A 143876-nucleotide genomic window follows, 5' to 3' on the forward strand; every position below is an offset into this window, starting at 1 on the left:
CGACACAGAATATAATGTTTGAGGTCATCATTTATAAACCGCTGGAGGTTGTTGCACACACGGCTGGTAAAACGTGTGGTGAATAGTCAACTATATATCAATTTGATGCAAAATATAAACATTATTTCTCAAATAATTAAATTTAAATAAATGATTAATTCACAGATTAAAACAATAAAATAATTATTTAATTTGAAGAACAGTTAGTTAAATATTAAAATTAAAAATATATATATATAAAAAATGTTTTTATTAAAGCTATAAATAACACGTTCCTTTTTCCCGCTGGTTGCAATTCAATTAGTTCATGAATTAATTATAACATTTATAATGTTAATGATTCTTAAATTGTGAATTTATCATGAATCATAATCATTTTGTTCTTAAAAGTCTGATAACTTTTATAGGCAGATAAAGCCATCTATGTGAAGAAGTGCAATAACTTGAGCATTAAAATTCTGTACTGGAAGTGAGTCAGCTGCTAATAATATACTGAGACCACAATAAATTTCAGTATCATTTATTCCTGTCAACAAACTCTCCCATTAAAGTACTTATATACAGGCAAACACAGAAGCGCTGCATGTGCTCACATTTTTTTAATTTTTATAAAAATTTATGTTAAGATGAATAAAAAATATATAATTAATTATTAAAATAGACTTAAATATAAAATTTGAAAAATAAAAATATTTACACACAAAAAATTTGAACATAATAATTAAAGACAAAAGAGATTTTAAAATAATAATTAAGAACAAAATGAAAATATTGAAATGTGAATAAAAAGAGGATATATATATATATATATATATATATATATATATATATATATTGAATATTTATATATTCATGTATGAAACCTTTTTATTTAATTAGTAATATATTGTCATCCCTTACTTTTTTTTTAAATGGTTCTTGTAGAGGTGATATTAATTTAAGGATTAACTATATTTTTAGTTCTTGAATTTCGATCTAAAATTGGAATTTGTCTATGTTTAAAATTTTAATATATTTTTGTACATAAACTTTAAAATAAATTAATATAGTTCTTTTAATCTAATTACGTCATTTTTTTTAGGTGTCAAACACATTTTAAAGTAAATATTGAATCGGGGATGTGTCAAACGATAAACAACTCCAATACTAACATGAAACGTGTTCAAATATGTTAAAAAAAAAACTAATGTAATTGGGTTAAAAGAACTATATTCATTCATTCTTAAAGTTTAAGGATCAAAATATATCAAAATTTTAGACAAATACGAATTCTAATTTTAGATCAAAATTCAGGGATTAAAAACATACTTAACCCTTTATTTAAGGTTTTGATATGAGATTTAATACAAAGTTCATATATTATACATTTCTAAAATAGAAATGAAATGTCTGAGTGAAACTCGTTCAAATAATGATCTATATAAAGAAAGTCAAATATCATGTAAGTTTTTTTTTTCCCTAATATCATACATAGATAATATCTTATATCATTTACATTGATTAATATGTGATAGGAAAACAATAACAAACAATATAATTTTCCCTAACTTGCAAGAATATATGAGGATCAATAATCAAAGAGCAGCAATAATAAATCACCAAAAGCACAAATAAAGGCACCAAGATTTTTAACGTGAAACCTCAAATCAAGGGTAAAAACCACGAGTCGTCCAGATCAAAGAAATAGCTTCACTATGATCAACAAGAGTACAAAAGAGCCTCAATCAATAGCACAAATTAGTGCCAACACCCAACCAAATAACAAAGCAACAAAGTTTTCAAAATAGAGAAGAACAAGAGAGGAAAATCTATAATATCACTGCTGCAGTGCGAAATTTCAGCCCGATCCAACGGTGAACGAATCCGCAGTGCCGATTCTACTGTGACAGCTGTGAAAAACGTGAACAGAATTTTCCCTCTACCTCTCCCTCTCCCTCTCCTTAGGACTTTCAGTGTGTTCTGACTCGATTGTTTTGCCTCTCTCTTTATTTTATAGTCTCTCTCCACTAGGTTAAGTGAGATATGAACTTCTCAAGTTTTGGGCCTTTTCTCCACCTAGGAAGGGAGCCCAATACCCAACAATATGAGCGTACATATATTTATCTTAAATTGGATATAGAATAGAAAAATAATCAAGAGAAGAACGTATTAAAAAGTAGGAAAAATTGTGTGTATTTTAGAATATCTCAGTCACGCACAATAATAATCATGTTACAAATCAACTTCTATACAAAATTACATATGGGGTTTTCTAATCAAAAGGCAACAACTTTTATTTTTTAAATATAGAAACATTAAATGAGTTTAATATCGCTAAGATTTTCATATTTATAATTTCATATTTAACAAATCAATTGTTCCTTAATTTATATCAACCAAGCAATATCATTATCATTGAAAGTAGGAATCTTAAAGTGGGTTGACCAGTTTTCTTTTCATTTATTCTACATTTAACATATAAAAAATGGATTGGGTTGACCTGTGAATTGTGGGATAATTTTATTGATCCATTTTATCTAATCATTTACCCGTGGATTTGTAGCCAATCCACATAAATAAAATTGAAAAAGAAATATGTAAATGTTGTAATAACTTGTTTTAATATTTGACGTCTTTGATGGATTGATGTTTCTATCAAAGTTATATTCGCATTAAATAAATATATCAAAGTTAAACTTCTTATGAATAAGAAAATATTAAATAGACAAGAGAATTTTCTAAAATATTTAAGACGGTTCATACTGTTCCATCATTGATGGACACGAGTTATGAGAAGCATAACTAAGTGGATAAGTAAATTAAAATACCAAGATTATCGAAAAAGGGAACTTACATAAAGTGTGTCTAGTACTAATATTTTAAGCTGAATCACGTATTTGTAGTTGACACGTGCAGTGTTAGATATTTTATGAAACTTTAAAAATACTTATTAATGAAATATCTAATTTATAAAGTCATGATATATTATAATAAAATCTTTGAATGATGATCAATTTTAGCGAAAAAAATAATAATTAGTCATTATATAGTGACTAAATTGATAACTAAAAATAGTTCTAAAAAACTATAATTGATCTCTAAATTAATAATTAAAATATTTTTAATTATGAATTGATTTTTAAATTAGTCACTAACATTAGCTATCAGGTTTTGACTACCAAAATAATTAGTCTCAAATTAAGAAATTTGGATTCGCACATTGACAATCATATATTTATTATATTTGTAAGAATTATTGTATAATTTACAATATTCATATATCACGTATTTATCACGTATCGTATCTTATTATTTTGAAAACAAACGTATGGAGTATGTGTCGTATCCGATACACGTATCATACATGTGCATCATAGAGGATAGGTGAAGGGCACTAATGATAAAGGAAGAGGTAGATGAGTAAAGTGTTGAAAATCAAAGACTTTGCAGAAGAGGTGTTGAGTGAGGAATGAAGTGAGGTTGACGAGAGAAGAAAGGTACAGAGGAAGATTAAAAGCATAGTTAAAAATGTGTGTCCAACGAGTTCTTAAGGTTGAAGGCTAAGACAGTAAGATATGAATGCGTTATGTCACCGTCTGAGTTCAAAGTTCAAACCCTACAAAATTGTAGCCTTTGCAGCACGGCAATGTTTGTGAAGTATCATTGCTGTGCCATGCCCTTCTTTCAACCCAAACCTGCTAAATCATCAATGCACAACTTTTCTTTTACACTTTCTCTTCTCCACTTTCAAAAATAACAAGAGCAAGAAAACAATAATACAAGTTATATTATTTTATTATTCCTAATATGATTAATAAGATATTGAATTGTGTAAATGTATTTTTGTAAGCATAAACGTAGAATATGATTCTATTATTGATTCTGACAATCAATCATAAGCAATATCCCATACTAATAATCATGCTATAAAAAGTAAATGGAAGCGTACCTGAATTGGCCATAACGATAATATTAGAGAGCACTAATGATACAATGATCTTCCTCCTGTAGAGCACCTTTATTTCCCTTTGGTTTTCTCCCTTGATGGGGATAAGGAGAAAGGAACAGGAAAAGTACGTTATGACTCTGTGTGTGCTCTCAGAAGGGGACCACGACCATTTGTAAACTGAATTACTTAAGTTTTAGTATTTCTAATTTGACCCCTCATCAAAATAGAAATTACTAACTGATCTCTACACAATATTTATTTTAATGATATATGCCTTTAGCCAAATCTTTAATTTAGTCAGATCACATTTATTATTTGGCTTTATAAATAATGGCCCTAACACATTTAATTATGTATCATATATATGCATGACCCAAAATTACTAACAATTTTTAGTTCCTGAGGTATTTTGCGACATGGGATCTATTGGGTGTATCAGAGTGGAGGGCAAGGGAAGTTGAATGGGAGTTGTCCGTTCCTAGGTGGGTGTGAATGTTCTGATCTCATCCAAGTTTGTCTTGTAGTTATTGATAGGAACAACGATCGCGTTCTCGAGATATTGTCTGTTTTGGGACGTGGAGTTCCATCATGATTTTATTCTTAATAGACGTCTTAGAGGGTGGAGGGAGGAAGGAATATTTAAACTGCGTTTGACATCGACTCTTAAGCGATATGAGACTTATTGGATATATCGATACAATCTTTGTCTCAAATTTTGATATGATTTAATTCTAAAACTTAAAAAATGAATGAATAACTTTCATCACCAAATGATGTTAAGATTTGGTTGCCATGTGTATCATTTTTAACATTGTTTGGTGAAGAGGATTACATCAATTCATTTTTAAGATGTGAATATCAAATAGTATTAAAGTTTGGGATAAAAACGAAATCCAATTTTACGACATAGTTTATGAAATAAAAACATACCTAACTCATTAAAAAATATAAAATACTAATAAAAATAAAAGTATAGAACTGATAATTAAATTATTCATATTTATTATATAGTTGAAAATCCTTAATTTGTGTCTAATACCTAGGGATGTCAACGGCGGGAGGGAGTAGGGTACAGGTAATAGCTCTCTCGTGCATTACTTGCTATATAAATATATGTCTCGTACCTATATCCATATCCTACGGGTATCCGATATGTGGGTACCCACATTTTTTTTCTAATATTCACGGATATCCATAGGTACTCATATGAATTTACAAAAGAAAAATTTAATATTTAACAATATATTTTAATCATAAATTCAAATAAAAATACAATAACATTTATAAATCTCAAATAAAATGCAAATAACCCATTTAAATAGTGTTGAATGACAATTTACAAAGAAATAAATATTTTTTTTAAAACCAATTGATAAAAAATAACCCATTAAATTTCAATGTCTTAATCTTTTAATCATGTTTTTTATTTTTTTAATTTAAATTAAAATATAGCGGGTATGGATATCCATGGGTACGAATTTTATGATACTCGTATCTGCCCCATTAACATGCGGGTATAAAAATATTTGTACCTATTACCCACGAATATCCATTTATAATATTTATTTCATACCCGTTGCGAGTTTTATTTACAAATACCTCTAGGTACAAATTTTTTTGACATCTCTGTTAATACCACTAGTTCACATGGTTAAGAGATGTAAAGTTAACAAATATGCGGTTTTTTTGAGTATTTTTAGGAAAAAATATCTTTTTAGTCCCTCAAGTTTAACCTAAATTTGGAAATGATCCATGGTCGACACTTAGTCACCGTTTGGTTCCTCTACTTTCAAAATAATTGTTTTTTGTCCCTATTTCTAGACGACGTTAAAAATAACAAACGTGTCTCACGTGTTATTTAATTTTGTTTACAAAAAAAAAAAAACTAGCGTCAACCTAGCCGGCGCTTTCACGAAAATTAGAAAAAAAATATTTTTTGATCTCTGAAGTTTGAACTTAATTTGGAAATTGTCTCTTGTTGAAACTTAGTCAGTGTTTGGTCCCTGTACATCCAAAATCATTGTTAATATATAATAATAATAATAACACTACTATTAATAATAATGATTTTAAAAATGCAGAGACCAATAATCAAGTTTTGACCAAAAACCATTTCCAAATTTAGACCAAATTTCAGAGACCAAAACATATTTTTCTCTATTTTTTATTCAAATTTACCGAATAAAAAAAAACTATATCAATGAATAAATTATTTCTTCAAAATACGATTTTAAAATAGAGTTATACTTGTATACAAAGGGAAAAAAATTATGTTTTTATAATATGATTTTTAATTTTCTTTAATAAAAATTCATATTTTATAAAAAGAAAATTTCACTTGTATACTTTCTTAATTATTTCATTTTTAAAAACTTCAGCTATACATAAAAAAAAATCATTCAATTGATTTTTATTTTATAAAAGTTACCATTTTTTTAAATATAATTTTTCTTTTTTTATAAGTTTATAATCAATCAGTTCATTTATTTAAATATCAGATTTCCTAACAGAGAATACTACCATTTTAACCGATAAGAATTTTCTGTAGAGTAAGTTTATATTTTATTATTTTCTTGAATCACTTTTAAAAATCTTGTATGCATGTGATGTGATGTTATGTGATCGCATGCAATTTAAAAAGACTCAAGATTATTTTCTATTTGTAATCATTATAGTGTGTTTAAATAATTAATCTGTTTTTTTGGTACAGATAAAATATCATATGTGAAATAAAGTCTATGAAGCTTAGTTGAATTAAAAACGTAGTCCAAATAAGAAAAGCTAACTTATTTTATACTGTACTAAAAGAATAAATACTTTTGAAATGAAATGTCATGAATTATCTTTGATGCATTATAAAGTTTGATGATGATGTTGAAATTTTTGGTATAAAATATATTAATTTGAATTGTTTTATGTGATTGAGAAACAAATATATATATATATATATATATATATATATATATATATATATATATATAAATTTAGACCATAATTTCTATATTAAAATGAAAAAATAATCGTGTTTGAAATCAAGAGTTATCCATTTTGTATGATTTTTTAAAATTTATCCAATTTAATAAATTTGAATAAAAATTACACTGATTTAATAACAAAACCGAATTCTTAGTGAATAAACTAAATATTGAGTGTTTATTAAAATGATAGACATAAATTACAATTTAGATTTCTAATATAATATTTTAAACTCTCACACAAAAGATATATATTTGATGGTTTCTAAAATTATAGTAGTCTGAAACATAATTATTGATAAAATATTTTTGGTATTGAAGGTTTGTAATTATTTCGTGACATATTCCTGATTATAAAAGTCCAAGTGAGACTGAAAGGCTACGATGATTTTGTTGAAGAAGATGCTACCATCATTGTTCAATCATAATTTGGATTACAATATTCTATTTTTCTTCTCAACCTCTGAAAAGACAGGTGCAAAACAATTTGAATCGGAAGAATGTTGTACTTATTTGATATCTTTAATTCAAGGTGTACAGAATGTAATGAAGATAGTGTTCATATGATTGTAATATTTTATTATTAAACTCTCATGATTTTACTTTGAATGTCATTTAATTTTTGTGTGAATATTTTTATCATTTTTTTTTATCACACAAATGTTTTTATAATTTTTTTCTACTGTGAGCTCTTAAATATTTTGTTTCATGTGTATTATTTCATGTATAAATTTTGCTTTTATGATTAAATAAATAGTTTGTACAATAGTAATAAAACGTCTTTGATGTAGATACAACTCATTTCAAATAATTTTGAATATAACATTGTACCATATATATATATATATATATATATATATATATATATATAGTTATTTTTACAAATCACTCCCTTAATTAGCTATGGTGAAGGCTAACCATAAGATACATGATGTAATGAAGGAAACTTGTTTATAATATGTTTGGAGATGTCTTGAAGAAACAAAGTCTAAACACATAATCAATAGAAAGTGGGAACACATTGGCTAGGAAAAAAAAATCAACCTTTAAAATAGAAAATTTGTTGTTTTTAATCAAAATATTTTATTAGCATAAAAATGACATTAATAAAGTGTGATTGTTATAATGTAAAGCTCTTTACAATGTCTAAAAATTTTATATATAAAAAAACTATAAAAATTTTTGTATATGAATTAAAATACCAAATTACGTCCCCCCTAGTACTACGAGCGGTGGTTAAAAGAGAAAAAAGCAGACCCCAACTAAAAAGATAAAAGGAAAGCAATTTTAGTTAATTATTGGTTTCTTAACTAATATGAAGTTTAAAAAGGAAAAGTAATATTGTAATCTTGTCTACTATATTTTCTTCCAAATTCTCTTTATTAATTTATAAAGAAAGTAATGGAGGAAAAATTAAATAATTTAATATTTTGAAAATTTTGAAAATGCAAAATAAATAAATTATTTCATATCAACCTTAAATATAAGTGAATGTGACCTAATTTTATTTCATTTAATCGGCGATCCTTAAATTTATCTCATTTAATTTAGAATTGAATGGTAATGTTTTTTTTTTTTTTTCAATTGTAGTTTGGTATAATCAAAATTTATGGGGAGGTGCTGCTGTTCTTCCATAACAAGAAATCATACCTCATCCACACAGCACACTCATTGATTATGGATGAGAAGTTAGGTTAGTGTATTTAATTTATTCCTTGGGTTTTGCACAAACTTTTAATGATGCATATAATCCTCAGGCACTACATTAATGCATACTATAAATTTGTACACGGGGCAGTTGAAACATTACTTGATATTCTTTACCAAACCCACCTTCTTCCTTCAGCATTTTTTTTTCAAATATGCTATTTATGAATTAAACATTTTTTTATTTAAAAAAATATAAAACTAAAGCAACATGATTTCGTCCATATTTTAAAAAAGAAAAAGAAAAGGAAAAAAATTGTACATGTACAGTTGACAAGAATCTATCTTTATTAACTACAAGTTGAAGATCGAGAAGAAGATTTTGGACGAAGTGAAAAAAGAGTTTTCATGAGGCAAAGGTTTTTGAACATAGTATAAAGCGTTAAAGAACATTGAAAATGTTTTGCTTGGCCTCTGATGTTTCTTAACGTTATTGTATCGATTTGAAAGTAAAAGTTGAGATGTGTTGGGTTGAAACGAGCATCGTATTCGTTCTTCTTTTTGCTTTAATGAAACACCGGAATGAGTATCTGTCATGCACCGATGATCCACTATGTGAAGCAGTAAAATTTTTAATGATGGAACCGTTGTGCTTTCGCTTTCGTCGTTCCTCATGCACATTGCATTCAATTAGTAGTGATCCCAGCTCAATCTTCAAACTGCTACACTACCAAGTCAAGATCTCTCAGTGTCACGCTCAAACACGCATGCTTACGTTTCTTTCGAACGTTCATCTACTCTTATCGTGTTGAAAGTTTTTCATCGACAAAAATAAAAAAATTAACAATTTCATAATAATATATAAGCATATATAAGTAGAGGTAAACCTCGTCTCACATATCAGTTTTGTGAGATCGAATTAAATTTAAATCTTAATTTTTAATGTAGTAAAGTGCTTAATCAATATTAACTTTGACGTTATAGCCGCAGTATGCTTTCACTTGAAGTTCAGTTTTCACACTGGGTCTTCTTTGGGGACACAGTGACCCTTGTCCTAAATTTTTGTGGACAATTGATAAAGATGTGATACACAGTAGATGTTCATGTTTGATATCAAGTACCAAACACATGGGGGAGTTGGGGAATACAAGGATTTCAATAATTCCATAATTTTCGGTATGACATGTACCACTATAATTGTTGTGAACCCTTCTTAGTGATATCATAATACTATAAAGCATTATGAGTAATAGGAAACAGTATCTTACCAACTCATCATGTAGCAGTACTAAGAATCCAATAATAATCCCAGACCCTTTTGTAAATTGAACCGTTTTCCAATCATTAAAATGATAGAACATAACTGGTTATGTATGTTATGTAATTAACATTGTTAATTTCCATGATTCAGATGAGGAGTGAAAAGAAAGTTCTGAATTTTTCAACCACAACTGCAACCCACACAGCATGCAATCATGTTCAAGTGGTCAAGTGCTCTGTTCTAGCATCATTGACATCATGTGTGTGCATATTGGATCTTGCTTCATTCCAACTTCCCTTTCCTAATGTCGTAAAGAATAATTTAGCAGACACATTCCAAATCTGTCACGCACTCTTCCTCCAGACTTATCAGAATATAATTTCGTACAAAAACTTAATTAAATGACTAGAATGAATTTTTGTGCAGAAGATCTGAGTCGATACAACTGTAGAAGCGTATGAGATTTGAGTTCACGAGTTGAAATTGCAGGGAGTGTGTGTCCTTGGAAGTGATAGAAAGAAGGAGGGTAGTGTATTTTAAAATGGAGCAAAAGGAAAGACAAAGGGGTGATTAGACGTTTAGTTGAAAGAGAACAAAAATCGCAATTTGTGTGCTCAAATTTTGAGATGAGCTTAGAAGTGAAGCCAAGGTGCATGGACACACTCTCATTATTATAGTTTAATTTGTTAGAGTCTCGTTTGGACATTGGGCAACAATAGCTGTCCCGTGAACTCCTCCCAGACCAATACAAGAGCATGTTTTGGGGGGTTTAAGGACCACCTCATCCTTCACTTCACATGCCTTTGTATATATCTGGAAAAACCCTCTAATTCTCCTCCCTCTCTACAATTTATCAGCATGCACAATCTGGATCCTGTGTCTTTTTGTCTCCTCATCGACTCTTCTCGTGTCAACAATAATTCAACCACAACCAAACATTCACAACCACCCAAACTCACAAATAACCACTACAAAACATACATACACACACAACATCAAACTCAAAACAAAAAAGTTAACAGTAATCATAACAACAACAACAGTCATGAGTCATGAGTCATGGTTGGAGTAAATAATAATCATCATCTTCATATAAATTAATATACCTTCTTCTTCTTCTTAGTAAAACCCATAACTCCCAACTTTTCTATGAATTGAAAAAAATACATAACTTAATTTTCAAACTAAAAACAAATAATTCAAGGGGCTAAGTTTTCTTAGCGCTTTTGACACTTTAGCTTTGATTGATTTCCTATAGAGGTGATTCTTATTCAGAGATATTCTCAATCGGCAATGGTCCAGGCCATGTCGTTCTGGAAGATCCAGTGGCAAACCTCGATCCGACCCGGGGCGGACCCGAGAGAGAGAAAGGCTCCGTGGGTGGGGCTCCAATCGGAGGTGTCCAAGTGACAGATGGCAATGCCGTGGTTGATCTTGGTCTTCGTTTTCGGGTCGAGAAGATCCGCTTGGTAGAGCCGAACCTTAGGAACCGCGTGGCAGTAATAGAGGAGGTACGGGAACAGGCTCTGGTGGCAGGACACGGATTGGGTGACTTTACCACCGTTGATTCCCGTAACGGGTCCCACCATCACACTCTTCTTCGACCCCTTCACGTTCTCCGTGCTCCGAACGGCGACGTTTCGCCCTAAAACGGACGTGGCGAAGTCGATCATGTCCTCCAGAGACCCAACGCACCGTTTCGTCTCGCCGCGACTCGGCGCACGCTCGCATTCCTCCAAGCTCTCGCGCATCATCCTTTCCATGGAACCGTTATCAGAGGCTCGGAACACGCGCTTCAATTCGTCCATCTTGGAAACGGAAAACGGTAATTTGGACAAAATGCTCCGGGGCAAAAACGACCTTTCCGGCATTTTATCTCTTATGTCAGGCATCGGCATCACCGTTCCTTCCTTCATCATCTTCTCCCTGAAGAATTTACCCGGCTCCACCCACTTATTTACCATCTTGCCACTCGCCGCGGTTGCCGAAACGCTCAGCGTTGTGCTCACGTTCGTGTACTTCGAGAACGAGAAAGTGGGGCCTTCTTTTGAGTACTCCTTGAAGGTGTTGTTCACGCCGTACGAAGTGAAACCCACCTTCGTGCCGCCGTTCGAGGATTTCGCGTACGAGATGAACGCGTCGGTGCCTTCGTTGAAGGATTTGCCGTAGGTGCTGAAACCGATGTCGGCGGCGTTTGCGGATTTCGCGTACGAGCTGAAGGAGTCGGCGCCCACGTTCGCCCTGTCGCGGTAATTGGAGAACTTCTCGACGGCGCCGTTTCCGCCGGCGGCGTAGTTGGAGAACGTGTTGGTGGGGTTGTTCATGTCGACGCCGTAGCCTTTGAAGGTGTCGTTGGGGGCATTTGCGTTTTCGGCGTAGTTGTTGAACCCGGAGCCCACAACGTTGGACCCTGTCCCGTAAGAGTTGAACGTGTTGGTCGGACCGTTGCCGTTTTTACCGTACGAGGAGAACGATTGCTCTCCGGCATTGCCGTTTTCGGAGTAAGAATTGAACGACTGGGTTCTCCCGTTGGCGTCGTCGGAGTAGGAGGTGAAATCGAGATTCGGGACGTTGGTCTCGTCAGAGTAGCGCTTGAAATCGCCAGTTCCGCCTGTGGCTCCGGCGGCGTAAGTGTGGAAGCTCTGCTGCACCACGTTCCCCTCGGTGCTGTAGCTCAAAAAACTGTCCTTGTGCCCGGCGGAGTCCCTGCTGTAGCGCCGGAAATCGTTCACCGGAATATTCTCCCCTTCTGAGTAGTTCTTGAACGAATCCACTCCACCGGGTCGACCCGTTCCGTAGTTGGTGAAGTTCTTGTCTCTGTACACAGCGAAGTTGGCGTCTTTGTCGTGCTTCTCAAGGCTGGACCCCACCTCCGGGAAGCAGAGGAGCTTCGCGGCGGCGCAGAATTCCGGCAGCCGCTGGTCAAGCGCGTTCTGAGCCGCGAGTTTCACAAACGCCGCGGACTCCACCGCACTCAGCGGCGACGCCTTGGACAAAATAAACGGAGGCTTGGGCAGCGTGCTGCGGATCTCTTTGTCCCAATAGCGAATCGCGTAGGCTTTGGGCGTGAACGGGTTTTTGTCTCCGTCGGCGGCCCCGGCGAACGTGACCTGCATTGAGTGAAGAATACCCTTTTGAGAAGTGGCAATGGCATGAATAAAAGAATCGGAAAAATCCAGACTTGTAACAGTGACAGTGAGGAAAAGCTGTGCTTACACTGAGAGATGAGAAGAGGATAAAGAGACAGAGCAGCGTGAGTTGTTCGTTCATGTTATTCTCACTCCTTTTTTTTCTCTTTTTGTTCGATTTTCCCCTTTTTTTCAATTTCCCGTGAGTGAGAAATGAGGGGAAGAAAAAGAAGGGTAAGAGACTTGAAAAGTTTTGTGGTCTTGTGAAGCTGTACTCAGAAATTTATATTACATGAGTGTGTCCGAGAGAGAGAGAAAGAGAAGTGTGTTATGTGAAGAGTGAAAGTGTAAGAATGTGACTTTATATTGGGCCTTCAATGTTCCATGCTCCTGTGTGTGAATGCTGAGAAGTTCCTGCAATGTACATTCACAAAAATTCAAAACACGCACTATTAATTTGCTGTGGACATTAAACTATTGATTATTTACTCTAATCACAGTGGGTGAACTGGGAAGAGTGAGTACAAATGGTGCAAAACAAAAAGAAGAGGGTAATAGGAAAAAGTGCAATGAGGCAATAATAGCGATAATGGAAAAAACTTATAGAGTAGGCATTGAATTTTTTTGGTTACGAAAGGAAGATGAAGGGTTCACCTCACCTCTTCTTGATTGCTGCAGTGTTTGCATGAACTAGAAATTTTGATGCATAGCCACACATGGGGATGTGGGCGTATTTATAGGCATAGAAAAGTGAAAACGCGCATTCTAATTCTTATGCACCATACGCGGTAAAAGATTGAACTAGGAATGTGGTTCAACTCTCTTTTACTTCGCACCACTGATTTTTTTATTTATTTCCTGGTTTTACTATTGGTAAATAAATAAAGAATTGGTGTAAAAGAGAAAGAATGTTGGATATTATTGATTCACACATCACTGCATAGCTGAACAATGTCAACCATGAGCAGCAGAAAAAACTTGATGGCTTCTCACGCACTTGAAATGCATCCTTAATTGTGAAGTAATTTCCGGTCAACAAAAGATCCACCTATATTGCACTCCCTGCTGCGCTAAAATTGCTCATCATATAAACACTTACTCTTATTCAAAACATAAATGCACACTCACTTCTTGTTATTGGAGAAACTACTCCTATTTAAAGTGTGTTTTTTATATATTTGGATTAAATTTGTTTAAAAATTACGAAAATAAACAAGTCAGGTAAAACAATTACCAATTATAGACTAAGTCACATGGACTAATCACAATTTCAAAAACAAAATCACATAGAATTTCTTTTTCATAAATTCACACAAAAAAGTTGTATGAAATATTACAATTTTACTTTGAAGTCCTAATAAGTCATAACTTAACTCACCTCCAACAATATTATTTTTTACTTATTTTTTATTTTTTAACAAATTTATGATATATATATATATATATATATATATATATATATATATATATATATATATATATATATATATATATATAAGAAACTAATTTGGTTTTAAGTACATATGAATATAGATTTCCTTTTGATCACTAACTTCTTGCTTTTAATTTTCATTTTTTTCTTATTAACTTTAATAATGGTGTGAAATAACTTATATATATTCATATAACCAGATTTATTATTTTTTTAGGTTAAAATAATTTGTTAGTTTTTTTTTTATCAAAATTTTAATTTGGTTTTCATATTTTTATTATATATCAAATTGATATTATGATAAAAAATGAAAATCAATGAAGTATTTGAATTTTTTTTATAACATAAATAATGAGTAAATGAATGACGGTGTAAAATTGATTTTGACAAGTTTAAAACGCAAATTTGTGGATGTATATATGCTCGTATTTACTACCATTATTATTGTTATTATATAGGTATTAATTGACAACATAATTAAAGTTGAGTTTAAAACATCTTATGGATACCGTAATATAGTATAGTCATTTTTCAATTTTGATTCGCCGAGCTCTATGTTTTCTGTAGTAAACTTTATTTTAAAATACATATTTTTAACTTTCATAGTTGAAAAATCAATATAAAAAAAATGCAACTTATCCATAACAAAGTAATATTTGTAAGTCAGTGATTAAATGAATTTTATGTGCACAATTGTCTAAAATGCTATTACAGAGCTAAGTTACATATCCAAATTATTGATAGATTATTAATTTTTAAATAAAAATGTACATTTCACGTTTCATACATGATCAGCTTAAAAACTTAATTATTTTTTACTATAAAAATAACATTACTTAACTATTATTTTTATTTTGCATTTGAAAAAGAGTTACTATATTAAAATTTGTATTAAGTTATACTATCACAAAAACGAGGTTTTAATGACAACTAAAAATTGTTAACGATAATTTTAGAATGTTTAATTTGTCATTAAAATTAATATTTTTAATAATGTGTGTATAGAATAGTTGACGAATTTACTATGTTCAAATTTATGTATTAGTAGAAAAGTATACCACAATGAAAATACAAACCTTTTGAATCAATTTCAAGGATTTCAACAAAATAATTAATATAAACAATTATAATGCAATCAAAATATATTTTAAAACCATAAAAATGCAATATGTTTCTCACGACAAAGATAATCTAATAAGAGTACCGATGATGACAACATAAATCAAATTGAAATACATTTGTGAAAATACAATCAATGGAGTTTTTAAAGGAAGACACAACCAATAATGAGATAATGGGTGATGGAAAACTATAATGGATACTCATAATAACGAGAACATGAATTATTGTGATGAATGTGAAGGTGGACGCCGACCAAGGAGAAGGAAGGAGAAGAGAAGAGAGAAAAACGAAAGAAACTCGAAGAAGAAATATTAGACGCAATGCAATATATAAAGTTTCATAGACAATTATTTTTTCAATCATTGTTATTAAGCATCATCATTTTAAGTTACATATAATGACGAGTCAAAATAACTATTGTTATATGGTATGTAGCTATGGTGTCAAATCCATAAAAAAAAATGTCATTATAAGATACTTAGGACAACGATTAAAAATAATAATCATTATATGTTTAACACGAAATACAAATGTCACTAGTGGATTTTTTACGATAATATTTGTATAGTTGTCGTTGTATAACGTTGTACTTGCACAATCAAATTTGATCCAACAAAATTCTTCGTGAATTAATCTTTCCTTTGATGGTCATGTAGGAATTCATAGAAGTATCACTTGAACCATGTCTTTAACTTTATTTGTCTAAGATAAAATAAGATAGCTAAGCATTTGTGCAATTATGTTAAATATGTCAATAAGATAAGCTACTACCATTATTCATGCTAGTTTGCCTCAATCACTTTGAGTAATTAATTTAAGAATCAAGTGTTAAAGGATGTTGTAATGGATTATGTCATAAGATTAATCTTATAGTTTAGGTATTCTATTATCATTATCAAAATATAATAATTGTATAGCTTTGAAAGCATAGTATAATAACAAAACAATTATTGTGAAATTAATTAAAATTGTGGTTTATAGGATATTAAAAAGTTTATAGTCTATGAAGATGAAAGAGTCTTTATTAATAAAATTTGTTAACACTTATTTAAGTTACAAAAGACAATATTAGTGATCACTTTTGTATATCATCTTTATTAGTCAGATGATCAATTTGGCTGAATAAATGTTTGAAAATATGTTTTGGATGTTTAGTATCTCAAACTTTGGTATAAGATTTTAGCATGGTTTGAATATCAATATAATACAATAACCTATATGAGTTTGAGTATGGATTGAATATCAATATAATACAATAACCTATATGAGTTTGAGTATGACTCCTTTTTATAGCAACAAATGGAAGAAATCTTTCTACTTTGATCATATACAATGTAAGTCATATATGGATCTACCAACAATGAAAGAGGCCTTGGAACAAAAAGATGCACATTGATAACTCAACTAAAATCCAATTTGATTCGAACATAATGATGAATAGGCAAGTTGATAACATAAGGAACAAGGTGCAATTACTAGTAGGTGATTTAGTTTGGTATTGGTCAAATTGTGATCTTATAGACAACACTTAGCTCTGTCACAAGGAGTCATAAGTTAGAAATGTAATATTTTAAGTCATATTTTGTTCAATTTTTTTCAAAAAAGTTGTGTTTAATTTTTCTTTGTCAAGCTTCTTTCTCAAGGTGATGGAAGAATGCTCTAAGCTCACCAAGATGATAGCAGAAACACCAATTAAAACTGGACATTCATAACCAATAAATTATTCAATATATGAGTGAAATGTTTTTGCACATCCTAGATGTTTTCTCCTTGAAACATCATGAACTTAAAATATTGTTGTACCAAAGTATTCTTTCTTCTTATATTGACCTCTTATTATAAGAAAATTACAGTCAAGGATTATTCTCTCACACATCCCTCAAAAATCGTTCATAGATATACAAAATAAGATATGTACAAGGAAATCACCCTTAGTTAAGTCCAAGTCGTTAAATTATTGAGGAACAAAATATAACTATTATTCCTTAATTGATTCCTAACATAAGACACTACTAATTCACTATAAACAATCCACTTTAATCTACAAAAAATATTTGTTGATTTTTTTTACACCCATAGATACTTGTGGATATTTTTATTTATATATTTTAATTTTAAATAAAATTATTTAAAAACAAACACTAACAATATAAAATTAATTTTAAAGTGAAAAAATAAATTACTCACTAAAATATTAATGCAATGCAAATTTGAATGAGTTGTACAAAAATATAAATTTAAAAAAATTAATCTTTTTTTAAATAACTTTAATTTTATAGGCCTATACAAAAATAAAAATATATAAAGTCAAATTTAAATTATTCTTCAATAATTAATATTTCTTTTACATAGTAACTTTATTTTGATCACTTGATTTCAAAAAATTTTAAAATAAATCTCATTAATAATTATTATAAATAATAATTATGAGCGGATAACATGTATATGCAAATCAAATACCATAATATATGTATTCACTTCATCAACAAACAAGAAATTAAATATTCCAATGTATTCATTACTTGAAAGTATCCATTAAAAAATTAAAGATATCTATTTAATATCTTTCACAAATTATATTCCTGAATACAACTTTTGTTAGTCATCTCTAATCATCATCCACAAAACCTCCTAAAGAAACCCTACTACCCATAAAATCAAATTACTTCATTAAAGTATAAGTTTCAAACTTTGATTTGTGATTTTAAAGTGTCATCAATTTCTATAATATACTATCACACAATCTCCCCTATGGCTGGGCCAAAAGTGAGAAAACAATAAAGAGGATGGTTATGTGATATTATTATCATTAATAAAAATAAAAAAAGAAGCACGCATTATTAAAATACTGATTTAAAAAAAATGGTAATTTTAAAAAGAATAGAAGGCTGATATGAGAGGTTTGTGATTAAGTGAGAAGAGTTGGGAGAATAAGACAGAACGAGAATCACAAGTGAAGGCGGTGAAGACAGGGAGGGACACGTGGCAGTTGATGATTAGTGAGCGAGCATGTTTATTATAAAATTGAACGCGTTTAGCCGCTAATAATTTTGTTTTGTAATTGCCCCCAACCTTTTCGTGATCCATCTTTGGTGTTTGCAACAAGAAATGCATAATGGTGAAGGACAGTGACAAAGGCTCGTGAAAATGGCACATTTTGCAATTCATGGAAGGAAAAAATGTTACTTTATACATTTTACTTGTTTGCATTTGTGCTTAAGGACGTGTTTCCTCAGTTATTTCGAGATATGCTTTGTTTGAACTATGTCACTTCCGATTGTGACCAAATTTTGCTTCTTCTTTTTTTAATTTCTCACCTTAATTTCACCTTCGTAAACTAACACACCAACCATTATTATTTCTTATGTTCTTTTGTTTTTCTCCTGTACAAACCGTCATCTGGGATTAAAAATATAGGTCTTGTTAAATTCTAGTGCTCTATAAAACCCTAGCCATGTTCCCTTTTGCACAAGTGGATAGATTATGTTATAATATCATAAGATGGACAAAACAAATATCTTTCATACTTCTTTCTATTTTAATTGTTTCATAATTTAATTTTATGCATTGAGACAAATATCTTTTGGAGCAAAATTGGATATTTATGATTATACAATAGTAATCAAATAATACCGTATAAAAATGAAAATTTATAAATATATTATCTTAAAAAAATTGTATTTGATGTACCGAATCTCTTATATATGGATTAAATATATATTTTATTGGTGTCATCTCTTTTCGATAACTAAGTTTAAACCTAGTTTATCATTATAAAATAAATTTGAACAACAAACTTTATTTATATGTAAAGTTAAATATGTTTTTGGTCTTTTAACTTCAAATGAAAATTAAAATTAGTTAATTTTGAGAAATTTTGGCACAATTTTGTCATTCAACTTTAGAAATACGTAAATTTAGTTTTTTTTTTTTAATTCAATTTATTTGACGCTTGAAATGCGCTTCTCAATTAACATTGAAATGGAAATGTGTCAAAATCTCTTATAAATTCAAATATTATCATGAAACACGCTTGAAACATCAAATAAAATTAACAAAATTTAGTTGAAAGTAATAAATTCACACATTTTTAAAGTTGGGAAATGCTGAAATTTAAAAAGGAACTAATTTTAATTTTCTCTAAAAATTAAGGGACCAAAAACATATGTAACATGTATACACGTTGGACGGATGAAAATAACATGTCTTGAAAAGTCACGCATCGTGTATGATAACCTAGGAGGTGGATGTTATTGACTATATAATGGAATCTAAGTTCATGATGTTCCTTGTCCTAAGTCAAAGACACTTTGAGCTAGTGTTTGACTTTTCTTATTCTCTTGTAATAGTGTTGTGAGCTATAGCTAAATTGAGGTTGTGAGTGTACTTGGGATCAAAAAGACATGAGAGAATTGTCTATGTATTTTTTTATATTATATTATTTCTTTATTAATAAAATGATTCTGAGGATTTTACTCAGCAATGCACTCAAGTTGGCGTTAGTATTGTAGATAAATGGAAGTGATGGATGGTGTGGTAACTCTACTAATGTTATGTTTTAAGAAGTATGAGAAAGGATAATTAGTGAGAAATAGTTTGGAATCTGTGAATAGTTGGTGAAAGATAATGAAAGACACATGTGGAAGGAGAAAGGAAAAGGAAAGATGATGATTGTAAGAGATTTGTTTGATATATAAGGTACGCGGTTTTTAGAACACATGTGATGATGGACCCAATTAACACGCATACTCAATACTAACAAAATGTGGAAAACAGAATACACAAGAATAAGAGGAAAATGACAGCATCAAATTTTTCATCTTTTCGGATATCACACACCATCACCAATACCCTCTTTCAATCTTTCAACACTCATCTTGCAAATTCAAATGCTCAATGTCAAACAATAAAACACCCCTTTACCACAATTAAACGTGTCAAGTTCTTTGGTGTGTTCTTCACAATTTGATGGCACATGGATTTTGTACCACACTCAGAATAAAGTACTTGTGCTGTTTCTGCATCATTCTTCCTCCATTGGCTAATTTTCTGAAACCATCACAGAAAAGAAACGACTTTGAATGTCACATTATCACATAACTTTATCACTAAATAGTAATGCTTGTAATATCAATAACAACAATAATTATTTGCAGAATTATCTGAATACATTACCTGTCATAAAACTCGACTATTTCCAAATATATACACTGAAAAACTCAGCTTCAATGTAAAAAGATTGAAACAAATTAAACTAATAGAAATTCTTGTGTAAGTTTTATAACTTCGAAAAGTATTTACAATAATATTAAATCTTTTGTCATGTTACCTACATCTGAGCTAGGATTTTTAATATATTTTATTGTACTTTAAAAGTCATATATGTATTGTAAGATATAACGATTAATAATGTTAGTAATAATGATTAATCGTTATACCAATAATGCATAACTTTTTATACTAAAAAGCATAATATTTAATGCCATCAACACCCTCTTTAGTTAAACTTTTAATATCTTTATAGAAGAAATTAAAGTTCGTTGAACTTCTTTCATAAACTAACATTAACATGTGCATCTTATTTTTTTAAAACATTATTTATTGCATCTCTCCCTAAGTTCATAGACTAACATGTAAAATTTAATTTTAATTACAGAAAAATCAAATTCATTTCATGGTTTTCAATATATTTTTTTCTATCTAGTTCTTTAATCATTGTCCTTGAGGTAAAACTGTATAAAAAATGAAACAAATTTGGTAAGTTCACCTTTTGAGATCGTTAGTTGAGTTCAATTAATTGCTTGAATAGATTGACACAGTAGTAGCAAATTAAAGAACAAAACCTTAGAAAGAAGAGAAAGAACATGAATAAACTAAGATTCTTATTTATGATACATGTTGGTTTATAAAATTTGTGTTTTCCCTTTTCTCTGCTTGATGCCTCTCTCAGCTTTAGCTTTAATTGCAGAACATAATTATTCAGTCTTTAGTTCTGTCACGTTCTTCGTCTCAAATAGCAGTAAGAAACTCTGTTGAAATCAGAATGGTTGTAGATAATGGGTGACTTTTAATGTGTTTGTTCACAAATTAAACAAAACCACGAGCATATCTCTTCTTTTCATAGAAATTTCACCCTTTGTTTAATATATATTTTGAGAACTTTGTCAGCTAAACTTTAATTTATTTTAACACTTAGTTATATCCAAGTCAGTGTTTCTTAACTTTAGTTTTTAAGCAAAGTTTTCATCATTAGTGTAACTCATCCAAATGCAAGTCTATTGAACAAGGACCATACAATTTTATAAGACCAAGTTAATGGTTAGAAAGATCTTAGTATTATTATGACTGTTGTGAAGATCTTAGTATGTGAAAATGACGACAGAAATGGCACTGTCACCAACTTCCCCATATGTGGAATCCATCAATGAGTTTCAGTATTGCAGCACATGAAAAAAAAATGAAATTTCTGAATTGGATATGGGAAATGAATGCTCTGCTCAGGGTCATGATGATGAGACTTGGAAGTACTTGCATGTCTGATAAGACTAGTCAACAAATTGGTTCAAAGTTTAAGCATTTGACTTTTGAACAAATGGTCAATTTGTCACTGTTATTTAAGCAATGTTCTAACAAGAAATATCTGACACGAATTGTATTCAATTGTTATTCTTAACTTATGAGTCTATTGAGGAAAGGTTCACCGGAAAGACAAATATCACTGATAAGATCTGAGTATAAATCACATCAGCATATTATTTTCGATTCAAAATCTTAAAATAATAGTTTTGTGGGTTTTTTATCTTATATTGTTCAACTTTTTCATCTTTATATGTACCTAATACATACAGAACCTAGATTCACATTTAAATTTTCAACATTAACTGTTTTTTATTTTATTATATTGTTCAACTTTCTTATTTTTATATAATATGAAACTTAAACTCACTTAAATTTCCAACATTAACCGAAGTTAAAATTCATCAACGATTCAGGCATGGTACAGGTACCTCTCACACCCACCATCATTTATGTTCTATACTTTTGGTTTTTAGCTTGATATGTACAAAGCAACCTCATTAATTGTGAGTAGGGGTCTGATGCATCAGATGTGATTTTGAATAGCTTCAAATACATCTCTGGATGAATTTATTCTGAGTTTATGATTTCTTGTACTACATATCGTATCAGTTGGCCCCAGAAATTTGGCATTCTCCATCTTCTTTAATCAGTTAATGGTGTATATTCAGAAAATATTACTGTACTAGCACCTATGCTGCTATGCACTTTGTCAGACAAGAAGGAACGGATTAAGTTGCCATAGTTATATTCAGTTTATCCCTTCTTCCACAAAATATCTTACCATTATTGTCGAATATTTTTTATATGGAGTTTGAATTTGAATATGAATTTGTATGTAGGTAATTGTGAGACATAATAATACATGCCATGGACCCAAATGTGATCCTTCAAACAAAAGGATTGTTTTCAAGCACACTAGTTGAAATTGTCTCTGGCCAATATCTGCAGCTCTGTATTGCTGATTCACACGTTTTCCATTATCTTAGTGTTTTCCAACTTTTCAGAGATGTTCATTTCATTATTAAAGCAAAAGAAGAGTTGTAGAGCATTTATTTATCTCATCTCAGTACCCCACATGCCTAACTTGGTTTCCTGCATGCTCTGATCTGTGTCTTTCTCTCTATGATCCAATATTTAAAATGGAATACGATTTCACAATTAATTTTATCTAATAATGAAAAAGTTGAGTACCACATAAAGATGAAGATCATAAACCTATCTTAGGGATCAGAGATAGTATATTAGTGGAGTGCAAACCTCACCTTACAATCCGGTTTTGTGGAGTTGAATTAGGCTTAAACTCCACTTCTAACATGATATCAGAGTCCTTGGTTAAAGCGTATCCTAGCGAAATTTCTGTTTCTTGGGTATATAGTTCCACCCGCTATCTCGGATCGCTATCGGACTACCCATTTCTAGTCTCATGCACGAGATGTATATACCTCAACGTGAGAAGGTGTGTTGGAAGTCCCACATTGACTAAAAATAGTATACAAAATGGAAAACGATTTTGTAGGGCACTTCTAACAAATATACAAAATGGAAAACGATTTCACAATTAATTTTATCTAACAATAGAAAAGTTGAGTATCATATAAAGATGAAGACTATAAACCCATTACCTTAAGATTTTGGGTCGGAGATAAAGTCAATACCTTATATAGATTGGACTCAGGTTTCATTGTTGTTGTGTTTCTCCTATGAATCTATCCATATATAGATCCATCAGTGGTATCACATCCACACAATTCACCTGGAAAAGAAAATGACTTATGAATACGTAAGTAGAGGCTTGTTGTCCTATTTAGCATTGGACCACATAACGTGCCCGCAAATTAATCAAGATGGCAAAACATAACTGTAACTGATATGATTAGACCTCTAACACATGACAAATTTGGTTGAAACTTGCATGTTCTGAAGTTCCACAAGATACAGACTAGCTATTACCTAATAATCCCAGAAATATTCATTTGAGCAAAAAGAAACCATTTATTTGATTCCAGAGCAAATAAGTCATCACTACATTAGTATAACCTAATCACGTGCCATGATTGAATACATAATGAAATACAAAATCACTTTCCTAATCCCCTTTATTTAGTAATGAGTGTCTAAAACTACTACTTGCTTAACTTTTGCTTACAGTTCTTGCGTGGGAACAAGTAATTATGACGTTCAGTTCAAAAGAAATACTAAGCACAATTCTTTCATAAACCAAAACAGTTGTTTCAACTTTCAATGAGGAGAACTCTTCATCTTAACTTCTAGAGTTCATGTGATGCCACGTGCATTCTCTTTTCTTGGTTAAAAGACAAAATCATTAGTAAGTTTTTACCTTTAATTTTCTATAGTATTTGTATAGAATAAAGATCCGGTAACTCTAATCTATGCCTTCCCGATAATATTCTTTTATTCTGCTGCAAAGTGTATCTCACTTCTCTTTTCTTTTTGGACAGAGGGATTTGTCAGTTCAATATTTTACGTTGAACCTTCAAGAATAAATAAAATGAAAAAGTCAACATTCCACATGCTCTCGAGTAGAAAAGCAAGAAATGTTCCGATCCAAGTAACTAGTTCTCTAATATTGAGAGTGAAGCAGCATCGTTGTCTTTAAATTTCACAAAAATATTTGGGTAATCCATTCCAATCAAACACTCACTTCTCTCATGAATTTAAAGTCAATAATCAGTAGCTTGATTATAGCAGAGACTTCTGTATGATAGTGTTTTTTAGGACCAAAACATTGTTATTAAGCATGATTTCAAGTTCTGTGATCTCTTACAAATGGATTAAAAATGGTTTAGTTTAATTAGAAGAATAACATGTGCTTCATGCTTCCCTCATTTTTTTCTCATTTTCTAAGTCCTTCACCTTCTGTTTCATCACACTGGAAGATTCTACTTCTTGCGTGCATGCATGAGTGGAAAGAGAAAACAACAACAACAACCAAAGTCTTATTCCCTTAAGTCAACTACGGGAACTCCAACATGTTCCTTAAAGACCGAATTTTGAGAGAGAGAACACAAATAATAAAGGAAAACTTAAGCATGATGTTATAGAAAATCAGTATGCTTGGTTCTGTGTATTTAACATCTGTTTTTAGTACAAAATCTCAGCATTCTGCAGATTCATAAAATAATATGAATCATGAAACTTTGATCTACAGAATGTTATCAGATGTAGAATATGTGGCTCAGGCTAATCTTTCATATTGTGGTAATGAGAATATCATCTTAACTTGTGTCTAGAAAATAGATCTGTAAATGCACCCTACAAAGAGTTAGCAAGATATCAAATCAAACTTCCTTGTGAAGCCAAACTCTGTCATATACTGAATGCTATCTGAAGTACTGACCCATTTTTCACTTGTTTTGCCACAAGATAAGCTTCATATTGAAGTCTCAAATGCACATGGTATTTAATAGCTATGGACCACAAAAAGGTTTTCGGTTTGAATTCATTAGCACTATATATCATGCATGATTAAGAACCGATTAGTACATCAGTATCAAAATCAATGAGATGAAGTTATATGCAGTGCACTAGTCTTACTATTAAACCGATTATTTACTTTGTATAAAAGTAAATCAAAGACAAGAAATGGTGAAGGAAGAAGCATGTCATTTTGCATAAAACAAAACACATGTAGTGTGATTTTCATTATCTTTGTTACAGTTGAGAAAAACTGTTTTAAAAATTCAACGAGTCAAATAACTTAGGCAGTGCAAGGTGGTATATTTGATTATTTTAATTCTGTTGGTGTGTAAAAGGTGGAAATTTTATGTAATTTGACTCGTTCAGAACACAAATAATAGTTATATGTTAAATTTCATTCAGTATAAAATTCTGTTAATAATATTTCTCTTATTAGGAACACGAGCATTAATATCTAGGGAAATACTTTTTTAACGATTTTGATAATTTCTTTTACGATATAAGATGACACTTTTTAAGTAGTTTTTCATTTATTTTTTTTATAAAAATATATTTCTTTAATCATTAATTCCTATAGTGAAAGGAAAATAATTTTTATTTTAGTCTTTGAAAATGTTACTCTTATTTTTTTAATAATAGATCCAACCACCCTCATTCCAAACTCAAGGCCATTATTGGCTAAACAATAAATCTCCAACAATCGAAGTTGTTACTGTCTTGTCACATCCATTTGCAACTCTTACCTTGTAGTACATCTACTATTACACAATATTATGCTATTATGTTGCTAATTCTTGTAATTCCAAATGCTAGTTACAAAAATTTAGTGAGATTAAATCATTAGGAATTAAAAAAAAAAGTTAGAACTACCATATTAAAAAAATAATATAAGTCGAAAGACCCCAAAATTATTGTTTTAAAGACCTACGCATTTAGACATTTAATACGTAATGCATCACTCTCGAGTGATTTGTAATTGTTTTCATTTTGTTTGTTTGTTTTCAACTTGCTTTTGTTTATAATTCTTCTATAAATTGAATAGTTGGCAGAATATTATCCACGGCCAAAAGTATCTAATATACTCAATAAGACTTAGGGTAACATATCCATAAACTTTAAGGAATCAAAAAGTAATATGGTTTTATTTGTATATATAATGATGAGTAAAAAACAAAAGTTGTATATATAGTTTAGCTAGATAAGATATAAGACTTTAGGGTAACATATCCATAAACTTTAAGGAATCAAAAAGTAATATGGCTTTACGGTTATTTTTTATAAAATTTTCTTATTTAGAAAATCTCTTCCTCCTTCTTGTAAATGAAAAAAAAAAAATCAATTCTAAATTCGATTATTTAGAAATCGAATTCTAATTTGTTTTTCAACCGGTTTCCCTTCAATCACAATTCACATCTTGACATGAAACAAAATGTACCATCTATGTAAATATTTGACATAATGTATCCAAATAACTTTATAATATATGTATGCTATTTGAATGAAAAATTCTTGCATTTACCAACTAAGTATCACAAAATTCCTATGTATACCTTTTGATACATATAGAAGCAAAAGAAAAGCATCACTTTAGTGGCAATTAACAATTTAAAAAAAAAAAAAAAAACATCACTTGTATACAACTAAGACAATGATAAAAGTCAAAGACACATTTGAAACTTGTAAGAAAGCTTGAACAAAACTAAAATGGCATGCCCCATTTGGTAAAGCTTTAGCATTAGTTAGAAACCCTAACTGAGTTCTGAACTCTACCCTAAACAATGTAGAACACATATATATGGTTAAGCCTATTTCATTTATCTCATCCTAATGTCGGTATCTATTTGTCCCGAATCAACCATACAAACTACATATTTTAAGGTGGTAGTTATGAGGCACCACTCACTACCTTCCAAAATTTTCACCAACATTACCAATTTCATATGCAACTATCATGACGTTCATCACTCGTCACATTTTGTTACATATGAAAACCTTTCTTTCTTCTTTTGTTTCCATCGATTCCTCTTCTTCGTCAACGATCTTCTTCTCTTGTTCATTCCACTATCCTTTGCATTAGCCATGTGAGTGAGTGGTCCTTTTACTTGTTCAAAGGGTATGATGATAACGTATGGAGCTTGAGTCCCTTTGGTACAAAGACAAATTAAGATGGTGTGTGGTATTATAAATTAGTAGGACCTACTATTGGAGCATGCCCACTTGTTTTTCATCTTTTGTTCTGTACAACTAAGCAACTCTATGGTAGAAGGTAGGTATATGGTATGGTAAATGAAGATGGATAAGCCAAGCTTTAATTTTTTTCCTTAAATGTCTCTGCATTAGAACATAATATACTCATCTTAATTAAAATATTACCTTAATCACAACCTTCAACCTTGATGCCTTGCCCAACTACTTATATTGTAGGCATAAGTTTAGATTCTCTAATGAATTTTTTGGTATTGTTTTTTTTAGGATCGAGCGCTTATCACCCGACCCACTTGATCTCTTCTGTCACGGGACAATTGATGTCAGCTATAACAATCACTCCCTCAACAATTGTCTTATTAGAAATTTTACTCTTGGATTGTGACTTGGCCCACCTAGCCTCCGTTACGGGACAATTGTGCAATCCGCAACAATCTTCTGTTGAACGTTAAAAATACAACAAAAGAAACAAAAACTCAACAGAAAATCCAAATTCGTTTCGCACACACTCTCTCTTAATATCTTTGTCTCACTTAATTTGTGTTTTTTAATCTTTTCAGTGTCAATTTGCTAAACATTTGTTCAGTCGAGTGTTTTCTAACACTCACAACATTGAGATTAACTAATGTGGGTGTTCTTGCAATTGATTACTTGTTTCACCTGAGTACATGGTTGGCTTGGTGTAGGGTATGGTTTGCTTGGACCACAAGCCCAAAGATAAGTCCTTTGTGGTGCGTCACATTATTATTGTCAACACAATAAGGAATGTTTCATGACTTGTGTTGAATTATTAGTTTTGAACAGCCCCAACAGTTCACACACTCCATTGTTGATGAAAGTCTGCAACTTTATTCAGACCAGAATATGCATAATCATCACATGCTAGTAGGACCTTGAGTTTCAAAAGAAATTGTCAAATCATTTTTAGTTTTGCACTATAACCAGTTGCAACAATACACATAACATAACGTAATCTTGCACATTATCCCATTAGAACATTACGGAATGTTTAATACTCGTCCACATTTCCACCAAATGATGTTACCTCTTGTATAATTAGTCTTCAAGTTTTATGTATTTTTAATTTAGTTAAAAAAAAAATTTTTCATAAATAGAAACACATTTAAAACTTAGTCAATCTAGGACTTGAATTTCTACCAGTAAGAGTACCAAATGGTAGACCTTATTCATCCTATACTGATCCACATTTGAGTCGATCCAATCCATGATGAATTGCCATTGAAATTGGTCAGGCCTGTCATCCCTATTGTTCAGAAAAATAAAAATATTTAACCACTTTCCTGTTCAATTTTTTTAATCAAATGTAAAAGAAAAAAAAAAAAAAATATATATATATATATATATATATATATATGAAGGAAAAAGTTTAAGAGATAACCATAATATAATTATTTGCATATAGTTTAAGAAAAACATGATAAAATGTAGAGAGGCCCAACTTGAGAGATTAACATATCTCATCCTTTGTCAGGGCGGCACCCTACAGGGGTTAAACAGGTTATCTAGATCACGATAAAAATTGAGGTTAAGCATGGAGTATATCAAGTATAAACACCCACCAACCATACATAATATTTAATCCATTGTAGATGAAGATAGATATAATCTAAAATGTCAATAGATAGCACAACAAAAAAATATGATCTGGAAAGAAGCTAGCAACTGTTGATACTACTGGCTTCTCAAATCCTATTCCTAGACTAAGCTGAACTGTGAAGAGCATGATTAGATGTCTCAGATACAAAAAGAAACAAAGCTAGATTTCTTTGCTGGATTTGTTTTATTCTCATAAGAAATTCCAGGATGTCCCAACAAGTCATTCTACAACAACATTCACAAGTTCATACTCGATCAGAGACAAGTTGTTATCTTCCTTAACACTGAAACTAGCAGGTTCTGTCACTTCCACTCGGCCCCACTTGTCCACAGCAAGCCTCATTGATCCTTTGAACATGTCAATTTTGGCATTTCGCAGGATCACAGTAGCACCCTCTTTCATCAAATCCACTGAACATAACAAAAATTGAAAACATGACAAAATGTTCAACATCTCAGCCAAAAATACATTACTCAAATTATTCCAAACCAACACTTTAAATATTCGTTTAGATTGCAATTTAATTAGAAAATTCTACATGAAATATTTTCAAGATTGTTCTTCAACTTCCAACCTAAAACTTCATTTCAACTTTCATGTTGAATACAAGTTCACAACTATTACACTATTATTGTCAAGGGAGAATTAAAATACAATCTAAGACTTGTAATATAAACAGTCATTAAAAAGAAGTTATAAGTAAATAACATAAGGCACTAGACCAAAATATGGACTGTAAGTAACAACAGGGTAGATAAAGGGAAGAGAAACTAACTGAGTTGCAGAATTTCCGAGGGAAACGTGTAATTCTGTTATAGAGAAGGTGATCAAAAGGAGAAAGAAACAACAGGGTAGATATGACTAGAGAAGAAAAGGGTATGCAGTTGGACTAGAGATTTTGTGCATCTACAGAACTCTGGATCTTTTATGTTTTGCATTTATTTGTCCCAGGGAACTAGTCTCGTTACTTTTAGGGGGGGAAATCGATTCATATCAAGGAATAGCCAATTAATTTTAGCATTTCAAACCACTCGTTTGGTTATTTTTTTCCTAAATGGGAATTACTTTTTCCTATTATTTATTAAATTTAAGTTCTCCATCATACATGATCCCTATAATATCCTGAGAATACTGAACTTCATCTATTAGTAAAAGTAATGGTCCAAAAACACATTCTATACACTTCCACTATCATGAAAAAATGACAGTCTTAATGTAAAAGAAAGCAATCAGCAGACATACACTTCGACTTCATGCTTGCTATTCTTTCTTCCAAAACTTCGCATCTGTAAACGTAGTTTCTCTTTTGGTTCTACACTTCTCAGACCTCAACCATAGGGAGAATTCAAAAGCAGGAACAAGTAATAAACAGGAATAAGCAATATTGCATCTGCAATTCTGCTTCATTCCTTAATGTTTGCAAGGGAGAGAGCTTCTTCGCTTTTAACTTTCTTCTCAAACTCTCTTTCACCCGCTCCAATTCCCCAAAGAACCTCAACTTAATTTGTTTCTATTCACAGCCTAAGTAGTAGGTATATCCAAAAGGACATACAAAACGTTGTTAGAAACTGGAACAGACATTATTTCCTGATTATCCCAGACTGTGTAAGCCCGATTCAACCCTAAAAAAGCAGCTCTTTAGTAGTGATACAAAACCCACATATTATTTCCTGATTATCCTAGACTAAATAAGCCCAATTCAACCCTAAAAGTCATTCTTTAGTAGCAATACAAAACCCATACAAACAGTAGTTATACAAACTCCTGAGTTGGACAAAACAATACTCACATGTCAAGCAAGTGCACAAGGAATTGATTATATATTATTTTCCCACCAATTTCACATATATGCCTTAAACTGTAAAGCCTTGCTAAATTTCACAACAACAATAACTGAGAAACAAAGAAATTGAATAAAATTGCATTTCCAGTATTCATTCAGATAAACAAAAAACCACAACCAGGATTTATCTTGCTACTTAAAATGCCAACACTAAATAAGATAAAAATTTGTTCCAATCAATAATAATCCCACCATTGTTGAGATCAACGTTCTTGTCTTCAGTTGCAATAATATAGCGAAGCATAAAACTCAAGAATTACATAATATAAACTATCAAGCATATCCCCATGGACTAAAGAAGTGAAATAGAGAGGGAATACATAATGAAACTTTTAACTAGAGCAAGAGTTTAAAAAGCACTGTCAACTATGAAACCCAACAAAGCTAAACTAAAGCCTTCAAAACTGCACATTGATCGGCTTCAATTGTGGTTAAATCAGTATAACAGTATATATATTTTTAATATTATAATATAACAAGCAATAAACCAATGAAAAATAAATTAGGTAAAAATTAAAAGAAAAATAGCAATTTATATATATGTAATGATTCATACATGGTAAAAATTCAAGAAAAAAAAATAAAAAATAGCAATCTATAGATAGATCTTACATTATATTGTTTAATCAGTTTTTTGCAGTGGTTCTTACCTGGTTTTGGATACCTTTTAACTAGTCTTTTTCTCCACCATCTTTTTATATTGTTTAGATAAGTGAACTAACTAATTCCCAATTGAATCAGCCAGTGCAGTTTTAGTAACAACACTAAAACACTGTACAAATTCTAGACAACCACTGTTGAATAAAATTTAGTGATGAGACCTTGATATATTTTAGTTGAACCAAGAAAGTAGTATAAACCAGAATGCAATAACATATAGAAAAAATAACACAAAGCAGGGCTTCTCTGCACTAGATCCTGAAATGTGTAGTTTACCGGAAAAAGAAAAGGACACAGGCAAAATTAGGGAAGCCCCTGAATGACATTGTGTCTTTTGCTACCATTCTTCCCCCAATTACTTCAGTTTTTCATTTATATATCTCCCCAGTACTTCAAGTCTTACACCTTCTCTGAGTTCAAGATTTCAACATTCAGCCCCAAATCTCAAGTCACATGAATTTCAGAGCAGCTAATGTAGGATCGTCTCGGATTTTGGACAAATTTGGGTCTAGAACGAAATTGGATATGAACCCTAAAACAGATGGGGGAAAAATTGGAGGACGTCTATTTGGAGGTTTGTGGAACAGGAGGAAAGCACGCTACTTGGAGGAGGTTCCTAGGTAAGTGAGGAAGATCCGCCACTTTGAATCGAAGATTCAAAGATAAGGATTGGTGGTTCTAAGGAGAACCTCGAGACTTGAAAGAAAACTCACCTTTTCATAAAATTCAAATCTGAATACAAAGTGTTTCACAGGGGTTTATATACTATGGGCCAAAACACCAAAAAGTCCAACACGACTAACGGTCCTATAAGGCCCAAACATAAACATTACAAAAAAAGTTCATATTTTACGATCCGAAGCTAATCCGAGATCTCTTTGAAGGTCCTAGACATGATTCCATCAGCTGCTCTGAAATTCATGTGACGGCCCTAGCCATGCCTCCACCAGAAGGACATTAACACATGTCAACAACTACTAATTTACTCAGATTTGACTAATTGTAGGACTGATCTACTCTAACAGGCATGTGAATGTACTCTTAATCAACAATTTAGATTATTTGGTATACGGAACATTAACTATACAACAACAGAATTCTTATGATAATCATGTCATTTCTAAATACAACACATAATACACAAATAATTGGATAAAATAATCAAGACACTCACAAGAACCAAAAACATAGATCACAGAGTGAATTGCGAGAGGCCCCTGAAGCATATCAGAAGATTTAGATTACTAAGAAACTGCGTTTTCCTACAACTAAAAACTACCTTTTCCTTTGATAACTATATGTGTACGTTATATACAGATATTTCTATTGTTACCAAATGCGACCAAACAGGAATTTGAGCTTTTTTAGTCGGATAACAAGTTAACAACAGACTGGTTTAAATATGCTAAACACAGATAGGAAAAGACAGATTATTCCTTATTTTTCCCTAATTTCTATAAAATTTTGAGATAAAAAAGTTTATATGGTTGATGATGTTACTGCAAGAAAAATGATAACGGACATTAATTAGGATATTTTGGGTACAAGAAACAAGAAAAACACGCAACAGCAATACACTGATTCCTCTATTGCATAAATTTTTGCAGTTATTTAGATCATCTAGTGCACAATTAACTACAAACCTGAGACTTCCAGAAGACTTCATATGGTAAATTCTCTATCAAATTCCACTAACTCAATAGGTATATATCTTTTATAGAAGTTTCTTTTAAAAAACAAATCTATAAACGTTCAAGACCAATGATGCACAGATACATTATGCATATCTGATACATATCATGTTTGATATGGAGGGTATGATACACATAAGATACATATTTGAAAATATCTAAAAATTCATTAGACATAATAAATATGCAACTACAATTCTCCAAATCCAAATTTAAAACATCTTTCTTAGATATTGCTAAAATAAATAAAAGATTATAGCCCATTGCATCAAAAATTACTTTCTACTATTTACATATATGAATACTACCATAAATCTCATTCCTTTCTTAAAATCATTTACGAAGAGAACAAATTGTACATTTGGTGTATCTAGGTACAATGTTTCTTCATCGCACATCCTTATATGTTTCATATATTTGCATTGAATTTTCATAAAATGCTTTGCAGAATTGACACTTCACCAAAAGATATCAAATCCAAACACTTACATACTCCACCAAGCATCTCCTATTGTTCAATGAAGGACTTAGGTCTACAATACTCAAATCCCTATCAGCACATTCCCAAGAGCCAACACCATCACAACTTCTACTCTACAACATTTCACTTGTTGACACTTCACTCAACTTCCTCATTAGCTCTTACGCTCTTATATACTTCAGTACACCGAACATCTCACTCTACTCAATGTAGGACTTAGGCATCTCAAAATAACAAGAAGTGTCAGATACGTAAAAAAACATATTTTGGTGATTTATATATCCAAAAATGCATAGATAAGCTAAGTGAAGTATCTGTTATAGCTCAGGACAATTCATCTTCAGTTCACAGCACATACCACAAACAGTAGCTACAGATGCACATAAAATTCACAGAATAAAGCAACTAATGCATGTCCCAGGACAGATGAATGTCCAGAACTAACCGACATCAAAAACAAATGGAAATAGCTGATGGCCAAAAAATGGACAAAACAGAACACTAGACATATGACATGCGCTTCTTCAGTGCAAAACAACCAAATAAATAACGCCCCTTCGCTCAGCCAAGGAAAAAAACAAAGACAACAATAAAAAAAACACCATGCAGTGACGGAAAACATGAATATGGACAGCTTTGTGAAAGCAATAACACATATATACCTTGATCATTTCTGGCAGTGAATATGATCATTCCAGTCTCATCACCAACCAAACATTCAGCAATTCTCATTTGGCGGGACTGAGGACCATCAGAACGACCTTTCTGCATCACCATCTTAGCATTGACCACCTTCACAGTTAAAGTGTGCCCACTTGTCCCAGGGCGAAGCTGATCCACCTTGGTGAATACGGGCTTCCTCAATCCTGATTTTGAATCTGCCATGCTTCAAGTCCTACAAAAGCACAAGAGCCTCCACTAAGACAGCATAAAACTGCGGAAAAACACATTATTCCTCCCTAGAAATACCTTAACACATAACTCAACCTCACCTAACCTAACCCCAGGTTGAAGGGGCAAGAAAGTTCAGAAATTTTCAATGTCCCAGGAAAAGATATTGATAATAACATCGGGTTAGTAAAAGGGTAGAGAGGATAAGATCCAAACTCATACCAATTTCTCAGTTTCATCAAACATGTTTAAGAAGTTTGAAATAACAGTCATATGAAAAAAAAAATGAAAAAAAAATCGAGAAACCCAACCGTCAAAAATGAAGTTCTTTCAGAAGAAAAGATGCATGAGTGGAAAGGAAAGAAGTAATGAAGTGAATGAAAAATCAAAGATATGGGAAAAGGAGAAGGAGATTGGAATGCAACCTGAAAATTGGTGTGAGGGAAGAGAAAGATGAGAAACTGAGACTCAGACTGAGATGTCAAGTTTTAACAAGTGAAAGGGATAGCTATCGTTGTCACTCGTTTCCGCGTTTTGTCTTCAATTGAGGCACCAAATAGAAACAAGTTAGGTTTAATTATTTTTTAACTATTATTTATTTATGCATTAAATATATTTTTAGTTTTTCAATTTTTAATAAAATTTGAAATTAGTTTTTCTTTTCAAAAATTTTAATCAATTTAATCATTCATTTATAAAAATACATGAATTTGATCATTTTATGTTTAATTAACGTTACAAACACGTTTTACGATAAAATTTAAATTAATATTAAAGAGAAATATGTCTAACGTCAGATAAATCTAATAAAATTAGTTTGATTAAAAAAATTAAATCTACATATTTCTAGATATAAAAGATTAGATCAATAAAAAGTTAAATTTTTAAAAAAAACTAATTTCAAAATTCATTAAAACTTTAGGAAAAAACATATTTAATTCTTTTTTATTTACGTTACTCCTTTAATTTCACTTTTAATACAAAATTCAATCAGTTTTCAATCTTTTAAATCAATGTTATTATTTTAGTAATTACTACTTATTTAAATACTTTTGTTAAACTGAAAAATATATTAATGTTTTATTTGACAGTTGAAAAATAATTTAATATTATTTTTGTCCATGATCAAATTTATTTAATGTAATTCTTTAATTTTTCTTTTGACTTAATGTTTTCCTTATATTTGTTAAAAATAATTTATATGATTCAAATTAATATCCAGTTGTTAAAGATATTTTTTTGTGTTTGCTTTAAAGGTAACTAAATAAATGGATGTCTGGTGATAAGGAGGAATCAGGTCTTGTTTATTTTGAAAGATAAAGAGGTAAAATTAGAAAAATGTGAAGGTAATATGTGTAAATCATTGGATGGATATAATAGATAAAAAATATATTTTAAAAGATAAAAAGGTAAGATTATAATTTTATTTTTATAGTTAAAATTAATATAAAATAAAATATAATTAGTTAATTTAATTTAAAGTAAAATATGAATGATTGGTTTTTAAATAAAAAAAATTAATTAGTGTAATTAATTTGAAATAAAATGTAATTTGTAGAAAATAATTTTAATTAAATATTAAAGTATAATAAAATTATTATTAATTAATTAATTATTATTGTCATTATTATTTTATTTAGATGTTATATTATTTTTTTCGCTAATATTATTTTTAAATGCTTTTTATTTCAATAAAATTATTTATTATTATTATTATTATTATTATTATTCACAACAATTTTTTTTAAATGTTATTTTGATAACTACACAACGAATTGTGTTTATTTTTAAATCTCTTCATTCTTATAAGGATCGATCATTTTTCTTATCCTCAAATCATATCTTTCAACTCAGCGTAAATATTATCAAACAAAGGTCATTTTTCCTTCCATTTACATTAAACATGCCAAATATAAGCAGTCTTAAACCTTGATCAAATATATACTATCTAACATAATGGGTTCTTTGAGATGATTCCAATTATTCTATGTCACATGTGATTTACATTAACGTATTATTTAGGTTGTTTTTTCTTTAAAAGATAAATTTGAAAAAAAGTAAATGGACCGACTCAATAGTAAAACAAGTAAAATATTCGTTTTAGGACTCTAAAAAAGTTTAAAAAAAAAAATGTACTAATATGTCTCTATTAAATTAATTGTAAAATGATGTTTAAAAAAAAGGCTAAAAAAAATATTATTAATATAACTCTAGTAAATTAATTATAAGGTTATGTTTGAGAATAAAATTTAATTAAATTATTGTTAGTGTCTTTCAAATTTTATTGGTATTATAAATGATAATTAATGAGTTCAAATATTTATTTAACAAAATATAATTTTATTTACAAAAAAGATAATGATTTTATTTTCTTCTTTTATTTTGTATTTCTATATAACTTCTTTTGGCTCTCCTTACTATCTTCTCTTATAAAAAGTTTTCTTTTAGGGTTTTGGCATATTACATCCCTTGAATCTCATATTGTCTGTATGTACCAATTTTTCCATCATCAAATTTGGTTAGTATGTTTTTTCTTTCTACTTGTGTTGTTGTTTTTATTATGTTTTGGCATTAAAATTATAAGTGTGTTTCTTTTGTCTAATTTTGTTTTTCAGTACTTCTGAATTTACAAGTTTCGAGAGTTTGTTTACATGTATCTCGATAATGAACTGAAATTTTTCTACAAAATTATTAATTAGATTACGGGTTAGTCTTTTGGTGGATAATAGATTAATTAGAGTATAATTCAAAGTTGGGTTTTGTGTAAAAAGATAATTAAAGTTTAGGAAAAAAAAGACTTCCGATCGAGTTGAGAATAACCTAAGTTTAGTGAAAAACGTATTAGACACAAAGAAATAATTTGATGAAAACATTAAGAATGAAATTGTAAAATCTTTTCAATAATCATTTAGAATTGATTATATTTTGTATATTGTAGATAAAACAATTATCTCACTTCAAAGTATATTTGAACAATTTAAATCATATAAAGATATTTATATTTTTTATTTAGTGTTAAAAAATTAAAGTCACTAGATTCTATATTTCTTTTAAAAAATGTTTGAACCATAAAAATATATTTAAAACATGATAATTTATTGGATATCGATGAATTTGATTTGTTTTTAAAATTAAATAGAAATTATAGGTTTGAAAAATGATAAATCAATTGACATTCTTATCCAAATAAAAAGATAGATTCTTTCCAAAATGTATATATAATTTATAGAATATTGTTAACACTCTTAGTGTATGTAGACGAAACAAGTTTTTTCACAATTAAAATAATAAAAACTTATTTAAGACCAATAATATTTTAAAAAATATTAAATAAATTAACTTTATTGTCTATTAAAAAACATATTAAATAATTATTAATTATGATAATTTAATAAATAATTTTAAAATATCTATTTTTTGAAGTTTGTTTTATGTTTAAAACTCTTTACCCGTCGGGTACTTTGTATAATTCCCACATATATGAATAAAATGTCGTGGTTTCGTATGAGCTTATAGAAATCCATGAGTTTTGTCCAAACTCATCTAAGTCTAGGGTTCTTCAAATCCCTATTATACATGACAATATGTGCCCCAAATATCATTTAGAACCTAATTCTTTAGCAAAAGCAATTGCAAAAATATGGCCTACATAATCGAAATTCTACATACTCAGATAATATGAGCAAAAACATTTGACAAATATGCAACAACACAATAAAGAAATGGAAAAAAATTAGCTTTATAAATATGAAAGAAAGTTAATTTCAGAGGTTGAATACAATGTATATGCTGATGAAAGAAAAATAGATGGATGGTGGTAGGGGTGTCAAAAACAGGTCAACCCGACGCGTTTTGGCCTGGCCTGCCTGTGGCTTGCCAAAAATGAGTCGGATCGGGTTGGCCCGCCATGTCAAAACGGGTCGAAAATTGTAACCCGTTCCGTTTTCGGACGGACAGGCGAGCTGGTCCGTGGGCTGACCCATCTCTCTCTTTTTTTAAATTTTTTTTTAACCTTTTATTAAAATTTTGTTTATAAATTTATTTTATATATACAAATTTATTTATATAATATAAAAAAAGTATTATTTTTTAATTATTTTTAATTTTAAACATAAAAAAATTAAAAAAAAACGGGTTGGCGGGCCGGTCTGCGAGCTAGCCCGTTTTGGCCCGCTAAACTGACGGGTCAGGTGGACCAGGTTGCAGCGGGTTCATGGGTTGAAAATTTCAACCCGGCCCGCCCTCTTTTGGGTGGGTTTGGCCCATTTTGCCATCCATAGATAGTGACAAAATTATTTTTTCCCTTCATCATTATTTGAACAAAAAAATAAATAATTTTTTAGTTCATTTTCAGAAGAACAAAAAAAACTAAAGGAAGGAAATTTAGAGGTTATTCTCAGAAAAGGTGGAAAAATATATATTGCAGGCAGTGTAGTGAGATCGAAACACATTTGATTTATCTCATTATGCAAGTGCAAGATGTAAAAGTTGACTATGGTTTTTCCGTGTAACAACACTTCCAGAATTCTCCATAGATGAACTTGCGCTACAAAAATTAAATCTTTGAAGAAGATTCCAACAAAATAAAACCTTTAGTCACCTACTCAAAAAGAAAAACTTTGGCTAATTTGTTATTCACTATTGGAAGTTACAATAATAATTGCAGCTTTGAAATTTCAATTCTAAAAATACAAAAATTCTTAAATGTAAATATTAAGAAAAATGATATTTAAGTATAGAATTAGATTGACGTTTAATATTTATATTCAATTTTTCAACATATATTTATATTAATATAACATTTAGATATATACATGTGAATTATATATTTTATATATATATATATATATATATATATATATATATATATATATATATATATATATAATATTCACTTAAATCCGCATTTTGATCTTGAGAGATGATGAAACTTAATTGGGATATGAACTTATGAAATTTTAAGAATTATATTACAGTATGAAATATTACAACTGTTAAAATTTTTTTAGAAATTGTAAAAATAGAAAAGATATAAGATATATGATAGATATAAGAGATATGTTACAATAAATATTTGTTATTTTATTTTATTCATATACTTACTTTTTCTGTATAAAACAAAATATAGCAAAATATAAAGTCAAATAATTTTAGGTGTTTTTTTTATGAAAATAAAGTAAAAAAAATATTGATTTAAAAATTTTTTCTTTTTATATATAGATTTAGATAGAATGCGAATTTAAATGAGTGTGTACTTAAACAAATATTATATATATATATATATATATATATATATATATATATATATATATATATATATATATATATATATATATATATATTATATATATATATATATATATATATATATATATATATATATATATATATATATATATATATATATATATATATATATATATATATATATATATATATATATATATATCGGTGTTATATTACTCTATTTAATATGTTGAATTAATTTAAAAAAAATAATAATAGATAACTATTTTGTAATTAGTAATAATTAATATTAAAAAAATTCAATTGATTCACTACAATAAATTTTAAAACATTCAAGAAATACATTGTATTAACATTTAAATTTAAAAAACAATATTTCATTCAAATTATTTTTTGTATTTTTTAAGTTAATTAAAATATTATTGGATCACAAAATCCAAATTTGACACCAAAAATAACAATATCAGCAAAATCAGTTTTCAAAGCCATTTAAAAAAAAAACAGTTTCCAAAAAAGTTTATCTTTGTATTAAGTTTTATGTAAAAAGAAAAGTATATCTAGCATTCATGATATTTTAAATTTAAATAAATTAATGTTTAATTGTAAAAAGTATTATAAATTATATTCAGACTCATATTATTATCATATATTTATTTAATACTTTTAAAAATAAAATATTTTATTAAAATTAATTTCTTTATTTAAGTTAAATAAAAGATTGTTAAAAAAATCTATCTTTATTTTTAACATTGCGACATTCCATTTTAAATAGAGTAATCTACTAAAATTAAGCATCACATAATTATAATATAAAAGAGCATATGATATGAAGCATACATGTAACTATTACGTTATCCATAATATACCTGGAATGAAACCTTAGGCACACCACGATGTCATAAAGAGAACACAAGAGTACTATTGTTTTGCAAAAGACTGCTCATAGAGTAAGGAATTTAAATTGAACAAAGAGTTCTTCAAAATAGGCTCAACAGTGAGCCACAACCCAGACCATGGGGACCACTCTACATAGCATCGCAACAGCAAAAACCAAATAGAAGACATATACCAAACAAACAGATAAGCTAGAGTAAAAATGTTTTAATCATGTTACAGGGCAAATAAAAGCTAAATTAGATTAAAATCATGTGAAAGCAAACAAATACATGACTCTTTAACTTGATTATTCGGATCATACTCTTGATATAGAATTCTAAAGGAAGTATGCACCTATGGTGGTTTCTAAACTCTGCAAAGTCTAGACGCAAAGGGTTATCACCCAACCACACACAAGGTTAATCCTCTAATGTTTTGGGCCCAATATATCCCAATACTAGGACCTTGTGTCACTCTCACCACATAAACATTCTTCTCTATGTGAGCGAGTGTGAACGATTATTAGAGTTCAGGATACATTCCCTTATCTTGACATCTCCTATATCAAGTATACACTAACCACCATCACCAAGAGTTTCCCTTGAAACTCTTTTACCAACAATTTCCACATGTCATCTCAATCATTCAAGTCTCATGCCAATCCACCACCAACCAAACAAGTCATCTTTTCCATTTCATACTCAACATAACAAGATTTCATTTAATCTCATACTTTATAAATGCATACCATGACATACATATATCACAAAATAATATTCATCCCAAATAAGTGAGTGCCAACATTTAAGTATCCGCAATTCCATACAATCAAGCACAACACAACCATAATTCTTACACCAAAATTCATAAGAAAATTTATGATCACAAAACCAAAACCATTGCAGTAATGTGTGACACATTTCTCAAGCTACAGTCATCTAACTGACGATCCAATCAGTCAAACAAATAAATAGCATGTTAATGAATCGGGAAAGTCATGTGCATATTAGAAAAAAGACATAGTCGCCCAACGACTAAGGCACTCACCCAGTAACCACCCAAGAATACGAAAAATAACGTCAAATATAACAGTTTCACGAATATTTGAATCACTAACTTGGAAATACACTAAAAATTAATGTTTTTCTCAATCTTGTCTCATATTCCACAAACACTAATTACATAAATTAAAAATAATGTAAATACAAGGATAGATTTCCTTACCTTAATAAAACTTAACCAAACGAGGAACAAACAAAACAAGAAAACTTAACTTTCCTTATCAAATATAAAAATCAAATACTAATATATTAATATCACAAAAGTAAAAAAAAAATTATTACATCTGATCTAGAGAATAACTTTAAATCTCCATTGTGGAGAACAAAGATTAACAAATTGAAAAAATAGTAGTAGGTAAGATAATATAATTTAAGTTTTAAATCAACAAAATAATATTAAGGACGACCATAAAGTCCGCACTCCGAGAGAATTGACCTGAATTTAATAAAAAAAGTTAAGCTAATTATGTTCGGGTTCGGGCATACTGTAATTCCCGTCTTGCTCTTATCTCTGTTTTCAATCTACTTTACCATTTATTTTTTAAGTTATTTTATTACACTAACAAAAACGATTAATCAATTTAAAAATATTGTTCTCAAGCTTTCACTTTAATCAATAAATAAGTTAAATTTTTACCAGTAAATATTCCATGAAAAAAAACTAATGACACAAATTCCAAAAAAAAGTCGGAGGTTTCAAATTTTACAATATTTTATATAAAAATTTGTAATAATGAAATTAATTATTTATAATTTTTATATTTTTTAATATTAAAATTAACACATAATTAATAACTTGTATATAAATTAAAATTTTAAGTTTATCTAAACTCAATACAATATAATATTAAAATTTTAATTCCGTACCGCCGTCTTTTATTGGAACGGGATGCGGTGATATAAACCCAACCCAATCCAAGGCGACAAACTTTGATACCTAATTCTAATATGTGACGTCAGATTAAGTAATAAATAAAATATTAAGTAATAAATAAAATATCAAGAAATAAAATAAAATAAAATATTTATTTGCATAATTTTGTTTGTTCAACGTTGATAAATGTTACCTTTGCATTTATCTCCTTAAAACCCGACCTCGACGCTTGTGTCTCAGTCTCAGTCTCACTTTAGCTTTCAGTTTCAGATCTCTCTTTCATCACACCAATTTCCAGGTCACATTCCAATCTTCAATCTCTTCGCTTTTCTCTGTAATTTTCGTTCCCCTTTTTATTCAATCTATTACTTTCTACTCCACTTTCATTTCTCGAATTTTATGTAAAACAACTTCTCCTTTTAATTTTGGGTTTGTCGAAAGTTTTATATTTTTTTCCTGTGAATTTTGTTTGAATGCATGTTGGAATTTGAAAGCTGGTATGGTTTGGATCTTATGCTCGTCGTTGTCACGAATTGATTTTATTATCAATATTTGCCCCAGAGATTTTGAAAATTTCAAAACTTTCTTACCCTTTTAAACTGGGGTTAGGTTAGGATGATTTTACAGACTTCGATATGTTTATTTCGTATCCACTTAACTGGGGTTTTCTCTTATCTTGAAATTTTGGATGAGAAAGGTTGGATAAGCGAGCATTTCTTGTTCAAAACCTATGTACTAAGAAACTGTTAATTAAACCTTTTATTTTAGGCTATGTGTTAAGATCTTACAAGATTGTGCTAGCTTGCATTACTGCTGTTTTTATGTTATCTCAGTTGATGTTTTTGTGGCTTTGTATAGGATTTGAAACATGGCAGATTCAAAACCAGGATTGAGGAAGCCCGTGTTCACCAAGGTTGAACAGCTTCGCCCAGGAACGAGTGGGCACACTTTAACCGTGAAGGTGGTCAATGTTAAGATGGTGATGCAGAAAGGTCGCTCCGATGGTCCTCAATCCCGTCAAATGCGAATTGCTGAATGTTTGGTTGGTGATGAGACTGGAATGATCATATTTACTGCCAGAAATGATCAAGGTATATATATCACTGCTCTCACAAAGCTTCCCCTAGATACATCTTTTCCTTACTGCATTGTGACATTGATATTGTCATCGCATAATTTTGTAGTGCACTCTTGTTGGCTTGATCTTTTCTTTGACTGGAGGAAGGAGTGTTCTTTTGTGATTTTTCATGGAGTGTTCACATGTCATGTGTCAAGTGTTTTTGATACATTTGTGGGCATCTTGCGTCTTTGTTTAGATGTTTGTTACTTCTTGTATTTTGTCTGTGGTCATGTATCAGGTGCTTTATTTTGTCAATTTCATGGCCATTTGTAATTTCTGTTTGGGGTAGACTTTGTGAACCCGATGTTAAAGGAAGATGCAGATGCAAGATCGCCTTCATTGTCTGCATTGAAATTTCAAAAATACCGCAATCCTGCTTTTGAACATGCATTCTGATTCTGCTCTGGGCCTTTAACAAATGCTGCCTTAAATAATCTAACAGCCCCTCATGTTGCTGAGTCAACCTGTTAACCTCTTTTTCCAACTTTGAAGGATTGGTTGTCCCCTTCAACCAGGGTAGATCTGGTCCCCTTGACAGCTGAATCCATCAACTGCATCAGCCCCAAAATATCAGCAATCCCTACTGTGTCAACTGCAAACAGTGGAACACCTCTACTCTTCTCTGTACTCTATTTTCTTTAATACACAGTGTGGACAAGGTACTGTGGAACTTGTTTCCACTGTTCTACCTGCTGGACTTGGTGTTTCAGCCTCAACACTGCAAAAGGAGACTTAGTGAAAACTCTCCAAAGTCACATATTGCAATCCTCCCACCCAAGCTGGTTTTGGGTTGCAAGATTGCCACCAATGGAACCAACCAAGCAACCATCCTTCCAAAAAACCCCAATCTTCTGCATCATTTCTTCCATCATAGTTTCCAACTTTCACCATGTCTCTCAGAATCTTGATTCTTATTTACAACATCTTTTCCATAGTTTCCAGTCTTCCCTACATTTTTTTTGCCCACCATTGAATTCCTTGACCAATCCCCATCAATTCGAGATACTCACAGCTCCAAGATCTGAACTTTGGTACTAGTTGATACACTTGGCACCCAGAATTAATAGATTCACGCAACAGTACAGGGGAAAAAGAAAGATTTTATTTTGTAATAATGAATTCTGGGAATCCCAGAGTCAGTCTTTTCTTCCTCCATAATGAGTTTTTGCTAAAAACCGCTACTGCGGTATCTACCCTGCTACTTATAGCAATTAACTCCTAACTACTACCTAATTGGCCCATGTAGTCTAACTAGTTGACTTGATGGTCAGTTAAGTTTTTCTTATTCCTTATTTTTGCTGATGTGAAGTTTAGAATGAATAGCAAGTATGAAATGGAAGTTTATACCCACTGATTACTTTCTTTTACAGTGAGACTCAGGGACATTTAGCATACAAAAATACCTGACTTTGTATAAAATGTGTTTTTGGACCATTGATGTTACTAATAAATGAAGTTCAGTCGTCTCATGATATTATGGTGATAATATATCATAGAATACTTTATTCTGCCAACTAATAGGAAAAATAATTCCCAGGTAGGATAAAAAGTTGCTCAATTTTTAGAAACAATTTAACAAAACAAATGTTTTGGAATTTTAAATAGAGCGATTAATGGGTTATTCATCGATATAAATCGGTTGTTTCCCTAAGATCAATAAAAGCTAGCTCCTTGAAGGAACAGGAAAATGCAGGAAATTTAAGATAGGTTTAGGGCTGTGAAGGTACACAGAACCTCTAGCCCTAGTACATCCCTTTTCCTCTTAATTCCTGTTTACCATGCTGTCACTTTTTCTCTATATCATCATAACAAAATTCGCATGCTCTCCCCACTTCTCCCTATCTCATGGAAATTCTGGTATATTTTGTCACTATTCCCTTGAGCCACCTTAGTGTGGTATTGTGTTCTTTAGGCAGGAATTCTTATTTAATCACTTGTGTAGTTGTACATAATGTGAAAGTTCAAATGAATTCCATGTTTGTAGTTGAAGAATAATTTCAAAATGTTTTTATGTAGAAATTTCTGATTAAGTAGGCATGTAAGGAAATATTTCAAGCATGATTTAAAATGTTTGATTTGATTTGCAAATATTATATTGTCTCGGTGCCTATGAATAAGTAAAGTTTTGTTTAAACATTTTTGTTGTGGCTCCACATTTTCAGTGGATTTGATGAAAGAGGGCTCTACTGTGATCCTTCGTAATGCGAAAATTGACATGTTCAAAGGATCAATGCGACTTGCTGTGGACAAGTGGGGCCGTGTTGAAGTAACAGATGCTGCTAGTTTCACTGTGAAGGAAGATAATAACTTGTCTCTTATTGAGTACGAACTGGTGAATGTTGTTGTGGAATAACTTGTTTTGGAAACTGTGGAACTTCTACTTGGAATAAAAACAACTCAAGTTTTTCTATGGGACGTCTCAGCATGGCCATCACATTCACCTCAGTTTAGGAATAGAGATTTGAGAAGCCAGTACAGTACCAACACTGCATCTTACTGTTGCAACTTCTTGTAGCTTCAACCACTGAACAAACGGTGACTGTTAGTGCAACAAGAATATGAGAATTGGCTTCCAGATCATGCTTTTTGTTATGCTATCTGTTGACAATTTTGGATTATGTGTATCAGAATATTATACATGGCAGTTGAATGTTTAAATTTTATGTAACCCTTCGTTTAGTCTCACTCTTTATCGTTCTAGCCTTATTCTTGCGCCAAGAAGTATATTTGGGATCGTGTTGCAATATAATCAATTAATTTTGGATTTCGTTTACTGTTATTTCAAAATGGCAGGAGATAATTCTTTGAATAGAGAATCTTAGCTGCAAACTTCCTGCTTGAAAATTAATTTTTAGGTGCATTTGAATTTTTGTCTTAATCTCTATTTATATCATTTTCATCGCTTGGAAGGCAAGAAAACCAGTGGAAGAAAAAAGATAGGGAGAGATACAAAGTTATCGAAAGACTTCTCCTTTAACATGCAAACAAAGTAGACAAGTCAAAGACTTCTCTTTTTTATTTGGAGAGAAAATATCAAGACAGTTTAATGGATAAAAGTGTTTTCATTAATTGCATCTTTTGGTTTGTTTGTGTCATTCTATATTCATAATTAAACAACCTTAAAATTCAGCCTTTTTTCTGCTCTTTTTCTTTTCTTCCATTCCTTTTTCTTTCTTTGTTGAACTTTATTTTTTACCTTTCTTAAATCAAACAAAACATCAGTGTTAAAAAATGTGTTTAAAATTTAAATAAATACTAGAGTTTTACATCATTTGGCACACATGGACAAGTATTAAGGATGCAATAATACTCTAATGGTTCAGCATTATCTGATGTATTTGTTATTGTTACACCACTCTGCTAGTTTTTCAAATTCCACAAATTAGTTTCAACACTTTTAGAGTCTCTTGTGTTTTTGGATACCCTCTGAATGTTAATGCGTAACACGCAAGAAAGAACAAAGCTAAGTTCAAAGTTCAAGAAATGTGCAGTGTAGGTATATTTCATAATGTTAAAGGGTGTATAGCTTGAGGAATATACTGTCACTAATCTGCAGTAAGTGTAAAATAGGACAAAAAGGAATTTTAGACTACCTATTGATGAAACCCTATCTAATATGATGATATACACATCATTTTGGAACTGGTGTGGCTGTTGAAAGCCCTCTCCTTTTGTTTGACTTCTTATTTTCTCTTCATTTCTTCATGGATTTTAGCTTTCAACATGTTTGAAAGTAGCTGATTTTTTCATTTAGTTCCAAATAGGTGAGAGTGGAAAACCCAAACATTTTAAGTCATTTTCTTTCTTTAGATATAACAATTCTTAAAATGACAATTGTTTTTTATTTTTTAACTTTTTTGAGTTCCACAATATAAGTTCTAAAATTTTGTTCATTGATGTTAGTATTTGAAGTGTAATATGGATGGATGCTTTTTGTAATGCATAAAATGGAGGTTTGATGAAGTTATCAGCCATTTTGAAGTCATCAAAGTAGGAAGGCATAACTGATATATAATTAGGTGCATGAAGTGATTGATACATCAGCCAAAATGAAAATAAATAAAAGTAATGTATTATTTATTCATAACAGAGATGATGAGAATGGTACTTTGTTGGAAATCAAAACTAGTTTACTAGTTGTTACTACTACTACTACCTCACAGACCATTATTCTTTCTGAATGTCTGAATCTTTTCTATGGGAACCCTCAGCAAAAGTTTAGATATAATGCAGGTTTGCAATGATGTGCTGCTGAAGAGACAAATCTTAAATAGATATAGAGGGCATAAGCTTGTAGTTCAAATCCCATAGCTCAAAAGTGCCCTTAACAAAATCATAATGTGCTCCTTTCAAAACTAGACTTTTGTTCACCACACCAGCTCTAACAAAAGGATAACTTAACAGATTCCCAAGTGACACATTCACAGCTTCCTGCATTGCAAATTACAAGTAAAGGTAATTATCATTTTTAACAGTGACCCTAAATTTATGAATAAGTTAATGATAAATACAGACAAAGAAACACTTAAATTGACTTATTTTAACAAAACGATTAGTTATATTTCTATGTAATGCAAACTAACATGTCTCCATTTTTCCTGTTTTCAATCCTCTCCAACTTGTTAAGGGGTAAAGAATAATTTACTTACCTTCTCACAGTTAGTGCACTGCTCTTCGAAGCTTAATTCACTTGTTTTAGTCTTGGACCTTGCTGGTGTACATATTTGGACCCATTGCTCTATGAATTCACTGAAACATCACAGAGGAAAGGAAATGATTTTTAAGGTGGTTATGTTCGTCATTTTTCTGATGTCACAAAGATTAAGTATGCACCAATAGTAGTTTTGTTCACCAAAATCACTGTGCAATAGGGGAATCTTGTATGAAAGAATCCAATGACTAGTTAGAGAGGATTTGCACTTAAATTCCTCAAAAATGGAATCATTCATGTAATATTTTTGTTTTCCTTTCTCATGAATATGCATTGTGATTTGACATGAAAAGTAAGGGGAGCAGTAAAATAAGAAATGCTTCTTCTGCATACTATAATGTTGGATTTTAATTTGTTCTTGGTATATACCCAGCAACATTTCAAAAAGGTTGTTTTTATCTGGATTTGTTAAGCCTTCCAATTGTCCACAATTAGGTAGAATCATGGTGTACATTACTTTATATCCACTGTTATAAATGGTGGGATATGAATGATTATTCTACTGAAGTACTAAACATTTGGAGTAATGCTTTTAACACATTAAATTCTATTTACAAGCAAAAGATATGCATATAAAAAAGATATGCATATAAATGGTGGGATATGCACGAGAGAAAAAGATATGCATATAAAAAATGTATGCATATAAAATTATTTTGAAAATATGTTGTACTATAACTTTATATTCTTTTAATTATGTGTGTGAAAAAGCAATAGTAAATCACCTACTTGGAAGCTTCACAGCTTAGATTAATTTCATGGTGTGTATTGCTATTATTCATCCTTCTGGCAAAGTTGTTCTGGAAAAAATCATATTCACTTTTCTATATGCTTTTGATACTGTTCCTTGGTTAAATTTTGGTCAAAAAAGAGCTAAAAAAACTGTTGTGAAACAGCATTTAAGGTTTATCCAATTATTATTTATTCCTTCTTTTAAGATCCATTAACAATGAGTTAAAGCCCTTTTAAGGATGTTCCAAAGAAATCTTAGTAGTAGCAAAAATGTGTGAAACTTGCCTTGCAGTGGACCCATCATCTGGGATAGACATGAGCCCCTTTATACCTCCACAGCAACTATGTCCAATAACAACAATATTCTCCACCTGTATGTTACAATACCCATATTAGAATCTAAAAAAGACAAAAAAAATTTGCAAAAAATTATATTCCTGTTTTAGTAAGACACATATATGTTCATAACACCATCGCAAACATGTGTTCCACTTTCGTCAAACTAGATATAAAAAACCGTCAATTTGATACGAGATGCTAGCATAACTCATACAAAAATTATGGAAGACAAAACATTTTATATTAATTAATAAAATAAAAAGAACATGTTGAATAAATTAAATAAATGAGTGAACATATTTATTATATTGGGAATAATACATAGTGGGAAGGTGTGGTAGATAGGGACTAGATGTTGAGTTATGATTTATGAATTTGACTATCACTATGTGAGTAGATAAATGCGTGGTAGTTAGTTGAACGTTTGCTTTTTATCATTCTTATGGCAACAATTCAAATATTCCTTGTCTTCATCAAATAGAACAAGTGATGCAAGTTGAGATCGATGCGTGTGGATCCCAACAAATAATAATGCAAACATAACAAATTGAACCAACCACTAAACTTTTTTTTTCCTTTCACTCGACATTCACCATTATCGAGTTATATGATAAAAGTTTTTAATATATTTTAAGATATCAAAATCAATATATTGTATTTATGAAAGAAAACAATATTAAAAAAAAGTCGTCTTTATGAAAATATATTCCATATAAGATAAGCATAGGAGGAACACAATAATGAGAAATAATTACCTTTAAATGCGTGACTGCATATTCAATGGCTGCCCCAGCTCCTGAATACTTCGTCTATACAATAACGCAAAGCCAGTAAAAAAAAAAATTGAATTGACTTCAAACACCAAAAAAGGTAACAAGAAAGGAAGATGAATTTGGACGATAAATTGCATGTTTAATTGCGGTACACAGTCAAACGTTAAACCTTGTCATACGGTGGAACCATGTTGGCAATGTTTCGGACCATAAAGGCTTCGCCAGGTTGGAAATCCAGAATATGGGATGGACAAACTCTCGAGTCCGAGCATGCAAATACCATAAACTGCATAACAATGTTATATAATTTTGACCAGTGGCAACAAAAATATATTAAATGGGAAACTGGCTGCATGAAACAATGATATAAAAAGTAGATTCGGTTGATTCCGTCGAAATACTAGATTAATAGATTGTTAGTTAAATTAGTTAGTCACTAGTTCGACCATATAAAATGGTGTAATAATGTATATCCAAACTAAGTATAGATGTTATATTGTGTTATAACTTACTATAATTGATTATGGTCAAATGATAAGCATATATATATATATATATATATATATATATATATATATATATATATATATATATATATATATATGATAATTTATATAATTCAAGAAAAAATGTATAGCCAGTATATAGTGTATGTAGTTGGCTAATAATAGTTAACACATGCCTATGCTGTACAAAAGTAGGAATAGAATATTTCATTAATAAATTAAATTTCAACACAAATTAACGTAATGAAACCCCTTAGGGCAAAAAGGAATAAAGAAAAAGAAATAACTGGTGAATATGCAATTAATAAGATGACTAACCTTTGGGCTTTGGCCTTTGGCAAGGTCGGCATAGAGACTAGGATTTCTCCTGAAAATATATACGAAGAATCCTCCCAAATATCAGAAATTTGTAATTCCCCTAATTACTGATTAAAAATTGAAGTAAAAACAGAACATGCCTTAATTTCCGCAATGACAGGATCAAACTCAACACGAAAAGTAAAGTGCCCTTTTAGCAAAAACAAAACATCATTCGACATTGGCCATCTCATGATTTCCATTTATGTATGGAAAGAAACAATATCTGCTTACGTTTCCACTTAATATGTAAACTTAAAGTTCCACTTTCTATCACGCTTTCCATTTTCTTTTGAGTAGTGTGACGGGAAAGGGATGAAAGAGGAACATCTTTAAAATATTTTGATAGTCATTAATTTCATTTTTTTTTATTTTGTTCTTAGCTATTATTTTTTGTTAAAAATATAACAATTATTGCTTTGAAAAATTAAGGATTAATTTAAGATTTGATTCAATAACAATTACTTATAAAAATTTAATTAGAATATATTGAGGGTGTAAAGTGATTTTTTTCCAGATGTGTAAAGTAAAAATTTACATTATTAATATTTGGATTTAATTATTGCTAAAGTAACATCTCAAAAGATCAATTATAGGTGTATATAACTACTTTTTATTCTATAATATTTAGAGATAGAATATGATGCTTAGGAAAAGTGTTCAAAATCAAATATCCTAATAAAAAGTTTATATGAGGATTAAATGAGAGTTTCTACATGAAAAATAATCATGTCAGTAAAGAAGTTGTCAACTATTTCGAAATTACTATGTTATATAAATTTTAAAATAACTATTATAAGAGCCAATAAAATTATTATGATAATGTATGATAGAATGGTATATTATTCTAACTATTTTATCAAACACTAAATCTTAACTTTCTTATGAAGATATTTATTTTGTTGTTGATAATTTTAAAGGTTCAAAATCCAAATTTCTTTCACCATTATTCCATCACAAAATAGCAAATTCTTATCGAGAAGTTTCCTAATTGAATAATGATAATAAATGAAGGAAAAGACACATACAAAAATTTCTCATTCCTAAAGGTGATGAAGCCCGTTTTGATCCTCTCCTCCGGGACACACCGCTTCGCACCGGCAGCCTCAAGCTCCGCCGTCAGCTGCGAGATCTTTAAGGTGGCGACGTCGCCGAGTTCAGCCTTTTCACTGTTAAAAAAATAACAGAAACCGTTTCACAGCGCCAAAACCAAAACGCGTACGAGGTGGCGTGGGGCCCGCGTGAGAAGAACGAAGAACCAAACCACACCACCTACCACCTCCTTCTTCTGAAACGCTCTATCTATCTCTACGTGTGGTCGTGTTTGTCATAAAAGGACAGAGAATCAAATGACGAAAAAGGACAGCAATGTTTGTCTGAATTACCTGAGAAGCTTGGTCAGTCTTGCGATTGCTTCGCCGAATGATTCTCCTGCCATCTCTTCCTTCTGTTTTGGTCTCAAACAACACAATATAAAACATTCAGTGAAATCCAAACCTCAAAAATTCAAAACAACGAAATGATCAATCTCTTCTTAAAACTATTTAATAATTAATCTGCCACACATATAGTGAGATGAGATCATAATCGATCAACACACAAGAATTCTACGCATTTTGTTTTTAAGCTCAACAATAAATCAAAATAACTCATCATCTAACTGAATGATTAGCGAAAATTAAAATTAATCAATCACCGTAAGCGAGAATTGTAGAATATTACGTGATCGGAAACTGGTGAACGAAGAAAAGAAGATAATGAACATATATGTGTATTAGTATTACCTTTTGAGCTTTCTGAGTTTCTGTTGGAGCTACAGGTAGTGGTTAGTTTTGGAGGAAAATAAGGATGTTTGGTTTGTGCCTGTGTTTGTGTCTGTGATGTTATATGCAGATACGAGTGTGACGGTTGAGTTTTCCTTGGGCGTGTAGAGTGAGCAGAGGGGAATTAGGATTCACCTTTGGTGTGCCACTAAACACGGGTCTTAACTCATCACCAACATCACACATTTTATTTCATTTATTCATCAATAAATAATTCTCTTTTTATATGGTTAATTAATTCCAATAAAACTTGGTTCACATAATTTGTCAATCAAAAACATAATTCAGCGAAAATTTCTCAATAATATAATATAATAATAATAATATCGGTTTTATTTTTAGAATTTTTTTCAGTATAAAAATGCAAAAAAGATCCTTTATCTATTGTTATCCACCGTCTTCACGTTGACATGGAGTTGCTTTGCTCTCATGATAAGTCTTTTTTGTTTTTTTTTTAAAGTGCTCCAAAAGTGATATAACTTAAAATAAGAAAAAAAATCACCTCTTACCCCATTTTCTTGCAATATAAAGTAGAACTAAAAATTCATGCTCCTACCAATTTTTCTACTTTCTTTTTTTCCTTTTTTTTTTTTTATGAAAATAGACATTCAAAATTGATAACTGAAAATTAACATGTGTTCTGAAGATGTGGTGTTTTAACCTTCAAATATTCTTCACATATCTCACTCAGTATTTATTATCAGAGTTAAAATACTTAATTTCTTTCGTTTTCCTTTTATGTTCAATAAACAAAGAAAAATATATTTAGCAATTCATGTTAGTATTATTTTCTGATTAAAATAAAATTTAACCTTTGAAATTTACATTCAAAATCATCATAAATTATAAAAATTCTGATTTCAAAACTGCATCTAAATTTTACTATTTTATGTTTGGAAAGGTTGGCATGAAACATTTAATTATTATTGGTAATTAGATAAAGAAGGGAAATGAAATGGAGTTTGGTGTGGATCGGGAATCACCCAAAGTAGAAGTGTGGTAGAAAGTGAGAAGTAGTGATGAACAACTATGAGTCATGCATTTCATCAATAAAGAGAAATATTAGGGAGAATTAAATTATTACATAATATATTTATGTAACATTTGTTCAACTTGAACTATGGAATTATTTTCTCAATTTTTTATTTATATTTTATTTTTTTATTGTGATAAAAATTTAAAATTTTTAAGTTAAATTTATTCATGGATATATTTTTTTTTTAGTGTAAACTGACTGGTCAACCAGATTAATTAATCACTATCCATCCCACTATTGACTCAATCGATTGATTAGATGAATAATAAAATTTAAATAAGAGAAACTGAAAATGTAATCCAAAAATATCTCCTCTTGAATTTAAAAGTATTATTTTTTTTCCAAAGTTGACACAATTGAGAGTAACATCATAAAAGAAAGTGATGGATACTTTAAATGCAATTAATTAGCTATTACGATAGCCTATGCTTATACTATATTCCAATGAGATTTCAATTTCAATTTAACAAAAGGCAATTACTAATATTCCAGAATTATTATTCTTTATGGAAATTTTATTAAGTAGAGGAAAATTAAAACATTCATGGACTCCACAATTCATTTTAGCTTTAAGTTCAAATTTGAAAAGACAAACTGAGAAAAATAATTTGTTTACTACTTTAAAATGATTATATATTATATTATATTATATTATTTATTCATTTATTTTATTTTAGTTCAATCACAAACTTTATCAGTTAATAATTACATTTAAGTATTAACTAGTGGCAGAAGTCTTTAATTAGTGTGTTATTTGATTTGTAATTTGAATTAAAGTTAATTTTAAAGATTATAAATTAGAATTCTTGATATTTAAGTTAATATTATAATTCATATTAAAAGTAAGGCTACAATTTTAGAGCACCGCAAATAAATAAAATTAAAGCTAATATTAGAATTAGAATTGAAATTTATTTAAACTTATTTAGTTAAACTAAATCAAAATTAATTACAATTAAGATTAGATAATTTATTAGAAAAAAAAGTGTACTGAAAAATTAATATTAGTTAAAATAATATTGGAATTAATACTATAAATTATTAATTAGTTTTAGCTAAACAGATTTTAAATGTAAAAGTACACATACGTTCTTTCTATTAAAAGGTCTACATGTTAAAAGTTTCACATCAACTTAAAAATAAATTTAATTTATAGCATATAAATAGATGCAAATCTTACCTTATAAATCAATTTTATAATATTGAGTTATGCTCAAAATCTACTTCTTAAGATTTTTATAATCTTATGTTGAAAATCTTCATATGTCTATTAGTGGTTTTTGTTTGTAACCTTTATTTGAAAGTAAAGGGATACAGATGCCAATGTGAGCTTAGCTCGACGGGCTGGTCTGCCAAAAAAATATGGGATAGGTTGAGATATTGAACTCGCTAGCCCGTATAACCTGCGGTCCGCGCAGACTGACCTGCGATCCGCATAAAAAATAATTTGCACTTGTGTATATTGGTTACTTTCTTTCTGAACTTCTGTTTGAACATTTCAAATTCTTGTATGTGTGAAAAAGGCAAGTGTTGTATTTTTTAATGTGCTAAAATTTGAAGAATACATCATGTATGTCAAGATATGAATATGATGAAAATGTTATTATCAATTTATCCTCTAACTCCTCAAAGTTTTTGCTTAATTTTGTGAATTTGTTAAAATTTCTCAATTTGTTGAACATCGAAAACTTTATCATAAAATTTTCTTTTTTTAAAATAAAAAAAAACAAACTGTCTCGCGAACCCGCATTTATACATGACAGACCAAATTTTTTAGTCCACATTTTTAACACGGAGTAGGCCAGTCCGACCCACATTTTATTGATCAAACGCAGAGTAAGTCTAAACGGACGCCGGACCTGACCTTATTGCCAATTCTATAAAGGATGTAGATAGAGGACGAGTATTTGACAATAGAAAAATTATGTGGTTTATCTTTTTAGTTCCTTTGTATTTTTAATACATGTAATGTCTAATAACGTAAATTCACTTAGGGCATAGTTTACGTTAGGTATTTTCTAAAAAAAAACTATTATAATCATATTTATTAGATTCCTTCAAGAAATCAATTAGTTAAATTCTAAATATTAGTAAAAATGAGGTTTTGAGTACTGTTACTAAATCCTTCATTGAATTTGAATCGTCAAAATTCTTGAAAATAGTTAAAACTTTCAAATTTTTATAAAAAGCACATTTGTTATTTTATATATGCTACAAAGAAATTGAATTTAATAAATGTGAATTAAATAGTCGTAAATTTACATATTTTTAATTGAATTTTATTCAACTATTTAATTTTTTTTTATATTTTTAATTAATTTGTATTACTTAAACTTTTTTTTAATTAGATAACATGATTAATATATTATCTCGTCACTTTATTATCTTATTTTATATATTAAGAAAATTATTCTTTTTAGTTAATATAAAATAACATTAAAATAAATAAAAATCACTTCCTATTTTACATCGATTATTTTATTAGTTACAAAAAAAATATACTTATTAAGACGTATAGATAAGAAAATAATACAACAGTAATTATATCACTTAATGAAAAATTCAAACAGTAATTAATAACTTTGTTAAAAAATATTAAAAATTTTAAATATCCAATTAATAAAACAAATCAATAAAAACTGTTTAATGAAATCTTTAATAAATGAAAAACATACCGAGACAGTCTTGCCCGTGCAACAGAGCATCATACACTTTTTGAATGAACCAGCCATGCTTCTCTTTCTCCTCAAGAATCCTCTTTTCCCTGTCACACACACACACACACAAACCAATCTTCTGAACATGAAAAACCACAAATCAAACATCTTCAAGAACCACACAAAACTAATTAATTTCTTGTTGGGTCAAAAACAGTAAAATTTAACAATCACACTATGTATATTATAACAGTTACACACTAAAATATAAGTTAGGACTTGACATGTTTGAAAATTCTGATACACATTCTCAAAGTTCAAAAGGTATGACAGCACTTTGTTGGAAAATGCAAACTTTGAAAGGCAAATCCAAATGCAGTACATATTAAACCAGAAAATTGGTAAAGTTTTGACAAATTTATAAGAGAAAAGTAAAGAAAATACCAAAAGGGTAGTTAATTTTTTGAAGGATTTGGACCTGTGAATGAATGAGAGAAAGATAGTGGACCAAGAAATGGTAAGAAAAAAGTGCAGAATGGGCACAGAAAAAGAAGGAAGAAGGAATGAAAAATGAGTTTGAAGAGAATCAGTTATTTACCAAAAGATGATAAAGAAAGCGAAAGGTGAGTTAATATTAGCTCAGGGGTTGTAATGGACACTGCTTTCTTATCTCAATTGAAGAACAGTGTTTTCTACATCATCATTGCATAAATTTCTTTTCTTTTTTTTTCTACCAAAAAGAATATTTTCTGAATATGATTTGTCATGTAATGGATGTTTGTGACGTCCCTTCAAAATTTCACTTTATTTTATTCCTACTGGCCAAAATTTCATTGTCTTGACCTTCCAGATTAATAACCATTTTTTTTCATGTTTTACTGCAAATGTTATTTACCAAATAGTTTCCTTCAATTTGTCTGAATGTCTCACTCTTTCAATAATATTTTCTTGCCTTCTGCTTCTTTTTTTCTTTTCTTTTTTTCAGAATTTTATTGTCTACTGAGGCACTAGAAACTTTGTCTGTTTGTGTGCATTTTATTTCTGCAACGAGTTTCTTGTCTAGTTTTATTAGAAAGTATGATGACATAAAATAGGATTAATGATGTCTTACATCCCTCGTAAATTTAGAAATTTTAAGTTGAGTTCTTGAAATTTTAAAATATTTCAATTAAATTTCTGTGTTAGATGTGTCTGTTACTTGTATAACTTAACATCCATCATGCACTGTCATTTTGTTTAAATGTTGTGACGTAATAATATGATATTGTAAACTATCATAATGACAAATAGATCTCTATCAAGAATTTATTTTTGTATTTATCTAAAATTATTTTTAAAATTAATAAAAAATATAAATTAATAAAATATAATATTACAAAAAAAAAATAAAAATTAAATAATTATCAAATATAAAATAAAAATATATAATTTTATGATTTAAAAATTTAAATTTTATAAATTTATAATTTAATGATTTTTTAATTTTATAGTTTTTAATTTTATAATTTCGCAATTTTATGATTTACAATTATATCATTTTATAATTTAATATTTATATAATTTAATAATTTATAATTTTATATAATTTTTATAAAATTATATTTTTATAAAATCATATTTTTATAATTATAAATCTAAAAATATATTTTATATTTAATGTTTTATATAAAATATATATTTTATATCTTTATGTTTTATATAAAATATATTTTATATTTTTATGTTTTATATAAAATATATAAAATCAACCAATGTATAATACTTCTGATAGGATTTTGGATATCAATGATAGTATTATTAACATTTAACTAGATTTTAACTATTGTTAAACATTAACTTAAATATCTGATATTAGATCTTATATTTGTAAGACTTTTGTGACGAAACTATGATATAATGACAAATATTAAATACTTATTTTTATTATGTCTCATGAAATGCAATATATCATTTGAACAAAATCGCACAAATAAAAAATAAGTAATTAAAATTATAAAGAAAAAAAGTGAAATATTGTATGTTTCGTCATATGTGATATATATTTTTTGAACAAAATCGCACTAAGAAAAAAAATATGTAATTAAAATTGTAAATAAAAATAAGTTAAACATTGAATGTTTTATGAAATGCCATATATCTTTCAAACAAAATCGCACAAACAAAAATAATTCAATAAGTTAAAACATTTGAGTAAAAAAAAAAGGTTAAAAATTATACGTCTCAAAAGTGTAATATATCATTTGCACAAAAAAAATTACGTAATTAAAATTGTAAAGAAAAAAATAATAATTTAAAATAAGTGTTTGTGAAAAAAATTGTAAAAAGAATTAATCAAATTAATACACCAATAACCAGTCAGGTTATTAGTAAAAATATTACTAACGTGAGAGAATATTGCACACAAAAACTATATAATTAAAACTGTAAATAAAAATAATAATTTAAAAGAAATGTTTGTGAAAAAAAATTATAGAAAGAATTGGTCAAATTAATACACTAATAACCAATCAGGTTATTGGTTATTAGTAGAAACGTTACTAACATGAAAAAATATATTTTACCACTTTAGTAACGGTTAAGTATATTAGTAAGAAACTTGGAGATAAAGATGAGCAGAAAAAAAAAAAGAAATATATACCCCCCTCACCCCACACTTGAAGGAATGTGTGATGAGGAAAAACAACCAAAACAACATAACTAATCCTATATTAGCCACAAATCAAATTTTCTTCTTTTTACTTTTATGAAAAACAATCTATTCTCTATCATCCTATTTACTATGTCACTATTAAAGTTATCAACAAGATTCTACTAATTTTATAAAGAAAACTGAACCGATTCTCATCCTTGATTCCTTTGGTTTATTAAATTTGAAAGGTATCTCCATCCACTATTATAATTTTTTATATTTTATAGAATTTTTCTTGCAAGTTTATTATAAAATTTTACAAAAAAAGACTTATTTTTACTAATTTTTCATACGAATTTTAATAGACAAGTAATTCTTTTATAGATAATTAATTCTTATAAAATTATAAAATTCATAAATATCATTTATAATTTTTTTTTGTGAAAAATATTTTGTGTAAATATTTTACAAAAAAATTGATAGCAAATTCTTATAAACCATTATCCATAACAAAATTTAAGTGTTTTCTAATAAAAAAATTTCAAAATAAATTAACAAAAAATATATGTTTTTTTAATAATAATACGAGCGCCATCCTGTTTTTCCATATCATTACAACTGCAACAATACTTTATTTAGTGTTAGGATTTGCATGTTTGAAACTAGCTTGTGAACCTTTGAATAGCTTAAAGCAACTACAACTGTCTCACATTTATTCAATAAGAGTATATCAGTGGTTTTAGGAACAAAAACAAACAACATCACTTAAATCTGCAATTGCATTACTATCAAAGTTAAATGTAGTGTTAATGTGTAAATCAGGGAAAAAATCCAAGTCAGTCGTATCAACTTTCAAATTCATCAATAAAAAGTGTATCATATGAGCAAACATTATCAAAAGTGTAAGTAGATGTATGAACATGATTAAAAGTATATATAAACCAAATCAACAACATGATTAAAAGTTCATCAAAGTTACATATTTTGTTAAAGTTAATTTTCATTTTTTATATTCTTTATTGGTATATTTATCTAATTTTATTATCACATTGTTAACAAAAATAATAATTTAAAATAAGTGTTTATGAGAAAAACTATATAATTAATTGGTTAAATTGGTACATTAATAACCGGTGAAGTTATTAGTAGAATTTGTACTAATGTGATGAGAATAAGTTTTACCACTTTATATTTATAGCAACCTCTTTCATATAAGATCTTAAACATAGAACAATAATAATTGTTCTAATTACCACTTTAGCATTGTTGATACTTAGAAGTATAGAAGCAAAGGTTAGAAAGTTGTCATGCATCAAGCATTGTATCATACTTCTAATATTCTAATAGAATGTTGGATATCAATGATAGTATCAATAACATTTAACTGAATTTTAACTATTATTAAACCTTCACCTAATTATCCATTGTTAGATTTTATGTTTGTAAGAGCTACGTGATGAAACTATGATACAATGACAAATATTAAATAGTTATTTTTATTATGTGTTTTATTTCATCTTTGTTTTCTCTGGTTTTTCCTGTTAACTTACGATTTGTGTTCTATATGAATAAACTTTAGAAATATTGAATAAGTTAACTAAGTAAAAAAAGTTAAACATTATATGTCTCGTGAAGTTTAATATATCATTTGAACAAACCTGCATAAAGCAATACTATTTAACTAAAATTGTAAAGAAAAAAACTGAAATATTGTATTTTTTGTAAAATATGATATGTCTTTTGAACAAAACCGCACAACGAAAAAATATGTAATTAAAATTGTAAAGAAATAAAAGTGAAACATCATATGTTTCTTGAAATATGATATATCTTTCAAACAAGACCGCACAGATAAAAAATATTGAATACGTTAAAACATTAGAGTAAAAAAGAAGTTAAACATTATATGTGTCGTGAGATGTAATATATCATTTGAGCAAATCCCTACAAAGAAAAAATATATAATAAAAATTTTAAAGGAAAAAAGTGAAATATTGTACATTTAGTAAGATACGATATATCTTTCGAACAAGATAATACAAAGAAAAATATGTAATTAAAATTGTAAAGAAAAAAAAAAGAAATATTGTATGTTCCATGAGATGTAATATATTTTTCAAACAAAATTGTACAAACAAAATATATTTCAAAAAATAAAAAGGAAAATATATGTTGATATACAAAAATTGATAGTTGAGCTTACAAAGTTACGGGGTAGTGATTTTTTTATTTCATTTAATTTGTAATAAAAGTCCACGTTGGCTAATGAAGGAAATGGTTTGAAACAAAAAACAATTCAACTACAGTTAGCCATTCAACCAATACCACTCTTGTGTTACGAACGACACACAAATAACAACGACAAAAAACTCAATTTAAAGCAGACCCAAAAAAATTAAAATTAGACTTAGGGATTTCAAAACTTACGGAAATCGAGCTTCCATAACATTTAACAACCTTTCAACAGTAGGGTTCCAACCAAAAATGACTCATTTCCACGTCAATGGATACAGACGACGAACCAATGGTGTTTTCATCCAATCGGTATACGCATACCGTTAAGACGAACAACAACAACAACAACAACAACAAAAACAAGAAGAGAAATAAATAATGAAAGGGTTTTTCAGAGAAATAGAGGTTCAACACTCTCTCGTGAGATTGAAGAAGACAAAAGGTTGAAAAAAGAAGGAGGAGGAAGTTAAATTGCAAAGCTTTCCACAAAATCATTTTTGTTCAAACGATCTTTGATTTCAAACCATTCCCTTCCTTAGCCAACGACGACTTCCATTAAAAATTAAATAAAAAAAAATCACTATCATCACGTAATGTTGTAAGATAAGTTAACAACGTATCATTTTCTAAATGGAAAATGATACTTTAACATGAGTTTTTTAACCCATTTTTTACCCGCTGAGGTGTCAGTGGTACGTGAAATTTTTTAAATTGTTTTTGAATTAAAACAAACAGTCGTGATTTGGCGGTTCTAAGGCGTTTCTGACAGAGTGTGGTAGTGGGTAAAGTATTGTGGGGCCCGCGTGCGCGTGAGGAAATCAAATCCAAGCAAGCGGTGTCGAACACATGTTCCAGAAGCGATGGTGGTTTGACGGAACCAACTCACAATCTTCTACAAAAAATCCGAACTTGGTAGCAGAAGAAGAACGACAACCACTTGGGTAGCGGAAGAAAAGAAGAGAAGGAGGTTGTAGTATTTTTTCAGGTGGGATTTTGTTGTGGTATTCATGCGCGTGCGCATCAGTAAGAAGAACGAAACCCTTGTACAAAAAATTCGAACTTACGTACAGAATAAGAGGAAGAAAAAGGTGTGGAGCGAAAGAAAAGAAGAGCACGACATCGACAGTTCGTTTTCAACGCAAGTATTGAAGCGGAAACCTTGTGCTTGCATCCATTGCATTCTTCAAATGAATGGTATAGTGTGAAGCGTGGGTGGTAAGAGACAAGATTCACAGTTTGTGGTGGTTAGGAAAAATTTGGGGTCGGTCGCAAACCCTTCGTGGACCCTCGAAAGCTCTTCATGGTTGGTGGGTCGAAAACTGACTAGTGGTGTTTTTTTTTATGAATGTCACGTTTGTCGTATTAAATTAGACAAGCAGCTAAAGCATTATAATGTTTCTTTTTTTATGCAGACCATTGACCTGGAAGGTGGAACAATACAAAATTTCTTCCGTTGTTGTTGGTTGGTTCGTTCTTGGTCCCGTTGCAGTTATTGGGGTACATTGTGTTAAGACTTTGGCAAGTGTACCAAGTCGCGCAAGTAGTAACCGGTAAAACTGGGATATCGTTTCCCAAGAGACTTGTGTATACTAATTAATTGCGTAATTAGTGACTAATTTAAACTAATGAATAAATCCATATGTTGGGTTTTTGTATGCAAGAAATTAAATAATTCATAAACAAGTAAAATTGAACTTGGATATTTGAAGACTCTAGAAAATGGTAAAGACTAGAAATGCAATGGATTGATATTGTTGGAGTTAGACTTCACCTACTTCACTCTCATGTATATTAAACAATAAAACTCTTCTCCATTAATTACTAATGCTAACCCACAAGTTTACTCAAACTCTAATCCCCTTAGTTGAATGAGCCTAGGTTCCCTTATTTAGAGTCAATTCCTTGAATAAACAAACCCGCTTTACAAATTAGGGTTTAAGACAACTAATGGGTCAAGTTCCATTCCTAGATACAAGTTCCATTAGGTATCTTGTTCCAATTCTAGGTTTCAAGAGATATTTTCCAATACCTAATGACCCAAATATCATGCAATGAATGGTTAAAACAAAGCAAGCTTTAAATACATGAACAAAGATACTAGCAATCAATGGAAGAAGCATATATATATTCAAACCATTCAAAAATACATGAAAGTTCAATGGCTACATCTAACCCCAACAAAAATGGGTTTAGCTCTCCATTGTCATGGAGAGCTCAAGCTTACAAAATGGAAATGGAAGAGGAAGGAGTTACAAAGAGGAAGAGAGGGTAGTTCCCACTAGCCCTAGCAGCCCTCCAAGTGCTCCAAATCGCGTTGCTCGAGCTCCAAAATGTCCAAAATAATTTTCCCCTCGCGAAAACAGAAGAAAAAGGGCCATTTGACATATCAGCGAAAACTGGCGCCTGGAAAAAGTCTCTCACTGCCAGGCGCTAGCCATGAAACAGGGGCCAAAATTTTCATCTACCGCCTGGCGGCGTCTAGCCGCGAGGCGGTGAGCGGCAGTGGCGCCTGGCTGGCGCTGGCTCTGTGTCGTCGGGCGCTTCCTGTTGACATTTTTGCTCTTCTCCTTGCTATTCCGGGTCACTCATTTGTCTGAACTTTTGGAGCAAAGCTTCCAATCTACAAAAAGGACACAAAAATGGGGATTAGTGGTATATTTAGATCAATGTAACCCAAAATGTATTTATTTACAAAAGTAACGTAAAATTGAGGATTAAGTAGGTTAAAAGCTTTAGAAGAGATGATTTTGCTAATGAAATATAGCTTGGATAATGGTAAAAATTAACATTATCACATTGTTAGTTGTGTTGTTGTTGGTTGGAAGTTTGTCGATTTTGGGTAGGAATTGATTAATTATATTTCATAATGTGTTGATGATTTAATGATGTAGGATGTTGTGTTGTAATATGTGATTTTATTTGATTCTTTTCTTATTCAAGTTTTGATTGTTGTGAATAGATTTTATTAATGTGGTTCTTATTTCAATTTACAAAACATGAGTGAAGATAGTGGGCGGAGTGAACATAGATGTTAGTGATAATAGTGAGAGGAGTGAAGGTAGTGACGTGAGAGAATTCATTGATAGTATTGAAGTAAGTTAGTTTTAGGATACAATGTTTATTCATATTGAATTGAAAGAATCACTTGTAAATATTGGTTGTGTTATTTTATTTTGCAGATTTTGTTCAGGCATTCTTGTAGAACGACATATTTATGTTTATTGAATAACACCTTAAGTGTGGAGCAAAAGTTATGTATTGAAGGAATACAATTTTGGTGGTTCACTTTGTTGAATGATTCTGTTAAGATAAGTCAAAATGTTCTTAATTTTTATGCAATTTGTGGGTAGAAAGAAGAGGTGATTTTTTACTTAAGTCTATAATTGTGCCATTTAAATTTTTAGATGTATGTTTAAGATTAGGATCGAGGATTGTTGGAGATGTACTTACATTGAAAAACGAACCGTCGAGGTCGTGTTCTTCTTTTCTTTCGCTCCACATCTCCTTCTTCATCTTATTTTGTTCCCAAGTTCGAAAGTTTTGTATAAGGGTTCCGTTCTTCTTACTAACGCGCACGTGGACAAACACCACAAAAAGATCCCACCTGAAAAAGTACCGCAACCTCATTCTCTTCTTTTCTTATGTTATCCAAGTGGTTGTCGTTCTTCTTCTGCCATTAAGTTCGGATTTTTTTGTAGAAGATTGTAAGTTGGTTGCGTCAAACCACCACCACTTCTGAAATATGTGTTCGACACCGCTTGCTCGGATTTGATTTCTAAAAATTGAAGGAATCAAATTTTTGAATTTCGTTAATGCATTTGATTTCCCCACACACACGCGGGCCCCATAATATTTTATCCACTACCACACTTCGTCAGAAACGTCTCAGAATTATCACAATTGTTTTTTTTTTAATTCAAAAACAATTTAAAAAATTTCACGTACCACTGACACCTCAACGGGTTAAAAACTCTAGTCAAGTATCATTTTCCAAAATTCCAAAATAAAAAATATGTAACAAGATCACTGTAATGTCATATAAATAACAAAAATTAACAAGATAACTGCAGTTAAATTCATCACCTGTTCAACGAAGTGATATAACGAGATAACTGTCATGTCATCTAAATAACAGAAAAATCTAACAATAAAAATTTAATTAAAAACTTTTAAAATTTTAAAGGCTGTGTGCATGATAAAAATTTAATAAAAACTTGAGTGAAATTTTTTAAATGCATCCGAATCCAACAAGATAATTAAGTCTGACAATTTAAAAGGTATCATCTTGTCTTGAAACCAAACAATCAATATGCCCAAACAAACAATATGTTGAGCAGTTTGCTACCCAACAGTTCAGATTTATCCACATAATACAATTTTCAAGATATGTAAGGTCTTCTGAAAATCTCAGATGAAATTAAGAAATATATTTGCATTGTCTAAGAAGATTGATATTTATTGTTGATTCAGTGGCAGATTCTCTCAAAGGTGCACGTGCATCTCAGCAACCGAATCTCATCTCAGTTGATCAAAGGAAAACTTCACTTAACAAGGTACCAAATATTGATCCCTTCCCTTAGTTTCATCTGCTATACCAGAGTGCCAGAAACAAATTAACAGATTTTTTAGCCGAAACAAGAAGAAGGGTAAATCTGTATGAAAGAAAACATGGATTTGATCATCTTTACAAGAAAAAAAGGTTGGGAAACTGAATAATTTTGCAAATAGAGGGTTTTCGCAATTCATTTATAGTTGAAAATCTGCAGAACACCTTTTTTTTTTTCTTTCTAGTCACTCTTTTTTATTGCGTTGCACGAGATTATTTTGTTTGTTCAAAGGTGGTTTAATCTGGATCTCGTAATTAGCAACCTTTTAGTGCCTAGGTTTGATTTCTGCTGCTCGCAAAGGGATTACCCCTGGGCTGAGAAAGGAGAAGAAAAAGTACTTGGGTTTGATGTAAAAAAGAAGATAAAGTATATGATTCTCTACTTTTTATGGGTTTTTTAATCTTCAAAATTTACAATTTGATTGTTCAACTATTGATCTCTCAGATGTACAAAGGGTCTGATGAAAAACAGTATGTAAGTAATAGGAAGAAGGTAAAGGCTGCACATCCTCCAACCCCCTTTTTCCTTTTTAACTTGCAATTGGTGAACTTTATCATTTATAGGACTTTCTATGGCAGGTTAGAAACTGTGATGTTGCAGAGAGCAGTTTTCAAAGGTAAGAATATAATATTCAACATCTTCTACTTCGTACTTCATCTTTTTAGGATTTAGGGTTTAAGAATCATTTTTCCGAGTTTCCCAGAACTTCCTCAAGCCTGCACAGATTGTAGGTGTTGTTAGAAACATAGAATATAATATCTTAACGTACAATATTAATTGGTTCTGCACGGATTAAATGCAGCATGAGTGTTGATGATGTGGATCCATCTGGGGGTTCATCATTCCAATTAAGAAATTTGAGTTGCTGCTCATTGGTTTGTAAACCAAGTGCTTCTAACATAGCCAACAGATACTTCATGCTTCACAAAGTAACTCAGTCCTGGCCTTCCCCTGCCTTGTGTTTTGTGGAGAAAGTGCCTCAAGATGCACAAAGTTCTCATGTTACAGTTTTTAATTCAGGTGATGGATCCTCAAAATCAGATAATGAGTCAACCTCATCTAAGAGCATGCGGGATGTTCATATTGTAAGAACTAAGAACCACTCATGCATTTCTGAACCTATCTCACTGAACTTCAAAACTGTCTATTTTCAAATTTTTGACACTGCTGGACTGATACTTTATGTGATGAACATCATAGAGACCGTTGACGTTTGCAGATTACTTATGTTTAATAAGTATTCGTTTTGTGTTTTCCAGTCAATGCGGTTGATGGAGGACTTTCTAGATCTTGCTAAAGAAAATACAGAAAAAGATTTGGAAACTTGTGGTATACTTGGTGCCTATCTTGTAAGAATCATTGTAAAACCATAGCTTCGTTGTATTGGGCTTGTCATCATAGAGTCTGTATGAATATTGTTGGAAGTCTGACAATGACTGTATATGCCTCGGCATGAGAGATGTGTATTGGAAGTCCTAAATTGACTAAAAATAACATGATTTAATAATATATAAGTAGATGTAAATTTCATCTTATAAGTAAATCTTGTGAGGTTGAATTAGGTTTAAAATTTACTTCTTAAGAAAATACATAGATATTGAGCATGTGTGTTATCATTTTTCTTGTAAAATAAGCACCTTTTTTTTTCATTTTTGCAGGTATTAGTCTCAACTTATCAAGATAATGGGAAGCTAATAGAATATAAAACTGAATCAGAAAATATTTTGAAAAACTTAGCTTCTCGCAAAATTAGCTGCTTCTTTTAAAAGAAAATATTGTAAGCAAACATAAATTAGCTTCCACGTTTTAAAAAATATCTAAACATAATCACTAGAATCACTTTTTTTAAAAGAATTTATTACTAATTGACTGTATACATCAGATTATCTAGCTCTAATAGATTATGTTATTATCAGAACATTTCCACTAAAGAGCAGTGAGTCATACCTCCTGCAGAATCACTCATTATTTTGTGTCTTTGTGTACATTTTGAATATGCAAGATTATTTGTTAGTACTTTATATCTTGTATGATTGTTTTCAATTATTTGTTAATGGTATTTAATAGATTTAGATCTGCAAGATGGTGTGTTATGGAAAAGAAATGAAGAGCCTTATTTGATCAAATGCATTACAGAATTTGAAACTGCTACATGATCATATCCTTCAATTTTCCAGGAGAAGGGAACCCTTTATATGACTACTCTGATTATACCAAAGCAGGAATCTGCTTCGAATTCTGTTAGTATCTGGATCTCAGCCTTACATTCCTCTCACCTATGGATTTAAAATATTTTGGTACATATTTCCAAGAGGGCATGATTTTATTCTTAATTGTTTTTGTTGCTAACTTGATAACTGAATCACAGTGTCAAGCTACAAATGAGGAGGAAGTTTTCAAAATTCTAAATGAAAGATCCCTTTATCCTGTTGGATGGATTCATGTATGTCTTCCTATCTTTTCACTAATGCTAATTAAGAGTAGAGGTTTTTTTCTGGTTTGATTTCTCTAACCCTTTTCTTCTGAACACTTTCAGACTCATCCTTCTCAAAGTTGTTTCATGTCATCTGTCGATCTTCACACTCAATATTCCTACCAGGTGACTGATCCAAGTATTTTTGTTATTAATTATGATATGTGAATCTGCATTTTTCTTGTAAAAGCATTTCTTTGTTCAACTATTGTCTCCTTGTATCAGCATTTAAACTATGATCTCCTTTAAGAATACATATTACTTTTATCATCGAAGTTTTCATTTGCACCATGGTTGCATTAAATAGTTGACATATTCAAATATAATTTGTAGTCTGTATATGATGGCAACATGTGGATACTTAATTCTTTCTGTGAAGTTGGATTGTATATGTGTGTATTAGGAAAGTACAATTACAAAAGTTTTCCTTTGACAAAAGAACTTAAAATGGTTTGTAGGTGATAATTATAACCAACCAAACTATTTAAACTTGAATGGATATTTACTCTAAGTATAGTCTCGTTCTATTTTCTTTTTCCAGACAAATTTTGAACTCACAGTTTGGTGTTATTTTATCAGATGATGATTCCTGAGGCATTTGCCATTGTCTTGGCACCAAATGATAAATTAAGGTCTACCTACTGTATTGTACTTAAATTTTCTATCTTCTTTTCTTGCCTTCTCTTTTTAAAAGTAATTCCTTACTCCAATAATTGCATCCAACTTTCATTTTTAGATAATGAGGAAGGTGAATGAATGTAAGATATTTTGAACAAAACCAGACTATATGTTCCTCTGAATCTGATTTGGATTATAAAAAAAACCTATTATAAATCCTAAACCTATTGTTCCTATGTTGTGTCTTCAAAATATCACGATGACCATTGATTTTAAAACTTTAAATCACATTAAAAAAATCTTAAAGTACTAACATATTGTATTTTTAATACTCAACAAAGAAAAATAGAACAAAATCCAGTAGAAAATCTGAATTCTAAAAGTACTTGTGCCTGCTTCTCCTTAAGCACAATAACAAGCCTAATTCCAATTACCAGAAATGGTATATGATAAGAAATCTGGAAACTAAAATTTAGTAATTTTGTCCAGGAGCTGTGGATTATTTCGTATAGCCGACCCTGAAGGAATGAGTATTCTGAAAAATTGCAAGGAGACAGGATTTCATCCACACAAAGAACCAGATAATGGCAACCCTGTGTATGAGCACTGCTCCAATGTGTACAGAAACTCTAATCTAAGGTTTGAAATCTTTGATTTGCGATAAAATTGACATTGAATACAACACTGTATAATATGACAGATTCAAGTGTACTGAAAGAAGAATCCTGATACACAATAATTACGTTTTGTCTAATGTAATAAGGTCGGCTTTGTACCCTCTTGCATGTTCATACTTATTTTGGATTCCAACAGTACACATTAAATTGAAAGATTAATGATAATTTAATGAAGATTTATTTGCTTTCTAGCTCCTTGTCACAGAATTCATTCACTAAGTTCACTTTGAATTCCAGAAGGTTGAAGTTTCTGCAATAAGTCATCACACAAGTTAGATCAAACCAAGGTCCAAATCATTTAGTTGTGTAATTAATTGTAAGAAAACGTAAAATCCTATAATATAGAGTCACATGATCATTTAGTTGTAATTCACTACTGAACACCGTTTGTCACATAAAAGTGGTCATTTGCTGCTAAAGGCATTTTTCAATCTTTAATAAAATATAAAACGAAATTGACACATACTTTAATTTAAAACTAAAATATAATTTTAACCAATAATTAAAAAAAATATTTAATAAAAAATATATTTACAAACTATTAGATCCAACCTATCATATTAAATCTGTGTTATTAGTTCCAGACATGACTTAATGGATACTTTAGATTTGCCTAACCGAAACCAAACCAAGGAGGTAATCAATAACATTTTCTTTTTCACTCTTGATTTCTTAATGAATATCCCGATACATAGGTTAGAAAACCCTTATAAAAGGTACATGTTTGTAGCTTTGAACTTACACGGATAAATTATTTTGGGACGCGTAAACAATAATGCACCAAGATAATTGTTTTTGACATAGGCATTCAAAGTACGCATCCTACCCCTCATGTTATGGACGAGTTTCTTAAAAAGTTCGGAGGTAATTAGGTTGTTATTTCCTATTGCTTGTTACTTGAGAAATAAGCATGTCCTACATGAAGATTGGAATCTTCTTCCTTTCACAACACAAGAAGAATCATAGGTGACGTCATATCCGCGTATCGTGATTCGCTTCTTCTGTTGCAACTTCCACGATTGTACTGTCATATGCAAATAATTTTATCGCATAAACAACTATTATATCATATATGCACTCGTGGAAAGATATATTAATTTAAATAAAGTACTTACACTTTCGTTGTGATAAAAAAATAAATAAAGCTTCTTCACCAGTCTCTTTATTAAATATTAACAAGATTTTCTGACTAATAATTTATTAATAAATATTACTTAAGGCATCCGTAGATACCTAGAAAAAAACTATTCTATAAAAACTTATTTAGATTCTAAAAAAAAGGGAGAGAGATCTGAAATTTCTCGTTTATTTATGGTTGAAAGCAGAGTATACAAGAGAGGAAAGGTGAGAAGAGACAAATAGAAAGAAGACAGAAGTAGAGAAAAAAGGGTTAAGAGAGAGAGGGGTTCAGAGTTTTTAAACTCAATAATTTAAGTAATCTCAATAATTTCAACTATTCATCTCAAAACTTTTCATGGGATGTCTTATTTAAAAAAAAAATGATTTTTACATTAATTTTTCTCCACCATCGACATTTACTTGAAATTTCCAAATTCAGTTTCTGCTCTATAAGAAATGAAAGGCAAAGATATTGCTCTGTGTGTGCGTTCTCTTGGTCTTGTTTTGTGTCTTCAAAAGCATTAAGTACCAATTAAATTTTATAAAAAATAAATATATAATTCTATGGTTAGACAGAACAAATTATTATCATATTTGCAGATATGTTTAGGTACACATCACTATTAATTAGTTTAGGTGCGCGGGTAATCTCTGAGAATTATAATTAAAAACGAAAATTAATGTTTTTGGAAGTCAAAGTTTGTGTATTTCCCATTGGGGTTGTCACTGATGGTTCTGTGTTTACATTTATGCTGCATGCAGAGGGTGGATCCACCGACGTTTTCGACAGATCATTCATATTTATTATGTCTCTGCTTTAAGTGGTTGAGACAAATATCCTCAAATAAATTATAATGTGTCCTTCTAAACAGTTACCTATCTTCATTGCAATTCTCTGCTTATTATAATCGTTAACGAAAAACAGTATCGTCGGCAGGCACAAAAGAAAAATAATATTGCTGGTTGTTATCTCTTTCCACGAAAAAATATAGTAAGTCCAAAAATCTGAACTCTAGAACATTAATTAAATTATAATTACACTATAGCAAAGAGATAATTAATTTCCTAGTTAGGTTGGAGAACTTCAAACAATTATTTACGTACAAATCAATAAAATTTTTGAATCAATGAGATGAGAAAAAAATGATTCTCAGTAAGGATGAACATTCCTGCTCAATCCGTGGGAATTGGCGAAGAACCCGAACAGATCTTGCCGGTACGGCAAGTAGGACTTGCGTTTATCGTTCTCTTTCCTTGCTCTGTTCATCACGTAATGTTTCTCGTGCGCAGACGACGCTGCGGTTTTCCCCTTCTTCACCTCAACCTTCTTCACCACCACGTTTCTCGCCTTCTCCGCTGGCTTCGCCGCCGGCGCGTGGTTCAAGAACACGAACGTGTCCTTCCCGTCGCTGTTGCTCCGCAGTTTCACCTCGCGGAATCTCCACAGCTTCGAGAATCCCGTGGAGTTGCTCTTCACCGCAGACTTTGGATTCCATTCGCAGTAAGATCCCTCCGGCGGCGGGGCTGTCATAAGTTTGTCCGTCTCCGAAGGCGACGGCGACGGCGACAGAGACTCTTCCGGATGTTCGACGAATAGAGTTAGCGGCGGATGGACGCCGCCGTCGTAATCATCGGAGAAGAGAAGATCCTGGTTGAAAATCGGAAACAACGGACGAATCTGGCCGTTGTCGAAGGCGTCGTCGGCGGAGATCGGCGATCCGTCGGAATTCACAAGCATGAAGCTGAATTCCTCCTCGTCCTCTTCTTCGTCTTCGATTTGTTCTTCTACCTCACCTTCGTTGTGCTCTTCTTCGTTTTTGTGTTCATCGATTTTGAGCTTTGCAATGAAATCGTGTTCGAACTTTCCAGAAGACTCGGCGAACTCGTGAGAAGAATCCCTAAACACGGAGGGCGAAGGTGAGCGCGAAACGGCTTGCATTTTAGTGAGTGTGCTGCGTTTTGCGTTTTGAGTTTTGTGTGGTGTTTGGTAAGAAAACCGAAACGACGGTTACAGAGAAGGTTTTTGGAGATGCAGATATTTGGTTGAAGGGTGGGAAGGTGAATGGTTGGGTTTATATATAAGGGGTGTGAGATGGAGGGTATTGGAATTGTATTTGGTCTTTTGAATTTCAACTTTCAATAGTTTTGGCTTTTTGCGTGTTTTTTTTTTTTTTTTTGAGTGTTATCACACGTCCCACGTGGTTGTTCGTTGGTGGAGAATGAAGAACACGTAGACTCGGCTCTTTTTCGTGGCTACTTCGAGAAGGGAATTCCGAATGAGAAGATTTGAAGTCCAAATTTGAAAGGTTGATATTGTTTTTGAAAGGATGAATATTTAAATTAAATTTGTGCATGACTAGTATTGACGATGCAGAGTTCACGGGTTATGTAATGATAATTAATGGAAGTGGCAGTTGCTGATCTCAGTGATGACTTTTGGTTCACTAACTGGTGTTGCGTAATTGCTGAGGTGATTTTCTTGCTGGTGAAGCTTGTGAACTATTTATTGCCTTAATGACAACACGCACGAAGGGTTTAAAATATCCTTACCTTGCGTTTGGATTGGATAGGGTTTTATTATTATTTTTTTAAATTTTGAAATATTTTGTCATTAATTACGTTCTTTCGGTAGAAGTTTTAAAAAGGTTGAAATTATCGAATTTTGTTGAAATAATTGGATTATTTAAAAGTAAAGAATTTCAAATTTTACCCCAAAAGAAAATAAGAATTTGAAATTTTGTTTATTCTCAAATTTATATTTTAATTTTCGTATTTTGGGTTAACTTAAGTTTCTAACTGATTTCAATTGATTTAACTCAATTTGGCACGATTTTGATGTCTCAACTCAATTCGATTTGGCCAAACTTAACACAATTTCTTTCGGTCCTACCTAGGTCTAACTCAACTTGACTTGACAAAAAGACTACCCTAACTTGGATCTCAGTTAACTCAGCTCAACTATGTCCAAGATTGACTTAGCTTGACTTACGTCCAAGTTGACTCAGATCTATTAGAGTAGGCCGAATTCACTCAATAAAGCTCAAGGCAACTCGACTTAGGCCAACTTGATTCGAACTAGGTTGGGACAGGCTCTACTCGACCTAGACTAGCGTAGACTCAAATTGACTTGGTTTGATCATAATAGACTCAACCTAGTTTTGATCAGACTTGAGCCCAGTCCAACTTGGTTGAACATTATGACTTAGGTGAACATTGGCATGCCCTACTTTACTTGACATGGGCTTGGTTTGGATCTTATCGACTTGATCCCAAGCCAACTTGGCTCGACTTGATCCCAAGCCAACTTGGCTCGAGTTGATTAGCTAACTCAGGTCAACTTGACTTGATCAAGCTCGAGTTAACTTGACCAACTTGACTCAATCGTGCACGAACTGATTGGACTCGACTAGGCTCGAACCAACTTGACTTGACTAGGCTTGGGCCAACTCAACTCAATTTGGGTTCGGTTAATTTGGCTTGATCGTGCCTCAAGCCTGCTAAGCTTAACATAGGTCTAAACACACTTGACTCAACCTGGGTTCGATCAACTTGGCTTGAATTTTACCAACAAAGAGTTGACCTGATCTACCATTTTCATAACTTGAAAATAATATTGTTTAATGTTAATTGAATACATTTTTATAAATGTTGATATATATATGTGTGTGTGCGCGCGCGTGCGTGCGTGTGTGTGTGTGTGTGTGCGTACGTGTGTGTGTGTGTGCGTGCGTGTGTGTGTGTGTTAATTTTTGACAATTATTTGATATTTAAATAGTTTTTGGAATTTGATGGTAATTGAAATATTTTATCTAAACAAGAAAATTAAAATGAACTAAATTTGATTTTGAATTGCCTTATCCAAACAATACATTTGAATATCTTGGAATTTATAAAATTCTTTATTCAAACACAAGGTTAGGACCTCATATCGGCACACATGTCTACTTATACAAATTAAATTAAAACCGAGTGAACTTATTTTAATTCATTTTAACCTATATTTTATTATTCAAATGTTTAAATTTATCCTTGTACAATTAAAATGAATTGATTTGTCTCAACTTATCTTATTTAGGATAAGTTAATAGAGTCAAAGCCAATCAGTTTGATTAATATGGGTCAACTCATTACGGGTTAAGATAAGAATGAGTTAATTTTGATTTGATTTACTTTTTGGTAAGTCAAAAATTTTGTAGCTCAGCTTGGTCTCCACAAGGTTGTGAATCAACTCACTTAAATATGTTTTCTTGTCTCTGTTTATATTTTTATTTAAAATCAATGTAGGCCTATTTATAGCATTATAATCAACATGCACCAATTTGACAAAACGTTAAATTGAAGAGTAACTTTCAGTTATTCGATTTATTAGATTTTGAATTTTGATAAAACTCCTTTTTTAAGCAATTCATAAAAGAATAAATCATGCAAAAACCTATGAATATCTCAACGAACATGATAGTTAATATAGGATCTCACCACCCATCAATGCACGATGTTCTTCTTAAATTTATTGTTACTCTAGATAACGAGGATATTATAGATTGTGAACCGGATTGTGAACCATATTGGGTTATTAAATATTATAAATATAATAATGAAAAATCAAAGTGTATGGGCAAACATGTAAAATGAACATTTACACCATTCAAATATTATAGTTTCTAAAAAGATGAAGTTATCAACCTTTATAATTAAAAATAGTAAATAATTGTAATAAAAAAGTTATGTAAACAGTGATAAGAATTATTGTTAGTGGATGATGAATCAATTCACTTGTAATCACATTTAACTCATGGGTTAAACAAATCAAGTTTAATTTAACTCACATTAAAAAATAAAAAAAAATTAAACTTTTTTCAAATTACTTAAACATGAAAGATGAAAGTAAGGTTGACTTATATGTTTAAACTCATTTTAACGTCTATAAAGTGAATTAACTCATTTAAACATATCTTAATTTTCGATTGTTTTATATATTTAATACAATACATTTAGATTGGATTGATTCGATTAAACATCTATACTATTATATTTATATAGAGAAAATGTTACTTTTTCTGTGATCATATTTTAATTTGTTAATTTTATTCTTTAATAAATAAATAAAATTATTTATTTATTTAACAAAATAAATAATTGAATAATTTCTTTTATTTTAAATAAATTAATAATTGAATAATCGAGTATATGGATAAAAGAATATATATATATATATATATATATATATATATATAATTGAATATTGGTATATTTAATAAATTAGTTATTGTTAGATTATATGTTGGATTTTTTGCTCTTTAATTTAATTGTAAATTGACCATTTATTAACCGAGATGTAGTGATTGACTGAGGTACCTAATGTTTTAGTTCTCTTCTCTTGGTAAAGAAAGTGTAGGATGGAGAAATATTGATTTTTATATTACATTGAACAAGATGAGAAATATACCATAGTTTATTCCAGTACGAGAACTAAGCACCAAATAAACATTGTGTAGGAGTTTTTATCAATGCATGGTTTGTGAGCTAAAGAGAATATAGTATGAATTAGAGACTCATTCAACTTTTTTCTAGAAGTCAATCACCGAGGTAACGCGTTGATTAATCAAGTTCTTCAGATTCAAGCAAATAGAAAATGGTATTATTATACAGAATACACTATCTAAGATGTGCATACACGTGCTTAAACTTCATATTAATCAATAAAATGTTGTGGGAGAAACTTAATACTTCTTATATAAATAATGCTGACCCAATATTTTGTTGCGAATCATGGTGTCTTCACTATTTTGGTACTTCATCAACATCTTTAGACGTTCAACTTTCATTTGTTTTTTCGTAAGTAACTTTAATGTTTTAAATATTAACTTAAATAACACGGTTAAAAATAAACCGTAAATTTAACATAAAATTAGGTCGTAAGATTAGGTCGTAAGATGTTTATTTTTATATGTAAATTCGTCTTAAAGATTTTTAATATACTTATGTAAATTTATGTAAATATATATATATATATATATATATATATATATATATATTAAATATGATACTGTATATTAATGGATGATCCAACAATATTTCGATAGCAGGTGTCACAATATGTTCAACATATAATAAATCTCACTAGAATAAATTTTATATTGCTTTGATATCATAAGAAGTGAACTTTAAGTCTAATTTAAACTTTAGAATGAGAATACAGGTTGACCTGTCCGGTTTTGGTCCGTCTCACGTTTGACCTGCAAAAAACATGTCAGGTTACTTGTTTTGCATAAGAAATACAAACTATTTTCTCTAGTCCGTCTCATATAATATTTGACCCGCAAGCTTGCAAGCCAACTCGCACAGATATTATTTATTTGTAATTTCCTGTCCAGTTATAACATGTAAAGTATTAAGGTATAAAATTTTAACATCCTTATTTTTATTTAATTAAATTAATATAAATACTCGATCAATTCCACACTTTTTCCTACAAATTACAAATTATGCAATAAATCTAACGGCTAAAATATTAAATATTCAATCTCTCTTACACTTTTTTTTTTAAAGATATGCAGATGAACTCATATGTTTCATTCTATATTGTTATCTTATTCGGTTTTATAAAATTGAGTTATAAACTATGATTACTTATGTAATGTAAATTTACCTTATATGGTAAATACATCTTCAACAAACATAAATATGAATGCAAATGGAAACTAAAAAGTATGTAGATTTTGTGAACTTCATTGAGAAAAGTGAATGAGACCTAAAATCAGGCAACAAAACATAATTAATGGATAACAGATAAATATCCTTCCACTATATATCTTTGTTGGTCTCAAGAAAACAATTCTTTTTTCTTTCTTTTCATGTGTAAACAATACTTGCATAAAAAGATTCTTGTGGTTTTGTTTATGTGAAACGGATAAAATAATTCACTTTGCTTGTTAGCCAAGCACTACGCTGAAATAATATTAAACTAATTTAATCGTGGATGGTCGTTGCCCAAGTTTGACTCGTATGTTTCCATATTTAGCACCCTTAGGCTCACATTGACTTTCAAATTTATGAGAGGTGGATAAGCTTTACTTCTAGAATTAAAGGTGTTCGATAAATTGACCCAAAGAAGTAGATAACGTTTTACTTGGTCATAAAAAAATTCATTAGTATTGCAATAATAGTTTGAAAAGTTGTTGGACTTTACTGCTATTTGATATATTGTAATAATAGTTTGAAAGTAACACAAAATAACATTTTTTTAGTTTTTGTGTGCTATAAAAAAAATTTCTTTGTTGGTATTTTTTTACTTTGTCTTTTACTCCTTACTAATTCACTCTTAATTTGAAAGAACTTTTCTGTTTTTTTTTTTTTTTCAAAAAGTAACAATAAAAAGTTAGAGGACTGGTATGAGAACAAATGAAATAGATAAAAGTAGAATACTTAAAATGATGTGTTGAAAACATTTTAATATTTATGATTAGATTGCTGTTGAAAATTGTTAATTGTTTTGATGTGATATTTTTATTCACACCTTTCACTATCATTTCAGTCTAGAAAACAACACTGATTTATTAAAAAAAAAGTCCATTTTTTATAAATAAAAAGTTATATAAACAATAATATTTAAAGATAATAATATTTTAATTCATTTTTTTATTTTTTTAATTTATTATTTTTATTATTTTTGAATTCTCTATTTTTTTTATGTAATGTAATAATTTAAAAGTGATAAGAGTGATGAATTAAAAATTAATTAATTAATTAATTAAAATATTATCATCTAATATTTAAAGATCAAACTGATTATTTAACTATTTGCTTAAAGTTAAATAATTGACTATATGGTTGAACAAAAATTTGTTAAAGTAATAGTAACAATAATAAGAACATAAAATAACGTTAGAGAAATAATATCTAAATACTAAAAACTAAATATTGTTAAAATCAAATCTGTCTAATACTCTTAACCACAAAGTTTTAGAAAATTCTGCAAGATAACTCAAGTACAGATCCAAGAAGAATTGATGGTTGATTCTACCATGATGGATCTTGCTTGATTCAAGGAGCATCAAGTCAGAGAAATAATTAAAGAACATAACTCAAGTAATAGTAACAATAATTAAAGAATATAAAATAACGTTAGAGAAATAATATCTAAATACTAAAAACTAAATATTGTTAAAATCAAATCTGTCTAATACTCTTAACCACAAAGTTTCAGAAGATTCTGCAAGATAACTCAAGTACAAATCCAAGAAGAATTGATGGTTGATTCTACCATGATGGATCTTGCTTGATTCAAGGAGCATCAAGTCAAATCTGCACAGCTTAGGTGTATTCGTTTCTTGTTTTGTTTTCTGTATTTTCTGATTACAGTTGCTTCAGTGTTTGAAGTGTGGACCTAGGTGCAATTGTGTGGATGCATTGCTCCTAGGGGGAGTTCTTGATTGTTGAATCAAGTTCTTGGGTTTTGGGGGTTAGAATTACATAGGTGTGCTTGTAATTCTTGGAACCTTTCTGTTTAGTGGAATCCTCCTAAGTGTGTTACTTAGGAGAAGACTGGATGTAGATTCTTTTTGAATCGAACCAGTATAAATTGTGTGTCTTGCTTCTTTCTTCTCTCTCATAATCTTTCTTGATTGATTTAAACAGTCCATTAACCCAGAACTGCGAAATTGATTAATTTAGTTTTAAAACCTAAAGATTTATTCAAGATTCATCTCAAACCATATAAAAGCTTGTTAATCAATTCAGATCCCTTTGTGGTTAAGAGTATTAGACAAATCTGTTTTTAACAATTGGCACCAGAGCTGGTTAATCGCACGCTAATCGATTAGAAAGATCCTATTATGTCTAATACATCTCAAACCTTTGCTGAAGGGGCATCCATTAACAAGCCCCCTCTGTTTGCTGGGGAAAACTATCCCTTCTGGAAAATTCGAATGAAAATCTTTCTTGAATCAGTAAACAAAGGGGTATGGGATGCAGTGGTAAATGGACCTTTTAAACCAATTAAAATAGTGGATGGAGAGACTTTTCCTAAAGAATTCTCACAATGGACCCCTGATGAGAATAAGAGGGCACACAATGATGTTAGAGCCAAAAATATTATATCTTCTGCACTAACTTTGGATGAATTTTACAGGGTATCTGTGTGTGAATCAGCCAAAGAAATGTGGGATGTCTTGGAAGTAACCCATGAGGGCACGAATGAAGTCAAAAGGGCAAGGAAGAATACTCTCATTCAAGAGTATGAGATGTTCAGAATGAAGGCTGGAGAAAGCATTTGTGATGTGCAGAAAAGATTTACACATATAGTAAATCACCTCCTAGCTCTTGGCAAGACCTTTGACAAAGAGGAACTCAATATCAAAATTTTGAAGAGCTTAAATAGGACATGGCAACCCAAAGTGACAACAATTTCTGAATCTAGAGATCTCACTAGCATGAGCATAGCCACTCTCTTTGGAAAATTGAGGGAACATGAATTAGAGCTTGGAAGACTCAAGGAAGAAGAGGATGGAGAAAAGAGGCACACAATAGCCTAGAGTGCTGTAAAATCTGCAGAAAAACTGAAGAAAGCAGAATCTACAAATGACTCTAATGATGATTATAACTTTGACAGTGAAGCTTTGAGACTAATGGTAAAGGGGTTCTCAAAATTTCTAAAGTACAAGAACAAATATAACAGTAATTCTGCAGAAATTAAAAGATCTTCTAGGAAACAAGAAAAACATGTTCCAACCTGCTATAGGTGTGGAAAAATGGGACACATCAAACCTGAATGCCCTGCCCTCAAGCTGAAGCAAAAACTAGAAGAGAAAGGTGAGGCAGACAAGCACAAGAAGAAAAGGGAAGCTTACAACAGTGACTCCAGCTCATCCAGTGAATCTGATGGAAGCATTGAGGAAGAGACCAACCTCTGTCTTATGGCTGGAACAAGCTCTTCTAAGAGCAGTGTGAGTAGTTTCAACTCTAATGATGATGAAAATAACTACTATGAATTACTTGATGCTTTTAATGAATTGCATAAGGAAGCCACAAAATTGCAAAAGTCAAATAATAAGCGTAGAGGAGAAATTAAATGGCTTGAAGGTAGAGTAAAGCAACTAGAAGAGGAAAATGAAAATCTGATAACAAGTCTTGAAAAACTAGAGAAATCTAAGAAACACTCTAGGTCCAAAGATGACACAAGCTCTCCCCAATGTGAAAAATGCCCAGGACAACTAGAAAAGATAGATTACCTAATGAAAACTCTCTCAAAATTCACTTTGGGAAGATCAAACCTTGATGCAGTGTTAGGATCTCAAAGGAGTGTGCTTAATAAAGAGGGAATAGGTTACAGTGGCAAATATAATCCATTAGGCACCAGAAGTTTTCTAGATATGAGTAAACCAACATCTGTCATTTGCTCCTACTGTTCTGAACTTGGTCATGCATCAAATTCCTGCTATTTTAAAAATTGTGGGGTTCCTAAAGGAGAGTACAAATGGGTACCTAAAGGAACACCTCAAACCACTAACATGAAAGGACCCAAGTTTAATTGGGTACCTGCATCTTCTCTTTAATCTTTGTTTCAGGTGTGTCTTGATGCAAGGAAAACAATGTAGCTTTTATATAATGGATGCTCAAGACACATGAAAGGAGATGTGAAGAACTTCTGCAGGATATCTTACAAAGCCAATTATTGGTCATGTTATAAGAGGTGATAATAACAAAGGTCAAATCTTAGGCATTGCCAAGGTGAAAAGTTCCTTTCTATTTGCTCTATACTTTCATAAATTTTTGCACTACTGATTTAAACTGATATTGCAATACTTAATTGCTGATTTGATTTATGGCTGTCTGCACTCTGATGTTAACCTGTGCTACTGATTTCACCTGCTGCGTTATTAGTATTGTCATACTTTGTATGCCTACTGTGTTCAAACTGTGTAGCTGCTTGCCTAACCTTGACCTTAATCCATTATCGTGTTTTGTCTGAAGCTTAGTCTGTGTTAAGTTCTGCATCACATAGTTGCTACTTAATTTCTCAAAAGGAGCCCGCTAATCCATTATGCGAAATTGTTATGCATTCTGGTTGTTATCCTGGTTGTTATGCATTATCTACTGCTGCATCTTTTACTTTGTTGTGCTATTTAGTTGTTTTTTTTCTGTCCCATCTTGAATATGTCTTTTTGCTAATGTCCAAAAAGGGGGAGAATTTGATATATTGATGGTTTATTGGTAGGGGGAGTATGTAATGAAAATGATATATGTTATATGCCTATGCTGTTGTTTGCTTTGTGTGCTTGTACTGCTGTTGTGTTTGCTTAATGTGCTGCAGGCAGGCTTATCACAGTCCATGTTTTGGACATCATCAAAAAGGGGGAGATTGTTGAAAGGGGGAGCCTTTCATCCATAAATGAAGAACAATTTTGATGATATCTACTGATCTAGGATAAAACATAGCTTGGTCCAGTTAGGATATGCATTAGACAATTAGCTTCTCTTTATCAAATGTATTTCAGGCCTGCTGTGTAATTATGCATATGATTAGTTTTTTAACTAATGGATTAGCTGTGAGTATGGTACAAAGTAAGTGAAAGTATACTCACGATAATCGATTAGGTAAATTGCTAATCGAATTAGTGACAACAAAAACCTTTGTATAAAAGCTGTTTTGGAATCTGTTTTGGGTCTGGAAAAATTAGAAAGATCACGCAGTCTTCATCTGAGATAGAGCCATCTGAGAGACACAAAGTTTCAGAAGATTCTGCAAGATAACTCAAGTACAGATCCAAGAAGAATTGATGGTTGATTCTACCATGATGGGTCTTGCTTGATTCAAGGAGCATCAAGTCAAATCTGCACAGCTTAGGTGTATTCGTTTCTTGTTTTGTTTTCTGTATTTTCTGATTACAGTTGCTTCAGTGTTTGAAGTGTGGACCTAGGTGCAATTATGTGGATGCATTGCTCCTAGGGGGAGTTCTTGATTGTTGAATCAAGTTCTTGGGTTTTGGGGGTTAGAATTACATAGGTGTGCTTGTAATTCTTGGAACCTTTCTGTTTAGTGGAATCCTCCTAAGTGTGTTACTTAGGAGAAGACTGGATGTAGATTCTTTTTGAATCGAACCAGTATAAATTATGTGTCTTGCTTCTTTCTTCTCCCTCATAATCTTTCTTGATTGATTTGAACAGTCCATTAACCCAGAACTGCGAAATTGATTAATTGAGCTTTAAAACCTAAAGATTTATTCAAGATTCATCTTAAACCATATAAAAGCTTGTTAATCAATTCAGATCCCTTTGTGGTTAAGAGTATTAGACATATCTGTTTTTAACAAATATTATTTTAACATTCAAAGCATACATAAAAGTGAAGTCAAATAAACTATAATATTTAGGTCTAAGCTTCAATAATAGAATAAAAAACACTTTTAACAATAAAAAGTTTAAATTTAGAATAGAATATAAAATAGAATCAAATATACTTTGGATATCGTTTAAATGAAAAATAAAAATAATATTGTTTCTAGATTAATATATTTTTCACTGACCCAAATCCTATCTTATGTGTTGAATAAAACAGTTTACACTAAATTTTACTATTAACTTATTTCTATAATAAAAACGCCAAAACATGAACTACTTAACTTTAAAATCAATTCCAACTAAGACCAATTTACGAATTAAATTGTATTCAAAATTAACTTTATCAATACCCAACTATACACACTAAAGTGTATTTGGTTATGCATTAACTACACTCTTGTTTAACAAATGTGCACAATAAAGGTCTAAAAATACCAAAAGTTGTTTCATGATATATTAAAATTCTTGCTATTAACACTTTTTTCTCTTTTATATATATATATATATATATATATATATATATATATATATATATATATATATATATATATATATATATATATATACCAACCCACTCTCTTGTTCATATTATTATTTAAAAAATTTGAACATAAAAACAATTAATGCAAGAGATACTATGAATTGAAATATATTAAAAAAAAATTATGTATTTGGTCCCTATTATTGTAGAAATATATCGATTTGGTCTTTCTATTTTTTTATTTCAATTTGGTTCCTATTTTAGGATATTCAATGCAATCAATTTCTTTTCGTGGTGCAGTAACAACGTTAAAGGGGTGTCCCACATACTAGTTCCTGAATTTTTTTTATTTTTTTTAATATTTTAAAAAAATTACAAATTTGCCATGTGTCAAACTGATGTCCTACCACATGGCAATGACAATGTGATGTGACAGTAACAATGTCACGTGTCACTATTATGCCATGTGTCATTTCCTCATTCTCAATTTGGTCTATGTTTTTTAATTTTTGTCTCAATATAATCTAAATTTTTGTAAAAATTGAATAATTTTGTTCCTCTTCAAATTGAAAACAAATTTAATTTCTGTATAATGTATACAAATATTTATATCAAAATTGATATTTCAAGTAAATATTTTTAACAAGATTAAATTTATTTAAATTAATATTTTACATTAAATTTTATTTAAAGTTGTTAATAGAAAAAAAATTACAATTTATATTGATATTTTTTTGCATCATACTTTAATATTGTTTTTTTATTTGAATTTATATTTCAAATAATTATATATGTTTAAAATGTGTAAAGTACAATAATTTCTATACAAATGTTTGAGTGGTGTAAAAATAAAAGTTATATAAATTTTAAAAATAATTTTAACTAGTTTATGTAACAATCGAAAACAAATAAATTTAAAATTTGAAAACAATTTTAAGTAAAATTGAGTGTGAAACACATTTAAATAAACTTAGTTTTGTTAAAAATATATAATAAAAATATCAATTTGAATAAAAATATCAAATTTAATAAAAAAATTTGTATAACATTTATATAAAAAATATTTTTTTTTCAATTTGGAGAGAGACGAAATTACAATATTTTTACAAAAATTGGGACTAATTGAGACAAAAATTAAAATACATAAATCAAATTGAAAATGAGTAAATGACACCTGACATAATAGTAACAAGTGATATTAGGGTATCACTACCACATCACTGTCATTATCATATGGCCTGATGTTAACTTGACACGTAACAAATTTTTAATTTTTTTTAAATAAAAAAAATTAGAAAAAAATAAAAAAAATTCAAAAAATCCATAAAACTGAGCGTGACACACTTTAACACTGTTATTATATTACATATCAAATTTTCAAAAACAAAAACTAAATTGAAATAAAAATAAATAAAATGACCAAATCAATATTTTATTATAAAAGTAAAGAACAAAAACATGACTTAAAAAAGAAAAAACCAGCAGTCAATTTTAGTTAAGACCGATGAATACGACCGTAAATACTCTTAGTAATGAATTGTATGGATAATTTTAATACTTGTTAACTTGTTCCTATATTTGCAAGATATGCTTATCAAAATGTGGATAGGTCATGGATCAAAGTAACTACTTTTAAATTTTTTTAAGACTTTTACTTCTTGAACCTCTACAATTTCTGTGTGCACAAGCAAACCCTCCTAAAAATGATACTTTACCTTCTCAAAAAAGTGGCTTCCAGAATATATGTTTTAAAATAATTAAATAAATTTTCTTAATCAAAATAATATCTCTAATCATATATAAAGACAATACATCTCTTTGATGTTCACTTTTATTTTTTCAACTTTACATTGTTAATTGTTATTTTTTAAATTGAAATAGATATTTATAATAAAAAAATTATTTTGAATTTTATCATTTTAGTAATTATTTTTTAATTCAAAAAATATTCATTATAAAATAATTATTTATTCTTTTATTATTTTAATAATTATTTTGTCAAATTCAAATAATTGTTCATAATAGAAATTTTATTTACACAATATTACTTATAATATTTTATTTTACGATAACTAAAATTTATTTTATCCAAACTATATCTATAAGTTATAATTATATATTTATAAATATACACATCTTTTATTTTTTTCAATTTATACATTTACTTTCAAAATTTAAATAATTTGCAAATATTAGAAAAAAACATACATGTGTGATAGGTATGTATTTACGCTAGTTTTTATAGCAGAATTTTTAGAATAGAAATTTCAGAAAATATGATATGCATTACGAAATAGGTTTTTCGAAACACGCTCTCCAAATGAGTTTTCCTCTACATAAAATATATTACGGAAAGAGTTTTTCGGAATGTGTATTTTTTCTGCATTTTCTCTTTTCCTCCTTTACTTTTCTCCTTTTCTTCTTCCTGTGTAGCGATGGTGATGGCGGAAGCAACGGTGACAAGTACGGTGGTGCAATGAAGGTGTTTGAGTTTTTTTTTTTCATTATTACACAAGCGCAGTTAATAATTATGGGGTGTAGGAAAGAATAACCTCTTGTTTAAGCCCAATCCAATAGGAGGAGCCCATAATGAAATGGGAGGTTAAGTAAGCAATGGGGTTTCTCAAGTTACAATATAGGGAAAAAAATGAGTAAGAGTGTTGAATTCTAATATCGTCGTATGAAGATGGTACTTTGAAAACACAAAGCATACTCCTCAAGTATAACATAATTTATTTTCTATGCTCATGACATGAGTTTTTCTTACTGCCTATTGCTCTAAACAATACACTTAAATATGATAATAGTTAATATTAAACAGAAATTTTTCAAATATTTTGTTGAATATTATGTAATAAAATTCTATTTTTGTTATTATGTGTATGTGATAAAATATTAATAAAAACGTTTCTTTATATTTTTGAAAATGCTATCCTACTAACATTGAAGGTGGTAATAATAAATAAATAATATATAACTGAATATCAAGTTTCCAAAATCCTTGAAGTGTCCGGTGAAACAGTAGGTAACCCGAGATTGGAGGAGGCAAGCATGACAACACAAAAACCAACATGAATCTTTGCAAACATGAAATGAAACTAACTACCTAAATTAATGCTAAGGAAGAATGCACGTTCATGACTCATGAATGTTTTGCATTTGCATGTTGCAGTCGTCACCGATTCTCCAAATTCATCTTTTTTTCTCTTCCATTTCAGAAGCGCACCACACAGAGAGCTTTCTGAACGCGTCGTGGCTATCGTGCGGCCAATTCCGTTTCCCAGTTTCTAGGATTCGCTGGCGAAGAAGACTTCATCACCCCAATTCGATTAAATGCCATTTTCTAAACAACAAGAACCCATGTTGTTGTTTTTGCTGCTCTTTCTGCTTTGAACGTCTCAAATGCAACCTCTGAAACTTTTTCGAGTTATAATCTCATTGGTCCCATCGGCATTCCCACCTTTTGTTTTTTTGAATTTTCTTGCCATTTCTGAGTATCATCAACTTCAGATTTAATAGAGAATCAGAAATGGCTAACGAATCCTCTTCAAATGGGACGCCTATGTCGGATTCTGTTACGGCTTCAGCTCCGTCACAGTCCTCGTCGCAGCAGTCATCGGACGACGCAGAGTCTCCGCCACCCTCGGAACCGCCGCCGCTACAGTCTTCACCGTCATCGCCTTTACCATCGCCGTCGATATCACCACCACCACCACCCCCAGAAATGTCTTCTCCTCCACCTACCGTATCTCCGCCGGAATATTCTCCTCCGCCGGCACCGGAGAATTCCCCTCCCCCATCAACTCCGGTTGATTCATCGCCACCACCAACTCCTTCTACTTCTCCACCACCAACCGCTTCTACTTCTCCACCACCAACCCCTTCTACTTCTCCACCCCCTTCTACTTCTCCACCCCCGTCTACTTCTCCACCACCAACCTCTTCTACTTCTCCACCACCTACCCCTTCTCCGTCGCCACCTCCGCCTGATCAATCTTCTCCCCCGCCAACACGTTCTCCGCCTCCTCCGTCACCAAGACGTTCAGCTCCACCACCATCTCTCACACCGCCGCCACGTTCCCAACCGTCACCATCACCGCCACCATCACCATCACCGCCACCTCCACAACCGTCAAAATCACCGCCACCTCCACCCCCACAAAATTCACCTTCATCACCGCAACCTTACGTTGCTCCTCCACAGTTCCTTTCGCCTCCAACTCCAACCGCAACTCCACCTTCATCGGCTTTTCGTATTACCTTGGGTAGGGCGGATCTGCAGACACCTGCAGCGTCAGCTCCCCCTTCACAACTGCGACCATCACCACCAGAATTACCACCGCGAATATTACCAACATTACCTCCGATTTTCCATTTGTCTGCTCCCCCGAAGAGCAGCCTTACGCCGCCGCCGGCGGTGACTCCAAGCCCCTCCGGCAATAATACTACAGGACAAATTGTTGGTCTTACTCTAGCCGGGGTTTTCGTCATCGCCTTTATTGTTCTGGTTATTTTCTTTTTATTAAGGAATAAGCGAGAGAACAACCATGTCGTGCCCTCCCCTGGAACATCTAATTTAAGAGGAGCAGGTACATCAGGAGGTAAAGCATATATTTTCTGCAATCATCTTCGTTGTTATTGGTGTTCTAACCAGTTCCCTTCTGCACAACCAAAATCGAAAGATGAACATCAAAACTAATAACAAGAAAAGTTCTTGTCTTTTACAATTACCACTTCAAAACTGATATGTTTTACAATTTATAGCAGTTCTTTTGGTTTCAAATTTTTATTTTTTAACTGCATATGTATATATACTAATTTTAACTTTTTCTTGGAGAAACTCATTCCATTCTTCTTTATTTCTTCTTTCTTAGGGAGAAGAACCCAAAATACCTGTTGTTATCGTGTCTGATGATTTTGGTGTGATAAAGTGCAGATGTGCTTTACTATGTAGAGGAGCCTGGTTTTGGGAGTGGAGCACAACAAGGTGGCATGCATATAAGAACTCCTTCAGATCCTGCGTTTAGCGGTGGCCAGTTAGTTTTTACCTACGAAAAGATTGCGGAGATCACTAACGGGTTTTCCCGCGAAAACATAATAGGGGAGGGGGGATTTGGGTATGTTTACAAGGCTTCCATGCCTGATGGTAGAGTGGGGGCACTTAAGACGTTGAAGGCTGGTAGTGGCCAAGGAGAAAGGGAGTTCAGGGCTGAGGTTGACACTATCAGCAGAATCCATCATCGACATTTGGTTTCACTTATTGGTTATTGCATAGCAGAACAGCAAAGAGCGCTTATCTATGAGTTCGTTCCTAATGGGAATCTCAATCAGCACTTGCAGGGTAACGTGAGTTTCTGTTTTGTTTTTTTTGTTTGTTTTAAGAAATGAATTTCTTGTTTTTCTTTGTTTATGAAGTGATTCTCATGTCATCATTGGTCGTTTGTCACAGGAACTGAATTTCCAGTTTTGGATTGGTCCAAGAGGATGAAGATAGCAATTGGTGCTGCAAGGGGCCTGACATATCTTCATGATGGATGTAAGTTTATCTTGCATTTCTGCTATGAGATTATCTTTTCTAACATGCAATACATTAAAGCAATTGATGGAAGCCATTTTCTCTAGAACATGGTGCCATTTTACTTGAACAATTGATAGGGAAATGACTTTTGCATACTGTGTACAGAAAAACCTAGAACAGTTTTAAGTGGGTCCAATGCAACTTAGATTCTAATGTGCATGGCGTTCAAAAAGTTGTGCAAAGGGCATAACTAAATTGGATATGCATGTTATCCTTGTCAATTCAGTCAAGATTTTCTTTTGGCCCAAGAAGCTCCTTTTCTACCCTTTTCTCAACGAAACTCTGGGGCTGACAATTTATTAATTTTTACATTGTTACCCTCATTGTGTATTCTGTTTGACGAAATTTACTTAAACGGTAGAAAAGAATTGGAGAAAAGTTTTCTATGGCAGAGAACTGGCTGAAAGCTCAGGAGATCTTAAAATATGATTTGATTTTAAATCTGTACCCTACATTATGAAGTTCATACGAAACTTAAAGAATTTCCTGTATTTTTTGAGTCTTGTGGGTTCATTAATCAAAAGATAAGAGGGATATTGACCGTGCTAGATTTTTGTGTACGTTTCTTCAAGCACAATTAACACTAAGTGACAACTAATCTTGTATAGTTTTGAAGAAAACTAAAGTATTTTATTTTTCCTAGGCAACCCAAAGATTATTCACAGAGATATTAAATCGGCAAACATTCTTTTGGATAATGCTTACGAGGCACAGGTTGCAGACTTTGGACTTGCAAAGCTAACAGATGATACTAATACTCATGTATCAACTAGGGTGATGGGGACCTTTGGGTAGGTTTTCTCTGTCTAAAACATAAAGAAGTACATTCTAATATATGGACATTCATGAAGGTTGTCACTTGCTGTCAAAGTTGAAGCAACCTCTTTGGTTGTATTCAGAAAATACACAGAATTATTGTTGTTTATCACTGTTATTTTGAAAGCCAAGTAGACATATCTATTTGAACTGGCCTTTTTAGGAGGTTTGAGTATACAGTGGAAGGATAATGATATTTTGATTCACTTTTTTTTACTCAGTTTTAACCCACCATTCCTATCATCTTTAGATCATCACATCACACCACTAAAAAAATCAAAATAGATAATTGAAAAGTGATTGGAGTAGTGGGTTAAAAGTGAGTCAAAAAATATGGATCAAAATATCATTATCCATAATGGAAACAATATCAGAGAAAACCTTCAATAGTGCCAAATGCTGAACTGACACTCTAACTCATGCTAGCTTCAATTTGCAGGTACATGGCTCCAGAGTATGCAACAAGTGGAAAATTAACGGATAGATCAGATGTTTTCTCTTTTGGAGTTGTCCTCCTTGAGCTTATAAGTGGAAGGAAACCTGTTGATCCAACGCAGCCCTTGGGAGAGGAGAGTTTGGTTGAGTGGGTACGTCTTAACAGTATTCTTAGTTTATGAAATGAAATACACTCAAGTTTGAATTTGGTTAAATCAATCTTTTTTCACATGATCAATCGCATTAAAAAACGTTCACCTCAAATGATGTTTTCCTCTCTCCACAGGCTCGTCCACTTCTCCTTCGTACACTTGAGACAGGAGAATTTGGTGAACTAGTAGACCCTAAGCTTCAACAACAATACATTGAAAAAGAAATGTTGAAAATGACTGAGGCAGCAGCAGCATGTGTTCGCCATTCTGCTCAAAAGCGACCTCGTATGGTTCAGGTGATAACAATACTAGACAATTTGAACTTGTTTTGTGTTCATCAAAAACCTCCATCTACTTATTTCTCAAAATAATTTTGGCACAGTTATTTGCCTTTGTATCATTTCTATCTTAACTTGTTCAAATCATTGTCCATTGGTTTTTATCAGGTGCTAAGATCCTTAGACAACGGTGATCAACTATATGATCTTTCAAATGGGGTGAAATATGGTCAGAGCACTGTTTATCATTCTGGTCAGTATAATGAAGACATTGCAAGATTCAGAAAGATGGTTAATGGAAGCTTTGATGATTCCGATTTTGATAATCTCAGCTCGGAATTCCGTTCAACTGCTTCAAAAGAAATGGTTGAACACAACTCTGCAAGGATGTCACCTAGTGCATCAAATAGTGATTCAGAATTTAAAGATCTCCACCACCAAAGGAGCCATACCCAGAACATGTCTTAAGGGACCACATACTATGAGCATAGGCATAGTGGAGTTCAGAGGCTGCTGGTTTTAATCAAACTAATTTTGCCAAACTTCTTCTCTTGAAACCAAAAATAATTTCACAAAATCCCTCTTCGTTATGCCGGCATCATCTTCCAGAGGAATCAGGCAAATTTTTCGCTTACAAAGATGGGAATCATGACCTTCCAAACTTCCCAATCCTTACCACCTTGAAAGTTGGGAAGAATATAGAGATTGTATTCGTTTGCCTTGTGCCAACCAAAAACATTCTTTCTTTTGTACATCGTCAGTTTTGTTGTTTTCTTTCTCCCATTCTTTTTTTTCCTATAGCGAGGGAGATTGAAAGCTTGTAAAGTATAAGTTTGTGGAGTTTACTTTTTAATATCTATTGTTGTAGATATCTATTAGGAAGAATGAGTTTCTCACTGCATTTATGTTTTACGGCAGTGACCAGTGAACTGTTGTGAGTTGTGAATATGGAGCAATTCTGAGAGATAGTTCAAGTCAAGGTGTACCTACCATTCATGCTTGTAGTCCATTTTTTTTTCTCTCGAAGTTGTGAATTTGTAGAAAGCAAATGATGTTTCAATGTTACAGAACGATGACTTTAGCTGCTTCATATGCATACAAGTCCTGTAATTCTTTCTTGTAACGAAAATTTTCATGTGGGGGGTAGAAACATTGTAAAGTGTGATTACTACTTGTTTCCTGCGCCATCCATGAGCTGAACTTCAAGGAATTAGATACTAAGCTAAGTAAAGAAGCAAATGAATTTTGTCTGTAATGACTTTGTTTCAAATGTTTGAAATGGTCGGGAAATGATTTACATTATGGTCGGTTTAACAAGAGGAAAGTTTTCTTTCCTTTGTGAAAATATGAATTCAAGAAAACCATTCCCTTTTAGAAAAAAGTCTAGTTTATCCTAAAACCTCAACAGAAGAAAACCATTCTTTTTAGAAGAAAATTAGTGTAAAATGTAACATGTTAAAACTTTTCTTTCGACAGTAAAGAAATCAGAAAAACGAGAGATTACTTCATTTAAGGTTCAGACCAATGATAGAGAAATCAAACCTTATTCCATATACATGTACATATAATAGGGAATAAAACGGAGGAGAAATGTAAAACTTATTTGTCTGTTTCAAAAAAAAAATCTAAATTTTGGTGATCATAACAAATTTAGTGTTTCAAATTGTAAAAATCTGTTTGTCTGACTAAGCTTTGATAATTTTATTAGGTTTGGCAGATTCAAGAGAGTCAGATGTTGTAGAGCCTTGAAAATTTCTCCACCTGAAAGGCCTATTACATCAACAAAGTTCTTGAAAGGTTTAGGATGAAAGATTGTTCAATTGTGGTGTCCATTGATAAGTCTAATTTATATCAATGTGCTAACAATGAATTTGAATGAAAACAAATAAAGAACATTTCATATGTTTTCCTTGTAGGAAACTTTATGAATAATCAGTTTTATAGAAGACCAGACATTACTTTTGTGGTTGAAATGTAACAAATCAATCTATGAATGGAACACTAGAAAACTACAAAGAAAGTGTTAAGATACCTTCAAGGAACCAAAGATGAAAAGCTTCTGTATCATAATAGTTTGAAGGTTATTAGTTACTTCAACTCAGATTTCTCTAGTTGTGTATTGACTCTCGTAAGTAGGCATTTGGATGAAAACATTAAAAACCATCATTATTTTTTATCCAATCAATCCATCATTAAATTGAGTCATTTCTATTTTTACACTCTTTTTACTTACACAAATCCATATTGCAGAGAGAACACAAGATTTTGTTTTCAATATCAAAACAAGGGCATAAAAAGAGTTGAGAAGATAATTATACATTTCATATTGCAGTTGCAGATCTAATAAGAGACTGAAGAACATAGAAGATAAATAGAAACACAATGGTATAGAGAAGAAACAGTTCCCAGCAAGAAGATGGGTTTGTCTACATAATACTTGAGATAATTCCCTTCATGGACCTGGTCTTATTTTTCCTTGGTGACCAAGCTTCATTTCAAAGCTTTTCATGTCACCATGAGGATGTGGCTTCATTCCTCTGCCTGCTCCATGTCCATTAGGCTTGGAAGCTGCAATTCTCTTGTCAAACCCGAATTCAATGTCCACTTCTTTTTGACGGAAGTTGGTGTGGTTCTGCTGCTGCTGATGCTGCTTTTGAGGTTTAGCATGTTTCTGGCTGTGGCTGTGGCTGTGGCTGCGGCGGTTGCAAAGCCTTCCAAGGCAGCAAGCAACTGCAGAAATGACTACTATTATAGCCAAAACAACAAACACTGACCCAAAAGATCCGTTTGAATGGTGGGGTGGTGACTGGTATGTGACACTGGTAGGGTAGACCTGAACAGGTTGCTGTTGCTGCTGCATCAGTGGCTGTGTCTGTGGCTGAACTTGCAAGGACATCTTCAATGAGAGAATTGAGAAGGAAGAGAATAGTTGTGTTGATGATTGAGGGGTGTGAGAATTTTGGGGGGTAGCTAGATTTGGTATTAAAGCTGCAGCTCTTGTTCTTTGAGTGAAGACCAAGGTAGAGTAGTGTTAACTAACCAAGCACACAAGAGGATTAGGTGTGAGAAGTGGTTATGTAAATAGCCTCTGCATTAAGTAGGAATTTTTAATTTGAAAAAGGTGGAGAGGGGAACTTTCTTTAATAAAGAGGGCAACTAAAGATATTCTTTGTGCTCTTTAAACTTATTGGCTCCTATGATTGCTTTGTAAGGAGAGAAAGCAAGATCTTGCAGCATAAGGACACACTACACTCTCAAGGCCCCATGAAACTGCAGCTTTTGTTTACTGGGGCGCTCCCACTCTTAATCATTGAATCACACACTCTATGACTCTATGTAGCCAATACATGCCAAATACTCATCAATCATGATATTTTGTTGTTAAGTGTGCATTACTTTGATGATGAAAGACATTATCTAAAGCGAATTTGTTTTTTTTATGATGTTTTTCTGCTGTCTTCGAAATATACTAGTTTTAGGGCACAGAAAACAGTTGTAGTAGACAGTACTATACGGTCAGTTTTACGTACGAAATACATACCTTGGGTGTAAACAAAGTAAATGTGTTTAGGAGCAGGATGATGTTGTTCCAAACATGATGCATAAAGGAACATCTGGTCAAGAATTTCTCCGAAAACTGTGAAAGGGGGACACAGGGAGAGACCAGATTTGTTTTACTAATATTGGGATCTGTGAAAAAGTATCAAGCACTAACCATTCCAATAACAATCTTATAAGCTTAATGGGGTCATCCATGCCCTTTATTCCCCTTTGATATGGAATCTGCTTCTTAGTGTTGTGAGTTGGTAAGAGATATTAATTTTAGATACACTAACTTTGTTATCATTCTATCATACACTTCAGTTAGTTAAATCAGTGCCCAGATGATTCTTTTCTTAAGTCAAATTTTACACTTGAGTGTTAAGGAAAAAAAGTAAAATCATTATCTTCCACTTAGAACTTGATAGGATTGAAAGTACTTTTTGTTTTTTTACACACGAGAGAAGTTTTTTTGTTGAATAGGAGAGTAATGTAAAAACAATTGAATGGGAATTTCATTCCTTTCTTAGCCATAGCAATATGAAGCAGCAATGAATGAATGGGTGATGAAACCCTGACAGTGACATCTTTTCAATGGAGAAAGTCACCATTCAGTAAAGGGAAAACAGTATATATGAAGCAAGAAGCACTTTGAAAAATGATTAGATAAATGCATTAAGGAAGCAAGAGAGGGTTGAAGAAAGGCGAATAATTCCACTTCCACGAAGCAGAATATAATTGTTCGTGCAAAGTTTCGGTTCTGTTTCTTCCAGCGATGCCTCTGGTTGGCACCATGTGAGTTCTTGCAAGGGGAGTACTAAAAGAATACAACTTTAAGAGCTATGTGTGAAGAAAACTCTTGATTCTGTTAAAACTCTCATTTCAATTTGTTATGCATTAAGTTTGTTTTATTTCCATTGCATGAAAAAAAAGGAAAATGCTAATTAGCCTGTGATGAGTATTTGTTGAAGTTGTAAATTTCCTAATCTGGACAAATGATAAAGCCAACATAAAATTACATGTTCAGAGATTCAGTCAAAACTAACAGCATCACCATCAACACCATTTGTCAGCAATGGCATATTTGTCTGCAAAAGGAATTCATACTTGCTTGTCTTTGAGAGTGCAAGAAGTCAGAAATTTCAGTGTAACGTCCAAACATAAAGCACTTTTTTGGGGACCCAAATGCTTCTATTTTTTCTCATCTCTAACGGTCAGAGAATTCGTGATAAACATTTTTTTTTTTAATTTTAAAATTTAAAAAAAGGAAAAATTAATCTCGGTCTTCTTTTTTATGAATGAACTTTTCCATTTATGGGCTACTTCATAATGGATCACTGAGGCCCATCCGTATGTTAATGAGAAAGTTATTGCTTCCCGCACCTCCACAATTACTAACTGTACCCCCCAATGTCACCAATGTTGCAAAGAAAGAAGAAAAGAGGGAGAACAAGGCAGAGGAAGAAGATAAAAAATGTAGAAAAAACTCATTTTGAAATTTTCTTTTTCAAAGTTCTGAAAAGCTCTTTCAAGATTATATTTCATGTACGGCCATTTCGAATAACTTATTTCAGAAAGCATTATGAGTTTAAGATTTTTTTTTTCAAAAATTCTATTCTACAAAATTTATTCTGAAATACATTTTATACATTCCTGCAATTCTGTTTTGGAAATTATATCCTGAAAATTTTGTTTCAAAAATTCTGTTTGAAATTTTTTTAAAAAAATATTATTCCAGAAGTCTCATAAAACTTGTTCCAAAAAGCTTTTGAAATATGTAGTTCTGAAGTCATATTTCCAAAGAGCAAAATGTCATTTCAAAAGTTTTAGGGGTGCATGAAGAAATTGTGGGGTTCAGAAAGTAAAAGCCTAATGGCTAACATGGGTCCACCGCCTTCAGAATAACATATGATTTTTATTTTCGAAACCGTTATTTAGTTTCGCGCGCGAATTCCAGAGAGATTTTCATTTTGAATGGAGTTTTCTACGGTTCAGGAATTGTGCTTACATGTGAGTTTCTTCTTCTGCGAAATGTTCTCATCTTTTGTATTCATTTATTTTTTTTCTATGATTTTCTCTTTGTTTCGGTTTATGTAAAGTGTGTTCACATGCCATTCGAGTTTCGTGATTTGTTCGGTTATGTATGTAACGCGAATCTGCGATTATAGTTAATATCTTCAGCGTATCAGAGGTGCCGATTATCGGAGCAGATTTGCAGACTCGCAGTCATTCTCACTCGCTCTTCATCTTCGCATCCTTCTCTTCGAATTTCAAGTAGGAAAAGTGTTTGCTGGTATTTCGACACAATTTCTCTATTGGGCAATTTATTATTAGATAGATTTTATTCAGTTTCCAGGAAGTTTTCTAGTTAATGGAAAAACAAAATTAACCAAAACGATGTCGATTAGCTCACTCCAGGGATTATAATTATCAGAAGAATTGTGCTAAAAATTAATAAATCTATTGGCTAAAGAGTGGTGAACTTTTTTTTTTTTGTAACAATATTTGAATTTCTTGTGAGAAGTCTCTGATACTGGCATTGGGAACTGCTTAGAGGAATTTCAAGACTTGAGGTTTTCTTCCACGGATTTTGCTGACAATTGGGGTAACAACAATTCAGGATTACCGTCTTAGTTAAACATATTTATTTATTTATTTATTTATTTTTCCTTTTGTGAAACAGATGGAATGCTTTCTCTCAAAACCACCAGTAAGTATAATGCTCTCCTCTAATGTTGGTTGTGCTTTGATCTTATAGAAAATATATATATTCTGCGTGCACAAAATACAGAAAATATAACAATTATTGTATCTGTGTCAATTGTATTGTTCTTGCCTTGACGTGGGAGGTAATATGCCATGCCAACTATTTTGTCCAAGGGAAATGGTTTTAAGTTGTCCTCATATTATTTGAATAGGTATAGGTACTTTTTAATTTTGATATGAAATCATTTTATATTACTATTAAGTGTGGAAATTTGTCAAATGTTTTATGTTTCTCAGGTGCTTGTGTATTTATACTACGTCACTGCTCAAAAGTGAAGTCAACTATTGGATATATTCCCATGTTTAGTTTAGTCATTATATTATCACGATTCTTATTGTAATCTATGGAAATTGTAGGCATCAGGGATACCGAGATACATAGTTATCAGATAAACCTGAAAGAAAGGGGTTCCTCTAGAATAACCAGACTACCTTCAAACACCAAAAATGGTGCAAAATTCAGGTAAAAGAGCTATCTGAGCTACATTTTGAGATGAATTTGTTGGTTTAGTTCCTTTTAGATGATTTTTTCATCGTATTACTTTGCAGTGGTAGTGAAGCTTATCTGTCTTGTTTTGTTAGCCGTGATCTCATACTGTCTGATATCCATACCTTTATACAGAAGGTATGCTAATTTGTCCCTTTTTTTTGTTGTTGTGAAAAATAAATTACTCGGGATACTTGAAATGTTTGCTAAGCTGATTTTTTTATAAGATCGAAAGTATTAGGCCATATTTTTTGGTGTGCTTGGAAGTACGCTGATAAAGTTAAATGCTATTGAATAAAGTAATTCAAATGTACTGCTTTCAACTAATATGGATCCGATGGAGAAACAACAAAACAACAATAAAAAATAATAAATAATTTTCTCAAATTTGCAAGAATATCTGAGGAGTAATAACAATAGAAAATGAAAGTAATAATCACAAAATAAGACAACAATACTTTTTTTACCCGAAAGATTTAGAACTAAAAACTATGAGCTTAAGCAAGTCAATCAAACTCCAAGATCAAATATTGAAGAGAGTCAGATTAAAAGTGCAAACAAGTGTCTACAATAAATCCATACATCAAATTAATAATGTTCTTAAATATGAGAATAAGTAAAAAGAAAACTTAAATATAACAATCTTACAAAATTGATTTCTCTGACTACAAACCTTCGATAGACGATCCAAAAGGTCAAAATAAAGAATTATATATAGCAAATTTGTTGTCAAAATTTCAGAAACGGTGAACAAATAGAATCGTAATCTTATTGAGGTCGTCCAATGAATATACCAACCAATTTTCTCCATTCTTTTTCTATTTCAAAAACTGGGAAAAATAATATTCTCTTATGACCTAGAATATCCCTCTCTACTTTGGTTAAGTCAGTAGAATATCTCTCTCTACTTAGGTTAAGTCAGATAAAATGAGTTTGACTGCTTTAGACATTTTAAACACACTTGAGAGTCTAACCCAAGGGTTTGCGGTATGTCAAAAGTTTCAATTATTAGAAAGCACCGGTAACTCTAGACAATTCCTAAGGTTATGTTTGTGTCATTTTGCACTTCTCAACTGGGACAGTGTCAAAGCATTTTTGTTTATCAGAAGTTGTTATATTGAGAAATCAAAATAGTGCTAGCGCTTCCAGTTCTACAACCCTACACCAAAAACAGGAAAAATCTTCACCTTATTTGAAATAAATAAAAACAAAAATAAAATAAAAAATTAGCAAGCAGAAATGTTGTATTTTTACCAAGCCTGAATGTGCCAAGTTTGCTGCTGCTTTGTTCTTCAATGTATATCAAAATCAATCCTATATTATTTAAATGATTTTGTTGAAGTTGTAATATTTGTTTATCAACAAAATACTCCAGTATTTATACTCATGTTTCACACATTTCATATTCTTCCTATTTCTTTGTGCATTTTGCAGATGCAAATTTTAAAGATTCCTGTAAGTTAAACTGACACAAGTGATGAATTCTCAGTTACATTAATTTCTTTCATATGACTTGAAGCGTGTCAATACTGTTGCTGGAGACCATTCTCCTTCTATCTCATATGCTATCAGCAGTCAATAATGCCACCAAATCAGATAGCCAAATGGCACTTTCTTGTCATTGACATTGTTTAAAGCGACGTTACAAATTTAATTCAGCACCCTTGACTTGACACAGTTTTAATGGTTCTCTTTTGTATTTTTGTCCAGAATATTGCAATTCAATTGGTAGCAGAAGATTGCGATGTTCCTGAATCACGATATGAAAAGATTTTTCTTGCGAATGAGTGCAAGCAGTTACCAGCGTCGGCATCAAATCTAGAACTTCTTAAGTCAGGCATAGAAGACTATGTAGTTAAGCATGGAAATAATTTAAGTAACATGTGTAACTCTTGCTTCCCAAGTTGGTACATTCGTAATCTCAAATCAGCTTCCCATTTATCATTTAGAATCCTAATGTTTTCTGTTCTAAACATGGTAGACTGATTACTTTCCTTCAGTTAAGTCTTTAAGGAGGATATATTTTCTACCTTAACATTCTCTTTCATCATGCTTAGGTGCCATCCTTACAGTTCATAAGATGTGTTGATTATCTCTTGCATATTAAAATTCCCTCTTTACCACTTTTTTGTACATAGGCAGTGAAATGCATAGTAGTTTTGAGTTCTTTGTATGTTGTCATATTCAATTAGGTAGCAGCAGCTTAAATCTATGATAGTTTCCAGACATTTTTTGGTTCCTAACATTGATGTCTGTCAGCAATTGGGCATATGAACTGTAACAGCTTATTATTAATTGGAGCCATTTAAAAAACAAAAATCTATTACATTTTATTACTGATTGCGGTAGAAAAACATATCACATCTAGAAGCCCGTGCAAGAACTTGGTTTGCATGGTTTTTTGAAGCCTTAGATCCTTAAACCATAGCAATTATAGATTTGAAGTTATCTACTTTTCTTTAACCTTTATTTAGGGAGCAACTCAAAGTTGGAATTGGGGTAGCTTGCTGCACTGATAATCGTTTAAACACGGAACTGGTGATGGAGGCAGTCATATTAATAAGTAATATATCAGTGCAGAACATTACGTGCTTCCGGGAATATGATAATAGAACAGAGGTCCGTCATTAAGTCTCTTGAATTTTATGCTTTAGCTATCTCTTTATATTTTATATTTTATCTATTCACTACTTAATCTGGATGATAAAAATGTTTAATGTCAGGTTTTGTATTTCAAGGACTTCTCACCTTGTACAATCTCCCGATCATCTATGAAGGCATTGCAAAGCATTGACTGGAAAACATATGGCTTAAATTTAAGGGGTACAGTAGAGCAAGATGGCGTTACATTACTAGAATGGGAAAACTTGCCTACAGATACACACATTGATATTGTGCTCCACGTATATCATAAACAATATCCAGCATTGGACAGATCCTTTTTATCTTTATCAGAGACAGTTAAAAGTGTTTTACATAGCTTTTTTTTATATATTTATTTTATACTTCTTTCAGACGTTTCTTTGGATTTTGTTTATATTATTTATTTGTGGGTTAAGTGACGATCCAGTAGTTCTTATTCAGAAAATTTTCAAGATCTGGAGTATCATGAGCAGTTTGCCTTTACTAGATAGCCAACATCGTACAAACAAGTTACAAGTCTACAATTGAGTGTTAAAATTACATTTAATATACTTCTAGAGCATACACATTTCCCTTATATCTTTATGAACATTTTCTTTGTGTGTAATAAATAATGTAAATCTTCTAAATTTCTTAACTTTTATGTAATTTATATGCTTCCTTGACACATTGGTAAGACCATGATACCAGCTCCAAGGAAATTGTCTCCACTTCACAGAAACCTTGTTAAGAGAGCAGTTAAACTTTCACTAGATGACTTGAAGGCGAATCATTCCCAGGCTTTTCTAAGTTCCCGTGCCCTTCAGGTGAATTCTTCTCTATCATTCTGCTCTTTATAACACATTTGTGATCTGTGTGGCTCGGTACTTTTACTGTTGAAAGTTTTCCCTCCAACTGAGATTTTGCATTAATATCCTAATTCTTAATTCAACACCTTGATTTCCCATTCAATAAGCTGAATGTTTAGTGTAAATTTCTAGATTATCTCTTCTGGCCTTATATTCAAAATTGTTTGGCCAACTTTGTGGCGTAACATTTTATAATTCGGTTCTTTCACTTTCAGATTCGAGGTTATGCCCCTGATCTCGCAAAAACAATTGCTGGGCTGATATTGTCTTCCAGTGACTTGGATTTCCAGGGAGAATGCTTTTCTCTTCTTGGATTACAGTCCCAAGAAGTTGGAACTGACACTGTGGAAAGCAGTATTGAAGAAAGGATTGTTTCAGTTATAGAGATGAACGACAAGAAACCCTACAATTCTCAACAAGTCGCACCTTACCTTTTCGAAGAATTAGAAAACCCTGTCCAGGAATCTGAATTTCAAGAAAACGATTTCAGCCCCTTGGACTTTTAACTGTTGCAAGGTATTCCTGCATCCCTAGTCCATCTTTCAAAATGGTAGTAGCTGATATAATGGCATATTCATAATATACGTATATAATTTGTAACAATGTGATGTCTGATTTCAATGAAGCTTCAAACTAGATTTTTTTGTGTATAAATTTGATCACGTAAACCATCTTTCAACCTTTATACATCTTTATAAATTTTACAATTTTAAGGAAAGCATTGTGGTGCCTATAACAAAGCGCAACGATCATAAAACAAGTGGGAAAAAAAGAAAATAAAACATTGATGGATCAATATGCCAAATTTTCAGCAGCCAATAGTTTGTTTTTTATTAGGATTATGATTATTTTCGAGCAACATAGGGAGCAGGAATGAAGAAAATTCTGGGCTCAGGAATAGAAACATTGACTGATGACTTCGAGAATGCCTCCTCTTCAACAAGGAATCTCGATCCAGCAAATCTAGGAACTAGTCGTTCTAAATGTCCGACCATATCTTTTACCATCTTGTGTGTCTTTTTACATGTTCGCTCATTGGAAGTATAACTCCACGCACACCAGAGTCATGATGCGGTGTCCCTAATTTAAAAACCATTTGACTTGGGCACAACAGAAATACAACAATTTAGATTGTAAATAATGTACTTGGATTTGTGCAGTTATGCGTGGTTAATTTCACTTTATAATGATGGCTTGGGAAGTTTCACAAAGAAAATGTAAACAGATATTTTTCTTTTATAAAATATATAGAATACTAATACATAAATGCATGTGGAGTTATCTTAGTCCCAACAACCTTGTAAAAGCACAATCTATGCTCTGCTTTTAAAAGAAAAGTAGTAATCCTTTTTTCACCTTGTAAAATTTCTATAGCCAATCTATAATGGAAGCCCAAAAGGCAAAAAAGTATACAATATTTAAATTACGAAAGTATATATTTTAACATATCTTGTAAACAATAAACAAATGTTGAAAGTATATATTTTAACAAATGTTGTAACCGGTAAGAGAAGGGGGTAGCGAATTGGACTATTAATTAAAAAACATGGGAAGTAAGAAAAACCAATAGAATTATGCCTCCCACCAACATTGCTAAATTAACGAATGCAAATCAATGACTCACTAGAAAGAAAATTATTAGACAACCCCCAAATTTTTACCCGTTTTAGAAACTCCTTTGATCATGAATGGTTGATAGTTTAGACAGAGGAATCTCATAAAAGACCGGTACCTTAGCCGAGAAAATATGATCAACAGGATAAAATGAAAACTTAAATATCTTCTGCATTGAGATTCAGCTATATCTTTCGGGTATAGCAAGTTCTAAGCTCATTGCCCATGCTATCCACGAATCGAACATTATGTATGCCTAAGCCTAATCCCCAAAGAATACTTCAACGAACAAAAATTTAAGTATGGACTTACAAAAAAATAAACAAAAATCCCCATTTCATACTCAATATATGAAAGATACATAACCAAAATAAAACTATAAATCAGAACCTGGTGGCGCATTGAATTAGTATCTCCATTACAGTTATGGACATTTCATCCAAACCCAACAGAAAGCTCAGAGTATTACACATCCCAAGAAACAAATTCCTACTACATTTAGCACGAGATGTCCTAAACCACATTACATGAACACATATTTGAGTTGTCTCGGAAGAGGACCAAGAAACAAAAGCTAGATAATGTTCACCCCTGCATCCAGAATACCAATCCGCAAGACTCCCAAAGGCATTAAGCCTGTGAAGGAAAAAAAAAAGGGAAAAATCAGCTAAGTCATTAAAGACGTACAAATTTTCATTAATTTTTAAACGAACTAGGAACTTGGAAGGGTAACAAAGAAGTACTTTTAGTAGTGCCATTTTTAGAAGGAAAAAAATACGAGAATATACCATAGAGCCAAACTTTTGCTACCACTTCCAATGAACTAAACATTATTTTCTTCACTACGCATTGTTTAAATTTTTTTTTTTTACTGTAAACGAGGAAAAAAGATCATTAGCTACCTTATTGGCGATGTTGTTGGAAAGCCAGTCCAGACCTTCATAAAGGCCCTCTCCAGAGGTTGCGCAGGTGCTCTGAATGTACCTGGAAAACCATACGTGAGTTAGATCACAGTATGATACCTATCAATACAAAACAAGGGCTTTGTTCCTAAAATCATATTTACCAGTGGCGCTGTCTGAGAGAGTGGAGACCCAACTTGTCGGTAATCTCAGCAGCATTCATTGCATTAGGAAGATCTTGTTTGTTGGCAAACACAAGCAATACTGCTTCTCTCAGTTCATCCTGAAAAGATTATTAAAACGTACATTTTAAACATTATAATTTCATCATGAGAATACATAAAACAGAAAGTAAAAGAAAAAGGAAACTAATAATTCTAGCCATGGAAGTCTGTCCAATTAGAAGCACTGAATTTCCCAGGAGACTGGCTAAAGAACTAGTCATTCAATTTCCAAAATATGTCATAATAACATCAATATACAATTGTTGTCAGAAATTACGGTCCAGCCAAAAAAATTTTAACAGCAGTGATAAATGCTATTTCACAAGATAAGAGTTTTATAGATACAGCAAAAATATTTGCATTTCCTGCTTGAAACAAACATTAATGTCTGTCCTTCCTCAAAACCCCAAATGAAGTCTCAGAACATTTTGAGACTACATTAAAAGAATATTAATTATAATATGATTCTAAAACCTTTATACCTTGACTAATTTTAGAGGCCCTTTCTTTTGATCCCTATGTGATCCCAAACCTTGTGTAGACGAATGAATTCCCACAATGGCAGGTTATCATCTAACGTTAAAACACTTGAAAATGAAGACATGGCATGAAAGGCCAAACTAAATTAACTGAAGTACCTCATTCAACATCCTATGCAACTCATCTCTGGCCTCAACAACTCTGTCCCTATCATTGCTGTCTACAACAAAAATAAGACCCTGAGTGTTCTGGAAATAGTGCCTCCACAAGGGACGAATCTGCAAAGCAAAAAACATAAGTATTTAGTCTCTGTCTACCAACATTCTTTGTGAAGTACAGTGATGCATAAAAATCAAAATTTTCACCTTGTCCTGGCCACCAACATCCCAAACAGTGAAGCTAATGTTCTTGTATTCTACAGTCTCAACATTGAACCCTGAAACAAAAAACCGTCAACACATATATACAACATAATCATAACATTCTAGCTGTCTGGACACACTAAAGAGTAGAACGACATCCACATCACAACATGGTTTGCCGTTGAAGATTATTTACAGCGGTTAGAAGTTAGGACAAGTTAAATCCAGGATCTCACGTTAAACACCACACAATCACCAAACAATTTAAGATCTGAGTATTCAATTTTGAAGGTTTCCTCACAGATTAGAACCACGTTTATCACACTCCACCATCATCCACATGAATCACCTCGAAGTTACTCATATTGTAAAAATAAAAGAGTATCTAACCAACAGTATAGAATATAGCAACAGAAACAGAACCAAGCGAGGAAAAAAGAGAAACAGAGTCCAGAAACTCACCAATGGTAGGAATTGTCGTAACGATCTCTCCGAGCTTGAGCTTGTAGAGGATAGTGGTCTTACCAGCAGCATCAAGACCAACCATCAGAATTCGCATTTCCTTCTTGGCGAAAAGCCGACTGAAAAGCTTCGTGAATGTCAGTCCCATTTCTCCTTCAGCTTGTGGATCCCTAATTTCACCGTTGAAACAAGTTTTCAATTTATAAAACAAAAACAAATCTCCAAACCGAAAAGGAGAACCACATCAAACAGTACAGTTCCTTCCGCAAATCAACAGACAGTCACATCAACAACACCAGATTCAACCAGATCTCAAACTAAACCACAAAAGACAGCAGCATGCAAATCGAAACAGATCGCACAGAATAATAATAACTTCAACAACAAAAGGATCCGGAGCGACTGATCCAGAAAATCTAGGATCAAAGCATAGAGAGAATAACCGCAAAACGAAGAGGCGAAAGCATAACGGATAACAGTGATTGAATCGGAAGTTAAAGTGCCAAGTGAAAATCGGATTCCAGTGATATGAAGAATGAAGAGATAAAAAAAACGGAAATAAGAGTACGAGATGTTTGAGATTGTTACCGTCGGAGATGAAACGTTCGTGTATGCAGAAATCGCTGAGAGAGAGAAAGAGAGAGAGAGAAACGAAGAATGCTTTGCAGCAACGCGAGATGGAGAGAGTAGCGTCAACGAGAATAGATCTTATAAGAGAGTATTTCCATCTTTTTACTTAAAATAAATATAATAACAAAAGCGATTCTCTGGATTCTTAATTCTTTCGAACCTTTGTATTATGCTGTTTTGCTTTTGAAAATAATAATAATTGATTTTGTATAAAAATATGTTAGTGTGCAATCTCAATATAAGTTTTAGAACCACAAAAAGAGATGCCCAGTACCATAATACAGTTAAATAATTAATAATTAGAACCTTTAAATATGTGATTAATTAGCTGATATCAAGTTCATGTGTGTGGTTATTTTAATGATGCGTCTAACAATAATATATATATATATATATATATATATATATATATATATATATAATGCAATAGTTATTTTATTTCAAAATATTAAGTTAATAGAAATTTAAACAGTCTTTAAAAATAAGACTTAGTTATAATTATAATGTTTATATTTTACAAAAGAAAAAAATCTATATTTTATTTTTAAATAAGGATCAAAATAACAAAAAAATAAATTAAGAATTAAAATTTAAGATAATTAAAAAGGAAGAACTTATCTTGCCAAAAAAGAATAGAGAACAAAATTATAGGAAACAAAAGTACAATTATACCTCAGTATTATTTTAGACAAGATACAAGATATCAGAATTTCATCTTCATGGTAATGATCAACAATTGATGTCTCGGGAGAGGAAATGTGTGAATACAGAAGCAAAACAGAGAATAGGGAAAAAAAGGCAATGAGAAGCTGCGAGAAGAAAAACTTTACTAATTGTGTTACTGTTGCACAAAAGTAAAAAGAAAGTATTTATACATGGATAAAATACTTATAACTGACAGTAATCAAAACTTATTAAAGCTAAGAGCCCCCTCAAGCTGGGAGTACAAGTTTAACATTCCCAGCTTGAAACATATACTATTGAAATCAACAGGAGGCAAAGGCTTAGTAAGAATGTCAGCAAGTTGTGATTTGCTTGACACAGGCAGAAGCTTCAGCAATCCATTGTTTATCTTTTCCCTCACAATATGACAATCTATCTCTATGTGCTTAGTTCTCTCGTGCATGACTTGATTAGATGCAATTTGGATAGCCGATTGATTATCGCAGTAAAGGACAGCAGGACTCCTATGATTAATTCCAATATCATCAAGTAGGTATTTTAACCATTGAATCTCACAAGTTGTGGCAGCAAGGGCCCTATATTCAGCCTCAGTTGAACTTCTAGAAACAGTAGGCTGCTTCTTTGAACGCCATGAAACAGGAGAATTCCCAAAGTATATAATGTAACCTGTCACAGACTTTCTTGTCTCTACACATCCAGCCCAGTCTGAGTCACTATACCCCTTCAATTGAGCTTCACTGTTGGCAGCAAGGAAGATACCATTTCCTGGAGTTTTCTTCAAATACCTTAGGATTCTCATGGCAGCTTGTTGATGTATACTAGTTGGTGCAGAAACAAATTGGCTTAGATGTTGGACAACATGGGTGATATCGGGTCGTGTATTTGTCAGGTATATAAGCTTCCCTATCAGTCTTCTATAAGAAGAAGGATCAGGAAGGATGTCTCCCATATCAGCAGCAAGCTTGTGATTCATAGGAGTGATGGCTGGAGTGCAGTTCATCATTCCTGCATCTTCAAGAAGATCTAAAACATATTTTCTTTGACACAAATGAATTCCTGTTTTATTTCTAGCAACCTCTAATCCAAGAAAATATGTTAAATCTCCAAGGTTTTTAATTTTGAAAGTTTCATTAAGGAGGTGTGTCAGCTTTTCTATCTCAACTGCATTATTTCCAGCCAAAATTATGTCATCCACATAAACTAATGCAATAGTTATACTATTGTCAGTACGTCTAAGAAACAATGAGTGATCAGCATTAGATCTAGCATAACCTTGCAAGATAAGGAAAGAAGACAGTTTTTCATACCATTGTCTGCTGGCTTGTCTTAGCCCATAAAGAGACTTATTTAATTTGCAAACCTGTCCAGCACTGCTGTCCATACCTGGTGGAACCTGCATATAAATTTCCTCATGCAATTCTCCATGCAAGAATGCATTATTCACATCTAACTGCTTAAGGTGCCAGTCATTCACAGCAGCAATAGAAAGTAAAAGTCTAATAGTGGTAAGTTTGGCTACAGGAGAAAAGGTGTCAAGAAAATCTAGACCCTCTAACTGGGTATAACCCTTAGCAACAAGCCTAGCCTTGTATCTATCTATGCTCCCATCAGCCTTCCTTTTGATTTTATAAACCCACCTACACCCTATAGCAATCTTACTTTATGGCAAAGTAGTGACAGTCCAGGTATTATTACTTTCTAAAGCACTAATCTCATTAAGCATGGCTTCTATCCAATAAGAATGTTTACAGGCTTCATTATAGCTTCCTGGTTCACGGTCAGCATCAATGGAATTAACAACATTTTTAAAACTCAAAGACAGTTTGTCATAACGCATGAAAGAGGAGATAGGATACTTGCTACTTAAAACGTTTTTATTGCTAGCAGAGTTGATAGTTACCTCATAATCCTTAAGATAGGAAGGCAGATTTCTAACCCGTGTGGTGTGAGTGTCTTCCTGAATAAAGTCTGAACTGGTGCTTGGATCTTTATCAGCAGCTGATTGGTCTCCATCTGACAAAGGAGCTTCACTGTCACCACAGTAATCAAAACTGTTGTACATAGGTAAGGGAAGTTGTTGTCTATCCTCATTGTCATCATCACGTTTCCTATAGGGAAAAACAGTTTCATAGAAAAGCACATTTCTGGATATAGTGACACTGTGATTTTTCAAATTAAAAACTAAATATCCCTTTGTGTTGGGCTTATATCCCAAAAACAATCCAGGACTGGCTCTAGGATCAAGTTTCTTCCTCTATGCAGTAAGAGTACCGGTATAACATAAACAACCAAACACTTTAATATCAGAAATGTCACTCAACTTACCATACAATTTTTCATAAGGTGAAACATTATTAAGATATGGAGTGGGAATTCTATTTATGAGATAAACAGCATGTTTCACAGCAAAACACCAAAACTGTTCACATAAGTTTCCTTGAAAGAGTAAAGATCTAGCCACATTAAGAATGTGTTGATGCTTTCTTTCAGCTATGGCATTTTGCTCGGGTGTCTCAACACAAGTGGTTTGATGAATGATGCCACGGGAAGCATAAAAACTATCCATTTTAAATTCCATACCGTTATCAGATCTTATGCATTTAACTACTTTCTCAAATTGAGTCATCACAAGTTCGATAAAATTAATCAAGCAATTCCTAGCTTCAGATTTATTTTTCAAGAGAATTACCCAAGTATAACGTGTGTAGTCGTCAACAATGGTCAAAAAATACCTATTTCCATTCATTGAAACACTGGGACAAGGTCCCCATATATCCACATGAATCAAGTCAAATTGGCACTCAGCCCTAGATTTGCTATTAACAAAGGGAAGTTTTCTCTGTTTTGCCAGATGGCAAGTGTTACAAACAAAATCATTTCTACTACTAATAAAACGATATTGCCTCTTCATTATTTCAAGTCTGCCAGCAGACAAATGTCCCATCCTTAAATGCCATATATCAGCATCATCATGAAGAGAAGTAACATTCAGGCAGCAAGAATCAGTATTTTCCAAACTAACAACATATAATCCAGCGTCAACATCAACTATACCAATCCTCTCTTTGGTCTTTATGTCCTGAATTATACAATATTTTGAAAAGAAAATTAGTTCAAAATTGTGGTTGGAAACCAACCGTGATACAGAAATAAGGTTGTAGTTAAAGTCTGGAATGTATAAAACATCTTGAAGAAAAAGTTTTTCACTAATTTTAACAACTCCTTTGTGAGTAGCCCTAACATTCCTTCCATTAGGCAGTTTAACCATGACAGGAATGACAGGATAGTAAGACAGAAAATTATCTATGCAACAGGATACATGATCTGTTGCACCAGAGTCAAGGATCCAACAACTTTTATCTCTATTAAAGCTGTTAACCGTAAAGACTTTACCTCCAAGCTTACCGTTCACACAAGTGTTGATGGAGCTAACTTGATTATTTGTGGGTTCAATGTTACCATCAGTCTCAGACTTCTGTATCATCTTCAAAAGGGTTCGATATTGCTGTTGTGAAAGTTTCAGATCACCAGTACTGTCAGAATTGTGTGGCACTCCAAAACCATTTCCTGTATTCTCATTGGCATTTTCTCGTACAGCTTCAATGCTATTCGCACTATTCCCAACAGCTACCCTTGAATTATTGGATTTGAACCCAGGAGGAAACCTGTGTTTCCTGTAACAATTATCCACAGTATGACCTGTTCTTCCACAATGCACACACATCTTCTTGCCCTTATTTTTGTTTTCTTGACCAGGAAACCCATGTTTTCTATAGCATACAGCCTCTGCGTGTCCTGGACGCCCACAAAAATGACAAGCATTGGAATTGACAGAATTTATGGAGCTAACATTGTTAACTTTGGACTCATTCTGGACAGCGTCTCCATTGAGTTGCCTCTCCTGCTGCAACACATAAGAGAAAATCTTGGCTATGGTAGGTATGGGCTCCATTAACAGAACATGAGACTTCACATTAGAGTATTGATCATTCAACCCGTTCAGAAACTGCATAGCCTGGTCCTCTCTCTTTCGTTGACAAATTAGGGAAAGAACTCCACATGGACACTTCTCCTTGCAGGAACACACAGGGTCGGGGCGAAAATTGTCCAACTCGTCCCACATGATACGTAGCTTGGTAAAGTACTCTGTGATAGTAAGGTCGCCCTGTTTAAGGGCAGCAGCGTTAGCCTTCAATTCAGAGATGCGAAACAAATTTCCTTGGAAGTATCTGGACCTTAAATAATTCCAGATGTCCTCCGCATTTTCCATCCACAACACACTTTGACGAATTTGTTCAGAAACCGAGTGAATAATCCAAGAAACCACCATCTTGTTGCATCTTCTCCAAGAAGCATAATCTTTATCTTCCCTTTTTGGTTCAGACAATGTCCCGTCCACAAACTCCAGCTTATTCTTTGCGCTTAACGCAGTCTCCATCGCTCTGCTCCAAGAATGGTAATTGTTACCATCAAGAACTGGAGAAACGAGACAAGTGGCTGGATTTTCGCTAGGGTGAATGTACAAGCAACTATCCACAGATGTGGCTTGAATCTTTTCTTCTGCCATCGATGAAAGAAGATAAAGGAGAAGCAAAGCTCTTCGACAAGAATCTAGGACAAGAATCGAAGAAAAAGATGAAGAATCCAGAAGAGGAAGAATCAATCAGAGATGGCGCAGCAGAGCTCTTCCTACGAAGAGCTCTGATACCATATCAGAATTTCATCTTCATGGTAATGATCAACAATTGATGTCTCGGGAGAGGAAATGTGTGAATACAGAAGCAAAACAGAGAATAGGGAAAAAAAGGCAATGAGAAGCTGCGAGAAGAAAAACTTTACTAATTGTGTTACTGTTGCACAAAAGTAAAAAGAAAGTATTTATACATGGATAAAATACTTATAACTGACAGTAATCAAAACTTATTAAAGCTAAGACAAGAAGGGAAAAACTTATACAAACTTATACTAAAATGTTTTCAATTAATATTGCTTAATATTTAAGTTATTGAGAGTATCACTGATTTCTTCTTGAATAGAGGAGGATTAAGAAGATTCAACACTAATGAATGAGTAGTAAGTATATTTATATAAAAAATATCATAGTACCGGTCCAAATGAATCATTCTATCATATTATTTTTTATATTAGTCATTTTTAATTATTACATACATTTCTATTTTTGTATGTGTGCAATTTTTTCTAATTTTATCTTTTAAATAATTATTATTTTATTAAAATATTCATTTTATCATTTTTATTCTTTGCCATTTATTCAAAGTTAATGATTTTTAAATTAAAATAATTATTTTTATCATTTTAGTTTTTTAAATAACTGTTTATTTAAATTAAATTAATTATCTATAATTAAAAAACAAATACAGATACCCTGGAATCACGTGTTTCCCTACTAATATATAAAATCTTTGTTTACTTTACCTTTTCCAACTTATTTTTCAACCTTAAATTTTTGTACAAAAAACGTCAAACTTTTAGTATTTGCACTAAAGTTATCATTTTATACAAAAACAAAAATAGATTATAATGATATGGAATAAAATTAAACACCCAAATACGATGAATTGTATTGGCACTGACAAAAGTTAGTACCAGCCAAGTGAAGTGTAGACAACTTTTAATTGGTTGCATTTGGGTAAATGTCTTGTCCATTTTTCCATTACAAGTAGTATTATTTGTTTTGGTTTATCTTCACTTCACACTTTACAAACATTCTTTTTGGGATATCACTCTTATTTTTGTGATAATGCTATATGGACCATGTGATATTGCTACACCCAAGACCCATACATAAATGTCACAAAAAAATTGACTCTAAGCATACTACACAATTATAACCACCTAACCACTTGGCACTATAGTTCCAAACATTTACATAAGAAGTGAGAACATAAAGCAACATCAAATACTCCTTTTCAAGTTCTATCAAATGTTTTATATCTTTTGGTCTTCCTAAACTACACTACATCGTCTTATTATTCACTTTATCTCCTCACCCATATTTTTCCATTCTAGGAACCTTCCACTTTCAAATTAAAAATTTTAAGGAATACCATAATGCTTACAAATAAAAATTATGAACAAGTACATATAAAAAATTAAAATATTATTTTTAACTTATATTATTTATTTTATCGAGCTATAACTTATCCTTATAAATTGTTAAGAAACAGATACTTAAACATGTTTTTTGTGTCTTCACGTGGCTTACACTAGAAAAATGGGAGAAGGCATGTGAAGATGGATAATTTTACCTATTAAAAACATCAACAGTGAATTTAAATTTCTTATAAAATTACTTTTCCTTTTATCATGCCAAAAATGATAAAGTGAATCGACCTTGCAGGCCAATGGACCGGTCCACCGAGCCTACTAAGTAATTTTTCTTTTTCACACTTTTATTTTTTTACAAAAGTATTAAAAAAACGAATAAGTTACAATTAATCAAATTTAACACTATTTTAAGTGAAGAATATAGCTGGATAACACCGATTTCATTCCATTCAGTGAAGTTAAAAACAAACCTCATTATTTTGGCAGAGATAGCGACAATCACTAGACAAACAAAGTAAGTTAATAAACTAGATAGAACCGTTTGAATTAAAATACCAATAACCACGCAAGCTTTAAATAATGTCATGAATTGTTAACGTTTTGAAAGGACTATATGTTTCCTAACACTTCCATTTGTGGATCAAACCGTCCCACTCAAGGCAAGTTAAACCCAGCAAGTTAAACCCAGGTTTACTAACTTAAAGCAAGCTGAAATAACTAACTCTCACTCCATTTTAGAGATATTAAAATAAACCTGACTAAATCTAATCCCAGAAATTCCTAAAATAGACCAAACCAAACCAAAAAACTTGTAGGTTAAATTGAACCATGCATCTTTTACCTTGCTGCAACTTAAATAGACTTAAGTCAAACCAACCCCGAGTCCTGTTTTATAAAATAATAAGTATATCTAAAAATATTTTATTAAAACATATACGTGTATTTGTATTACATAATAAATCATTATATCTAAAATTAAAATTTATTTCATTAATATAACTTAAAAGTCAAATAGGAACTGACCATACCCAAAAAAGTTAGTCTATTTAGAATATGAATCTATCCAGACCAACACAAATTTATCACGTGGCTCATCCAACCCGAGTCGGGTTGACCCGTGTTTGACAACTCTACTCCCAAATCCAAACTTAAAATCTTGTCAAAATCATGACGTTCAAAGAAAAACTCCTTCAATATGAATTTCCCTCAAACCAAAATTGATAGTGTTAAAGTTAATACAGCATAAAACAAAAAGGCATAATTTAATTCATAATTCCCTCCATATTACCAACATATAATCATATCGGCATTTCATATTAGTTGAAAGAAACTAAAAGCTAACTTCTAGGAACCACATCTAATATTAACGACGGATCATCCAGCATTATATTTTGATGTTGAAATAATCTGGGTCGAAGTGATGCAACCGTACATAACCATCTTCACCTCCACTTGAAAAACTACAAAAGAAAAAGTTTGTATTTAACAAGACCAGTAAACGAAAAAGCCAAACAGTTATTCAGAAACGAGTAACACTAAAGTGCAATGTCGAGTCATAACTATTAGATATTCTGAGACATAATGATAATTGAAGAAAGATGCCAACCAAGGTCATGCAAAATAAGTGGAGAGCTGCATTTGCAACATATGATTTGAAATTACAATACAATCACAATAAATGTGCTACCTTACAACATTGTTCAATCTTTAGAAAGCTAATTATGAAATGCAAGGAGTATCTTCAAACTCAGTTTATGACAATTACAGTTGTATAATACAGAAAACAAATACATAATGCAGCATAAATTTAAAAGTTCCTTCTAATTAAGGGCAAATAGTGATGATATTACTAGGCAAGAGACAACTCAATATAAAAATTTCATCAGTTCATGATCAATCACAAAATCAGAACCACTTCATGTGATCACCATATTATGCATTCTTCCTACATCTAAGACTATACATTCTTCCAACATCTAACAATATCAGATTATGCGCTCTACATCTAATGACATCACCATAACTACTGTCGGAAGTTTAGGCATCTTCATTCAAGGCTATATTTCATATAAAAATATTGATCTGCATATAACCAAGTGTTCAAATGTAGACTTTATACGGTTATGAACAATCACACAAAATATGGGGCTTTGATTGATCAATGGAGTGGATCCCCCATAGAGGTACAGAGAAGTGTTTATTTTTAAACCACACATTCGACAATTATGCACAAAGTAAACACCAGTTACTGAGAATTTAAACAGTTATTTGATAAAGAGAGTGCACATCCATTTTACCAATTAGTTTAACATAATCATGGTTGTTGGTTTCTCTAACAAAACAACAAACGGTAGGTTTAAAGAATGAAAGTTAAGTGATGATGCAATACAAGAGGGAGGTTAAGGACACCGGATATACCTTTTTCCATCAGGGTTAAAGGCCAATGCATTAATTGGTCCAAAATGCCCTTTCACGCCCCCAATTTCTTCTTGAAGAATCTAATCAAATAAAAATACAAATATTAAATAAAATGACAAATGAGTATAAATTTTATATCGTTAGAGAACTAAATATAGCATATGAAGAAAAAAAAAAACACATACCTTGTCATAAAATTTGGCTTCAAATTTTCCAGCACGATGATCAGTGGTTGTAACAGCTGATGCGTCCTGACCACCTCCAAGTACCACCTAGACAGGGCATGGAATTCAGAAAATCATACAAAAAGCATAGGACCGAATAACAGAAGGAAGCTAAAGCAAATAGAAGACGTACATAAAAGTGATAGCAAGGATGAAATAGATTGGAATAACATTTAGTTCGTAAATTAGATACCAATGCTAATATGCAAGAATCGGCCTTATGTGGATTGAGGAATAAATCTCTACCAAGAAAGCATGGTAATGAAAATAAATTCAACCAAGTTCCAAAAATGATAGGACACTGATTTCACGGATAAAGACTTCAATCTACTAAAAATTACTCGCATTGGTAAACGAAAAGAATATCACAAACAACACAAGGTTAACTTATTTACAATGCACATATACATACATGATCAAGAAGTGGCGACATTGCAACTGCATTGACTGGCCGTTCTGTGACATAGGTCTTGATAAGAGTCAACGTTCTAGTATCCCAAAGCTAGTTAACAATTTAAACAAACAAAAAATGGTTAGGTAAAAATAAATAAACTCTCAGAAAACAAAAACATGAGAATCAACGAGAAAAATAAATCACGGAAAAAAAAAAGTTAGTACCCTCGCAGACTTGTCCAGAGAGCCTGTAAGAAAGTGTGAACCATCCGCAGACTTGACAAGTGATGTCACTGTCTTTTTATGGCCAGATTCCTTGTCTGACTCCTTAAGCAATTTTCCCGTCTGCAAATAAATGAGAGAAATGATGTAACAATGTTACCAAACTGTAGAGGAAAGAAGAGTGTCCGGTAAAATGGAAGTGAAGTCACCTCAGAATCCCAAATACGAATAACAGCATCTTCACCAGCACTAATGATGGTTCTGTTGAGTGGTCCCCAAACAGCTCTATTTATTCGTCCCTGAGGACCCTTAATGAGAAGCACAGACTCCCCAGTCTCTGAGAAAACCAAGCATTAGAATTAACACAGCAATAGATATAGTAGCTGAGACCAAAGAAACTAAAGTCTCCATTGGTTAAACATCTAATCACACACTTACATGTGAAAAAATAAGAAGCTAGACAAAAGTAAATTTTCCCACAGGTTAAAACTAAAGTGTGTATAAACCAATTCACAGAAACTTTCTGAAACAACTTCTCTTAAAAGCTGTTTTTAAATAATACATAATCTATTTAGTTGGACAAAGTTCCTCATAAAGACTTGTAGAAAAGAAAAATGCAGTTTATACATAAGCTAATTCGTAAAACTCGTTATATAGTTTGTTCAATTTCTGTATTATGTTAACTTGAGCACAAGTAGATAAAATCATTTTATTTTCTTCTTGATTATCACTTCTATAAATCCTTTTGCAGAAATTCGTCCAAACAAACCCTAAAGATCTGTAAAAACAAATTTTTCCGTAAGCACATCGAGGAAAAACAAATCTAAGAAGGGAAAATGAAATAAACTTCTCTATAATACTTAGTTTATGGATAAACTAATTTATAACAGTTTTCAGATAACTTCTCTAAAATCTAATTTTTAAGATATGCATTAGCTTAAGAAGAAATTTATTTCATTTTCTTCTCCTTCTATTTCCCCTAAAACTGCTTAAGAAAAAATTGTTTATCTATGCTCATATTTTCTGTATTTTCTTCTTCTACACGAGTTTCTCAATAAATCTATAAAAACAAACAGTAGATCAGCAAGGGAAAAAAATGCTACGTTCGGAGGGATCCTTTGCAATGCGCTTGACATGGATTGCAGAGGGCAATTCCATAAAAGGATCAGTGGTGATGACAGCGAGCTTATCCCCGACAGAAAAATCGACAGACCGCGCCGGAGAATCAAAATTGAAGGTAAACAGCTGCTGACCGCTCTGCACGTTCCATAGCTTCGCGGTCTGATCCGCACTCCCCGTTATGAGTCGTCCAGAATCTCCTGCACCATTAACAATCAGTGTGAGAAACAATTTTGAAAACCTGAATTGAAAGTGAAATCAATAGGAAACTTGCTTGAGACGTCGCAGCACCAAACGGCGCCGTTGTGGCCGCGGTAAGTGCCGAGGCGTTCGCCGTTGTCGGCGAACCAGACAGTAGGGTTGTGGTCCTTGGCGCAGGAGAAGAGGAGATCGCCGTCCCTGTTGTACTTGAGGAACGTGAGTGGCCTCTCGTGGCCCTTCATCAAAATCGGCCTCATCTTCGGTTAGGGTTTTACGGTGCCGCGAATTTGAGAACGGTGGTGAAAGGTGAAGCCTCTGAAACGTGAAACGCGAAACCTGAAAGAGGTGTTTGGGGAAGGGTTTTGAGATTTGAGGCAAAAGAAAGAGAAGCGCGGCAGAGAAAGCCGCTACTCACTCGCAGAACGCAGGCACGCACAAGGTAAGGGTATGCAGTGTGTCTCGGGGGCTTAGAGTTCGCTATTTCACTTACAAATCACACAAGTAAATTAATTGAAAACTATTTGCAAATACATGAGTAATGATGTATATTTTTTCTTTATTTCGAACCATTAATTAGCTATTTTTTATTCTTATAATTATTCATTAATTAACTCGGAAAAATATATTTGTAACTTTTATGAATTTGTAGAATAAAATTAAAAAGGTTAAATAATATATATATATATATATAATATGAAAACAAAAGAGATATTAAAACGATATTGTATATACAAATTAAAATAAAGTATAGCTAGTATATAGAATTTGGAAATGTATAGGAGATTGGATGCATAACTGAACCTAATTTTAAAATATTAAAGAAATTAACATACAATATTTTTCTATATTTTTATGTTAATATTCGGATAATATGTTATTTCAAAATTTTATCAATTATCTATTATCCATTATTTATTAAAATGAGGATTGGATGCTTCTAACTGATTTATAATTTCCTATTTTACCTTGTTTTATATTCATATTTCTTAACCAAGATTATCATCTAAAAAAGTTACTCATAAGGATTAAAAATATGTTCTATAATTATAATGATCAATAAAAAGTGAAATATTTTATAATTATTTTCAATACATATATGATTGAGATTTTTTTATTTTGACGGAAAATTACGAGAAGTTTTATAATATATTATAAGATAAAATAAAAAGTAATGAAATGATTTTTTTTTATGCATACATTTTCTTTTAGTTTCAATCTAAATTTCAATAATAGTTTACCTAACTTCGTTATTGTATTTAAATATTTAAATTTGTATTATTATGGAAAAATAGACACAGTATCTAACGAACATATTATTCCACTAGTTTGTAGATAAAAACAATTATTAAATAATATGATAAGTTTACCATTTATCAATTTTAAATACGTCTAAATTTAAAATGTTAAAAACTATCATACTAGTAAAAAAATCTAGAATGTTTGTTTCTCAAATCATTTTTTTCTTACCTTGTCTTTCAATATTGAGTAAGGTATAAATCTTTTTAAGTAAAAGTGTTATTTTCTTACAATACTAGTTTTATATAGTCTTTTAAATCTATAGATATTTTTTAGTGAATATTCGTTGTGGTATATATCTAGTGAGTAATGTCTATGGGTGACTATTAGGGTCTGACTTGCACAAATTATGCGGGCGGGTCTAGAAGTTGAACTCACAAACCTGTCACAACCATGTACGCATAAGTCCGCGGGCCGTGAATACTGTGTGGATCGGTCCGCAAGTCCGCATAAAAAAAAGAGTTAAATATGTTTTTGGTCCCTCAAGTTTCACTCAAATTTGGGATTGGTCCCTCTTTAAAACTTTTGACTAATTTAGTTTTTCATCTTTAGACATGTACACATTTAGTCCTTTTAACCAAATTAAAAGGTGTTTGAAACGTTTCAAATAAACTTAACAAAATTTTATTAAAAGAACTAAATCCACGCATTTTTAAATATGAAGGACTAAATTGGTCAAAAGTTTCAATGAGGGACTAATTCTAAATTTCACTGAAACTCGAGTGACCAAAAACATGTTCAACCAAAAAAAAAACTTGCACTTATGTATATTAGTTACTTTTTTTATAGACTATTGCATTAACGTTTTAAATTATTATATGACTGAAAAAGACAAGTATTATGTATTTTTTAATGTGCTAAAATTTAAAGAATGCATTGTGTATGTCATAGTATGAATATGATGAAAATGTTGAATTATCAATTTATCATCCAACTTCCCAAAGTCTTTACTTAATTTTGTGAATTTCTTAAAAATTTTCAACTTTTAAACATTGAAAGTGTTATCGTAAGAATTAATTTTTTTTTTTGAAAAATTAAAAAAATTAAAAAAGCCAGCCAGCCTACGACTCAAATGATGTACGGGGCAGGTCAATAATTTCAGCCTGCATAAATTGTGCGGAGTGAAACAGACTAACTCACGATGTGCAAACCTTATATAAGTCAGACCTAAACGGGCTAACCCAGCTCTTATTGCCATCCCTAACAATATCTATATGTGCAAATACATAATGAATTAACTGAATATGAATTCGTAAAAATATACGGATGACAAGTGAATCAATCACATAAATATGTGTCTTCTATATAAAATTTTTAAATATTATCATGGATTGTAATTTGATTATGACGATCTTGACATAAAAATACATGTGATAAGTTAGAAGACTTTGTAACAATAAATTAGGGCAAAAGAAAGTAGCTTATATTATATACGTTGATTTAAAATTTTAATTATATTTTCATAAGTGTAGAATGTTAGATCCAATATACAAAATAATAAAACACAATTGAAGAATGTTTAAATTAAAAAAAGGTGACGTTATCACCTTAATGCTAAACATGTAACTATAATCTAAAACATTAAATTAATCAAACAACTGTGAATATATATATATATATATATATATATATATATATATATATATATATATATATATATATATATATATATATATATATATATATATATATATATAAATTTTTGAATGTAAAAGTATGTCACATATTTTAGTTAGGAGTGAGTTTGGTTAAAAGTCAATTTTACGGTGCAATGTCTCTTTTTTTTTGTTAGACAAGTTAATAATTTTTTTTAATCAAGGATTTTCTCATTTTACTTATTTTAGTGTGTCAATTTTTGTAAGGACTTCTACGACACGATTATCACGATATTTAATCGATAGAATTCATAATAAATTTATTTATTTGTAAGATTTTTTTTAATATGATAGAAAAATTCAGCTAATAAATTTTGTGATTGTTAACTTATATTTTTTTTTTATAGCTTATTAGTTTATAAATAATCCGTTAAGCTTTTTCTTAGAGTGGAAGAAAGAATTTGAACTTTTGTGTGGATGATATATATAAATATAATACCTGAATAATGTATGGACTCTTTTTAAGCACTTTGTTGACATTTTTCTTTTTCTATATATAATTTTTTCTATAGTTGAAATTATGCTATTTTATTTATTTTCCTTTTAATTTTACCCTGTTAAATAAGTTTTGTTTTTCAATTATTCTTTTTCATCCAGAACGTTCGAAATTTTGTTTAAGGAAATCAATTACAGCACGGCCCAAATTGTTAATATATTTTAGTTTAATTTGATATGTTCACCATGATAACGTTATTTTCGGTGATTGATTGAAACATCATCTTTCTTCACTACATTTCTTCAAGTTTCTGTTAATTTAAATCTGTATTTCGCATAAATCTACATTTAAAAAAAAATTATCGGATTAATAATTTTATGATTTATTTTTATAAAAAAAACACATCAAGTTATTTGAGGATTGTTTTCAATTCATTAACGTGAGATTGTCGATTAGTTATTTTGTAAAATGCGACAAAAGGTAAATAATATCTTAGTTTGATTTATAATTGATGATAAATAAGAAGAATCTTTCAACTCACTCAGGTTGACATTGATGTTGATAACATTTTCTAATTAATTGAAGGTAACATTGCTTTGGTCTACTTCAACTTCATCAAGATGAATTACTTATATCTTATATTTTGTTATATATATATATATATATATATATATATATATATATATATATATATATATATATATATATATATATATATATATATATATATATATATATATATAGAGAGAGAGAGAGAGAGAGAGTATGAATAAAATAGAATAAAATAACAAGTTCCTCTTCTAACATATCTCTTATATCTATCATATATATATATATATATATATATATATATATATATATATATATATATATATATATTATCTTTCATATTTTTCATAATCTCTCAAAAATCTCAACACCCACAATATTTCATACTATAATTATATGACCCATAATATTTCATATTGTAATATGACTCATAAAATTCCATAAGTCTACATCAAACTTTGAAGATCAAAATTTGGAATTAAGCAAATATTTAATGTACCTTAAAAGTTGAAAATCTAATTTAATTGAAACTATGAAAATGGAAATTGTTAGCAAGAGGGATTTTCCATCTATTATATTATTACTGTTAAGTAAATTTTAAAAAAATGCCATCATACTTTTTAATGCACTTTTTTCTAATATATTTTATACAATTAATTAAATTTGTCTAAATTATAAAATTGTACCAGTCTAGTTCTTTGTGTAATGAATATTACGATATTTTAATTCTTAATAAGCTTTAATTAGAGACTATGGTCCTTTCCTATACCCGTTATTATCTATCCTATTTGTACTATATGTCCCTCGGTCAAGCGGTCAAATCTAATTCTTAGGCCCATCGGCCAATGTTGAAAAACTATTACATCGAACGGTCAAACAACCTAAGAATAAGTTGTTAGACCATCGGTCGAATGGGCTCAATCAACTAACCGGGCGATCTTTAAACTATAAGACTCTCGGTCAAACGGTTAAACAAGTAAGTCATGAACAAATCATGTTCATGCCCACCGGCCCATCGGTTGCACCTGGTCGAGCGACACGAACCCTCGATGGCATACCGGTCGATTGAACAAGTACGTGTAATACCTAACTATAACACAATCAATGAACCAACCCTCGGTCGATCAATCTCTTTAGACTTCTGAAGTCCCTCGAATGTGTCAGTCGGTCGGCTAGACGTTCATGAAAGGTTTTATTTATCGAAAACAGCATAACTAACCCGGCCAAGCGGCCATCGGTCGCATTATCAGACAGCCAATCAATCGAGTTAATTAACGTTAAACAAGTCTATAATCCTGATTAAAAGATCATTGGGCCGTGATTAAGGAACCCTAATCACAGGCCCACACAGAAAACTATAAATAGGGCCCAAAGGTAGGTTGGTAAGGATCTTAATTTCGCATTTATTGCAACAGACATTTTGATACACCGATCGGTCCTTTCTAACTTAAGCATCGGAGTACTTTAGACAGGTACCCCGATCGTCAGGAGTGGATTTCGCTGAAGTTACAGGAGTGGAAGAAGGCAGTGCAGGTCGAAGAGGTTCTTAGCAGGCACTTGGCCCCTACCCCGAAACATTTTGGCGCCCACCGTGGGGCCGGGCAGTCTTCTTTGAGAATATACCCATATGGTGACCACGAGGAACCGAAACAGCAACATGGACGGAGGAAGAGTGGCTGATGATCAAGCGGACACTAGAGAAATGATAAGGATGATGCAACAGAGGATGGATGAGATGCAGAGGAATTATGAAGCGCAGATGCAAATTTTACGAGAGGAGAATGCCATCCTAAGGCAGAAGGAGGAAGGAATCCCGTCGACGCCTACCGTACCCGACCCAAACAGGTTAAGTCGTGTACAGCAGCACAGGGACGCCGAACGGGTAGAGAGCCGCCTCCCCCCTACAGGACACGAGCAATCACAACCAGCTCGGATTGAGAAGACACAGGCTTCAAGGGGAAATTCGTCACGCACGGTGGCGGAGAGCTCAGGGGCGAACGACGGGGGCCGCCCATCGCGCCAACCGATCCCCGCGTCGGGATCCTCCCCCTTTACTTCGTATATCTTGGAGACGCCGCTACCGGAGAAGTGGAAAATGCCGACATTTGACAAGTACGACGACACGACCGACCTAGACAATCACATGCGGGTCTTCATGCATCAGATGATGTTTCACGCCGTCAGCGACCCCATCTGGTGCCGAGTCTTCTCAACTTCGTTGACTGGGGAGGCGTTGGAGTGGTTCTCCGAGCTATCGGCCGGTAGTATTGACTCGTTCGCCACATTGAAGGCAAGGTTCGGCACACAGTTCGCGCCCCTGAAACCGGCCATTCTGACGGTCGATAATCTGGTGAACATCCGACAAGAGGATGGGGAATCGCTGAGGAGTTACCTAGATCGGTATAATCGGATGTCGGTCAAGATAAAAGGTCTCAGCGACGAGATCGCGCGACATCACTTCTCTTACGGACTCCAGCCGAGAGTTTTTGCGGACAAGATAAGCCGTAAGAAACCGAAGACGATGGAGGAGATGAGGGAACGCGCGGCCAAATTCATACAGATGGAAGATATGCAGGAGTTTAGGGTAAAGAAGAGGGAGAAGGAGGATGCTGCACTCCCAAAACCGATCGCGCCTAGACCGAGCAAACCCGTAGCCCGACCCACCGAAAGGAAGCCGCCAAAGTTCACAACTTACACTACTCTGGTTGTTCCCCGGGCCAGGATCCTGCAAGAGGCCTTGAGCGCCGATTCGCTCCCCGCGGTTAGGAAGAAGCCTCCGCCACCCGATGCCGACGGCAGTAAACATTGCCAGTACCATCGGACAATCGGGCATACCACCGAAGAGTGCCACACGCTCCGCGACAAAATAGAAGAGCTCATCCGGCAGGGGCACTTGAAGAAATACATTCGACAAGATCGTCCCCCGCGGAGTCCGGTGAGGAACCGAAGCCCGACGAGGAGAGTCCCCCCATCCCGATCTGAGAAGAAGAGGGAGCCCGAGCGCGAGAAACGAAGGAGAGGACCATCCCGATCACATCGGAGTCCGAGAAGGAGCCGCAGTCGTAGCCATGATAGACCCCTGAGGGGATACATCAATACCATCTCCGGAGGGTTCGCCGGAGGAGGGTCGAGCTCCGCAGCTCGCAAAAGGCACGTTCAGGCGTTGAAGTCGGTTCATCTGGTCGAGAGGAAGATCCGCTCGATGCCTCCCATCACATTCACGGACGACGACTTCAAGGCGTCCGATCCCGATCATGATGACCCGATGGTTATCTCGATAGAGGTGGCCGAGTATGGGACCGGGAAGGTGTTGGTCGATCAGGGAAGCTCTGTCAACATCCTATACTGGAAGACTTTCCAGAGGATGAACCTCTCCGAGGACCTGATTGTACCATACAATGAGCAGATAGTAGGTTTCCCGGGCGAGCGGGTCGACACGAGGGGATATGTGGACCTTCGTACGAGGATCGGCTCAAGGAAGGACGACCGAGAGGTAAGGGTTAGATTCCTTTTGGTTGAAGCTAACACCTCGTACAATGTATTGCTAGGGAGACCCTGTTTGAATGCTTTCGGAGCGATCGTGTCTACCCTGCACCTAGCCATGAAGTTCCCGTCGGACAGAGGGACAATTTGCACGGTGCACGCGGACCAACAAGTCGCCCGACAATGCTATGCCGCGGGATTGAGGATTACTCCTTATAGTCGCCCGTGAAAACAGCACCGCTCGAAAGTAGCGATGACCGACCTAGACCCCCGAACGAACACGGAGGATCGGTTGCAACCAGAAGGAGAGACCAAGGAGATCCCGATCGGGAGCCAACCAGGACAGGTCACCAAGATTGGGGGAGCCCTGAGCGCTGAAGACGAAGACCTCCTCAAGACGGTGATCTTGGAGAACAAAGATCTCTTTGCATGGTCGAGCGCAGACATGCCTGGCGTCCACCCAGATGTGATGTCCCATAAGTTGGCCATCTTCCGAGAAGCTCGTCCGGTTGCGCAGAAGAAGAGAAAAATGGGAGAGGAGCGGAGGAAAGCGGTCGAGGACGAAGTCAGCAAGCTCGAAGGAGCGGGTTTCATCAAGGGGATCAAATACACCATGTGGTTGGCAAACGTCGTCATGGTGAAGAAGGCGAGCGAGAAGTGGAGGATGTGCACAGACTTCACGGATCTCAACAAAGCCTGTCCGAAGGATGCATACCCGCTGCCTAGCATCGACAGGCTGGTAGATGGAGCCTCAGGACACAACTCCTTGAGTTTCCTAGATGCCTACTCAGGGTACAACCAGATCCCCATGTATGGCCCGGACAGGGCTAAAACGGCGTTCATCACCGACCGAGCCAACTTCTGTTATGAGGTCATGCCGTTCGGCCTAAAAAATGTCGGAGCAACGTATCAGAGACTGATGGACCGGGTCTTCAGGGAGCAGATCGGTCGATCCATGGAGGTGTATGTTGACGACATGGTCGTAAAGTCCCAAACAACCGACGATCATGCACGCGATCTCAGGGAGGTCTTCCACCAGGTGCGCAAGTACAATATGCGTCTCAACCCTGAGAAGTGTGTCTTCGGGGTGCCGGCAGGGAAATTCCTGGGTTTCATGCTGACCGCCCGAGGCATAGAGGCAAACCCGGACAAGTGCGCCGCTATTGTCGAGATGAGAAGTCCAAAAAACCTGAAAGAGGTCCAACGGTTGATGGGGCGACTGACCTCTCTGGCACGTTTCTTACCCAGGCTGACGGAGAAGGTTAGGCCGATACTGAAAATTATGAAGAAGCAAACAGCAGAGAAATGGGACGATCAGTGTGAGATGACGTTTCAGAAGATAAAGGAGATGATCAGTAGTCCTCCCATAATGTGCCGACCGGTAGAAGGATTGCCTCTGCAACTATACCTGTCAGTATCGGACGACTCAATCAGTGCAGCCTTAGTACAGGAAGCCTCGGAGCAGCGGCCCGTTTATTTCATCAGCCGAGTATTACAGAACGCAGAAACGAGGTACCAGCAGATAGAGAAGATAGCATTGGCGCTATTGACGGCCGCGCGCTGATTGCGCCAATACTTCCAGAGTCACCAAGTGATTGTCCGTACCGATCATCCCATTGCCAAAATACTCTGGAAGCCCGACTTAGCTGGTAGGATGATCGCCTGGTCGGTCGAGTTATCCGAGTTCAGTCTTAAGTACGAACCTAGAGGATCCATCAAAGGGCAACATTTGGCCGACTTTGCAGCTGAGCTCCAAGGATCGATCCCCCTATCGGAACATATTTGGACTCTCTTCGTGGACGGGTCATCGAATAAGCGTAATGCTGGAGCGGGGATCGTCATTGAAGGACCAAACGGCTTCACGGTTGAGCACTCGTTGCAGTTCAAGTTTAAAGCCTCGAACAATCAAGCAGAGTATGAAGCGCTGATCGCCGGGCTAAGGCTAGCAAAAGACTTAGGAGCGGCGATGTTAAAATGCAACACCGATTCGAAACTTGTGGTAGGAAAGGTACTGGGAGAATATCAGGTTAAGGATGATTTGCTGCTCCAGTACTATCATAAAGTTGTTGAAGCCATGAAAGAATTCGAAGAGGTGACCATCCATCACATCCCCCGAGCGGAAAACACCAGAGCCGACAGGCTATCTAAGCTAGCGGAAGGAAAAGAGAAGGGCCAATTGAAGACAATCATCAGGCAAACCCTGATGAGACCAACGGGAGAATGTGCTGCAGCAGATCGGTCGGCAGGCTGGATCGGGGAGGTGCGAGAACTTTTAAAGAGATGCGAGGCTGGCGAAGAGATCAGACCGACTGAGGGAAGACGAGCACTCTGGTTCGTGATCATCGGAGAAGATCTATATAAGAGAGGCTTCACAGCGCCGCTCCTCAAGTGCTTATCAGCAGACGAAGCGGAGTACGTCATGAACGAGGTTCATAACGGCATTTGTGGAATGCACACCGGTCGGAGGACGATGAAAGCGAGAATACTCCGAGCAGGATACTTTTGGCCGACCATGGAACAGGACTGCGAATCCATGATACGCAAGTGCGAAGGATGTCAAGCCCATGAAAATGATGTAAAGAGGGCTCCGACCGAGTTACATAGCTTAACAGCTCCATGGTCGTTCGCTCAATGGGGCATGGACATCGTCGGACCTTTCCCGGTTGGCCGAGCGCAGAAGAAATTCATACTCGTAGAAGTGGACTACTTCACCAAGTGGGTCGAAGCAGAGGCTTTGGCTAACATCACCGCTCGGCAAGTCCACTATTTCGTCTGGCGCAACATCATATGTCGTTTTGGCCTCCTCCACACGATCATCACCGACAACGGCCGTCAGTTTATCGACAAGAAGCTGAAGGACTTCTATAAGCAAGTGGGAATACGGCACGTGACCAGCTCGGTCGAGCATCCCCAGACCAATGGCCAGGCTGAGGCCATGAACAAGGTTATAGTGGCTGAGTTGAAGAAAAGGTTGGGACAAGCCAAAGGAGCATGGGTTGACGAGCTGCCACAAGTCCTTTGGGCCTATCGGTGCACGCCGCACGGGACGACGGGGGAATCTCCCTTCAACCTGACATATGGTACTGACGCCATGCTGCCAGTCGAGGTAGGGGAGCCAACTCTTCGGCGGGAAATGCAAGATCTCGAGGTGAATTGCGGACGACTGCGCGAGGAATTAGACTGGACGACCGAGCGAAGAGAGCGAGCAGCCGTGCGAGCCGAAGCATGCAAGAGAATGGTGGCTAGAAGGTATAACGCGAAGGTCAAACCAAGAAGCTTCGTCAAAGGAGATTTAGTATGGAGGAAAACCAATGACGCCCGAAAGAAGTCGACACAAGGAAAGCTAGCGCCAAACTGGGAGGGCCCGCTCCGCGTGACCGAGAGTCTGCAGAACGGAGCCTATCGGCTGGAGTATCTGAGCGGCAAAGGAATACCTAACACGTGGAACGCATCGCACCTCAAAATGTATTATAGTTGACTATGAATAAAATGAGCGTTTCACGCAACCTCTTCTAACCAGCTAACCAATGGGGCTCCCTACGGGACCCGAGCAAAGCCTGACCGAGGAGATGCGGACTTCTAAGAGGAAGTCCCACTCCGTCAGCACCGATCTAAACGATCTAACTAACCCTACGGGTAAATAAGTGACACGAGCTGTCCCAGCCGATCGGGGTATCACACCAACGATCTAAACATTAAAATTGAGCGCACAAAGGTCAACCATACAGAATAGATAATCAAAACAGCTGTACAAGAAACTAACAAACGCGCGCCGGTCGTCTGGTCAGTTTAATACTAAGCGCAACCAAACAGAATTAGCAAGTTAAACAATTACACGGCCGATCGCCAGCGCTAAGAAACAGTAGAAGTACGGCCGATCGCCAACGTCAAGCAATAAACGAACGAAAGCAGGAAAGAGCTAACAGATGAAATAAACAGGGAGCTAAAAATTTACACAAGTGTTTGTCAAAAAATAACCTAATAACCGAGCGAACGCGATCAATCGAAGGATCGATCGGGTTCGATCGGTTATATCAAAATATACAAATAAAAATAAAAATCAATCTTCTGTAGGAGGGTCATTGACCTCGTCCAGTCGGTCAAATACCCTCTCGATTTTCCCGTCAACTACTCCCATATGCACATCGAACCGATCGGGAGAGCATTTGTAGTAAAAGACCGCCAAATCGACGGCACTCTGGAAGCCCGCCTCATACTGAGTAAACACTTGCTCATCGGCCACTCGCAGCTCGGCCTGGAACTCCTTCGCCTTCTTCTGCCAGTCTGAGGCAGATCCGGCGGCAGCCATATGCTCTAAGGTCAGATCGTCGAAGCGTCGTTGAAGCTTGCGAAGTTCTTCGGCATCTTCACCCGCCTTCGCTTGCTCAGCCTTCGCCCGATCGTCGGCGGCCTTTAGCAGTCCAGCACACTTGGCTTCAGGTCAGGTGCCGACGCCTTTACTTCGTTCAGCTCTGTCTTTGCCGCTGCCAACTCCTTTTCTAAGTTCTTCATTCTGCTTCGGTCGGGGCGAGGAAACTTAGTATATAAGGCTGCAAGCCTAAGGGTAAGCTCCCGGGCTGTCCGAAGGGCTTCCTCTTCGGACACATCCTTCAGTGCATCCGTCACTCGAGGTCCCAGCTGGAGGGAGACCTCTTCGTCAAGGCAGACATCACCGTCGAGGAACGCGCCAGCCAGGGATCCAGATGTCTCCCCCTTCTTGCGCTTCTTGGACAGCCGGCCGGTTGGGGAGTCGTCTGTCTTGGATTTCTTCCCCTTGTCCGCAGCAACAGCAGCAGCGCCCGAACCGGGAGGCTTCACGATGAAGCGAGGTCTTGAAACGACACCCGAAGCCCCAGCTGGAGCGGTTGATGCAGGAGCGCGACCGGTGGAAGGTGCGGCAGGAACGCTCTGAAGAGGCGCCACCTCCTCAGGAACATCTTCTTCCCTTCGCCGACTCTTGGCGCGAGCTAGAAACTCGGTGTTAGAAACGGTCGTCCGGGCCATAATTTCTGCGAAACAAAAAGAAGATAAGTTAACTGCAATCAAAGTAACGATTGGGAAGATCAGAACAACTAACCATAAACCGCCCTCGGTAAATCCGGGGAGCGGAGGCATTGGATCAGCGGTCGCGGGGGGATCTTGTCGGGTAAGGTCTTGAGGACGACCAGGTCAGCCCGCTCGGCCGGGGTCAACCGCTCTTCAGCCCAGGCATCAGTAGGAGGGGGGAACGCCGTCCAGTATAATGGAAATTTCGGTCGATTCTGTTCATCGAAAATAAATCTCCTCCCCTTGCCAGGAATCGCGACCTTAAAAAAGCCGGTCTTGAAACCCTTGTAGGAGGCGAGGTAGAGGGTGAGCAAACTCTTGTTCGCCCCGAGGAAGGAAACCCAACCCTTCGAGGCCGTCGGTCGAGTCTTGTAGAAATGAAGGAACAAAGGCATGGTGGGTGTCAGGCCGGCCGCCCGACATAGAACGTCGAACGCTTGCATAGACGCCCACGCGTTCGGGTGTATCTGCGTCGGTGCGCACTGAATCTGACGGAGGACTGCCATCTGCCAATCGGCAAACGGCACGGTCAAACCCAAGTCATGGAAGAGGCAGGCATACACATAGAAGAAATCTAGCCTCGCCTCTCCCTTCCCGTGGCACACTCTCTCGTTGCCGGCGCAAACTTTGACTCGAAGGAACCCATCTTCTACCTCGTCGCTGAAAATCCTGGTCCGCTCAACCAGATCCCCCAAGTCGTTGCCCCAGCGAAACCTTGTCGCGAGTGTGCGCGACTCATAGGGAGCCCAGTCATATCCTGGTATCTCCGGCAAATCGGCTTCCTCCCCCTCGTCGCGGACGTCGATGCCTATGACGTCCCCGCTCTCGTCAGAAACAGCGACCTGCTCTACCGCCTCAGCGACCGGTGGCTCGGCATCAGAGCTGCCACTTAGGAGGATTGGGGAACCTGTTGCGCTCGACACTCCCCCGAGCGAAGTCCCCGACTCGGACGAACCAAACAAGGCGGAAACCGACCCGGCGCCCCCAGACCACCCGACCGCTCCACCCGACAGACCATCTGAACTCGATGCGCTGGAAGACATTTTTACCTGCAAGCAAGAGAAGACGATCGGAGATTCGGCTAGAAAGAGAAAGGAAAACGTGAAAATAACGACAGCCACACAAACCTATTTATAGGGGGGACCATGGGACACGTGGCAATCCCAGAACCCTACGATCACATTCAGATCGACGGTCCATACGTCGCGACGCTTCAAATCATAACTGCTAGGCACGATCTACGATGCAAGATAACCGTTGGGACACACAGACGGTCAATCGGCACAACGGCTCTAGTAAACCTTTTTGCTTCTTCTCCATCGCTCGAGGCTGGGGGGGCTTGTGTACTATATGTCCCTCGGTCAAGCGGCCAAATCTAATTCTTAGGCCCATCGGCCAATGTTGAAAAACTATACATCGAACGGTCAAACGGCCTAAGAATAAGTTGTTAGACCATCGGTCGAATGGGCTCAATCAACCAGCCGGACGATCTTTAAACTATAAGACTCTCGGTCAAACGGTTAAACAAGTAAGTCATGAACAAATCATGTTCATGCCCATCGGCCCATCGGTTGCACCTGGTCGAGCGACACGAACCCTCGATGGCATACCGGTCGATTGAACAAGTACGTGTAATACCTAACTATAACACAATCAATGAACCAACCCTCGGTCGATCAATCTCTTTAGACTTCTGAAGTCCCTCGAATGTGTCAGTCGGTCGGCTAGACGTTCATGAAAGGTTTTATTTATCGAAAACAACATAACTAACCCGGCCAAGCGGCCATCGGTCGCATTATCAGACAGCCAATCAATCGAGTTAATTAACGTTAAACAAGTCTATAATCCTGATTAAAAGATCATTGGGTCGTGATTAAGGAACCCTAATCACAGGCCCACACAGAAAACTATAAATAGGGCCCAAAGGTAGGTTGGTAAGGATCTTAATTTCGCATTTATTGCAACAGACATTTTGATACACCGATCGGTCCTTTCTAACTTAAGCATCAGAGTACTTTAGACAGGTACCCCGATCGTCAGGAGTGGATTTCGCTGAAGTTACAGGAGTGAAAGAAGGCAGTGCAGGTCAAAGAGGTTCTTAGCAGGCACTTGGCCCCTACCCCGAAACACTATTATCCCATATACTCTTCACTATTTACTAAAATGTATCTTAAAATCATAAAATTATGTAATCTTACTGTAACGAACATCGAGTCATAATTTTATATTTTTTCTTAATAAATGTTAACCCACAATAAAAATATATATATTAGTGCCGAATTGACAATTTTTTAACAATGTTTTAAATTTTTTAAAAATGTTAGAACTATATATTTTTCAAATACATTTTTTTATTACTCAAGAAAATTCATTAAAAATCACATAATAGGCCAAAATGTAGATGCAATATCACTGTATAATACTGGAGAGTCAAATTTGAAGTTTTCTCTCGTCATTGCGTAATAAAAAATTATATTAAATGGTAATCCTAATTTCTTAGATGAAATTCTACGACAAACGAATCTAGTATTACATTGCATATTCCCACGTAGTTTTGCAGTTTTTAATAAACTTCACAAAATATGAGATGTAACGGTAAGCGCTCGTGTTAATGAATGTAACAGAGTGTGTGCAAGAAAGAATGTGTAAAATCTTGTTCTGAAAAAATGGGTAATTTTTGGAGAGACTCTTCGCTTCTCTTTCTCTGTTCCTTAAAAGCAACCCAATTCAGTTTCTTCTGTTTCAACTCACAAACAAATAAATCCAAAACATGTTTCTCATTTGACCTTGTCATTCTCACGCTCCCTTCAGTTCCACGGTTACGTGTTAGCAACGTTTCTTTCTTTAGTTCGTTTTTCTACGTTTTCTTCAGTTCCTTCAGGTTCAATGTAATGCCAATGGAACAGTGCAGTTTCCCAGACATTATACTTTTTAACGAATCTTTCTTCTTTTACTTGGTTCTTTAGTTTTATACCAACGGAACAGTGTGGTTTTCGTAGCCTTATTGTTTTGTCTGGCTCAAAGTTTCACTCTTTTTACTACTAATTTGAAGAAACACGAACAGTTTTATTTACTTGTTCTCACTTTCTCTATCTGATGCTGTGATAGTGCCATGCAAAACTTCAAGAACTTGTTGGTGCAGAGTTCTCACTCGTTACTGGGCTCTCAAGACATGGTATTTTCATGTACCCTCCTGAAGTTGATCATCCATTACTCATTCTATATCATACCCATTCAAGCTTTTCTTAACATCCGATGATTTATTTGTTCTTCTGCCATTAACCTTGGATTTTTGAACACTTTTGGTTTGGTAGTTAGAATATTGATTAATCTTTTAGCACTCGTTCCTTTGTTATTGGTTGAAAAATTTTGTAGGATTCAGAAGGTAGTAGCTCTTCCAATCGCCATATTGATTGGAACACTGATGATGAGATTGAGGTGTTTGGAGTACCTTCCTCTGATTCGATCAATTATAGTGAACCAAGTGATGACAGCCATGAACAAAGTGTGACGGTAAATCCTGCATCCAATTGCCTCAATAAATTTTCCAAGTTTCAGGCTTTCATCGCTCTGAAGTTCTAAACATCATGTGCTATATAGAAGAACCAAAGGGCTTTTATGGTTTAATCTTATGTATGATGGTTTGTGTATAACCCTTTTTGTTTTTTTTTTAATAGGGGACACCCTTTGTTTGAAAAGAATGTTCCATGGGGAGTAAGAATGATTTGACACTTAGTGAGAGAAAAAGGAAAAATCTTTGTATAATGGGTCATATAATATGATAGTAGTGATATAAAGAAACATTTGGAGTATAAAAGTTTCCCACTAATCATTACTCAATTATCAAGGAGGAAATAGAGAGGAAAAAAATGTTTTTTTTTTCTTTCTTTAAACTCATCTTTTCTGTCCTTTTTGCTTCTGTTCTCTTCAGAATCAAGCAAAAGAAATGCATTGTTGTTTATGTTTGAGAAAGTTTGAATCTTGCATTTCTTTTTCTAACGTTGAAGTGTTCTGTGTTTTGTTTAGGAGAGTTCTGCTAGTGGCTCGAGTGCTAAACATGCCAATATGATTCATCATTTTGTGGGCATGGGATTTTCCAGAGAGACAGTAATCAAAGCTATTAATGAAAATGGTTGTTTTTCTTGTTTAATGTATCAATGAATATTTCTACTTTACAACCACTAGTACGGTACTAATGTTCTTCGATGATAAGCTTTGGTTTCGTCCATGGCAGAAGGAGATAACGATGAAGATATTATGGAAACTCTGCTTTCACTTACTGCTGTGAGTATAATAGTACTCGCTGACCATCAAATTGTTTTATCACACTACACACAGTACTCGTCATAAGAAGCGTATTAGAAAGTACAATGATCAAAGAAAAGATGCTTTCAGGCGAATGATTAGTGTTAGTTATCTGAATTTTAGGAAGCATTTTACTCACATTGTGTATATAGATTCCATTTAACTGTTTCCTTTTTCGCAGGAAAAACCCTCAACAGGAGAGAACGATGAGATATTGTCCATACTTGTCGATATGGGATTCACTTTTGAGGAGGCTTGCACAGCTATAGACAAATGCGGTGTGTTTAGTGTATAACTGTTACTCTTATATATGTTATCAAAACTTTTTAAGTTTCTTTTTTTGTTTATCTTTCGTCTCTCCACTATCAGCAGCATTAAAAGGTCTAAGATGGTCAATTAAATAATGAAAAATGAGCCAACTTTTTGTTCTTAATACATTCAGCTTCGATTGTTCTGTTTGCATTGTTACGCATTTCCTTATTAATAGAGGTGATTGATGCATGTTGAATATCTTGACTTTTAACTACTATGCCATGAACAAATACTCTACAGGGTAAGAAAAGCTATGAAAAAAAACTGAGGAAATGGCTTCGATGATGAGCATATAAACTATATGTTGTAATAATAATTTGCATTGTAAGTTTTGTAGAATTTTGTCTGGTGTTGGTTCTTAAATTTTTTTATTTCTCACTAACATTTGGCAGGTCCTAAAGCTGAGATCGGTGATCTAGCAGATTTCATTAGTGCTTCTCAGTTAGAAGAGGAAATTGACTCGCTTCAAGATCTGCCTAGAAATAAACGTGTTGCAACTGCTGATACACAAACAGAGGTTTGGTTTATAATCCTATCACATTGGTTCTGCTTGTAATCAAAATATCAGTGAAGCAAGTAGTTTTATCAGATTATGTTATATCTTCTTCTCTTCTGATTCAGCAAAGTGATTACCTTCATACAAGTAAGAAAGTAAAACTCCATGACAAGAAAGGCAAATACAGAATCAGCTGGTCAAAAGAGAAGGTAACATCAGCAGTTGATATGGGAATGATACATCATCCACCAGGTCCAATGACAGGGTTTGGTGTACCCAATGAAGCCAGTAAAGTAATTTCAAGAGAGCTCCCAAGTGAAGTAACAGGTAAACCATACTTCTATTTTGAGAACGTGGCACTTGCTCCTAAAGGAGTTTGGAATAATATATCACGTTTTCTCTATGAGATTGAGCCAGAATTTGTTGATTCCAAGTACTTTTGTGCTGCAATGAGGAAAAGAGGATATATCCATAATCTTCCCATCCACAACCGCTTCTCTCTGCTTCCTATCCCACCACTGACTATACGAGAGGCTTTTCCTTCGACTCAAAAGTGGTGGCCTTCCTGGGACAAAAGAACAAAGCTCAATTGTCTTCTAACTGGCATAGGTCCTGGCACAGTTACAGATAGAATAAGGAAAACCCTTGAACAGTTTGATGATGAACCTCCACAAAATGTCCAAGAAAATGTACTTCAAGATATTAAAAAGTGGAACTTGGTGTGGGTTGGGAAAAACAAATTGGCCCCTCTTGAACCTGATGAATATGAAATGTTGCTGGGATTCCCAAAGGATCACACCAGAGGCGGTGGAGTCACCCGGACAGAGAGATACCGGGCACTTGGCAATGCGTTTCAGGTTGTCATGCTATTGAGTTTTGCACTGCATGTACTTTAAGTGTTTGTTGTATCATTAGAAGAGTTTACAGAGATGATATTATAACTAAATGAAAACAAAAATCAAACTTTTTTTCTGTTATAGGACAACTCGGTTAAATGATGATTTTAAAAGGTTGAGAACAGATTAGGCTGCATTTTATATTTTCTGGTAGGGTGTAATGGCTTGATTCGGACTTGATTATCTGCCATAAGAACTTGTTAAAATGTGCTAAAAGGAGCATATTTTGGCAAATTATGACAAGGGACTAATTGAAATAAGTTAAAAAGAAGTTACAAGAGTAATGGGTTATAAATAAGCTCAAACAAGCTTTCCATAAGCTCCTCAAAGACCCTCTTAGTTTCTTTGAAAAAGCTCTAACTGCAAGTGAATGGAATTGATTTCAGGTTGATACAGTTGCCTACCATCTTTCAGTGTTGAAGGATCGTTTTCCAAATGGCATTAATGTGCTGTCTCTCTTTTCTGGCATTGGAGGTGCTGAGGTTGCTCTGCATCGACTTGGAATAATGCTTAAAAATGTGGTATCTGTGGAAATAGCTGAAGTGAACAGAAACATTATTCACTGTTGGTGGGAGCAGACCAATCAAAAGGGAAACCTAATTGAGGTCGAAGATGTACAGAAAGTCTCTTCAAATCAGCTGAGGCAGTGGATAACCAAGTTTGGTGGATTTGACCTCATTATTGGTGGGAGCCCCTGCAACAACTTTTCTGGCAGTAACAGAGTTAGTAGACATGGGCTAGAGGGAGAACACTCCTCACTCTTTTACGAATACTACAGGATTCTTGAGGCAGTAATGGAAATGCAGAAAAGTGACCCTGAGTGAAACAACAAAATGCAATGGTGGATTTTGTTATTTCTCACTATTGTATGTAAATCAAAATTTTAAGGTGTGTAACTGAAAATGAAGTACACAGTATGAGGAAAATCCAATAGACTCCCAAAAAAAATGCAATTTTGTCGTTCTCTTTGCTCGTTATACTTAAGTTCTTGTCTCACCAGGTTTTACTTACAACAATGTCGTCACTGAGATTATTTTTAGGAAAGAAAAAGGAAAGGAAAGGCTTAAACCGAGAGTTTCGTATATGCTAACTGATGTGCACAGAATGATATTATTTTATTAAAAAATATAGTTTGAGCCATGGAAGATGTTCCTAACGTGTTCGTGGGACTAACATTGGGAACAAAGTCAAACAAAGAACAAGTTTCAGTAGGATAGATCCAAATTCATAATTTCAATATCATTTCGAGAAATAAATTGTAAACCTAATTCAATTCTAAAAGACTGACTTATAAAATAAAATTTATATATATATAATAAAATTGTCTTATGATCATTGTAGAATTTCCATCCGTTTCGATCACACAAGAAGTCGACGGGGAGCAATATAAGTTGGTGGTAATATGGTCAACAGTCACACAAATAGGTTGAAGACAGTTGATCCAAATAATTGCGAAACAAAGCTAGCTAATCCTATTTTATGAATACGGAATAAAAATAGGTACTTAAGATACAAATTCCATTTCATAATTTTATAGGCATCATTAAATTCCCAAAAACTATCTGTTCTTAACCATAGTAATATAAGCACGCCATATAGTAATCATTAATCAAGTCATGTTCCCTGAGAAAGATGACAAATAATCCTTAGGCATAGTCGATTTTTATTATAGAGACAAATTACTTGGAGTTGAACATTAAGAACTTTAGGTAGATAAATCACACAAAGAAAACAGTGACTTATATATCCCGTTCTTGTTTTAATACTTACACATTGTAAGTTAAGACAGATACACCTCAACACTTGCAGTTTTTATCAATTGGCAAACGGGACAAACATTGATAAATCCATCACAATCCTTACACAAGCACAGGTGCCTACAAGGCATCAACAACATGGAAACTGCCTTTGCCTTGCAAGCTCTGCAAGTCAGATTCTCTGTATCCTGGTAGCTCTTGTGGGTAGAGTTTATAGGCGCACCCTGTATGTTTAGGAAGTTATTAGGATCTATATACGAGGCATCATCATCAACTTCACTATCTCCAAACCCTTCCTTCCCTTGTTCAGCACCTTGTGAAATTGCCTGCTGTAGGTTGTTCCTTAATGCATTCACAACTGACTCATTATACTTTGCTCTGTAATGCCAGCTCTGTGCTTCAATAGCCACCTGCTTTATTCTTTCTGCCAGCTCCCTGTTTTTCCGGTTCATGTTTTCTATCTCCACATCTTTTTCCTTTAGCTTTGCGCTGATACCTTTCTCAATGGAGGAGAGGAGAGCAGTCATGTGTTTTTGCTTCATGTCTCTCACCCCCTTTGACAACTGTTCCTTCTGTGGAAAAGTAATTGGAATAGCATTTCAGAAGACTGCGAACCAAGAATTACAAAACTGATAATTCCATCATTGAAGTATAGCGTCTAGTTCATATATCTTTGTGCAATAGAAAAAATAATCATTCAAAAACTTTTTTATCACACTATTTTCATCACCCTTACTCTAATATTTAAGCATTTCGGATGAAGTGTTCAAAAAGTAATGGTTCTTCAAAAGAGCAACTCCTAATCAACTAGACTATGACTGGACAAACATGCCTGCAAATGCTACTCAAAAAGATTTAGTGGTGCACTTGTAAAAAAAAAAAAAAAAAACACACTAGGAGAAAATTGATAAAGGAAAATGTAAAAACGTCTACTCATAAATGTCCTTATTTCCCCTCTTTTCCCTATTGAATTAAGCCACAGGCCGGCCTTTCATACCCTTCTGATCAACCGTAAATCATTTGTATCGACCACAAACATCACATAAAATGAAAAGCAAATAGGTATCTTCATGTATTACCTGAAGTTTGATATAATGATCCAACTCTTCTTGCTGCCTATCAAGCTCAGTTCTGATATTGTCACCAAGAGACAGTATGATAGACGGTGTGGCAGTCATGCTGCCGCTAGCAGAAGTAACAGATGAGTTATGCTCATCATCGTCATATGAAAGCCTCAATCCTGTTGACACAGGGTTGGGATTTTGAATACTTGCTAATCGATCAACATCCTTTTGATTGACATTGTAATTTAAGGAAATCTGAAGTCTTTGTCTTGACATATCTTCCATTTCCTTGCTGCGTTTATTAGGCTGAATCATGGGGCTGACATGCTCATTTCCGATATAATTAACTGGGTCAACACTACATCCAGCTTGTACTGCAAAAGATATTGCCTGACTATCATTCAGTGATAAGGTAAAAACTATGGACAAAATACTAAACATATGAAAGGACATACAAAATAATTTAAATGGTAGTTTAAGGAACTGCATTAAATGATAAATTGAAACAAATATATAATAATTTCTAAATTTACAAAAGGAAGGGAATTTCAGTGCTAGCAATGACAGTATACTAAATCAGCAGCTTGTTGGTCAAACACAGTACAGGATACAAGTAAAGAAAAGGTACCCCTAGTTCCCAGAAAAATAAGTTTCATGCCAACAACCATTACCATTCCTGTGCTTCAAAACCAAAACATTAGAGCAAGAATGCGGGATAAGTAGTTACTCAAATTGTCAGCATTGATTATGTCCGACAAAATTAGGTGTGACATGCAAGCAATCGAAACACACAAAACCTACATACAAGCAAAAACCAATACAAGTTCATAACCCATTCTATCACAGTAAAACAAAGGAAAGGATATGATATAAACATGCCCAATAATAACAGCAACAAGAGGATTGAATTGTTGAAGTACAAGAAGGAAAGTAGCAGCTGAGTAAAACTCCTAAACCAGAAAATATACCCATAAAAAACGTTAAGGTCATTAAAACGGAGCTACCCTGTTTAACAACCACATTCAAATGATTCAGTGAAAAAGTTTAGTTACATGAGAAAAGTAAAGAGAACTTACAGTTTCCAAACAACTGTAGCTGATTTGATGCATTAGTTTGATGCCGAAATTGAGTCTCATCCAAGAAAACAGGAAGCAAGCGATTTCCATTGTTGCCTCCAAACATTATCCCTGGATATGTGCTTGCCTACCTCGAGTATGTAGCCTTGAAAGAATATTAATGAAGCCACCGATGATTATCTAGAAGAAAAGGGTAAAGGAAAAAGTCAGCATCAACTTTGGATAAAAGTTAACATCAAATATAACAGCACCGAAAACCACATTAGTGCAATACTTTGTGCTATTTGGCTTGTAAGGGTAGGAGAGTTGATGGTCTAATGAAGCATAGTTATAAGTCGGTTTTTGATATGATGATACTTGGTGAATATCTTCTGTCTCCTACTTGTCAAGTAATTTAGAGAAAAAGAACAAAATCAATATACAGATGTATCTACATTTTCAAACCAAAACATGAAAATAGACAAATTTCATCTCAAGTTTTAGTTGCAGATATCTATAAACTAGTGTTTGGGTAGAAACAAAAGTTAATGGTTCAGCATTTAGTGCAAATGTGGCAAAATAAAATATTTGAAGATGATAAAATAAATATTGACTTTCAGCTATATCTAGGTGAAATCCTTTTGCAAATACAAAGGGAAAAATTAGGTAGAACACAAGGAATTCATAAAATTAATCATATAGTTCTCAAGATTAAAATCTAAAGCTTTTTCTGGTGTTTCTTCTGCTTAGAAGCAGAAACTTTGCCAAACACAGTTTCAAAGTAGCTCAATAAATTTAGCTTGTTTAATAATGTAAAGACCAAACCATCAACTAAAAGAAAAAGGAAAGGCTAAACACTCCCCTAGTGAAATATTTTAGGAGCAATATCAAGGTGATATATATCTTCACTTTCATACATTCAGTATACATACTTTCGCAAGAATGCAAACATTCCATGGAAGCAAATGTTGAGTTTCAAACAATAACAAGTTTTGGAGTTCAACAAAAATCGTATATTGAGTTTCAACAATAGCCTTGTCCCACACTAAGCGAGGCTGGATACATGGATCAAAAAATATCATGGGGGCTTAGTTAAAAACCAAACTATCAAGTATGTTATTCACCATGAAATTCCTTTTAATTTGTCCAATGTCCTTTTTGATCTCTCTTTACTGCTTCTCATGGGGCTAAAATTCATGTCATCTACTCTCCTCACCATGCCTCGAGTGGACTTCTTTGCATACCGAATTTCTATCTTCTTTTACTCAATAAGTTATGCTAATATCTCTTCGTATACAATCATTCCTTATCTTGTCCTTCCTTCAGTGGCCACACATCCATCTTCACTCCACCTATGGTCTCATAAGCTAGACCCAAGCTCGAATAAAGGAGAACAATTATGTTAAGCTCTCAACAGGAAGCTTAAAACTTGTTGAAACCCCAATCATGGATCACTCAAGGAAGACACATTCACTATCAATCATAAATAAAAAACAGTTCAACAGTAGGTGTGTGACCTCCAACAACAATATCTCTGAACTGTGGCCTAATATTCACTTAAACAATCGCATAAAGCACCTAAGCAAGCCATTCTTATGCAGATTCATATTTGAGAAAGTTTTGTGATAAGAATAAATGCCCAGCAATTGTTATATAACCAACTTATAATAATAAGAAAAGAAGTTATAGAAGAACTACAATGGCCTAATGAATTCCCCAGAAAAAAAATTAATGAATGGATTTTGCCTAGAGTAGTTTGGAAACCGGCAAAGAAAATACATATCCCCAAGGCATATATGTCCTTCCCATTTTTTTCTGTACAATGGAAAAAAAAAATGCCCTTGGTTCCGTTTCAACAAAGGAACCATGGACTTGTCAAATAAATCTGATGGGTGTTCATTAGAATTTGATTGCATCAAATGAATTGGCAAGACAAAAGAGTAATCAAAACTGAATATCTAGTCAGCAGATAAGCGAAACAAACAAGATGAACATCATATTTATTGAGTGGTTTATAAATTTATAAACATGAAAGCACAAAACATTTCACTCAGATCAATAATAACTAAAAAAATCAATGGAAAACTGATTAAATGCCGACATACATAACAGAACACGACAACAAAAAATGATTATCTTCGGTTCAGAGCCTCTTTGTGTTGGTCACAAGAGGGAAAGTGGAAAGCTGTAATGCAATCCACCATCAACAGAGCAAATCAGGCACTATAATCTCGAAAGTCAAAAGCTTTGAGGCATCAAAAGATGGAAGATCAATTCAAACAAAAACCCAGTACATACCTTGAGATGGGAACGTTTTATAAGCAAAAAAACACAAAGATCAGGCTGATACAGACACAGAAATAACGATGGAACAAAAGGGTGACTGAGAGGAAAAAGAAGAAGAAGGTAAGAGATCTGAAATGAAAGATTAAGGAAAGTGGATGGATGAATGATGAGAGTTATGAATAGAATATAGGAAGGAGTGGGTGTTGCATAAGAAATGGAGACAACTATTATTAATTTGTGGGATTTTTTATGGTCTGAAGAAATATTAAAATATTTATATTCAATAGAGTATACATAACATTTTTATGATGTATTTACGAAAAAATATTAATAAATCTTAACTTTATTACTTCTTACGTTTTTTACTATTTATTTGGAATTAAAGAATTTATTATCAAAAGACATTAAAAGATTTTTTATGTTGGTACTTTAAACTGATTTACAATGTTTATATTCAATAAAGTGTGTTTAACATTTTTATGGCATATTCATGAACCTACAATTAAAAATATTTAATTTATCCTTATGTTTTTTACTATTTCATTTTGAAGATGAAAGAGATCTTTAATTTACTACTTATGTTTTTTACTATTTATCTAGTTAAAAGTAACACTCCATGGATTGATGTTTTATATTGAATTTTTTGTTTTGAAACAGTTTAACTTCCGTTTTTTTCTTTAATTTCTTCCTCAATTTTTTATTTATAAATGTTTGACCTTTTCCGTATTTTTCTTGAAAACGTAAAATTAGAAGTAAAGGACTTTGAAATTCATACGAAAAGGTTAACATTAACATTTTCTTCAAGTTTGTTTTTTTCATCGATAAAAAATTAATTTGTTCGACGTTAATGTTTGGGGTACAGGGATCTATTACCTATTTAAAACACTTATCATCTATCTAAAATACTAAATTTGTCTTAACTCTCTTTTCGTTGCAGCTTCTTTCATTCGGTCTCCTTTCTTTCTTTCTCGTTCGGTTGTCCAAACGATCGAAGTACCTATCCAAAAGGTTCAAATGCTTAAGTCAATTCAAGTCAGTTTGGGTGAAAGCAATTAATATTGTAATAAATGCGAAGAAAAGAACTTTACCAACTTACCAACTTACCTTGGGCCTCTATTGATAGGTTTTGGTATGGACATGTGATTAGGGATTTCTTAATTACGGCCCAATTGTTTTTTAAACTTAATTATGGATTTGTTTTACCTTAATTTCAGACATGTTAGAGTTTACCTTTCGATCCGCCCAACTGATGCTTCTGCGTACTCACAGCCCGACCGACCACGTTGTTGTACTCGCATAGTTGGGTGAGGGTGACCGGTCGCGGTCAGTGCTATTGGTGTTTGCATAAAAAGGGATTTAAATGTGATTTTCAGTTACTCGACCAGTCGTAACGGACGGCCTTCGGCCGCTTGTTCCCGGGGTCATTCGGTTGTGAGCTCCCTGCAATCACTCCAGAGAGATTGCAACATCAACAAGTCATTAGATAGTCCACTTGTAGCGGGCG

At 32.9% G+C, this 143876-nt stretch overlaps 14 protein-coding genes across 31 annotated transcripts; 6 read left to right on the forward strand and 8 right to left on the reverse strand.

The window, feature by feature from the left end:
- Positions 1–10806: 10806 nt before the first annotated feature.
- LOC114173414 (polygalacturonase 1 beta-like protein 3) lies at positions 10807–13661 on the reverse strand. 2 transcript variants are annotated; one of them, XM_028057794.1, is made up of 3 exons: positions 13599–13661; positions 13028–13353; positions 10807–12921 (listed from the first exon to the last, which is right to left on the reverse strand). In XM_028057794.1, exons 2-3 carry the CDS (start codon positions 13079–13081, stop codon positions 11095–11097), a joined length of 1881 nt encoding a protein of 626 aa, XP_027913595.1. In that variant the 5' UTR covers positions 13082–13353; positions 13599–13661; the 3' UTR covers positions 10807–11094. The 2 variants fall into 2 exon arrangements, with proteins under 2 accessions (XP_027913595.1, XP_027913596.1); XM_028057795.1 differs by having other exon boundaries at positions 13594–13639.
- Positions 13662–29275: 15614 nt separating this feature from the next.
- Positions 29276–35444, reverse strand: LOC114173809 (uncharacterized protein At4g28440-like). 2 transcript variants are annotated; one of them, XM_028058434.1, is made up of 3 exons: positions 35325–35444; positions 34671–34903; positions 29276–29743 (listed from the first exon to the last, which is right to left on the reverse strand). In XM_028058434.1, the coding sequence occupies exons 2-3, from the start codon at positions 34891–34893 to the stop codon at positions 29553–29555; spliced, it is 414 nt and encodes a 137-aa protein (XP_027914235.1). In that variant the 5' UTR covers positions 34894–34903; positions 35325–35444; the 3' UTR covers positions 29276–29552. The 2 variants fall into 2 exon arrangements, with proteins under 2 accessions (XP_027914235.1, XP_027914236.1); XM_028058435.1 differs by lacking the exon at positions 35325–35444 and adding an exon at positions 35211–35318.
- Positions 35445–43042: 7598 nt separating this feature from the next.
- LOC114173296 (uncharacterized protein At4g28440-like) lies at positions 43043–46796 on the forward strand. Of its 2 annotated transcripts, none has more exons than XM_028057584.1 (3): positions 43043–43255; positions 43816–44048; positions 46240–46796. In XM_028057584.1, exons 2-3 carry the CDS (start codon positions 43826–43828, stop codon positions 46428–46430), a joined length of 414 nt encoding a protein of 137 aa, XP_027913385.1. In that variant the 5' UTR covers positions 43043–43255; positions 43816–43825; the 3' UTR covers positions 46431–46796. The 2 variants fall into 2 exon arrangements, with proteins under 2 accessions (XP_027913385.1, XP_027913387.1); XM_028057586.1 differs by having other exon boundaries at positions 43147–43291.
- A 1272-nt stretch (positions 46797–48068) lies between these two features.
- LOC114173295 (carbonic anhydrase 2-like) lies at positions 48069–57086 on the reverse strand. The gene is made up of 9 exons (XM_028057583.1): positions 57030–57086; positions 52881–52942; positions 52524–52664; positions 51457–51505; positions 50802–50918; positions 50615–50668; positions 49806–49891; positions 48727–48826; positions 48069–48508 (listed from the first exon to the last, which is right to left on the reverse strand). The coding sequence occupies exons 1-9, from the start codon at positions 57084–57086 to the stop codon at positions 48344–48346; spliced, it is 831 nt and encodes a 276-aa protein (XP_027913384.1). The 3' UTR covers positions 48069–48343.
- Positions 57087–66129: 9043 nt separating this feature from the next.
- Positions 66130–70364, forward strand: LOC114174707 (AMSH-like ubiquitin thioesterase 2). 12 transcript variants are annotated; one of them, XM_028059540.1, is made up of 12 exons: positions 66130–66263; positions 66352–66428; positions 66752–66848; positions 66927–66974; positions 67061–67098; positions 67285–67567; positions 67742–67831; positions 68660–68722; positions 68851–68925; positions 69019–69081; positions 69535–69587; positions 70063–70364. In XM_028059540.1, exons 4-12 carry the CDS (start codon positions 66927–66929, stop codon positions 70235–70237), a joined length of 888 nt encoding a protein of 295 aa, XP_027915341.1. In that variant the 5' UTR covers positions 66130–66263; positions 66352–66428; positions 66752–66848; the 3' UTR covers positions 70238–70364. The 12 variants fall into 12 exon arrangements, with proteins under 12 accessions (XP_027915341.1, XP_027915343.1, XP_027915337.1 ...); XM_028059542.1 differs by having other exon boundaries at positions 66759–66848; XM_028059539.1 differs by having other exon boundaries at positions 66146–66263; positions 66346–66428.
- Positions 70365–72358: 1994 nt separating this feature from the next.
- LOC114166983 lies at positions 72359–73447 on the reverse strand. The gene has a single exon (XM_028051874.1). The coding sequence runs from the start codon at positions 73306–73308 to the stop codon at positions 72520–72522; it is 789 nt and encodes a 262-aa protein (XP_027907675.1). The 5' UTR covers positions 73309–73447; the 3' UTR covers positions 72359–72519.
- A 13748-nt stretch (positions 73448–87195) lies between these two features.
- On the forward strand, positions 87196–92518 carry LOC114173221 (proline-rich receptor-like protein kinase PERK13). Its single transcript, XM_028057486.1, has 7 exons — positions 87196–88790; positions 89126–89530; positions 89639–89725; positions 90411–90558; positions 91023–91170; positions 91305–91466; positions 91617–92518. The coding sequence occupies exons 1-7, from the start codon at positions 87719–87721 to the stop codon at positions 91914–91916; spliced, it is 2322 nt and encodes a 773-aa protein (XP_027913287.1). The 5' UTR covers positions 87196–87718; the 3' UTR covers positions 91917–92518.
- Positions 92519–93692: 1174 nt separating this feature from the next.
- On the reverse strand, positions 93693–94576 carry LOC114173030. The gene has a single exon (XM_028057224.1). It carries the CDS (start codon positions 94342–94344, stop codon positions 93901–93903), a length of 444 nt encoding a protein of 147 aa, XP_027913025.1. The 5' UTR covers positions 94345–94576; the 3' UTR covers positions 93693–93900.
- Positions 94577–96063: 1487 nt separating this feature from the next.
- LOC114174576 (type 2 DNA topoisomerase 6 subunit B-like) lies at positions 96064–102352 on the forward strand. Its single transcript, XM_028059410.1, has 12 exons — positions 96064–96135; positions 97157–97262; positions 97513–97593; positions 97672–97698; positions 98112–98217; positions 98304–98379; positions 99676–99696; positions 99952–100148; positions 100716–100860; positions 100965–101294; positions 101562–101690; positions 101948–102352. Exons 1-12 carry the CDS (start codon positions 96064–96066, stop codon positions 102236–102238), a joined length of 1581 nt encoding a protein of 526 aa, XP_027915211.1. The 3' UTR covers positions 102239–102352.
- A 1302-nt stretch (positions 102353–103654) lies between these two features.
- On the reverse strand, positions 103655–106599 carry LOC114174022 (ADP-ribosylation factor 2-like). The gene is made up of 7 exons (XM_028058754.1): positions 106365–106599; positions 105777–105946; positions 105318–105388; positions 105111–105230; positions 104413–104531; positions 104249–104330; positions 103655–103982 (listed from the first exon to the last, which is right to left on the reverse strand). Exons 2-7 carry the CDS (start codon positions 105922–105924, stop codon positions 103977–103979), a joined length of 546 nt encoding a protein of 181 aa, XP_027914555.1. The 5' UTR covers positions 105925–105946; positions 106365–106599; the 3' UTR covers positions 103655–103976.
- A 7728-nt stretch (positions 106600–114327) lies between these two features.
- LOC114174096 (eukaryotic translation initiation factor 3 subunit I-like) lies at positions 114328–118219 on the reverse strand. The gene is made up of 8 exons (XM_028058847.1): positions 117810–118219; positions 117520–117735; positions 116626–116753; positions 116420–116539; positions 116214–116303; positions 115763–115849; positions 115578–115657; positions 114328–114619 (listed from the first exon to the last, which is right to left on the reverse strand). Exons 1-8 carry the CDS (start codon positions 117991–117993, stop codon positions 114544–114546), a joined length of 981 nt encoding a protein of 326 aa, XP_027914648.1. The 5' UTR covers positions 117994–118219; the 3' UTR covers positions 114328–114543.
- Positions 118220–123329: 5110 nt separating this feature from the next.
- LOC114174577 lies at positions 123330–125384 on the forward strand. The gene has a single exon (XM_028059412.1). It carries the CDS (start codon positions 123330–123332, stop codon positions 125382–125384), a length of 2055 nt encoding a protein of 684 aa, XP_027915213.1.
- An 8858-nt stretch (positions 125385–134242) lies between these two features.
- Positions 134243–137165, forward strand: LOC114174674 (DNA (cytosine-5)-methyltransferase DRM2-like). Its single transcript, XM_028059501.1, has 6 exons — positions 134243–134333; positions 134436–134485; positions 134688–134784; positions 135211–135335; positions 135440–136171; positions 136597–137165. The coding sequence occupies exons 1-6, from the start codon at positions 134267–134269 to the stop codon at positions 137032–137034; spliced, it is 1509 nt and encodes a 502-aa protein (XP_027915302.1). The 5' UTR covers positions 134243–134266; the 3' UTR covers positions 137035–137165.
- A 680-nt stretch (positions 137166–137845) lies between these two features.
- LOC114174015 (BOI-related E3 ubiquitin-protein ligase 1-like) lies at positions 137846–142599 on the reverse strand. 4 transcript variants are annotated; one of them, XM_028058741.1, is made up of 6 exons: positions 142385–142596; positions 141211–141453; positions 140382–140485; positions 140108–140287; positions 139047–139405; positions 137846–138539 (listed from the first exon to the last, which is right to left on the reverse strand). In XM_028058741.1, the coding sequence occupies exons 4-6, from the start codon at positions 140211–140213 to the stop codon at positions 137991–137993; spliced, it is 1014 nt and encodes a 337-aa protein (XP_027914542.1). In that variant the 5' UTR covers positions 140214–140287; positions 140382–140485; positions 141211–141453; positions 142385–142596; the 3' UTR covers positions 137846–137990. The 4 variants fall into 4 exon arrangements, with proteins under 4 accessions (XP_027914542.1, XP_027914544.1, XP_027914545.1 ...); XM_028058743.1 differs by lacking the exon at positions 140382–140485; XM_028058744.1 differs by lacking the exon at positions 141211–141453 and having other exon boundaries at positions 142385–142594.
- Positions 142600–143876: the final 1277 nt, after the last annotated feature.

Source organism: Vigna unguiculata, chromosome 2 (genome assembly GCF_004118075.2).
Source record: "Vigna unguiculata cultivar IT97K-499-35 chromosome 2, ASM411807v1, whole genome shotgun sequence".
Taxonomy (NCBI): Eukaryota; Viridiplantae; Streptophyta; class Magnoliopsida; order Fabales; family Fabaceae; genus Vigna; species Vigna unguiculata.

Bases quoted from the DNA above. Each gene is read 5' to 3' on its own strand.
- LOC114173809 (XM_028058434.1), bottom strand. From the start codon at position 34,893: ATGGCAGATTCAAAATCAGGATTGAGGAAGCCCGTATTCACCAAGGTG. The intron at 29,744-34,670 runs GTATATATGTGT...TGTTATGTTCAG, and splicing joins CACTGCCAGAAATGATCAAG to TGGATTTGATGAAAGAGGGT.
- LOC114173296 (XM_028057584.1), top strand. From the start codon at position 43,826: ATGGCAGATTCAAAACCAGGATTGAGGAAGCCCGTGTTCACCAAGGTT. The intron at 44,049-46,239 runs GTATATATATCA...CCACATTTTCAG, and splicing joins TACTGCCAGAAATGATCAAG to TGGATTTGATGAAAGAGGGC.
- LOC114173221 (XM_028057486.1), top strand. From the start codon at position 87,719: ATGGCTAACGAATCCTCTTCAAATGGGACGCCTATGTCGGATTCTGTT. The intron at 89,531-89,638 runs GTAACGTGAGTT...CGTTTGTCACAG, and splicing joins TCTCAATCAGCACTTGCAGG to GAACTGAATTTCCAGTTTTG. The intron at 90,559-91,022 runs GTAGGTTTTCTC...TTCAATTTGCAG, and splicing joins AGGGTGATGGGGACCTTTGG to GTACATGGCTCCAGAGTATG.
- LOC114174015 (XM_028058743.1), bottom strand. From the start codon at position 140,213: ATGTTTGGAGGCAACAATGGAAATCGCTTGCTTCCTGTTTTCTTGGAT. The intron at 139,406-140,107 runs GTAAGTTCTCTT...TATCTTTTGCAG, and splicing joins GCTACAGTTGTTTGGAAACT to TACAAGCTGGATGTAGTGTT. The intron at 138,540-139,046 runs GTAATACATGAA...ACTTTTCCACAG, and splicing joins ATCATTATATCAAACTTCAG to AAGGAACAGTTGTCAAAGGG.
- LOC114174576 (XM_028059410.1), top strand. From the start codon at position 96,064: ATGGCATATTTGTCTGCAAAAGGAATTCATACTTGCTTGTCTTTGAGA. The intron at 98,218-98,303 runs GTAAAAGAGCTA...ATTACTTTGCAG, and splicing joins AAAAATGGTGCAAAATTCAG to TGGTAGTGAAGCTTATCTGT. The intron at 101,295-101,561 runs GTTAAGTGACGA...CACATTGGTAAG, and splicing joins TTTATATTATTTATTTGTGG to ACCATGATACCAGCTCCAAG.
- LOC114173295 (XM_028057583.1), bottom strand. From the start codon at position 57,086: ATGGCTGGTTCATTCAAAAAGTGTATGATGCTCTGTTGCACGGGCAAG. The intron at 50,669-50,801 runs GTTTAACGTTTG...GTTATTGTATAG, and splicing joins TGGTTCCACCGTATGACAAG to ACGAAGTATTCAGGAGCTGG. The intron at 48,827-49,805 runs GCAAGTTTCACA...GTGATGTTTCAG, and splicing joins GATGATGGGTCCACTGCAAG to TGAATTCATAGAGCAATGGG.
- LOC114174096 (XM_028058847.1), bottom strand. From the start codon at position 117,993: ATGAGGCCGATTTTGATGAAGGGCCACGAGAGGCCACTCACGTTCCTC. The intron at 115,850-116,213 runs GTATGTATATGT...TGCCCTGTCTAG, and splicing joins TGTCGCCACTTCTTGATCAT to GTGGTACTTGGAGGTGGTCA. The intron at 114,620-115,577 runs GTATATCCGGTG...TTTCTTTTGTAG, and splicing joins TTTAACCCTGATGGAAAAAG to TTTTTCAAGTGGAGGTGAAG.
- LOC114173030 (XM_028057224.1), bottom strand. From the start codon at position 94,344: ATGTCCTTGCAAGTTCAGCCACAGACACAGCCACTGATGCAGCAGCAA.
- LOC114174674 (XM_028059501.1), top strand. From the start codon at position 134,267: ATGATTCATCATTTTGTGGGCATGGGATTTTCCAGAGAGACAGTAATC. The intron at 134,334-134,435 runs GTTGTTTTTCTT...CGTCCATGGCAG, and splicing joins CAAAGCTATTAATGAAAATG to AAGGAGATAACGATGAAGAT. The intron at 134,486-134,687 runs GTGAGTATAATA...CCTTTTTCGCAG, and splicing joins CTCTGCTTTCACTTACTGCT to GAAAAACCCTCAACAGGAGA.
- LOC114166983 (XM_028051874.1), bottom strand. From the start codon at position 73,308: ATGCAAGCCGTTTCGCGCTCACCTTCGCCCTCCGTGTTTAGGGATTCT.
- LOC114173414 (XM_028057794.1), bottom strand. From the start codon at position 13,081: ATGAACGAACAACTCACGCTGCTCTGTCTCTTTATCCTCTTCTCATCT. The intron at 12,922-13,027 runs GTAAGCACAGCT...CACTCAATGCAG, and splicing joins TCCTCTTCTCATCTCTCAGT to GTCACGTTCGCCGGGGCCGC.
- LOC114174577 (XM_028059412.1), top strand. From the start codon at position 123,330: ATGGACGGAGGAAGAGTGGCTGATGATCAAGCGGACACTAGAGAAATG.
- LOC114174022 (XM_028058754.1), bottom strand. From the start codon at position 105,924: ATGGGACTGACATTCACGAAGCTTTTCAGTCGGCTTTTCGCCAAGAAG. The intron at 104,532-105,110 runs GTACTTCAGTTA...TAATCTTTTCAG, and splicing joins TGCATAGGATGTTGAATGAG to GATGAACTGAGAGAAGCAGT. The intron at 104,331-104,412 runs GTAAATATGATT...ATGGTTTTCCAG, and splicing joins TCTCTCAGACAGCGCCACTG to GTACATTCAGAGCACCTGCG.
- LOC114174707 (XM_028059540.1), top strand. From the start codon at position 66,927: ATGTACAAAGGGTCTGATGAAAAACAGTATGTAAGTAATAGGAAGAAG. The intron at 67,832-68,659 runs GTAAGAATCATT...TCAATTTTCCAG, and splicing joins GTATACTTGGTGCCTATCTT to GAGAAGGGAACCCTTTATAT. The intron at 68,926-69,018 runs GTATGTCTTCCT...GAACACTTTCAG, and splicing joins ATCCTGTTGGATGGATTCAT to ACTCATCCTTCTCAAAGTTG.